This window comes from Sitodiplosis mosellana, unplaced genomic scaffold, assembly GCF_009176505.1.
Source record: "Sitodiplosis mosellana isolate CC-2019 unplaced genomic scaffold, AAFC_SMos_1.0 Smas_scaffold_5, whole genome shotgun sequence".
Lineage (NCBI taxonomy): Eukaryota > Metazoa > Arthropoda > Insecta > Diptera > Cecidomyiidae > Sitodiplosis > Sitodiplosis mosellana.
In genome coordinates this window covers 99,498-200,457 of record NW_022595248.1, presented here as the reverse complement: position 1 = coordinate 200,457, position 100,960 = coordinate 99,498, and the positions used below count along the sequence as shown (strand labels likewise).

Below are 100,960 nucleotides of genomic sequence, written 5' to 3'. Positions count from 1 at the left end.
AGCGAGTGCAAAGAATGAATTATGTGTTGTAAGCAGAACATCAAGCGAGAGAGAGAGAGAGAGAGAGAGAGATCCAAGAGAAGTTTTGAGTTTGTTCGGAACAGATAATGATGTTAACATTTTTCGTCGAATGCATTCCCTTTTTTTCACTCTGCCTCACTCACCCCGTCGATTCTTTTCGCTTTCTTCTGTGTGTGTATTTATTTTGGCTTTATGGTTTGTGTCCTTTTTTGTATATGTGAGTGTATACGCTGTGTGAACCAAGTGGAAAATGCAATTTAATGAACATTCCTGCAGAAAACTGAATTTGAATACAGTTTGGCCACGACGATGTCGGTGTCTTTTTTCTTTCTCTTGATTCAACTGACTGCAACAATGATGGAACGCATTTTTACGTCAGTTTTGTTGCTGTTGGTCAGTTCTTTTGATTTAATGGAGCAGTTTTTATTTTCAATATTTTTCGCTTCACAAACAGTTTTTTTTTTCATCGAGTTGAAAGAATGCGCTTCGCTGGAAGGCTTTTTCAAGCAATTGTTCGATATGAGTATAAATATTTCTGTAAATATTTACATTCAACGATGAACGAGTGGAACATTCACAGATGAAAAGGTGCATTGGCCTTTAAACCAAAAGTTTAATAACATTAAAATCTACTCAATCGAATTATGCACAATCCGAAAAAGTGGCAAATGAGAAAAAAAGAATCACCTGACATAAACGGTCGCCATTGGCAACAGTCCACACACCCATCGGATTTTTATGCAATGGTGACATTGAATTAATCGCATTTAAAAATGCGAAAATAACTTTTTCGTCCGGAACAATTTGATTATTTTTGTTTGGTTTCCGACAGAGGTGGGGTTGATCCGCACTGGATAATTGTGATTTTTGTGCATGATTCAATCGTAATAAAATGAAGGAATTTAAAAAAAAAATAAATTCCATACATTCCAAATGTCGGTGTAATCGATGCATGGGGTGATCAATAAAATTCATTTGTTCATTCGACTGCAGTTCGAGAACTGTGGAGTATATCAAGAGCCATGCGATGTTTCGGAATCATTTGTACCGCATTTAACTTCGTATTTGCACGCGCGTCTCACGGAATCGTCTCGCAATTAATACAAATTAAGAAGTTTTCTCTCTCGGTTGATAATCGAGTTTTTGTCGTGACGAAAATTAAATAGAAAGTCAAAAGCTCAACAGACCGAGAGAGAGAGAAGAACGAAACAAACAAAAAGTTTAAATGCGTTCTTTTTCACCGCGGTTAGGAGGATTGTTTCAGTTCAACACGGAAAAAACATTTTTTTAGCCAAAAAAGGAAGAAAGAGATAATTTTTGGAAAATTTTTGCGGTTTCTTGAGTGTTTTTTTTTTTTTGGAGAGAAACCTTAAAAACACAGAGAAATTCGTTTTTTCTGTTTTCAGACTGAATAAGTGAAACAAAATTTTGAAGTTTTTTTTTTGGAATTTTAAAAAGTTCTTGTTTCATTAATTTCACATCTAAAAATGGACCAACAAAACATTGATCAATTATTCAAACAAATGATAATGCTCAATGAATTGTCAAACCAATTACAGAAACGGACATGGTAAAATCAATGACATTCCTAATTTCCCTAATAAATAAGGGCATTTCAAAATGCATCACATACATAACACACTGCTAACTAGTGAAAAGCGATGGAAATGGCTGCGAAGAAATGATTAGCCAGAAATGCGGTCTGATGAAATGTGCACGCGATAACAATGAACCAGGACTAAATTAAGTTTGCTCATGATAAAAACGAAATATTACAAAATTACACTTTGTACTAACCATAAAGTGTGCAGTTGGATTTATTCTCTCGGTCGCTCGTTCTTGTACTACCGCTGCTGTGGCAGTGGCATTTTGCTGTTAATGTTTTTCGGTCCGTGTGAAAGCTCACTCTCTCCCTCTCTTTCTGTCTCTCTAAGCGTGCTTTCGCTTCATTTTATAGTTTCGAAGCAAAGAAAACGAGTGGCTATTTCAAGCTTACGATGTACACCAGTTGTAAATATTTAAAAAGTTTTCTGTTTTCTGTTTTCAATGGGTGGATTTTTGTTCGGGCACCAAAAACCAAGTGCGAGTATACCGTTCGGTTGAATCAAGTAGCGAGACATCGGCGGAAAACCGGGCGAGAAAGTGACAGATGGATAGAATTTAGATTGAAAACGTGAGACAACCAAAAATGAGCGCACACCGACATTAATCGAAAAGGTAATTCAACGGACGCAAAGCAGAGATAAAGAGACTGAGGGGGAGAGAGAGAGAGAGAGTGAGAGGAAAAAACCGAACTTGTTTAAAAAGAATAACAAACCGAATGGATGTAAGCATAAGGAAAATAAAACCAACTTCACATTCACATAAACAAGAAACTCAATTTAGCTGAGTGAGTGAACGAGAGAGAGAGACTCTACACGGTCCTTCGTTCGTACACTGGACACAAAGTAAATATTATTTTTCGTTTTAATTTTCGTTAACCCAATTTCATCACCGCCTTCTCTCTGTCTCTTGCTCTCTTTGTATCGTCCTTGTTTTGGTTCTCATCTTTTTTCGCAAGCACAACGAAAAACCATAAAACTTTTGCAGCAACAGCACCTGAACTCTGCTTTCGTATGCATAGCATTTTTAATGCGAACACGTTTTGATAACAATAATGAATGTTATGTGAGTGTGAGTGTGAGCCAGAACTGCCGAAAGACGACTCTCGACTGCTGAAAAACATAAACTTTTCAATTTACATTTGAGTGAAATGAAATGAGATGTATTTTTTTTTTTGCTTCGGCCAACACAGACTATGTGCTGAGTGTGACAGAGACGGAGAGACAGAAAGCGACAAAAAAATGACAAATAAGTGGCAGTCATTTAAGCAAAGCCAGTGGTAGTCCACAAGTTTTACGTGACATCAGACAGTTCTTTTTTTTCTGCTTCTCTTTATTGAAGTGACATTTCGTGCGAAAAAAATGTGTGTGTGTGTGTGTTTGCATGTATTTCGGTCGCCAGCGGTGTGATATATGATATTTTGCTTTGATTTTATTAACTCATTCGTCAGGGTTAGGGTGCAGAAATGACATTTTCCATGCTGTTTCTTCAAGGTTTTAGAATTCATCTGACCACATCAAATGTGTGTGTGTGTGTATGTGCTATATTCCAATGAAAAATTCAAATCCTTCTACTGAGTCAGCACCTGTCGATTTTAATATCAAAAGCAAGCAAATTTCCGTGCCACGACCATTCTTTCGGAGTGGATTCTTTGGTCACCGTTCAAATTTTTCCATCTTTTTTTTCGAATTTTCTGACGATATGTACCTGTGGTGAGGCTACCTTTGCCTTTTTTTCCGAATGCGCCCCTTTCAATTGAATTGTAATGAATTTTCTAAACAAGAAACATTCTTTTCCCTTCCCTGTTGTCGAAACCGTGTCATATGCCAACATTTCATAATAAATGTCACTATCAAATTCAAATGAAAAAGAACTGGTTCAAAGCAGGGAAACATTGCAAACGAATGGTTGGCTGCAAAGCTGTTTTTCCTGAATGTAAATTAAAATTCGATTAAACCCAATCCCCACAAACACACACAATGTGCGAAAGCAAACCGATCTGATTGCAAAATAATCATATTTATAACAATTTCATGCCGGTTGTCGGCAAACAAATATGACAACGAATGCCAAATACCGAATCTCGATTGATGCCTTCATTTTAGCGCCGCATTGTGGTGAGATTCTCTTGATTTGCATTTTCGTTCGTCGAGCGGAGTGGAAAAATAGTTGAAATGCTCAAACTGGTGCACAGATTGCAGTGTTTAATTCAAGGCAGTATCAACAGTTTATTCGTACCGAAAATCTATGTTTGATATATATATCAAGAGTTTGAGACGTTTTTCCCTTTCGATTCGATTTCGACATTGCACGTCTGTTGCCGTTCGTCGTGTTTTTCTTCTGCTTTCGTTTTCTTCTTGTGTATGTGGGCATCGAAATGAGAGACGACGAATCAATAGGGTAAACTTTAGATAGCAATAATAATTGAAGTTTGAATAATTGTCACGTAGCTCCAATATTCTATCAACCTCTCTGTGCTTCTCTTACTCGATCGCTTGCCTGCAAGTCGCGCGAAGTGAGAAAGAGACAGATGAAGAAAAGGCGAGTGAGAAGGAGAGAGGCATCTTGAGCAAAACTTTTGTTCAACCATTTACTGTGTTAGTAGAATCGATGTCTCTCGCTCGTTCCCAATGTCTGCATCGAGCATCGTGTGCATGTTTTTCAATAATTTCATTTGTATAATGCATTTATAATAACTTGTATATCTACAATTGGTTTTATCACTATAAATTTCCGACGTTGCAATGCACTTACACTTACCGCGTGCCAATCTGTAAGTGGATTTGAATGCGTTTCTCTATCTCTGCGTCTCACTTACTCTCTCCGTTCTCATTCACTCGAGTTTTTTTCTTTCCTTTCTGTGAAAATCATCTTCGTCTTTCGATTGGATGTGTCTCTCAATACAATGTATTCATGTTCAGCCGCTTCCCAACCGAAAGCATACCATCATCGACGAAGACACGCAAAACAAACCGACAACTCGAACACATCAAAGTGTGGAGTTTGGCTGATGTCGTAGAAGCGCAGGCGAAACCGAGTGCACGCGACGGGCACAGAGACGAGGAGAAAATGGTTCATCGTAGAAAATTCAATTAAAAGTGAATTTATTTCATAATTTTCCGTATTCAAAGCATTTTCATGCAATTTTACTTTTCAAAACTAATTTAAATTTTATTTCGATGCGATATGACGTGGCCGTGGTGTGGAAAGCGCGACCAAGCAAGCGGTATGCAATTCACGGTTTGCATTTTCGTCGTTCGAAAATGTATGAAATAGTAAATCAGTTTCACGATTGCCAGTTGTGCTTTGGATCGTTTTCTCTCTCCTTCACATTTCCGTTCAGTTTTCTTCTTTTCGCTGTCGTTTCATTTCATAAATCACTTTTTCAGCTGCTGCTGCTGCTGCTGCTGCTGCGGCAACGAAGAGGAAGAAAAAAAATCGAACGTTGCCGAAAATTTCGTTCATTCGGATTCGATACATTCTGAAGTGGTACCCGTGTGATGCACTCTCACGCTCACATTCATATTCGTTTCAATTTTCGGCATGCATTTTTCATAAGCGCCTTTGAGCGAATGTATGCGGGGAGCGCGCGCGTATCTCGCATTCATGATGAATGAATTTCCTTGATTGCGTTAGTTCTTCTCCTTCACTGCGCTCCAATTGTCGACTTCTTTCTCCAAAACCAACCTATATGACTTTTTGTCGTTTGCTCGGTTTACCTCTTAAATGCGATTCCTTTTTTTTGGCTCTGTTTCAATCTCGGTTCGAATCTCAAGCAGTTTTGATTTGTCAGAGAGAAAAGTTGACGTTGTTTTGTCGCTGTCAGCATTAAAATGTCGACGCGCGCGTGCTAGACTCTGGTAATCACAGATTTACCAGTTCGCAAAAGCAACCCCCTCCGGGTTAGCACGCACAAACGACGACGTTGTCGTCGTCGTCGTCTTCGTTGTGTTTCATTCCAAACGTCCAAACAAAATTATGTGTTTGTGTTGAAAAGTGCAAAGTTTCTCCAGGTGAATGTAAATTAGCAAAAAGTTTATCATAATGTTTTGTGTTTTCGAAGAGAGAGAGAGAGAGAGAGAGACGACGACGACGACGAAGAGCAGGAGTGCGCTGCTCTCTCCCAAGTGACATTCAGAAAAGTCAGGGCCAATTGTTGCAGCGCACGGCGGGCGTACTCCAACAATAGACATCTAATTAAATTAACGTGGCCAGAAATGTTCAATGTGCCTTTTGGCTTTGAATGTTGTACAAATTTTTAATCGCTTCTTTCTTCTCTCTCTCTCTCTCTCTCTCTCTCTCTCTCTCTCTCAGCTCTCAAATTGAAAAGTAAATTGAATCCCGAGGACATGCTCAAATATTTATATGTACGTTTCGTAGACGATTGCAAAGAATTCCAGAAAAATAAACCAACGAATGAATGAATTTCGAATGAGAAATGTGTGCAGAAAGAGCGAAGCAGCAAAAGAAGAAGCGTGAGATGTAGATGGATATAGAGGGTGAGACAAGAAAACCCGAAAATTTTGAGCAAATCAAATTACGGTTGTGGTCACAGTGTTTTCCATTTGCTCAATGCGGTTAAAGTGCATTGAATTTCCACCTGAAAAGAAAAACCAAGACAGAGAGACACAGTCAAAGTTTTCCGAAGCGCTCCGTTTCAATTTGTCGTCGCAAATCTCTTCGATTAAACGTAATGTCAGAAATTAAGCAACACTACGAAAACAATTAGCTCGAAATCGGATCAAGTTGGTAATTTTGTGCTGTCCAAATGGAATTATTGAAGTGGCAGAAAGAAATGTTCTCGGAATCTTCAGAAGAGAAAAAATTCTACATTTCGTTTTGTTTTTGTTGCTGGCGCGGAAATCCTCTTAATTTAATCGGCTAGTCGTTTGAAAAACGGACTCAATGCACACGGCAATAAAAACCGAAATAATTACAACAAACAAGCAAACGATAAATGTATTCGTGCCGACACAAAATGAATTGGAGCATAAATGCTCCAGCGCTGTGCTCCGGCTCTCGCCCTCCTTCACAACGCAATCATAATTCATATAAAATAATGGGAAAATCCGATCGCACGCTGTGTGCTCAGCGCACAACATTACCAAACAGATAAAAATACAAATAAATCCATTTTGTGGAATCACTTGCGTTCGGCATTGAATGGTGGTTTTCTAAATCCAAGAGAATATTTAATCTCAGCGATTCGTAGCCGAAACGATTCACTGAATAAAAGAAAAAAACATATGCTATGGTTTCCTTCGTTGATCCGCCCGTGCATTACACCAAATACTGTACACGAATAATGAATATATTCAATCGAAGCCGAAAATGAAGAACTCACCGTTGCGATAGCACATACTCGTCTCATCCAGGTAGAGACATAGAGAGTACAAACTGCTGCTGCTATCGACCGATATACCGAAGCGACGAAGGAGCGCCTCGTTCAGCGCGCACAGTATGAAAAAACCATTCATCATTTCGGAATCAATGTGTGTAACGTTTGCCAACCACTCGATTCGTCTCTTTCGCACACAGGCCACAGAGCATGGATCCTGAATGAAAATGATTTCCCCTTCGGTTTACTGAATGCACTGCACCACGTCACACTTCCCCGCCGTCTGCTGAGTTCAATAACACAGGCAAAGTACCATAAACCGATGGCACGGAGTGCGACGCTGAGTTTATCAAACATGCGTTAAGTCGTAAAGGTAAGCCAGTATGCAGTTGGAGAAACGGAGCCGATGCCGCGTCGTCATCTCACATTCAGCTGAGTGTGGCTCGATGATATGCAACAGAACGCGCGACCGAATTCGAGCGAACAATATGTTTCGATAGGCACGTCGTCGTCATCGTCGTCGGTCGCTCACTGTGTGTATCATTCGAACGCCTTTAGCCATCCATCCATCGAGAATGAACTGCATGATTCAGTTTGTTTGGAACTGTTGACGAGACCAGTGTGTTTTTGCCAGTGAGTCGCGCGCCGCGATTTATACACAGAGTGAATTTTGAATGAATTCTTATTTGATGTGATTTGCTTGCCGTGTGGTCGAACTACAGTCAAGTTCTACACGACGACTTTGATGCGTTTCATCGTTTCGATGCGGTGAATAAAACGCATGTTTAGGTGGAAAAATCATCGAATCGCCGCCGCGTACAGCAAATGAACAAAAAAAATAAAACGGAAAAACGGATTTTTCTTTTCAGTGGAACAGAAAAGTTTCTCATTTTCTTCTTGGAGGTTTTTATTTTCTCCATTTGAGTTTTTGAGTGAATAATTGGAAAGTGGTGAAAGGAATTGAAAAAAAGTACATAACAACACAACGGCATAATTCGCTCATTCAAGAAAACTTAAAACAAAAGTGAATGCGGAAAAACAATGAAATTTTCATAAGGACTAAAACAAAAGGCAAAATAAAGTGAGAGAAAAACACAGAGATTTTTGTTTGTGTGTGTGAAGAAGAAGAAGAAGAAGAAAACAAGAACGAAAAATTGTGAATACTAGTGATTTATTTGCAAGAAAAAGGATTGTGAGCAAAAAGTAAACTGCAAAATAAACCGATTGTTTTCTGTAAAGAGCAAAAACAAAACACACTGATTGTTTTTCGCGAAATTGTTGAACAAAATTCCCGGATTACCAATTATTTCCCATTGTGAGTTTGTAACTCTTTATTTTCCGTGATAACGAAGAAAAAAGAGAAAAATTATAAATTTAGTTGTAATAAATCTTGATTTTAATCGCTAGCCAAATATATACAATTTCATTAAAGTCACATTCGGAAAAATTTCGAACGAGTATTGCGATCGTTTGAATGCAAATAAAAGATAAATTGGGTAAATGGAAAACGAAAAATCGATGTAAATATCAACGAATAGTTGAGTAATTGGGCAGCAAAAATCAGCTGCTTCAACACCCAACCAACAGAAAAAGAGGTGTTAAGCAGTTAACATTAAACAAAACAGCGAAAATAACCGCAATTTAAATGAGAGAAAAAAGCAAATGAAACGAACGGAATGCAATCAAGCGGAAAAGTAAACAAACATCTATAACAAGCGTATTTTGTAATCGATCTTTTTCAACCGACAGATTATCGGAGTCGGTTTCTACTGTCTTTTTGGCAAATATTCATTCACATGTAATACGGTGTGCATTTATCACTGAAACAACGCCGGCAGCGTTAATTTCTCACTCTTTGCCAAACACACAAAACGAGCCAAGAGAGATAGAGAGATAGAGAGAGCGAAAACAGCCCAACAAGCACACAAAGGCACACTAAATCCACAATCGATACGCAAAACCGACAACAGATAAATAACGGCGAAAACAATTACCGAGTTAACAGAATCCGAAAAAAAAACAAAAGAAAGAAAAAAAACTCGACACACGAAGTGTAAAAATGCATGGCGAAGTGAATGAATAAACAAATCCAAACGAAGTTGCCCGATAGGCAAGAAGGGAAAATTGTTATGAAGCAATAATAAATAGCCATCCATTCTGGGCATTTTGACTTCTTGATGGTTTGTTGTGTCGTCTCTTCAACTTCCAAACGAAACGGAGAGCAAAAAAAAAAACATATATTTCTTGAGAACTTAACGAATCGACTTCGCGAATTATTGTGCAAACGAAACAACAAAGGCGAGCTGATGAAACGGGAGAACGAATCGAGTGAGAGAAAACGAAAAAAAAGAGTAACAGATATGAATAATGAGAAGTTGTTAGTTCGTGACTGTTGATTATATTGGCCAGATTGCGATGGCACAGTGTAAATATGCGGAATAAGAACAAATACACGAAAAACCCCAAAAACCAAACGATATTTTTAACTGGCATCGAACAACGAAACGAAACGAATGAACAGACATTTGGGAAAAAAATCAAACCTTTCGTCTGCTGGTTAACGCGCTCTCAACAAGCGTTTCCTTTTTTTGCTTACCGTATTTTTTTCTCCTCTCATCTCTCTTTCTCTCCCGATCGTCATTTACTGCGATTTTGCATTCGACTGTTCGAATTTTATTCCATTTCTTCACCATACATGTGTATATGATACCGTGTATTCGTGTGTAATTGAGTGTAAAAAATTTCGTTCATTGCCTGTGCATATGCTGCTGCTGCTGGTTTTGCTTTGACCGAAAAAATCGAAACCAATGCTTAGAGTTCTACCTTTTTTCCGTTTGTGTGTGTGCGTTCATTCATTTGTTGTTGTTTGTTTTGTGTTTGCATCCGTGAGCACAACAATTAAGCAAATCAATAAATCAACAAATTTTTCAATTAACCAATTTCCTAAAGTGAGAGAATGCGCAGCGCACACACGCTTGAACAAGTCGCGAAACGATTCAGTCAATTAATGCCTTTTATGCTATTTTTTTTCCATTTCGAATAACATCTGATCGATTTTATGGTGCATCAAAGCCCGATGATGTAATTTGCTTTTTCAAATCGATTTCTAACACACTTCGTGTTTGTTCTTTTTTTCGGTTCTGTACAAAGTCGTCACTGTCTGTGTGCTTAAGTGAAGCCTTTATTTACGCATCAAATTACAAAACAAACCCAGAGCATGGCCATTAATAGAGATGCCAGTTGGTTGCACTTTAATCTCATTACAACGACGATGGCGAGAAAAAAAAATTGTAGTAGATAGAAGAAAAAAATATCGATTTCAATCGCGCGTCAGGAGAGAGTACAGGACAAAAAACTGTCCATACTTAATTTACCACGCATTTCATGACGACGTCGACGAGCGGTGAGGAGAAAATCCGATTAACGCTCTCTTAAAAGTCTTTCTATTCATTGAGAGATACGTTTTATCGGGTGTTGCGCTTCCTGTATCTAGGAATATTGCGTACACCAAAGTCCCATCACTTTGTGTCAGTCATTTCAAAAGTAACGATCGCATAAAATACGTTCAACATGACCACGAGATTACCATAGGGAAAAAACGAGGACTCAACGAAATGAAATATTTACCGAAGCAAACGATAGCAGCACGGGCGAGAATGTTTAATCGCAAAATTTTGCACAAAATTCCACCAGTCAAATGAAAAACGGAGAGAGAAAAAAAAACAAACGTGTGCACGGGCGCGCGTTCCCTCGCTTAATTCATCGAAAAGCACCAACTCGGCACATTATCGAGTTTTTATCATGAGTTTATGCTTTTTCGTGTGTGTGCGAATCGTGTGTTTTTCGCATGCTTTTATTTAATATATGACCAATTGAACATTGTGCGCTTTCGGTTCCACTTGAAAATCCGGCTCGAATGGAAAAAAAACCTCAAGCCGAATAAGAAGAGAGTAAATGTTTTTCCAGTGCTGGACCATTTTCATGTGTTTGCAATGGAATTATACGATCGCACTGTTGCTGCTGCTGCTGCTGTCGTTACCTCCATATGCAATAAATGTGCGAATGACCAAACGAGAGCGCAAATAAATCCTTGGCATTTGTTTTTGCGTGTATGTCTGTGTGTTTTCGGTGTGATGTTGAGATGACCATCGCTGCCACTGACTAGATTATAGCCGACCCAACACACGCTCTGTCCACTCTCTCTCTCTCTCTCTCTCACGCCCGCATTGGTCGTGTGTGCCTCTCTGTTGAGGTGATAATTGCTTTTGAGACCAACTCATGTGTAAAAACTTTTTCGTTCAGGTACATTAAATCCACCTTAACGCATGCAAAACCATGTTGATATTCAACACGCAACAGCGTAGGACGTGCACAATTTCTAATGAGCATTTTAACTAGTAACTCTTCTGTCACAATCTGACTCGGGTCGGCCTCGTTTAAAATTTTACGTTATGAATTTCTGTTGTTGTTGCATTTTGAACTCTTATGATTTCTCGCCGTGTGTGTGTATCGGCCTAAGATAGTCGAATTTCAACAATCTGATATGCAATTTGGAGTTTTCAATTGTGAAGAGTGTATTTGGGTGGGCGGCTAGGTGGTCAAATTCATTTATAACACACTGGCAAGCCATCGAATTGTGCACGCATGAATGCGAACACACTGATTGAAACAGTTTCAATCCAAAACAAAACAACAAAAAACACAAACAGAATTTCCAAATGGAGAATCGGGAGATGGAGAGAGAGAGAGTGGAAAAGAGATTTCGGAATACGTGTGCTGTCCGTACGTCAAGTGATTTAATTTCGAACACGCTGAGGTTTTTCCGCTCTCGGCCAGACGATTTTGTGTTTCTGACAGATCAAATTATCCGATTTGCACATTTTCGAAGTGTGTATTTTCTCTCTCTCTCTCTCGCGCTCGCCAATGGGTTGCATTTCGGTTCTTATCGAAGAAAAATCCGAAAAAGAAACACCATTCGAAAAATATAACAAGGAAAAAAACCAGAAGAATGTTCACAGAAGAGAAAGAGAGGCGAAAGAGGCGTGAAAAGGGTTACGAAGAATACTTTAATTCAATTGCACACAATTAGATTTGGAGCATGTTAAACATAAAGCTAAAGTGATTTATGGCCTAGGCGAAAACGAAGACGAAGCAGAGAAGAAAAAAAACGAGAACATTGTGTAACATTTGTTGCCAATTAAATTGTTTTGGCGAACGAAACTTGCATCGAAATCGATTTGGCATCGAATGAAAAATCCGAAAATTTCCTATAAAAACTGGAACGAAAAATGTGTTCGTATGTGTGTAAAATGGGGTAAAAGGCAAGCGCGCACGGTATTGAATCAGTGTGTATGGGTTTTAGCAAACATTGAAATTCGGTGTGAGGATTTAATTTGATCTTCGATATAACGAAATGCACGAAGAACCGAACACGTCGCTGGATTAGCATCAAATTCGTTTCGATAATGTGTGTTTTTTCGCCATGCATTTCGCACTTATTCACTCCCAGTGAACGCGAGAATGGCGCAAGAGAAGGAAAGAGAGAAAGAAAGAAGACGAAAGAGCAGACGAAATAACAGCAACAGCAAAGTGTTTTCCATTTCATCCGTTTGCTTGTTGATTCTCGGTTGCGCCTTGTGAGCACGCGTTTTGTGCCGACTTGAATTCGAGAAAATCGTGATACTTATTTAAATTGGTTGTATGTTTGGTTGTTTAACGGCTATGCTAAGAGAAAAGCCTGAGAGATTTTTGCACAATGAAAAAAAAAACGGGAATGAGAGAGACAGATACAGAGCGAGAGTGAGTGAATGAGAAATGGATAATGGATGGTATGTGCATGTGAATCGGATGGCAGTCAATAAAGGAACCATCCATCTATTTGGTAAAAAAAAAAAAAAATTGTACGGCGACATCAATTCACAACACCAAAATGTACATTCCTCTAGTCACCGTATGATTTTCTCATGCACTCCCTCTCCTCCCGCTCCATTTGCTGTCGTTCGTTTTGCTTGTTTGCTCTCTAAGTCTGTTGCTCTTACGGCCCTCTGATCCGTACACGGTTTCCTTTTTTTTTTCACCGGGTGAAAAGCGTTTTGCAAATATCACGCCAACTTTCATACTAAAACGAATCATTTGTTTATTTTCAGCGGATTGTCTTTGATTGGGAGGCCAAACAACACGAATCTCTCGGATTTCGTACACATTAATCGAGAATCAACTGAAGAGCGAGATCGGAGGAGAAAAAAAAACACCGATCCGAAAAGTAAAGACAAAGCTGACAAACGATTTCGCAGTGTGTCGTACAGTCGAAGTGAGTGTGAGAAAAAATAACAACAACAACAACAGCAACAACCGCATAGAGTGACGAATATTTTTAGCGAAGCGTGTTTTTGTGAAATAAACAGAGATTGAAACTCAAGTGATACAGATAAAAGACAAAGACGAATCAAAATAAATCGCCCAAAAACGTTACACACGGAAAATACAATTAAAGGCACATGCTATTATTGATTTTTCGTTCCGTTCTGGTAACACGGTTCCTTTTTTTCTCTCTTCGGTGAAGTGACTCTTGATATCGTCGAATGGATAAGAAAAGCCGCGCGTATTTATAATATACATCACAAAGCACAAAGCTTAGTCGATCCATTTCAATTCAGCAAATTAAAGGTGAGTGTTTATCATTGATTCTTTCGTGCTTTTCCATTCGATACACATAGAATACTAATTCATTCGGTCTATTTTCGCCATTTCGTTGGTTTTTTTTTCTTTCGTGTAAGCAAACAAACCGTTTAGACATTTACTTCCGGTACTCGCGACGCGAGCGTTTTATTTGGTTGATATGTGTATGTTTTGGTCTGCTTTGAATTTTCGGCCCATTTATCATTCGACCGGAGCGTCGCCGGTTCAGTTTTCTGTCATTTTGGTTTTTGTGTGCAGGTCTCTTGATGCGTTCGCATGTCTTGCTAATTAATTGAATTACCCGGGAAAAACATTTCTTTCCATCAACATTTGATTGGGCGCGTAGGCGAAACTTAATTAAAATCAGATATACCCTTCACACTTAAATGACGAGCAGATTTTTAGTGAACATCATAGGTACGAACACAAAAGCACTGAGGTACACCAACGAGAAAAAAACTTAATTATCGTTTAAAAAAAGTTGTTTTCAATTTAGACAAACCGAAATGCCGTTACGAAATCATCGAAAATTATTCGAAATGTTCTGGGGTGAGGCTAAATACACGCAATTTAAATGAAATAAACATGAGTTAATATTCGAAGAATTCGATGTTTGCATTAAATTAAAGAAGTGAGAGACGCTTCAAAGTGACCCAACAACTCGGCAAGAAAATCAATTCAGTGTTGCGGCTGTCGCTCTTAATAAATTAATGTGTCTCTGTTCGGCATACAATTAACAATAAATCACTTTTTCGAAGCGAGCGTCGACCGACAAACGAAAGAAGAAGAAAAAAAACATTCCAACCAAAGAGAAATAGTTTTCTTTCTCTGCTGCTGCTATCTATCTCGTCTATGATGAGCTACAGCTGATGCGTAAAATAAATCCATTTCGGACCGGCACTCATACGTTGGCCATCCATAAAATCCCGAACACACCACTAGTTACGAGAAATTATTTCACAAAATTTAATTATCAACATGTCACATGTCATACCGAGAATACCGAAACTTGAAAAAGATTCGATGTCATTCTCCATATATTGCCCGGTCCCGTCACGGAACGAAACGATTTGCAAGACCGACACAAACATGAAAAATATTCGAAATAGTTTTCATAGCGACGCGCAGTGGAAGTGTTTTTAATTGACTTTTTCGGTTGAACATTCATTCTTTTGGCACTTTTGCTGTTGCATATATAGATATGGGAGCGTCGGTTGACGATGACGATGGCATAAGGTTGTCATGAAATGCCGTTACTACTTGATTTTATCGATCGAAAATGGTGAATAAGTTGTCTAGCCGTGTCTCTCGGCATGCCATCATCAGCCTGCAAGTTCAACCGTGTTCGATTGTCCATTTGCTTTATATTCATCCGCTTCCACTCGACTTCCTGTTATGCAATGAAGACCCCTTTAAAAAATTCAGTTACATTTTTGCCCTGAAAGACATGTTAATGTTCTTTTGCCGTTCGATTCGAAATTCGAGCGAATGAGAGAGAAAAAAAATGGTCGGAAAATTAATTATGTACGTAGATTTAATATAGATTTTCCAAAGATGAACGAGAGCATCTCGTTGGAATCCATTGAATCGCAAATGCATACCGAATAACAATGGCAACAACAGTACCGAAAAAAATGAGAAGCGATTCAGTGATGCGACATCGGTCGTTGTTCAAAAGTTCGAAGAGCATCGCATAAATAATTCAGTGGGATTGGAATGAAATGAAAGATAGAAAGAAAAACGAGAGCTGGGCGACACACGTAGACGAACTATTATTATCGAAATGTCAGCAAGTCACCTCTCGTCTGTTGTTCTGCTGCTGCTGCTGCTGCTGCTGCCACGATATAGATCGTGCATGTTTACACAGCGAATAGCATAATGTAGAAATTTTAACAAAACTACTGGCTGTTTTTCAATGTGTCTATTTCCAACTCTTTGCACACGTCCGACACATTCAAATGTCACCCAACAATGTTTCTGATTGGCATTCAAAATGTTTATGTGGTCGCTCAGTTCCTGCTTCCCGATGGCATTTGCTCGCTCGCCCTCTCACTCTTTCACTCTTTTCTGCTCTCTCCCACTCTCCTACTCTCTCTCTCTCTCTCTCTCTCTCTTTCTCTCTCTCTCTCGGTCGGCGACTCGCTTTGTCTCGTCGCTTTTTTTATATTCGAAAGTCTTTGGCCAAATTCAAAGCAAGACCCAAAATAAAGTGTATTGCCATTCGAACCAATTCATATTTCTATTTGTTATGAACGTTTTGTTATTGCATGTAACTAGCTCGCAGCAATAGAAATGCTGCTACCGCTCGATGTTGTGTGCTTGAAACGTGTGCCCATGCATCGACAGATATCATCCTCCATCCTCGATTTTGCTTCTCATAAATTATGTTTTGTGTTTAAAAACAGCAACAACAGACACTTGTTCAAATATTTACATGCGTCTCATCGTGTCGCGCGCACATGTCAACGAAAAACCCAAAAACACCAGCCCAACGTAACAAAACCGAAGCGAACAACAGAGGAAAAAAAAATGTGCACAATAGTGCAGCGACTGATGTGTGGAAATGAGAACGAGTGAGAGTGAGCGAGCGCAAGAGCGAAAGAGAGAACGAGAGAATGGGAACGATTGAAAGACCAATAGAAATAGAACGATCGAAAGGGAGACCGTATGTGCGGAATACGTATCAATTTGAGTAGCAAAGAATTCAATTTCGATCACTATCAAACATATAAACGACAAACAAGAATGAAAAACGAATGCCAGAAATTCATTGAAATATGCAGTGCATTTTGAAACAATTTTCTGTTTGCATTTCTTATGTGCGTCGAAGGATTCTTTTTTTTTTTTTCGTTGTTGCAACGAAGACTTATAATAAAATTGAGCGCATGACATGCGCCGCATGTGTGGATGGACGTAACACCAATCAATAGCAATATTAAAAAATGCATGAGAAAAACTAGAAAACTGTCTATAAAAAAAAGCCTGGCCATTATTCTGCCGTTAGCCGGTGAATTAATCATGAATAAAACGGAAAGAGCGGTGCAAATATAATCATGTTTTCAATTCACCAGTGCGTGCTAACATATGCAAAGCCAGAAATGATCTGAAAATATGACCAGAGAGCGAGCGAGCGAGCGAGCGAGAGAAGGGAGAGTCGATGAAATATGGTCGAATAAATAAATAAATAAATGATTTTGGTTCTTTTGATTCAAATTTAAATGGTCGAAACGAAAAACCAATTAATTTACATAAATTCTCATTGCGACGACACACACATTCATTTCGGCAGCGGTTCATTGTTTCGATGAGTGACAAAATAAAAACAAAAAAACCAAACATGAAATTTATCTATTTCTAATTTCCAATCAAGCGTTAACGCAAAATAAACAATGCATCGATGGTGTATAGCTAAAGGTACATAAATATAAAACCTCAAATCGATTTTCCGTGAATGCATGTATGCACGGAGCGAGGGCACAGCGCACACGACGCCCCACAAAATGCAATGTGCAAAGGTACATGCCATCGGAAATGAGTTTCGGTTTTCACGGGTACGCATTTGCATAGGTTTGCCATAAATCGAAAAATTTATATTTAAAATATTCGGAAAACATCACACATGTCACACACGAATTCAATATTAACGTGGAACGAGTAAGCGGCAATGCCGAACCGGTATCAATGGGAAAAAATATTCGTTGAAAATGTATCAAGTAACGAAATCATTCATTCGATGGAATAATGGAAGTGAATCGATTCTAAAAAGTCGTTTTTTTATTAAGTTGACGGCAACGAAGACGAACAGAAGAAGAAAAAAAAACCAACGTGTTGAAGCTTGAGAACGTTCTTTTCTCACTGCTGTGGCTGCTGCTGCTGCTGCTGCTGCTACTGCTGCAGTATTTTACCGTTGAAAATCGTATTCAGATCGAGTCGTTCTGAGAATAAAGTCAATGTGATGATTGTAATAAATGTAGAAAATATGTAAAATACAATATCGTGAATGCAGTGAATCCATCGAATTATGAAGCTTGTTCGTTCGTTCACTTGCGCACGTCTGGGTACCGAACAAAAAAAAAATAGACAGAAAATAATGAAGTATTAAGTGAAAATTGTCGATTTGACGTTGTTGATAAGCTGCTTATTTGTAAAGCTATGACTGTCGATTCCGAAACCGAAATTATCCACACAAATTCTTATCAATTTCCATTCATCTTTTGTGCAAAGCCCGATTGAAAAGGGATTTTAGTTTGTTTTTTTTCGGTGTGTGTATGGAAAAAAAAGTGTCTTGTCGTCATAAAATCATAGCAAACATAACAATGGTTCAAGCAACAACAACGACACTGTGGAACAGAGAGTGGATAACAGCGTGTTGTTATCTTGATAAGTTCTTGCTATGTTATTTGTTATGTTGCACCAGGGCAATGCACTTCTGCGACTGCGACTGCGACGACGACGGAAAATATGTTGATTCGATGTTTGCATTCCAATTTTTCATGTTTTTTTCCCCTTTTTTCCTCGGATAAATCAATGCGATGGAAAAATCGACGAAAAGTGGCGTGTTCGTCTGTTGGTGCGATATGATCCATGATCTGATAAACAAAAATTAATCATTATTCCACATTGTGTTGGCATCGAATTCAATATTTATTCAGGATGGGGATTTTCATTGCGGAGCCAACACTAAACAAAACAACAACATCAACCAGCGATTTTTATCGATTCGATACACTTTTATTATTTTGTTAGTTTCGTTTTTCACTCTAAAATTGTAGTGATCGATTTAGAGCGGGCGAGAGCGAAAGCGAGTGAATGAGACATGGCGCGGACATTCGAATTTCGATTCGACAGCAAATAAAACTCGCGAGCGGCAAATAGATTAATTGCTTTCATTGAAATCGATGTGTGTGAGTTATACAATTTTTTTTTCTCTCTTTCTCGTTCCTTTCAAACACACGACAAACGGAAATAAACACATACACACCCGCGATTAAATTGAAACAGAAATGAAAATTGAAAAAAAATGCGCTGACATGCATCTGGGCCTGGGAGAAAGAGCCGAAAATCATTTCGACACTATGTTGGATGAGTGCATTGTTGTTGTTTTTCCTACTTTTTTCTACAAACGGATTTGGATTTCGTTTGCATTTCGAATGAAATTCGTTTTATGTGTTTACACTATTTTACGGTCGTTTCTTTTTGCGCTCGTTCTTAACTTTTGGAATGGCCGCACCATGATGAGGCATTGTGAATCATACAGATGCACACTTGAAACTTGTTGTGTTTGTGTACACGTTCATTGGCATGTTTACTTTTTGATATATATTTTTCGGATTTTGAAGAAGAAAAAAACGAAAAAAGCATTATGAGATCGACGATAATAAACACAAAAATGCAATTAAACGATACACATTTATTACATCACTTGTGCTGCACAATTATTTTCTTGAATGTTAAGTTCATCGCATGCAGCTCGTTGGAATTGCGTTAATGTTGTGCCGACTTTAAATTGCGACCTGTGTGCAACGCGAAAATATTTTCATTTCAAGTGGCAAAAAAAATACAAGAAAACTACTTACGAAAAAATTCCAATATAAAATCAGAATTCATTCAAAGCGATTTTTATTGTTTAATCCGACAAGCGCATTCCATTTGCTCAACAATGCAAGCAAATTATGCTGCGGCAACGACGATGGCAACAATGCGCCGGCATCGTATTCTTGAATCAGGTTCGAGAGAGAGAGAGAGAGAGAGAGAGAGAATATGCACGGTTCACGACAACGACGGAAATTACACTTTGCAAATAAATACAATCATTTTATCGAATTGCTACTTAAAAAACTTAATCCAGTTCATAGCCCAAGTGCAAATCCAATAATATTGTTGGCTCTTAACTTTCAATGCGAAACGATACTATTTTTTTTGGTTATTTTGTTCCGTCTCTTGGCAAACGGGTTTTTTTTTCTCTGGTTGTTGATATAGCTGCTACTTGTCTTGCTCCCGTAAGGATTGTTACAATTTTCTCAGGGCATTACAGTAATTAAATCCAAGTGGTTTTTCATTTCTTTACCATCATTTTGCTTTTTACATTTAGCAGAAATCGCAAACGACCAAACTTTCAACGATTTTTTTGTTCGGTTCGGTTCGCTTCGCTTTTAAAATAGCAAACAACGCGTCGCCAATATAAATCCACTTCTCCATATTGTTCTAGTAACTGCAAGGTATTTTTTTCGGTTTCTGTTCGTCTTTCTATTCATATGCATTTCATGAGAGTGAGAAGGCGAGTCAGCGAGTACGCATCCCAGCACACGCTTATCGTTTTGTTGACACATCAGCCGATGACGCACTCTGAACACCACTTCTAATTGTTATTTCACAAATTAAAATGCATTGAATGGAAATTCTATCTCGATTGTCATTCAACGACCACGTTCATTCCCCAATCGGATTGTCTTTCACTCAGTTTTCTCATTTTGGAGCGTAGAGCGGCAGCAAGCAAGCAAGCCGACTACAGTGAGTGCATTCCGGTCGTTGGGTATTTGTGCATGCGGATAAAAGTTTCAACTTTCTTTAATTACTTACGATAAAGTTGTTTGGTTTCTAACACTTAGCCGAATCAACTCAACTTTTCTAAAATCCACTTTGGTCGCTCGTTGTCTCTCAACCACCCGTGCCGCACTCGTATTGCGCTTTGTCACACACACACAAACACAATGGCATTCATTTCATACACAAAATTGCACCCCGGCAAATATAGATAGATGTGCTGACTGATTCGAAAATCCTTAAGTACTTAAAGAGTGCATATTTTCCAAGGAATGTGACAAGAGCCCGGCAAACGAGCCAAAGACAAAAAACAACAACGACGGCGGCTTCGACCATGACGATCAGGGAGACTATCGACTAGAAGAGCAAGAGCGACAGCGAGTGCTCGACGAGCGAAAATGTAAGCAAAGAGGATTTAATTGGATACCGGCGATAATTATACACAAATAACATAAGGTCACAAGATAACATGAAATTGCAGTAGCAATGGTGCTGTATATTGTGCGCATAAGACGAATGACGCCATCCAATTAAATTAAAACATTTTTTTGTTTCGGCTGTCGCCGTCTCGCACTCTTCTACTGTGCTGTTGTTGAATTAATGCACTCTTTGGTGTATTATGATTCGTTGGAATGGTGCCCGACATCGGCGCACGGTACATTTTTGAAGTCAATGGTGTGTTTGTGTAACTAATTTATGACCTAACACCTCTAACGTGCATACGAGTGCTAAAACCGCTTGCCATACACACTCACACACTGATGGGCCAAGGGTGGAGAGAGAGAGATATAGAAAATATTATTCAATGACGCGACACTCGTGCATTTTCGAATGTATCTGCTGCCCCCGAATGCGTTCTGGCTACGATAAGCCACTTACTGGAAAAATATGTAGAGCGCGCATTTGAAAATTTATGTTCTGTGTCGGCTGTCTGTACAACATTTCAGCTGCATACAGCACACACTCTCTCGCATTCACTCACTCGAAATAACATGTCAAAAATGTCCTTTTCAAATTGTTGTTTGGATTTTTGTTGCCGAAGCAGAACCGTGTTTTCACACCGAAGCGAGAAAGCGAGGAGAGGAAAAAAGAGTACGTGCGCGTAACTCAAATTGCACACAATTTGTCTCGCAATCCAATCCATTGCACAACGGTAAAAGGACCTAAATTCAAGCCTCTGACGAGCCGTGGCTTTTAAACGCAATGGAGACGAACGCACTTCAATGGAAATGCACATACACTAAAATAAATAGTGCAGAGAAACTCATAAAAATAAAAATTAAAGCGTAAAAATCGATTTCATTAAAATATATTATGTACGTATGTGTGTATGGAAAGCGAGCATATTGAACTCGAAGCAGTACATTGTGTTTAAATGGCTGTAATGCGTACATTTTCTGCATCGATCCGTGTATTTTTGTGTTTACAGTTGAAAGTAAAACTCGAGTGCTTATGAGTATGTGTGTGTGTGTGTGTGTATGGTGCCGCATAGAAATCGGCGTTGTGTAATACGGAAATCGTCGAGCATAACACGGCAATGGCATTACATTAATTTTATTACGAGCGCGTTTGTGCGTATGGGTTTTTGTTTCCATATTCCTTTTTAGTCCTTCGTTTCGTTGCCACTTTTAATGCGATCCACTCTCGTTCACTCACTCACACTCGTCCATTCGCTCGCTAACTCCCTTTTGTCTTTGTGGTGTTCAGCCAGCGTGGCTTATGAGCGCTAGGCCACAAATCCAATTGATGTTCAGCATATCAAAACCGAAATTTCATTGTTCGCCATAATTTTCGTTAATCACACATAACACAATTCCTCACGCCTCAATCATTTTCACTATGTCATATGGATATGTTAGGCCATTGTTTTCATCAATGCCTGCGCTGTTCGGGCCGCGACCAAATGCAATGTTTGCCTTTGTTTCGTTTCTAGAAAAAAAAAAAGTACATAAAGAATCCGAAAAATTGTGCGCCGAATGTGCCCGCTCATTATGTCATCTCGACACTTCAACTGTGCGATCATAAAACACAAATGCCTCGGGAACTACGCACATTATAAACAATAAAATCGCTTAATATTCTTTTTTATCTTGCTCAACATTTCTTTTTTTCGTCGTCGCATTTCTCTCTCTCGACTAAACATGAATAATGGAAACTATTCACTGCGTTTAGTTCACTTTTTGTTGGTTTTGAAAAGAGTCCTGAAAGTGCATTTCAAAAACCAAGAGGGCACTTGAATATTTTTTACAAACAATTTTTTGTTTTGTTATTGTGATGATTCATTATTATGCAGACCAATGCACCCATTCCACCGTCTGTTACATTGGCCTTATCCATTTGCCATCTCGAATTATTTATGACGGTGACGATAAATGCATTTCATAATTTGCCCATTGTCATCATTTCTCTTTTGATGTTGATCGCACTCATCCACAAAGATATAAGCGTAGCACACACAGACAAAATCGATAAAAAAACACATGCATGACGGTTCACATATTTTGCCCTTTGAATTAATTCATTTATAGAGAAATTAACACCTTTTAGTTAGAAACACAATACGCGTTGATGCCCGATAAAAATCAATGGCCAAACGAACGGTACAAAAGACCGTACACAACAGACGCAATATGCTCTTAATTGACTCGATTCTTCGAAATGCATCGCACAGAAAGAAAGGAACGAACATTTTCAATTTCAATAACAAAACGGCAAAATAAAATATTATTACAACAGTCATAAACTAAACTAATTGACCTCCCATTCTGTTTGCCCATTGAAATTCGTTTCCACCAACTCGACGCTCGACGCTCAACGCACGATGTGTCGATTTTTACGATTATTATTATTGGGCGTCCCATTCGTTTTCATCTCATTAAGGCAAACGAATTGCATATCCTTTTGTTTTTCAACCATAAGCCGAACCGAAGCGTCGGGAGAAAACTCCCAAACGGGAACACAAAAAATCGAACGTCGTAAAATAAATAAAAAGAAAAAAAAAAGAAGAAGAAGAAGGAGAGGGAACAAATCGATCAAAGGCGCTTTGCCGACCTTCAAAATAATAACAAATTAATGACGAGAGAGCAATCGACGATCGATGGCAAACACTTCAAACGAATCGAATCATTGCATCGTCAAAACGGAACATAAACCACAAGACGCATTCCAATCGCTATAACACTCGGTGTGTAGAAAACGGTTGTTACACTTCTCTTTTTTCCTGTTGTTATTCTTTTCTTCTCTCATTCTCTCTCTCTCTCTCTCTCTCTCTCTCGTTTTTCGATTTGTTTTTCTTTATTTTTGCCACGTTTTCGTTTGATTTTCTCGCCGAGGCTTTTTCCGGCTCTCAGTATAATCAAATTCCTGGGAGTCTCGGCGGATGAACCAACCAACGAACAATCGACCAACCGTTCCGTATGTAATATGCGCTCTGGAATAAGTGTAAACACAACAGTGAAAAATCCTAAATAAACAGTGCATGTGTCAGTCGTTTTTGTGGTGGATGCTGACTCGGCACTGCATATAATATGTAAAACGGACGAATACAACAAGTCACTCTCTCTCTCTCTCTTCATCCCAGCCAGCCATCCAGTCAGCCCAGTTTTAAAAGCGAATTGTTTTTGTTCGCCGAATCTCGTTCTCTGTGCCTTTTTTCTGGGTTCGGGTTATTGTTTGGCAAGATAAAAGAACAATGCTTAGAAATCTCCCTTATGGTCATATTATCACGAATAAACTCTCGAACAAATGAATTTCAATTCAATTCAACAATTTATGCTGCGTCGTCGTAGTCATCGTCGTCGTTGTTGTCGTTATACCGAAAGAGAGAGTGGTTCAAGGGTCTACCTGTGAAAGGAATGTAAGAAAAATATTTTGATTGTTAACAGTTTTTTTTTTTTTAATTAGAATCGAAAAATGAAATCTCAAACAATGAAGTCATAAAAGGCAGAAATGCGTGTCTCTGTGTGTGTGTGTGTCGTGGCATGGCATGTTACAACCCATGTTTTCAATCGGATCAAGCGCATAAATCCAAACCACATGAACGGAACCAATATCAGCGGATTTCATGCATGGCATTACCATTAATAGCTGAGCTCCGTATTCGCAGTGTGTGCTGTGAGCGGGAGAAAGAGGCGCGCGCGTGTGAGTGCGTTTTGCTTATTATTTCAATGCTGTCGGAGTTTCAACGTCACGGTTCATCATTAGTTAATTTCATTTTCAATTTTATTCATGTTTCACGTTCTTTTTCCGCCGTATTCTAGTCGCTTCGAAAGTGAGAACGTGAAGCGCACACATACATACACACACGAAATCAGCCACGACGACCAGTTAATGGTTGAACAGTTTTTCAGGGCAAAACAAAAGCCAAAATCTCTTTCTCTCTGCGCCGAACACATCTATGGATGCTGTTGGCTGAAGCAGCCTTCGCCTTTTTGTGCATCCGTTTTTATGATTGTTCCAATAGAAGTCCTTCTTCTTCTTCTTTTCCATTCACACTCTCTTGCTCAAACTCTCTTGTCTCACTCACCGAATTCAGCTCGATTCGCTTGGCCCGTGTAATGTGAATTATAACGAGACACTAACCATATTTCCAGCACATAAATATGGTGTGTTGATAATTTCGTTAGGTGGAAAATATGTGTAATGGCGTTTTTCGTGTGTGCTAAGTGGCACGTTCATGAAAATTGAGTGAGAGTACGAGCGGACAAATGTACGAACGAACTAAACGAACGAGACTTCGTTTATGCCAATGCGAAACTTCATAAGTGCTCTCTATCTCTGTTCACATTGGAAAAAATTCCATGTGGATAGAATAAACACGAAGTGTGTGTTGGCGGCGCAACCCATTTAATCGAATGGTCGAAAAACATTTTTGCCCATTACTCATTAAATAAGATAAAGAGACCAATGTCTCGGCTGCATGTTGTCGAATCTCCTTTCTACAACATATACCCGTCTACTGCCATTCTGAATAGCCTGTTTGTGTTCATTTATAATATTACTTTATTTATATTAATAATAATAAACGCATGTGTTTATTAGGAAAGTCACTACTGCCGCTGCTGCTGTTGCTCTTGTTGCCTTTTGTTCAGTCGTCGGTAATGATACACCACCAAGCGAAAACCACTCTTCGCATAAATAAAAAGGTCATACGAGGAAATGTTTTCGACTTGTAATGAATGAGTGAGAGAGAGAGAGAGAGAGAGAGAGAGAGAGAGAGAGAGAGAGAGAGAGAGAGAGAGAGAGAGTGAGCAAGAGTGTGTTTTTATGCTGAAGATTTTAAGTTAAGGGATCGAAATTTTTGCCATTGCGGTAGGCTTTGCTGAACGAAGAATGGTCATATATTTCAGCGAAGCTGAAACTGACGAAGTGAGTATGGCACGACAGCTTTCCGTATTATTATACACATCCGAGTCATAAGTGTAACCGAATTATGGACGGTTATTATTTGAAAGAGAGATAGTCTCGCTTGAATACGAATCAAGCATCTGTCTATGTGTGTATATGGTATACATTGGCTGCTGTTTTGCCACATTTGCCCATTCCGTATTTATTCAATGGTCGAAAATTGGCCAAAACGCTTACACGCTACCGACGTTGTATTTTCTTCTATTTCTTGGAGCAATCGTCCCGAGTTCTTAAGGGCTACACACTTCGACATGTTTTCCTGTTTCGAAATGAGCGCGCGCGAGAGAGAGAGAGAGAGAGAGTTGTATCTGCTCTCGGCGCCCGATTCAACAGAAGAAGTACGCTACGCGAACATAAAAACTTGTACATTTAATCATCGAAAAAGGCACATCCAAAAAGCATCTCTTCACTTTCGGTTTGGTGCGTGCAAAGTGAAAAGAAAAATCAAATAAATAAAATGCGAGCATATTTTTTCCTAAAGGGCATAGCAACTTTGTTTCATCTTGTTATCCGTTTGTTGATGTTTGCGTTTCGTGTTTTCAACCGCTCGTTCGCTCTTTCGCATCGCCCACTCATTTGCTTCCGCAATTCAATGCCGATTTCTATTCAACCTCTCAACGAATGCGCGCGCGTACGATTTTAGATAGACGAAAATTTTGTTTTACTAATTAGTGGTGTTTTGACTACGATGCGTGCGGGGTTGAACCAAACACATATTACACGAGCATGTAATATTTCACTGAGTTTTTCGTCGATGGCATAACATCTTTGGTGTGTTCGGGAAAGCATCTTCAACATACGGTAATGTCGATAGATGTGTATCGTTTTAACGAAACTTAACTAGATAATGGATATTAATTACGGATAAATTACATTCGTCTTGGATGTTTATGTTCTGTTTGTCTTTGTTTCGACTTGAATGAGAGCGCTTTGGTTTACGACTTTTTTCATCATAATTTCCGTCTTCAAATGTTCTTAATTTTACTTTATGGTGAGCAACGACAAAAGTGAAAGAACCAACAGCAATATAGAGCGGGAAAAAGTGCACAACACTCGAAAAATTGAATGAAAACGAACGAACGACGGCAATTTTAGAAACAAGAAATTATGTAAATTCCCTTTAAACAGCAATAATTAACAAAACATATGCATGTAATTACGTGATGCATGCAAGTGTGGCAAGATACATTCACACACACACACACACACACACACACACACACACACACACAACAACAACAACAACAACAACAACAAACTAGACTCAGCGTCTAGCATCGCTGTTGTGTCGGCAGCAGCGCATAACATAGTGAAAAAAAATGAAGTGTACATTTCTCGCTGGCGGCTTGTGTGCTGCCCGAAGGCATATAATCGTATTAATTCTATTCATTTATTAATTTTTCTGTTCCTGTTGCCATTGCAAACAGCAGCAGCCGTAGCAGCAGCATGGAAAAAAATGGTTGTAAGTTTTTGTGTGAATTTGGGGCGGCTTCACAAGTTCGGGTTGATAGCATGATAAATACGCTCGACATATGCAAAAGTGATTTTCATGGCTTTTGGCATTGTGGCCGCTTTGCAGCACATACTGTGTATGTTCGTTTCGGGGCTTTTGGATTAAACTATCGAATTTGTTGAATATCATTTTCACGATAATACTATTGACCCCGGAGGCTGTGAGCGTGTGGTGAATTCAGTTGCAAGAGAGCAACAGCAACACCAAGCACCAGCAAAAACAACCAACTCGAAGGAAATATAAATCAATTTATATGTCGCCGGTGAACTCGGGCTACAAAACTTGAAACTTTGTTGCTGTACTGTGCGACACTGAGAAAACGCAGAACCGAACAGCTCTTTCAAACACACACACACACTATCCAACAACTCTGAAATGGTCCAAGAGAGAAAGAGAAGAAATGGAATGGTGGAGGGAAAAAAATAAAAACGAAAACCATCAAGTACGACCTTTTGCTACGACGCGATAGCATACTGCCACCAAATAACTTATGGAAATATGTGCGAATGCAAAATGGCTCGAAGAAATTGAAACTGTGAATGAGAAAGAGAAAGAGTCAAACTCTCTCAAACGACACAAACGCCAAATGAATTTAAAAATAAGAAGACTCACACACAGAGAGAGAGAGGGAGAGAGGGAGTGAGAGAAGAAAAAAAATGAAAATCATAACAATCTGAACCAAAAATAATAAAATAAATTTAAAAAGTTTTTAGCTCGTTAGTTCGTTAGTTGTGAAGTAGTTTTTTTTTGTCGGGTGCTGCTGTGGCCCTGGATTATGCCCACCGTTTTACGTAGCAAGCGAGAGGCAGCCGAGAACAGAGTGTGCAATGGAAAAATATGGATTTTTAAACGGTTTGATCTCAGTCAAGGAGCATTTTATCAGTGGTGTTTGGGGCGAATAAGAGAATGTAACACCCACTGAAAAAGTTCCATACACACACATACTCACAACAGCAAATGTAACGATTGCGCTGCTATTTGGATTGCTCTCTCTTTCTCTTTCTCGTCCTCGTCCTCGCTCGATATAATCAAAATTCTTATTGCCAGCCATAAATTCCGTTGTACTTTTGAATTTTTCGAACTGGCCAAGTTTTCGCCGAGAAACGCAAATGGAAAAGTATTTTGACACTTTTGCTTGCGTAAGTTTGAGCCATCGTTGGCAATTTCACTACCGCTTCTTCTTCTGACGTTTTTTTCCCTTTACTTTCTTCGCTGTCCATTTCCATCCGGAGATTGTTGGTGTGTGCTCGAGTGTATTTTGTTTGTTGGCATTCATATTTAGTGCAAAAAGTATATTTAAATTTTTATGGCCGGTTATAATTTTTTGAGTTGTGCCTCGCAATCGATATAATAAAAACCGAAGCGCTCGGATGACGAATAGTCAACGCAAATCGTATAATTCAAACGATATTTTTGCACATCTTGTGACTTTTCGCACATTCACTCACTCCCTGAAATAATCTTTAATTTAATTTAACTGGCGGCTCTTTTTTCATTCTTCCTGTTGGAAGATACGGTCTTCTGGAGCGACTTTGTGTTTCCGCTTGACTTGTTAAATAAATTTTTTTTTCCAACAAATTTATCTTTATTTATTCCCACCCGAACTTTGTGCCGTTTCGGTTTTAAAAACAAAAGTCAACAAATGACTTTCAATTGTGAGTAAGCGTAGTGCAGTGGCGCGTTGCAACCATTTGTTTTTGTCACCAAAATCGATGGAGACAAGCATTTGAACAGGAGTAGTAGTAACAACGATGACGACAATGCAAACCAGAACAGATCCAACTGAATCGAACCAGAAGTGAGTTGTAGATTGAGTCAGTTGGAAAACAAGAGGAGTCGATACGCTTTGTAGAGTGTGTTTTTGGATCGATTCCAAATATTAATAAATATTTGTGTCGGTGAGCTGCCGAATTGATGGTTTTCCTGGTATATGAACGGTATGTATCAGTGACTTGGTGTTGGTGTCATTGTCATATAATTACAGCATTGGAACAATGGAAACCTTAACGATGCATAAAGCGATCGGAGAAGGTCATTGATTTATCAATGATACAAATGATTCAATAAGAGTCCGGCTATAAATTATGATAAAATAAAATTGAATGCCAATGAAGCAGCATGTGAAGAATGTGCACACAGCACATACAGAGCCGAGAGTAAAGTGAAGCATTTTGTTGTGTCGATAATAATAAATGTTTTGTGGATGGCAAAGGGACATGCGGCGATATCAAGTGTGTGTGAGAGAGGGAGAGAGAGAGAAACGGAGTGAAATGCGTATATAATTCGGAATGCCCAAGAAAATATGGCTCAACACACAATTTGACATAAAATATTGTTGTATCTCATATTTATTTGGTGCGTCTTTTATATGGTTATAAATTATAATTATCGACATCGTGTATACGTTTGTCTTATTTCAAGTGGTTGCTTTTGCGTATATATGCAATCAAATTTATCGATTTAAATGTTAGATTCGAAGACCTTGGAACAAGTGTATGGTCACTAGCTTTATAACAAATGACCATCCAAAAAGGAAGTTTTGATAATTGGTTCTCTTCTCAATTAGATACACTTGCCTTCCATACAAATGCGTTGGATTAATTGTAATGCCATTCAGTTTAAAAATGAAGAAGAGAACATTTCGCAAACTATTTTCACTTCACTCGACCGCATACGCACGCACACACACACACACATCGTTTTCCGGAAAATTGAAAATGTTCGAAACAACTAGCATTTGTTTCGCGTCTGGAAAGTTTCGTTTGAATATTTAATTCGTTCGGTGTGTTTTGTAGTTTTTGATTTCAATAGCAACAAACCACACACACATACACATAGAGAGAGATTGGTATGGATATTCTACCGCTTGAAAATTGAAAACTATAGCAACAAACACTACAATACATACTAGATTGCTGCACAAAACCATAATATCCTCATACCCCATAACACAATATGTTGTTGTATAGATGGAAACAGCGCGAACGGAGACAGAGAGAGCAAGGGAGAAAGAGATCTCCACATTTGATGTGGAGCATATACAATGTAACAAAGGGGCTGCATATTTGCCGTTCCAAATCCATAATTGAATATGATGATATGCGGCGAACATTACATTTTAATAGAAAATTTTATCAACTGGGTATAAATACATCACACGACAAAAGGGACACAATGAACTGAATGAGACACACACACACACATACAGTCTCTGTCTCTCTCTCTCTCTCTCTCTCTATGCGCGTCATGCATATGTTGATCAGAGCGAGAAAGAGTGGACTAACATTATATAAGCAATGGGCAATAAAAAAAACTGTATAAATTATTTACTCAAAATGAAAATGCATACACAGACGATGAAGAGGAGGAGAGCAAGAGAGAGAGAGAGAGCGAGTGAGAGAGAGGAGAGTATGTGTCCTAGATTATTATTATAATTATGTTTGAATAGCCGGAATGTGTTACATTATGTGTGCGCGTTGCGTTCTATATTTATATCCTTTTTTATGTTCATATACGGCCAGTTCGGTTATGCTCAGCTCTCATGCATATCTCTTTCTCTCTCGTTGGTTGTGTGTATCGCGAACGGCGCGAGCCTGACGCGGCTCAATTTTGTGTACACACATTTTGCGGCTAAATAAATATGAATTTATTCCGTTCCATTATTTTAATATTCGGCCGCGCTCTTACACACACTCACAAAACACATGCCCATGTTTGGTCTGCTTTGATGTGATACACAAACTCAGCAATCGAAGGAAATCAGGCCGCTTCACATAATGCAGTGGTGATTATATATGTGTGGGGAACATATGAATATTATATCCTAGACTTTGTTATTCTATGTGGCATTTTTTGTGCCTCTTTTCAGTTTTAAAAATATGTTCCAGTATTCCGGAGCTCTGGCCATATATTCGCAAAACAGTTAAGCACATCATTTATTTTCATATTCTTCGCTATTTTAATGAAATATTTTCATTTAACTTGTAGCATACTTGCCAGCACCGAAATATTCCAAATTTGCACGGATTCTGCTTTTTGTTTATCTCAAAAGATGATGGAGATGACGTACACGCAAAAAAGAGAGTTTTGCTTTCATTGCTGTATACACACACAAACATTGTCGAAAGAATTGGGTCAAATTATGGCAGATACAAAGAGATAGAGTGAGTTGATATAGCCACGGCATGCGCGTGGACGGGCGAGCCATCCCATTGCCAAAACTGCAAATTCCGAAATGATGACAAATATCTGAATGGGTCATCATATCGTCTTTGTGCAGCAAATAATCATTCCAAAAGCATTATGACAGTTATTAAAACCGCACACAAACACCAATTTCACCATACGTGAGCGCGCGAGCGTGTGTGTGTGTGTGTGTGTGTGTATTGCCAGAGCCAGTTAAGAATAATAAAACAAAACAAATGCTTTTCGTCTAATGAAAAGAGTCCATATTTGCGATGCGAGCATTGTATTTGTGAATCCATTTTTGCTTGGCCACTCTTTCTCTCGTCCTGCTATCCAACGAATGTGTTCCTTCGAGCACAAACACACAATTTCTATGGTCCGGTTTTTTTCTCTCTCTATTTTCTCGGTGAATTCCGTTTGAGCGTTTTGTGAAAAGAGACGAAGTGAAAGAGAGAAAGAGAGACTGTGGCTACATTGTTGTGTTCCATTCTTCATTTGTGCGAACGGCGGCGAGTCAACTGTACAAAGACACTAAAACCGAACGCACATAGTTTCAACCACAATGGGATAATTTGTTACATCTATATAGTATATATATACTGAGGATAATAATGCCTGTGAGCCGTTAGCGCACATACGTAGCTAGCTGGTTGGTACATATTGCTGAGGCAAGAGAGCAGCGCATCGATTGTTTCGGTGTGTTATATAATTAATGACCGGAAATATCTGTTCGAATAATATTCCCAAACAGTCATTTTATGGCATTGCCTCGGCTCGGCTCGCTCACAGATTTAATCATTTCGGTGTGTGTGTGTGTGTTGTGCCGTGATTTTCGGAGCTGCCCACACGTTTGCCAATTGCTACGATTATTATTATCACATATGACTTGATGGTTTGGTGTTTTTTTTTTGAGGTACACTCTATGGCCCATCATCTTCCAAAATGCCGTTTCGCTTAAAAACAAATCATGTTCACTATCGTCATTGTGTGTCGTTATCACGGTAATGCTAGTCGTGTCCACTACATAAACTGAATCATGATTCGCTTTTATGGTCAATTTTTACTTTTACATTCGATTCCACTGTCCAAAACGACTGATGCTGTTTTATTACTTTGGGGGATTTAATCTCGTATTTTCTTCTTGATTTCAAACAAGGGAAATTATGACGTATTAAATCAATCAGATTGATGCTTGACGCTGTCGATTTTTTAATTGTAGCATCAGATTACCTGAAATGCACCGCAGGCTTAAACATGTTTTCGATGTTTTTTGATTTATTGACAGCCATTTAGAGCGGTTGCACTTAGTAGCTGGAACAAGGATTTAAGAATCGAATTAGTGCATTTTAAATGATTGTGTTGCTATTGATCTGATCTAATTCAAGAAAATTGAACGAAAAGAAAGAGTGTATAATGAAATACGATGCTAACCAAAAACGAACATAAATTAAACCGGTTATCGAACGTATGTATCTACTTCTTCTTTTCGTTGAATGTGGTAGTTTTTCCGTCTGCTTTACACACAACTCGCCAGCCGAAACCGAAAATGTGTCCGATGTGTGTGTTCGACGTTATCAGCAGACGAATAAGGCATATCAGGCAAAGGTGTTACTGACATTGAGAACATCTAGATAAAGAGGAAGTTGGAATATTAAATTGAAAATTCATTGTCCAGCGATAACGAGAAAATTACGAGAAAAAGAAATGCCGAAAGAGTAACATTGATGTGTGCGTGTGACCGAAAAAGGGAAAATCAATAAAATTTGATTGGGAGACGAGAAGAAAAAAACTAACCGAAATTTATTTATTGAAAATCAAAATCCGAACGAGACAAAAAAATATCTATCGAAACACAATAAAACACTCAAGAGGTTCTTTTCTCCTTCTTCTTCTTCCATTCAACATTTCTTCGGCTCATTCTTCTTCATATCCAACCCAATCCCGACCAAACAAAATACATAAATGAATGTTTATATCCAACGAAAATAAACAAATGAATACAAAAAAATGCTTAGAGAAAAAAAAACGTCTCTAACGTATGTAAGAGACCTTTTGAATTAATTTTTCCTATCGGGCACTATTTAGTTTATCTTTATCTGGCTTTTGTACGCAATCCATGTTTTTTTTCTTCTCTTACTTACTTCTCGCAGCTCAACGCACACTCACTCACTCTCTCTCTCTCGCATTCCTAACTCTCAACAAAGTATGCTCGATGAGAGATTGAATAAGTTAAAGTTCTCTCAATATCTTGGGCATTCTCTAAACATCAAGTCCATTGAATTTCAACATCCAATCCGCCTAACATAATGTGCATTTTGAATAAATATGCTCTATTGAATCCGCATAATGATGGTTGAAGAAAAAGGGGAATTTTTATTGTATATATCCACTTAGGAGTGCTTGATGTTTTTTTTTCTCAATACTCTCGTTCTCGGATATCTTTCATAATGTGAACTTCCGATTTTTCGAACGATGCGTGATTTCATTGCTTCATGGTCGAAGGAAGCAACAGAAAAAATAGTGCACGGATATTTACTAAATAGATTTATCCCAATACGCGCATTCTGTTGTATTTCTAATTTCTTTTTGATTTTATTTCCTCATCTCTCTTTTTTTCGGTCCAACCAAGCATGGTCACTAGCATAGTTCTACACAAATGAATAAAAAAAAAGGCAAGAATTGAGAGAGAGAGTGAGAGAGAGAGAGAAATCGAAAAAAAGGAATCGAAAATGACATCAACAATAGTGTCAGGCTTACGAGCTCATCAACGAGAAAAAAAAATTGTCATTCGACTGGCATATTGTATTCATACGAGCTGTCACATAAGCTGAATGCCATGTCAATCGATCATATGTGCGTGTGTATGTTAAACCATGTCGAGAAGCTGGCGATATTTTGTCAATTTTTATTTATTTTTCTTGAATTGTTGTCATCTTTTTCACTTCATTCTTTTTTTTTGAACAACCCAGATGTCAGCAAAATACCCTCGATGCTATTGAGCTGTACCGTGTGAGCGTGCAATGTTCGAGGTAAAGAAGAATGCGGAAAAAAGAGAGAAACGTGTATATGGGGCGGTCACTTACCTTTATTTGTCGTTTTACCATCCATTCATGATATTGTCAGATTGTTAATTTGGAGAGAATGCGACTGACGAACAGAGGCTGACACAAGTCAAACACAAATCGCTGCAAATGCAACGACAAATTGTGCACACCAATTCTCTTTTCTCTCCGTGTGTTTGTCTCTCTATTGAATGCATTTAATGCGTTGCATGCCAAATGCTGCACATCGTCAACTGACTTTCCGAGGGTATCATACCAATTGCCGAACAAAGCAAGCAAAACATACAACAATTTCGATGACTTGGTAATGTTATTAGCCATGTACATGTCGATCGGCATACAGTGATCTAAATCGCATCACAAATATAACGGCAGCAGGAGCAATAGCAGCAAACGGCAACCAGAAAATTTCGGTTTCAAGTAGTTTTTTCGGTTGTTTCATTTCCTGCTCCTCTCATCGCTTGCACATTTTTGCCCATTTGCTACTAATTCCAATTGTTATGCCATTATAATAGATTTTATTTTAGCGTTGCGCACATTGTTTAACAAAGTTTTCCCAATTTCTTTTTTTTTCTGCTCTCCGTTTGTTATTTATACACCGCTAACGCACAAAACTACAACTACGGCCCTATTTTTTTTCCATTCCCATTCGTCGGTGCTATTTGCCAATCTGCAATTATACTATATTGGATTGTATACGCTTTCGTGCATCGGAAGATAAACAAGTACCCCGACTATTGAACTAATCATACAATGAACAGAGAGAGAGAGAAAAACCTAAAGTGAAGTGAACTAAGTTAAAAAAGAGGCTTCCATGGAAATGCCATTTGCCAAACAGTTTTGGTACTAAACAAACAAAGTGTTTTCCCCTTTATTTCGATGTGCTACTGCTGCTGCTGCTGCTGCTGTCGTAGTCGTTGAGATTTTTACGATGCTTGCAGTGTGTCGACAAATTTTTTGATAATTCAATTACAGTTTTGATCAAACTGAGAGCAAGCGTGCACTGCGACCGAGAGAGCGATTGAAAAAAAAAATTAACGTCGTTGATGCCGTGCCACTGATTACTATTATTAGATTTGGAATCGCTGTGCCGCTCTCAATTGTGTATACCTTGCTAATAAAGAGAGCGACCGGCGAGAGAGAGAGAGAGAGAGAGTGCCTGGGAATGGAGGAATGGATAGATGCGTGCTGATGTCTGTAGACGACAGCGAAACGACGTTTCGAAAGGTACGCCGCACGTTTTTGACCCAATCACAAAAGGTAGTCTAATCGTCGATTTGCCATCGAAATCGTTTGTTTCTTTTCTCTAAATTGTTTGATTGAAATGTAGTAAACAAACGATTTTTTTGTTCTCTCCTTTACATTCTTTTGTTCGACCAGCTCGATAAATACGACGAGCAAGAGATGTTGCTTGTTAAATTTGGAACACAAAGATCAAACCGAGCACAACAGTTGTTGAAATCGATCGAATGGATTGTTGTTTTGAGAAATATGGGAAATTCAATAAAAATGCAAGCGCAACCGAATCGAATTGTGAGAACCGATAAATAAAACTCGGGCGCGTAACAGCAGCAGCGCAATAAAAATTGCGTGTTTCGACTTTGGCCGTGGGTTTATTTTTATTTTTTTCAATTTCTCCTAAATAAAAATTCAATTTATTCCATTAAAACGCACACACTCGTTCACCCTAGTCATCATCATCCGTCGCCCGCCAACAATGCTGCCATCGTGGCCTATGAATTATTCACCCAAACATAGAAAATTTCGACACACTCTCTCGCTCACATAAACAAACGAAATTGAATTAATCAATTTTTTAGTATGCTCTGCTTCAATTCGATTTTCTAAAATTCGGTGTGCGGAGGAGAGAGCGAAGAGTGGAAGGCGTCGAGCGACGCTTCGTCAATTGACGATGACGATGACGATGACGATGACGATGACGATGGTGATGGTGATGGGTAATGATGAAATGCCACAAGCGAAAAATGTCTCTCACTCTATCTCCCTCCCTCTATCTCTTCATACCGGTCTCTTGTTGCATTGCCAAAGCAAGACAGAGAGTCACTTTATCGTGTTTACATTTAAAATTGATGAAATTACTCCTTGATAGAGAATTGTGGGAATAGCGTGAGCGCACGGGCGTTCCATTTCGTCAATCGCTACTTATCGAATCTGTAAAATTTTGCGGTTTCCACGATAAATACATTTGAATTGCGGGTGAAAAGGTGGCAAGTTAGGGACGACGGAGCGACATGAGTAAACGCTCTCGTTTTTATTCTGTCGATATGTGTTTTGATTGGAGCGATAACCGAATTTTTGATAAATTAATTGAAAACTCAATCATTGGAAATGCAATGAACCAGGACACCACCACCATCACCAGCGGCATAGCTCAAAACGCAAAAGTGCTGGCTTAATGTATCTCAATGACTCGTATGCGTAAGTCGGGAATTATTTTATTGGGCTATACATTTTTCTGGCTTCTTATCCTATATCCGATAGAGAGAGAGAGAGAGAGAGAGAGAGAGAGAGAGAGAGAGAGAGAGAGAGAGAGAGAGAGTATCGCAGACACACACAGTATTATAAGGGCCATTTGCTTTTGTTCCCTCGCTCATTGTTGGCTTATCTCATTTGCTCCATTTCTCATTAGTTATTACATGCCGCTAGATATATTTTCAATAAATATCCAGTTTATGGTTGTCGTTAACACACTACCACTGAACTGGCTTTGTATCTGGATCGCCACAAATGTATTTGCTCTATGCTACTGTGTGTTGTTGTGGCGTGCGAGTATTGATTGGGATAACCGTATTTTGGTCAAATTTAAAGTGCCTTAAATGGTTTCCCTTTCAATGTTGAATTTATTCTTTTGATAACTTAATTTACGTTGACAAATTATTTGTATCGGCATTGAACCGGAGCAGTGACTGTATGCTTGATGGAACTGAGCCAACAAATTGAGAGATATAGGAGAGTGTAACACAACAATAAAACACCAACATGCCCAGGCCATCATGGTATTCACTTTTTTTGGTGAATACATTTAATCCCATTATCTAATTTGTCAGACGAGGGAACCCGGCAAAAAGAGCGTTCTCATCACATCAGCCACATATGTGATAATCATATCGTTGGAAGAGCACCCGAACGAGAGACGCTAGTAAATTGTGGACAAAGAACAATCTCACACTCGATCCATATTCTATGTGGAGGAGAAAGAGAGAGAAAAAAACGATCGATCGTTGTTGATGTTGTTGCTTGTTTTTTCCACGATTCCTACTCCGAACAATGGAATAAAAAGGAAGCATCAACAAACAGTTAAAAACGAATAAACCCCGTTGACTGTGTCGAGTTCAAGAGTGTGTGTGTCCATTTCGAGCTGGTGCATGCAAATTTTTGCGCTCGACCAAACAAATATTTGGCCATTCACTTAAACATTTCTATAATAGAATTCACACATTCAGACAACGGACAATGGAATAGAACGATATGAACAAACGAAATGAAAAAAAAACCAGATGACGAAATGCATCAGCAGATTTAAAGTGAGTGTGGCCAAGAAAAGCCCTTATATTGATGTGCATTTAATTTGTTTGTTTTTGAGCTGAAACGCCCCTATAAATTTACATATTACACAGACAGCAATAGCGGCAGCGTCGATGGCCGCAGTCCGTTTCGGGATGTTTTAGCATTTTGCAACAACTAACTAAACTTCAAATCGCCACAAAGCTCTCTCTCTCTCTCCATTTCGACACACAAATACACACATACACAGTCAATTGTTGGAAAATGACACAAAAAGCAGCTCGTATTTGTGCAGTGCAAATGCAAACGGTTTTTGAGTGGCGACCAGCAAAAAAAATAGAGTGAAAGAGTAATTATGTATACAAATATGTACACAAACACATACACACTCGCAAATGACCAACGCCGAGTGAACGAGATCGAGTGAAATTGCAATAGGAGAGAGTGTGAGTGAGAGAGAGAGAGTGAGCGCGCACACATTTCGTGCGACCGCATTTATCTTTCTCAATTAAACATTAAAAACACTACATGACTATTTAATGGTTCGAAATGCAACCCACCGACAAAAGTTGATTTACACAATCCCAAAAATGCTCATCGTTCAACTGCAACAAACTGCGAAAAAAGACACACACACACACAAAAAAAGCAGATACACACACATAGAGAGAGAGACACCATCGTAAACAGTAAACAATATCAGTAAATTTTTAAATGATTGATTACATTTGATCGAATCATTTGCATTCGACGGCGTGTTTTTTTTTTCTCTCATTGTTGTATTTGTTGCTTCTTTGTTGTATTTGTTGTCACGGCTGGTGTCGTTTTGTCGTTTGTCAATTGGAACAAATATGCAACAAAAGTGCAGCGATCTGTTTTGAAGCGATATAATGTGGGTATGGATGAACCCAAAATTGGATATCAAGCTGTCTCTCACTTATTAATTATCGATTATTTCTTCATCTGTTTACGCATCCAATCAATCTCAGTCTTGGCACATTCATTATTTTCCTCATTTCCGAAACACACTCGCACACATTTTCGGTGTATTTGTGTACCAGATCTCGACCCGAAAAAATGTTAGCAATTGATGATACATCTTTATCTCTTTGGCTTTGCCGCATCTGCTTGTCTTTCGCAAGAGACGACAAAAACGCGTCGAAAATCCGAACAACACACATTCGAACATGGAATAGATCGGTTTCGCATCGCAGTTTAATAGCAGATTGACTAGTTTTCCAATTTTAAATGGTAATGAGAAGCGATCAGAGCAATGAGTGTGAGTGAACGAACGAGAGGATGAGTGCGCGCGGCGCATATGTATCCGAATCATAATTAATTGGGTTTTTCGAATTTAGTTATTAGTTGCAAGACTGGAACCAATTAGCTATTTTATTGATGCATTCAGTGAATATTTTACGATGGTGCAATAATGAAAATGAAATGAAGCAACGGCAAGATCAATTAAAAAGCAATATCATAAAATTGTAAACCACGCATATGTTTTCATTTTGAGGTTTTCATTTTGGAAATCAGTTATTTTTTTTCTGCTACTGTTACTGCGCCGAAATTTCCAAATTCACATTCATTTTCATGTTCATCCGTCGAGCGGCATCAATAACAAAACACCGAGAGAAAAAAAACATGGATTTCAGTCAGAGGAAAAAAAATTGCATGGAAAATTGAAGCGCGACAAACAGTAACATTTTAATTGCTTCATTAATCGACAGATTTCGAAAAAATGCATTCGGAATGATGCATTTGTTAAAAACGTCAAGTCCGACCGTAATTTATTAAAGCCATTGAATAAAATGAAATGGAAATAAATTTTTCCAGCATTCTAAATAGTTCGTACAGATAAATTGCATAAATTCAATGCGATGGTTCGTGCGCGAAAGTCAAATGCGAGCGCCTTTGATGTTCTGCTATTTTATTGATAACATGAGTGCAGGCTCCATTTAGAGAGCGAGAGAGAGATAAAAGTAAATATTATTGCAATTCACAGTGCAACAGAAAAAAAAGAATCGAAGTTTGAGTGAGATTTTTTACGAGCAATTTCACAGTTGTGCCGACAGCACAGGCTGAAACAGGACGGTGCTGTGTGTGTGTGTGTGTCGAGTCTATTAAATGATAATTATACATGCCGAGCAAATGTCGCGGCAATTTTCGCTTAAATCATTTCACGATGCAAATGTTGCACAGTCTCTCTGCTTGCCTTTTTTTTTGCTGTAAGAGCGAGCATTAAATGCGATGATTTTATTCAAATGAAACCAAGCCATTACACCAATTTTGGATGCATTTAATGTGTGAATATGTTGAATTTGTGTGACGATTTTATTTAGAGCTGAAATCGCGGTATGCAAATGCAAACGATGCAATTTAAGCTTGATTCGCTCTTTTTTCTATCCATTCTTTGAGGTTCCATATGGGGAACAATACAAATACATTCGATTTTGAAAGCTATTCCGACAAATATTGACTCCTAATACCAAATATGATGCAAAATTCATTTTGTATCGCTATTGTAAGTACTGACTATCAAACAAATATGCGCGACTGACTTCATGTGCAATTATTTGAAACAATTTTGATATGTCTTCATCGATTCCGTATGACCGAAACTGTCGGAAGATGGAAAGATGTATTCCCAACGACACACCATTCGATCACTGAGAATGAAAACGGCGATCGAAGGAACGAACGAATGAACGAACGAGCAAGAAAATTGTGATAAACAACGAGCAAACGAAACGTTCATTTATATCTCCTGAATGCGCTGTAAACGGCAAGAACATGCATTTTTAATGGTTTACACATAACGCACCATAATTTCCCTGAATATTCCATATATCTACTTTGGCTGCAACTCTCTCGGTACCAGTGCTGTTGTTGCTGTTCGCGTGCATTTTCTTGTGCTGCATAAAATCGTATGATATCACTTTTTGTGCCGGTTATTAGTATCATTTTGTAGCAGCTCTTTTATTGTATTATAATACTCTGTAACATGAGCTGCGGCGATATGTATGTTTTGTGTGTGTGTGAGTGCTGGTGCTGTGTGCAATCTGATATTTTGTCGTCTCTTGCACATTGGTGCACATACTATATTCATATGCAATGGGAAAAAAAAAATAGAATTGCATCAAATGTCCCATGGATGTGAGTGAATGTGGATGTGTATGTGCGGATGGCGTACGCCAAATGGAACATGGCTTTTATTTTCAGAACGAGAGAGAGCATATCATGTAATTTTGAATCACCATGTCTTATCACCGCAATATTGTCGCATATTCTGCGGCATGTTCAACATTCACCCAAATGCAATATGCTGTAATTTAGTCATTCTCCATGGACGCCTGTTTCCAATTAACGCTTCACATACACACAGTTCTTTAATTCTGCGTTCGTGTGTACGGCTCTCGAAAAAAGTGTCGATCGTTGCTTTCATCATCGTCATCGTTCGAGATGAAGCAGAAGGATATGTACACTTTTTTTTCTCGTTCTTTTCGTGTTCATCGTCTTCTGCCCCAATGCATTTACTTCAATTTGTTACACACAACCCAAACAAATAAATAAAATCTAAAAATAGTTCTTCCGCTGTGCGATGTTTGGCCACGTATCTAGATCTCTCCTGCCACATTAAAAATCAGTTATTTTCTTTTCCCATAAATTCATCGGGGCAGGAAAACGCATATCTCAACATCATTTTTCTCTATTTTTCTTAATTCTAATGCAATTTTTATTTGCGCATTTAAAATCTAATTATTCTTTTACGCTGTTTCCGTTCACTCAGCGCAACTCCCATCGCGAGACACAGAATGAAATTTCCAATTATCTTGGCTCTGCGTAATCTCTTCGCTTGACATTCACTCACACAGTGTACAGTTCTTAAAGAGCTATTACGGATTTATCATCAAAATAGAACAGAAGAAAAAGAATGATTTCTTCTTCCATGTTTCTTCACTTGAAGTGTATCAAATATCAACACAACTCCAAGTTGTTATACTTTCTTCGAGTTTGTTTGTTTGGATGTCGCTCACTTTTCTTCCACGTAATTTTTTTTTTCTCTCACTTTTACGATTTTTTTCTCTCCATTTTCGATAGTAAACAAATGGCTTAGCATCGCATATTGTCGCTTGTAAATTTAATTTTTTCTTATTTTCTTCTTGTTGAAATGAGCAAGCTCTGCGGCTGCCATAGCAGCAGCAGCGAGTGCGTGTTTATTGTTTTTAATGCCAGGCAATGGTGCACAATGTGAAAACCATTTGAATTCATTCAATAATCTCTTGTGCAGCATCGCGCACAGATAAGCTGGGTGGGTTCTTTGGTTTTATAATTTTGTTATTTTCTTCAATTTCACCACATTCTCCGGTGCTTCTTTGCGGTTTTCATTCTGAATCTCCAGAACTGAGACCGATTGAGACATACAACGGTGCCACAGATTTAGAAGTAACAACGAAGAAAAAGAAAAAAAAACGAAACGAAGAAGGCAGTCAAGATTATAATCTGATAAATATTTATAAATGGAGATGGTTATTTTCATTTGATTGCGTTTCTATTTGGAATTTTGTTGTGGTGCAGTGTTGTGTGTGTGCCTGTGTGTCAGGGTAATGGTAATTTATGCGATCGCCTTCGACCGTAATTCTTTTCGATCTAAATGGCGCTTCTATTTACACTCGACGACAGTTATTAATATGGCTGATGACAGATATTCTGTGCTTAAAAACCGTCTTTTACCAATTAAATGAGCGTGTCTTTTTCGGTGTGGCTCCGACGAAGAATCGACGGCAATAGCAACCGTCGCAGCAACAGCAACAGAAATGAGAAAAGAAATGCGCTGAACAAGTGTTTCATTTGGTCGTTGCTTAGGAGAAAAATAAAATGCGTTCCAACATAAATTCCTCGGTTTCCAAGTGAATTTTTAATCAAACATTTCCACAAACGAAACCTTCATTAATCTATCGACAGGGGAGCGAGATATCGGAGCCACACGTAAATGACACAAAATCAATATTTTGTGTACACAGAACGAAAAAAAAAAAACACCAAACGAAATTGTTTTTTTTTCGGTGGGCAATATACACGAATAATAAATGAGACAAACCAAACATTGCTCCACCATTTCAAATAAATGTCCACTAATTGCACGTCAAAATCTCAACCAAGTAATAATTCATACACTGACTACATGTTATTAGTTAACATGGCATACACAAGCAACAATGTTCTTGACACTCGCTCTTTCTCGCTCACGAAAGTGCAAATTAACATTTCAGATTTTATGTAAACATTCAAATTGGTCGACTATTAAGTGGAGCGGTCTGTTCGTTCAATGAGCTTCATTTAGAAGAATATTAGTTGAAATATTTGAAAATCATTTTACTAAATATTTAACTCTCCGTCGCATTCAGAATCGCTCGCCTGTTTTAAATTTTAAACGTATTTGACAAGTCAGTGGGTCTCAGTTGAACGGCAGAGCAGAGAGTGCATTGATATTGCTCTCGGTTGCCAACATATCCATGAGCATATATAAATATCAATCAATTAACACACCATCAAAAAGTCACTTTGATGGGCTTATGCCGACTTGATTGAAACAACTTAACGCAATCATATTCATTGGCCGTGTCAGTGCATTGATTTTCAATGGTTTGCACATTACAAATATCATGATCGCATCGCATTGCATCGCATCGCAATGGCATCGTTGTCACATTCCCATTTGCACACACTGACTAATTGAAAATATTATTTAATAGAATGAATATTCTTCAATATGTGCATTGCTTCGATGACGACGACGGCGACGATAACGACGACACACAAAGGGATAACCAAATGCTAACCATGCGCTCTATCCATATATCGAATGATTTCAGTATTTATGCATAATTAATTCAATGGAACTTAATTGCTGGGGTTTTTGAATATATTTCGCTTCATTTGTCCCATTGAAAATCGATTTGCCACAAGCCAGCAGAAAGATAAAGAGAATTATTCTCGCATTCACTCACTCACTCAGTCACTGAGGCCACTCTGATTCGCCCTGCTTACAGCTAGTTATAAAATTATGTGAATAAATATAGAATGATATGAATCATTTGTGAGTGAAACGTTATGTTTGATTCTGAGCCAAAGCCCCGACCAGCACGGCGATTCTCCAATTTTATAACTCTTGATGTTGTTTTGTGTGTAAGTGCGTGATTTGATGCTCATCGAAATATGGAGTGGCTGAGCATAGAGTGGAATCGCATCAAATGCGGTCAATCGATAGCACAATGCGACCGATTCATTTATTTCGCTAGCTAGTTAAATATGCAATTCATCCATATTTTCGAAATCGAGTTAAAGCATCGACGAAATCACATCGGCGGCTTAAATGAAAACGCAATTCCAACAGAATATCGCATTCAATGAACCACAGCCGAAAAATCATTATTCGCACCGAAATCATTTTTGGTTTGACTTTTTTTTCCCTCCTCTCATCCAGTCCACGGAATGGAATTTTGAATACGGAATTAGCCTCAATCATTAATTTCTGTTTAAATCGTTGTGCGATATGAATGACGAGGAATAAAAAAATTATAACGCGTCCACCAATCAATATTAAATGATAAATTGTGATTATTTTTTTTTCCGCGGTGGCATAAATTGCATATTTATGAAATTTCATGCTGACATCGCCGTCATGAGATATCGTGTATTCATTTCACTTTTTTTTTTATATTGAAATAAAATATCTCTCCCTTCCCTTCGTTCTAATTGCTTTGCAATCATTAATTATTTTTAAGTCATTGGTTGCGTGAGCGTCGTGAGGTAAATAATTACCGCCCTAATGATTCTGCACATTTTAATTAACCATTTTTCCAAACGTCAAAACGATTTTTGGAACACATTTCACTTTCTCTTGTGCTATTTGATTTTTTTCTCTCTCCCTCATTCGGGTAAATGCTCTTATTCATTCTCCAATAAGCCGCTTAAGTTATTATCCTTTTCGCGTTCATGCCAAATCATTGTAAAATTCGTTTCAATTTTGAAATACGCCTGTGTCTTATCGCCCACTCCAACAGTGAATTGTTCGGCAATTATTCCGAAATCAACATCATTAGAAATAGATGAAGCCGTTGCCAGAAAAAGAAGCCAACACACACACACACACACACACAAAAGCAAATCGAATCGAACGGGTATCGAATAACAATTTTAATGACGCATCCAAATTAGTCATCGGTTCTCGATTGCACATTTCCAGTGAAATTTATACGTTCTCTTTTACCATTTAGGCTACAATTAGTGTCATTTTTTGCTGGTGGAATTTGATTGAACTTTCGGTTTGAAATCGATTCGGTTGGGGTCAGTGCATTTTTAATGTCTCTCCCTCAGAATGAATGAATACACAAAAATCGATTCTTTTTTCCATTTCACTTTAAAAACTCGCCATTTAAACCACATTGATGACGTAATTCGTTTCTCTTTTTCTCGTTTCAGGTTTGTCATAGTTGGTTTTTTGGCTTACACACAACATATGAAATGCACTTTTTAATGCGTCGCGTGCAATAGATGCAAAAGAACCACACGCTTTTTTTTTGTCGTTGCATTCAACGGCGTACAATTTAACAAACTATCGGATTAATGGCCAAACCTCTCTCCTAAAAAGCATTTCATTGGCAGTTACAACAAAGTGCATTGCCAAACACGGTACGCATATTTTTTATTTGCAAAAAAAAAAACACACTGAATACAGGGTAGAAAAAAAAGTCGTGTTTAAAACACACCACCGATCGTTGGTTTCAATATTCCGATGAAAATATCGATTTCATATAAAATTTCGTGTACATTTTTGGTTTTTGTTCTCTTTTTTTCACCCCTATCTCTTGTTTGTTTGTTTTGTAGTCGTTAGCAAAAATCTGAGTCCAGGCACCAGAGTCAGGATAAACTGTAGGACATAAAAAGAGAGAAACTATGCTGAAATAAACAAACAACGAACGTAAAAAAAATTATTGCTTGTTCCGCGCATTTGTAACAAAATACCCATTAATAGTTCGTAAATCAAGGGTGTACTACAGCAAAACAAGCGCAATATAGCTTAAATTACATAAATATATATCTCTCTCTCCTCGATACCGTTGTCTATTTTTTCCCAACTCGTTGTCAAAATGAAAATGAAAAATAAGATGCAAGCAATTTCCATGTTGAAATTCACTCGTTAGCGGATCGAATGTTCCGTTCATATAGGTTTCCTTTGTATGAACAGCAAAACATTTGTAGTCATTAAGGTTTTTATTTCGAATGTGTGACGAAATAATATCGGGAACCTGCTAACAAGAACGAAGAACTACATTTTCCACTGGATTCGAACAATAACGAAGCTATTTCTAATCGATCTGTTACTGTTTGCCGATGCATCGTTAGTTAGTGACGACTCACTTATTTCACTCTCTTTTTTGCCTCTCGCTCACAGTTCCGATTTTGACATAAGAGGATTTAATCGTAATTATACTCGAAAACGTTTATGCATACACCATTCAAAAGTCATGTATGACGTTAATATATAAATGCTGCGATGAAATGCCTGGATTGAAATCGAGCGAGAAGAGAGAGCAGAAAAAACGGAGCAAGAATTAAAAGAATTAGGTTCAGTGTTCTCTTGGCTTAGCGAGTTCAATAGAGAGATAGAGAGAGAGAGAGAGAGAGAGAGAAGAGGCAAAAAATAACAAGCGAATGGAAATAAATACACACCATTAAGCCATCAACATGCGAGAGAGAGAGAGAGAGAGAAATCGCGAATCGCAACAACAATGACAACGACGACGGCTACATCACATATAACGCATTTACAGTGGCAGCGCCTTTTTGCCACTGTAACAATTAAATTCGCATTCGAATGTGAGGAACGCAAACTGTCGACGAAACAATCATGCCAAAGCAGTGAAAATTGGAAGAAGAGAGAGGGAAAAATAGCGAAGAAGAATCGAAACAATGCAACAACTTGCGTACTCATTCGACCAGGCTCACACATTCACTCAACAAGAGTGTATTGAAATGAAACGGCCGAGACGGATTTAAAATCAGTTAACATTTTTTTTTCTCTCTTTGTTGAGGATTCAACGATTTAAAACGATTCGATGAACAATGCTGGTTGGAGAAAAAAAATGCCCCAGCAACGCAAAATCCCGGACAAAGGACGAATGAGAAAAAGAAAAAAAAGAAGTTGAAATTAATCTCATATCTCGATATTGTATAAACAACGAGAGTGCCATGGATTTGCTCATGAACGAGGGTATGTTTGCTCGCCTTTGTTCTAAATAATAAATGGAAGAAAAAGAAAAAAAAAATGCCAAGAAAGCGTTGCCATTCTTCATAACAACATAATAAACACTGTGTGATAATTCCAGATAATTGCTTTCGACCGAAACGCACGACAGAAATTCAAATAGCAGCTAAGACCGAACCGAGAGAAAGAAGAAGAAGCCGCCTCACCACAACCCATTCGCAATTCTTTCAATTTCAGAATCCGACGCATTCACTTGAAATGAATAATTGCCTGGGAATGTTATGTTTATCGTTTCGAGGTCAGATTAAATGCAAATTCCTCGATTCAAATGGCCTATGAACAAATGTGGCTCGCAACACTCACACACACACAAAGAGAGTCCATTCGTTCGGCCGTGCCATTTGCACACTTTTCGAAAATGTGTGAATTTCATTAATTCGATACTTCCATTACAGACACTTGCACCCACCAACACACCAACAACGAAACTCTCTTTCACGCGCCGGCTTTGTTGCCCATTCCAAAACTCGTTCTTTTTTCAGCCGGTCGTCATTCGCCCGCCCACGCTTATTCTAGTGTCCTAGAAAAGGCCAAAGAATCGAGCTCTGTGATTCCATCAGCATGAAAATGCAATTATACCATTTGGGAATGAGGCTCTCTCTCGCATTTGATGTGGTGACGTGGGGAGCATACAAAAGAGCACTAGTGATCATATATATACCGTTTTAATAGTGGGCAAACACTTTTCGCACTCGCCGCCACTGCTGCCGTTGTCGTCGTCATTGTCGCCGTTTGAAAATTAGGGAAGTGGAAATTGGTTGGCGTGCCATGGCTCATAACAATGTGTTCGGTTGCATTTGTGTCTCAATGCAATTAATATAAAATGTGATTTATGACATTATATGTCAATATTATGCGAAAAGGGAATTTAATATTGTTCGCAATCATAATAACGATAATAATTTATTTAAACGTATAGCGAATGCATATCTCGAACCGTACGTATGTGTACGCACACAGTGCGCACGCACACACACAATCAATGGCAATGGATGCATCCCATTTAGTAGACTGCATATGTGACCTTTTTCTTTGAGTTCGAGAACGTCATCGTAAATTAGATTACTTGTCGAAGTCGGCTACATGTACACACATAAACAAAAAGCCGTTGAAATGGCATCAACGCCAGACTGATGTCAGGCAATGGGCAAAAACGGCATCACGGGCAACATTCGTCGATAGAGCGTCGTTTTCATTTGCGACATGACGAAAGGAACAAACGGTCACATAAAATGCCATTAGAGAAAATAAATCTATGAGCGTTCGTTGAAGGCAAGGCCAAAAGTGGAATATTTTCCGTTTGCTCACACTGCGTGCAGAGAAAATCTTTCGGTGACAAAAATACATTTATCGTGTCAAAACGCTGATTGAATTGGATCAAGTCAGAGTGCGCCAGTTGAATTAATATGTTTTCATTAGATTTTTTTTTTCCTTCGTAGCAACAAAACAACCCTCTCTCGTTCTTCATCCATTTATTCAAATGTGTTTGGTTGTGCCGGCTGTGCCCGTCATTTGGTGCACCCTCCTGCCTTCCATGTCGCTATTTATTCCATCAGGCTCGAGACAGACGCACATATTTATTTATTAATATTAATATCACGCAAAGGAATAAAATTATGACAAAAGAAAAAACAAACAATCATCTCTCTCTCTCTCTCCGTACACACACGTATCGCATTCATTCTATGCACTGCACTGCATGAGCAATTCGATACAATACACAACAGCACCACGATTCGATTTTGACGGTCTACGGAATTCATAATGAAATTTATGGAATCGTAACCAATTTCGCATATATTTATAAAACGACAACCATTAAATCGAGTAAACAATAAATGGAACGCCGAGTCGAACTGCGAACACCGGCTGCAACTGGTTTGTGTATGTGGTGCAACCCAAAACTCAAAATTGGTCCAATAAATGTCAGAAATTATTTGGTGAATATTGGTCTTTCTTTTTCCCATTGATAATTGCCACCAAGAGACACAAACATACGCATCACGAGGACAATGGCATAGCATCAATTGTTATTCGAGTTCACAACGGGATTGAAAAAAAAAACTGGTTCATCTAGAGACAATAAAAATTGTTGCTGTTCGGTTTGACCTTTTTTCCATCCATCCATCCATTCATATACACATCTATCGATCTTTTCCGCTTCAATTCGTCGTAGCGCGTTGGAAATTGTGTTTAATGCTTGGCAAATAATATTGCCTGGGTGGGTGTGGAACTAGTATGCATTAACATTTCATTCCCTTTTATGAAAATGCACATAAAATCGAAATTAGCAACGGCACCACACACACACACCACCACCACCAGATGATGAATGAAAGAAAAGTAGAACTATCAATAAATAATAAATGGGGAAAAGAATTTATTAAACTTTAAATTGGAACTGTGCAAAAGCGGAAAATGAGGTTTACGTAATACACAACGCACAAGTAATATCGGCGAACCGTTGCAATATACAAACTAGTAGCCTTGGTGAACTCTATTGACCGCGCTAGGTGCCACCGTTCGTGTATGCATCTCTCTCTCTCTCTCTCTCTCTCTCTGTGTGTGTGTGTGCGTGTACATGAGCGATTTAATGATAAAAGCCATAAAAGCTTGAAATCTCCCATGCCAAAGACGACAGAAAATGAGCGAGAGCAGATGAAAGCGATGCAATTGTGGCTAGATCTTTGCGGTTAGATGCATGCACTTGTATAACGATAACAATCATAATAATAATCGATTTAGTAATCCATCTTGTGTTTTAATATTTGATGAATATGATAGGGCAAAAGTGGCGAATAATTCATAGTTGACCGTAACGACGCGGTCACCGTAATACGCACATCGCACATACACATACTGTGAGCACACACAGTTGGTGGTCCCAAATGAGACAAGGCGCGAGAGGGAAAGAGGCAGCAGAGGTCGTCAGAAGCATAAGCAAAGCGTGCGAAAGAGAGAGAGAGAGGGAGAGAGAGAGAGAGAGATTGATTTGAAATGGCAAAATTTGAGGTTATGTCAAATTACGCAAAATAAATGCATATTGATTGCGTCGTGTTGTGTTCCAAGACGTTAACTATTTACATTGGCATTGAATATTTGAATGGTCAGTGAATATCAATTGAAAGCGGCCATTACGCGTTTGCGGTTAGCCATTCTCTCAGTGGAGAATTTCAAATTATCCGACATAAAATACTCGCATACAGCAGCCGAAGCATCAGCATATGCACATAGCAAAGATCAAATTCCACATTTGCTCACTTTCATTCTCTTGCTCACTCACTCACTGCTATCAGTGCTAATTCGCTATCTTATTCGGTCATTCCACTCAGTGCCAATTCGCTATCTTACGCATTGTATATGCTCATTCACTCGACGGCCTACTCTCATCGACGATAATCACTTTTGCATGATGGTTTCCTCACTCCGACAGGCTGTAGATACCAATTGTACGATATTGTTCCAAATAATTTACCGTTTCGCTAAATCCTAATCATTCTAATTTCTCTTTGATAACAAATAAGGTCTTATTGTTCAACAGTTCTCGTGTACCTTCTTTGGCGAACCGAAAACCGAAGCCATTTTCCGTGCCGCTCACAAGATTATATACATCTACGGCTTGTACATATACATACACCAGTCGATATTACCAAATACAGCGGGGCCTTTCTATTAACAATCCCTTTTGTGTTTGCACGGTGCTCCGATCTATTGTTATGAATTTCTAATAAAATTCATATTCACTGTGTTCGAACAAGACTGCGCGCGTCCCGAACACCAAATCTCTCTCAAATGGAATTAAAAATTTATCTCTCTCACACACACACACATAGAGAGAGAGAGAATATAGTCTCTATCTCGCAGCAGCTGGAAATCGTATTTGAATGATTATCAATCAGGAAGAGAGTTGAATCGTTGAAGCTTGCGCATTTTCTGTATGATTATCGTCCAGCGGAAATATCAGTCAATATCAATGGCACATTGACAGGCAAACCGATTCGGAATTATACGTTTATTTGATGTGTGGATGTTGTTTTCTCTAGCGTCTTCCTTTTGAAAATTAATCTGTCCATTCAGCGAATCAACGTCAGTTATGACAACGTTCGTTCCATGATCACTCCATTATTATTAACTATTACTGTTTGCGACGATGAAGAAATTTCTCACAATTTGTTGTGTTGTTTGTATTCCCTTTTCATTTCTACAAGTTTAATTGAATTGTATATCCAGTACACGGCAACAAATGTTATGCTGTTCGTTCGTTGCATTTTTTTTTCACCGTAAATAGAAAATTATGACGATGAATGCGATAGGAGGAATTCAATTATTATTGTGTCTCGGTGTATGTTTGCGTACAAATTGCGCGCACAACGACAAAGTCCGATGGGAAAGAACACGACTGAATCATTGGACAGAATGTATCAATATAATATTTTTTTATTATTATTGCCATTGATGGTGCGCTGCTCGCACCGTTCACCGGCTTGCTCGCGTACGCCCGCTCTCCGTGTTTTTTTTTCTTTCTCTCTCGCTACGGAAGGCACGCTTCTGAATAAATTGTAGATGAAAGTTTGCATTTCAAGTAATCATAATTGTGTATTCTCTCGTTCTCACACACTCTCACATAATTTCCACGAAGTTGTCGTTAGTTTCGGTGTAGATCTATGGAATATTAGCCTGTATTTAATGTATACAAAGTCACCGGTAGCTCAGTGTTCAAGCAAACGAAAAAAAAATATACATCCACTTTAATGGCAGTCGTCTCTCTTGCTCTTCGGTCGCTCGCGCTTGCTCATCGAATATACATTTTAAACGTAAATGCGTTTGCCGGAGCAAAGTTTCTCCCCATCGCTTTGGCTTTTATGTGATAAATTCTATAAAAATTCATCATTTTATTTTTTTTCCTTTCGCATTCATTTTATTTCGGCTAATTCAAAAGGTGGCAATATTCACATTAACACTTACTATGGGACGAACAACCGAACGACCGCTCGAAAAAAGAGACATAAATTTTCGACGCGATGATGATGATGATGATGACGATGATGGTGACGAACGTTTGCCATTGCGAATGAGTCGAGCGCGAATGCGATAGCTCGAGACACCGAGCACATTATTTAATGTATTCGTGTGTATGGTCGAAGTTAGCATGAGGGAAGGGTATGAGGTGAATTAAAAATTAACACATTCTCTTCTCGCGCGCACTCTCTCGCTTGTTCGCGTTTCTAGTCCACGAGTTTTTTTTTTCGCTCTCTCTCTCTCTCTCTCGCAGTGTTTCGTACCCATTTTCGCTGGTGCATTCCTTTTATTCCTTTGACATCGCATTTCATGTTATTTATTACATTTTTCGGATATACATATACGTATGTATGTATTCCATTCGCTCAGTTGGTCTTTCGGTTCATTCGTCGATTGAGCCCATACATAGCCCCGGTGAACCCGTGGTACCGAAAATGAGTTTTTCCAGCTTTTATACGCACCACTTTGTGCACTTTGTTATTAATGTTATTAAACTGAAACTGATCCGTAAATTATTCAGTAGGTTTTTGATTTCTGACACACGCGCTCTTTCTCTCCCATTCGCTCGCCGGTTCGTCCCAATGGCAACGGCACAAGTGTGCGCGTGATTTCGCGAGATACTGAAGACAGTCTCGCGTGCGCAAGAGAGAGAGAAGAAACAAACTGTGAAAATGATTCGATATAATTTTCTCATTGGATTCCATGCATGGTGATGTTCCGCGTACATGTAATTATTCCGTTGCTCTTTTTTTCTTGTTCTTGTTCGTTTCATTAAACTTGGTGTACCCTTTTTGAGCATCGAATTTCACAAATGAATTTTAAACTTGGGCTCTCTCTCTCTCTTGCGTTCCTTTTCTGTGAATATTTCATTCGAGTTTTGTTTTGATTCTTTCCTTCTCTCTTCGGAAAGGCTTTCTGTTGGAAAGTGTTTACAAGTTGAACGAGAGAAAAAAAAAATGCGTTCAGTTGAAAATTTAATTTGATACTTGAAATATGAGATTTAGCAATGGATGTGTCAGTCATTCCACATTGGCGTGATATCAACGCTGACGTGGGTAATTGTTCATATTCAGAAAATTTGTCAGCAACAACAACAAACAATGACAGACATGTTTGCTTGCAGCGAATTACTCGCGCATATATGCAAAATGAGGAGAGAGAGAGAAAAGCACGAGCGAGAGCGCGATTCGGAAGAACGGAAAATTGAAAATCGTTGATCGAATCAGTGAATTTGTTTGCATTGAATTATAAGTATAAATGATAACAATAGAGCAAAAAGTGAATAAAAATGGTGACGGTAAGTTTGATTCTTTTTTCTCATTCTCCATTCAGTTTGAGTGTTTTTTTTTTAAAAAAGATGCTGATTTATCGAAGCTTGTTCTCACTGTATGCCTGGCGGTGGAAGGAACTGGAATCTGTGGCTTGAATTCGCACGTTTTGTCATTTATTTGTTGTCATCGTTCAGTGGCTCGATATTCCCATTTCCGTGCTGTATGCTCGGAAGTTGTGCTGCCGCTTTGTCAATATTCATTCATGTAAACGGCGACTATTTCATCAGAAAAGAGAAGAAAAAAAAATGTATATTTCATATAATTCCATCTTCATTCAAACGCACATTTTTCGCTATTTCTGTGACGTACTTTTCATTCGATAGCGCTCGGCTCCGCCAACATTCATGTTGATAAGCTCAAAATCATTTTTTTTTCTTCCAACAGCAAAGAAAAATGCCAAAGAGAATTTTCGCATTCGTGCGTTTTTTTTTCCCGCTTTCTTCTTCTCTGGTTGATAAAAGTAAACAATATTAAAATACCTACGGAAAAATTGTGTTCACTTTTTTTTCTCTCGGTAGTCGTCGTTGTCGTCTTGCTTCGAGATTGATGTATTTTGCTTGTTCAGGAGCTGTATGAAGTTGACAATGCTCTCAAAAAAAAAAAAAAAAATATGAAGACGAAGGCGTATTAATATTAGGAAGAGAGAAAGGAAAAAAATGCCTGTCGAATGAATTCAGCCGCATTTTCACAAAGGGAAAACTGAATGCTTTTCGATGTCGACAACATTGCGTACGCAATGCATATTAATGTTGTTCAATATTCATAACGAATTGGTTTTCAGGGCATATAAGTTTCCTACTTTATCAGTCGACATAAGAGCTGCAGAGAAGATGAGATGGCAACGAGGTCGCCGCAGAAAGAGAAAGAGCAAGAAAAAAAAATCCATATTTCTAATTTCCGTTTGGAGCTCGTTTTGACGACGACGACAACAACAACAACAACAGCAGCATAACGGAACAAAATCAATGATGATATCAAAGTCTACGAAGCATGAACAAGAGGATACGATTAGAAGAGGCAGCAGCAGCATCGTCAAGAAAATCTCAAATCTTCTGAATGGTTGACATGCAATCGAAGCAACATTCTGAAATTCCATATGAAAATATTTTGTTGCCTCAAACAAACTGTTTCGGTATTCATGTGCGTGATTTACTTTAACTTTTTCACCCATTCCTATGACTGCGTGGCGCGGCCACATAACAAACAGTGGAAAAATTTATATTGAAATTCATGATTATTTGCTCACATTTGTTCGCCCTTCCGTTTTTTTTTCTTTCCCATGGCATCCGTTTGGTTACCGTTCGCCCCCGAAAACTCACTTTCATTAGAGAGACCGCTTTATCTTCCCTCTCTGTAGAGCTATTTTTATGCTGTCGCCGTTGCAACCGCTACGCTATTTCCATCCACGTGTATATCGGCAACCGTGTAATGCTACTTTGCCAGTCCGTAGAACTTTTCCACCGCCAAACCGACGGCAAATGAGAATGAAATCGAAGACGAAACGAACACACACCGAGAAAATCGCTTGGCAAAGGAGATAACATGTACATAAATCGTTACGAGAGCAAGAGAGTGCTCTTCTTTCGCACAAATATCATATTATTAATCTATTTTCGAATTGAATATATTTAGGGGGTGAATGGAACAGACAACAGAGCACATTATCGTTCCCATTCTCTATTCCATTTCGACGTCGACGACGATTACAGTGGTGGTGGTGGTGGTAGCAGCCACTGTGTGTATGCGTCTGTTATTTAATTTCAGCGATACGCTTCGACCTTCTGATTCAACAGCACGTATTAGCCGCACCGCACTTGTGACTATCTTCTTATTCGATTTTCGATATAAACCGACATTCGGTACAGATCGATGCCACTTATCCCATCTCCGGGAGAGAGAGCGAAAACGGGACGGCGAGTGAGAACTCGAAGAAAAAAAAAGAAACAGACGAAATAAGACGAGCAAATCCATGCTGAAACTGGATAGTGTAATTGTTTGTTGTTTGTTTGTACATGCTTTGATTTCGATAGCTCCTGCCGCTCTCTCTCTCTCTCTCTCTCTCTCTCTCTCTCTCTCCATTCACTTTTCATCTTTTGCACGTAAGTTTTAGCCTCAAATTTTATAAAATAGCACGCATATCCGAGAAAAAAACCCAGTTGTTGCTACCCTATCTAATAATGCCTAGTATTTCCGAATCCATTTCTCTTTCATTATGCATTTCGTATGTGGATTTTTCGTTTTTCCGCTCCTCTTTTTTTTCTATCTGGTTCTTGTTCCCGCTTTGCTCGTCTTCTCGGCGGTTTTTCTCCCCGGCAAACGAACATTCCCTTCGTTGTACATGTGTTCCGTATAAAATATATCGATGCACACGGACTCCCACCATTCGTTGTTAATACTGGTTGTTGTAGCTGTGCGGTGCTGTTGTTGTTATTATGTTGTGTGTTGTCTTTCGGTTTTGTGATGTTTATTCGGGTAGTGGTACCAATTAAATTCCGTCTCTCTGTATATTTATAAACCCATATCTGGATCAGATTACTGCTGATTTTCCCATCTTTTTTCAATGTTTCGCCGTGATTACCGACCGAGCAATGCAAAGAGCCGTATAGAAAAATCACAATTGTAACGACGACAACGCTCCGCTCACTCACACTCTCTATCCCACCGTAAAGTAAAGCGACGATTTTTTTTTCTCGGAAAATTGAAAGCGAACACAAATGGAAAATAAAAATGGTGGCGAAAGTTTGTTTGAAAATTGTTTGTTTTTTTTTCGGGGGGATTTACTGCAAACTGAATACCTAATGGTGATGCATATTGTGAACCACACACACAACATAGTAATTGCAATATAACGGTGTGGCGTAAAATTCACGTGAAAAAAAACCCATCAAACGAGCGCGAAAGAGAGACGAAATGAGCGAAAAGCAAGCAGATATGTTTAGTCATTTACGGGGATTTGATTTTTCTTTTCGCATTTTGTTTTTATCAGATTCATCTTAGTCATTGTGGTAATCTTTTTTCCATTTCTTTTGGTTGCGACTCGCTCGGTGCCATGAGTGTGAGTCGAGTTTTTGGCGCCGTGTATCCATGAATGACGACGACGACAACGATGACGGTGGTGATGACGATGGTAGTGTTACTCGGATATTTAGAAACGTGCCGCGTATTGGATTCTAAATGTGGATTGACAGGTCGCGATAAGAAAATATTGATTCAGTGCGGTGTGCGCAGCGCACTCCATCGATTAGCTTGATATTTGCACACCTCTGGTGCGATAACAATTTCTTCAAAACGAAATTCGAAAAGAAGAAGAAGAAAAAAAAGCGACATTTCCGCTATTTGTAAGTGTGTTTCGTGGAACGTTGCAGTTTGACTGCTTTTTTCTTATTCATTTCATTTCAAAGGTCGAATGGAATAGACGAATGAATTATCATAAACGGTCTATCTATAAGTTACAAAATGGTTTTGCCAGTCGATTCTTCTGGCAATCGACAAACGAAAAGGCACGGTTTTCCTTTTAATACCGAATCGATATTAATGATCATAATTTTCGAAACGCATGTCGACAACAGCACAACAACACCAAGCATACATACATTGGCTCCTTTGTGTTGTTATGTTTCATTCCTTTCATTTGGATTTATGAGTCATTGTTTCATTTCCTTTTGTGCTGGGCGTTGCTTTCGATTGGCTGGCGACGACAACGACGAACATTTTCGACTATTCATAGTTTCTGTTTTTGGTTCGTTTTCAGTTGAAACTATTTGTTTTTTTTTTCGCTGGTTGAATCAACAAGAAGTTAATTTAACCGTTTGGCGAGCACAACATCGCAAACAATCGTCTTCCAATCAATATGCACATTCAAATCAATGTTTTTACACGTTTTTATTCGGAATATTCTCACTTTGTTACGCAGACAACACGATTGCTTCTTTCCGCATTTCCATTTAAGGAACTCCCAAAACATTGTCGCGTATTATTTCGCCTCTCTCTATTTCTCTCTTTCGCTCGCTCATATTTCACGTTCCAACGATAACAGTTCCCATACACGGTACACGCTCGCATTGACTCATCCGTCATTTTATTACTGTTTATTACCCTTTTCGTGGATTTGCATGATTCTCCCGTTTAACAAAGTACATACACACGATCTCTCTGTCTCTCTGTCTCTCTGTCTCTCAGTACGCTCATAAAGTACGTCGTTTGCATTAAATTCAGCATGAAAAACTCCGTAATTATCGAACATTTAAAATTTACATAAAACATTTTAACCATCTTGTTTTGTTGGGCTGGTAACCTTCGATGTGTGCATGTGTTTTTTTCTCGGCGCTTCGTCACTCAACGCCTCCTCCGGCGTGGAGACGGAAAATCGTTAAAGTCATCGCGTGAACGTGAACTATGCGACCGAGAGCGTATATATTCATGATTTTTCGCCCATCAAGCGCGAATAAAATGTTAATTAAGCCAAAACGAATTGCCAAACACAAAAAGTCAAAATGAAAATCCCAACACCTCGGGAAAAATGCAATAGGAAACCCTAAGACAAATTGATTTTGCCCTGTTCCGTTGTTTTTTTTTCTTTTTCTTTCTGTTCCACCCGTTCACAAATTTTCAAGGTTGCTTTTGAACTTTCAGCGGTAATGTTCTTGGAATTACTTGCAAGATCCCATTCAATTTGTATTCTTCTTCGGTTTCATCGTCTTGCCAGCGTCAATTCAATGGTTGTCTAGTTTGAATGTGGCCAGTGTGTTGTCGGTCGGTCGGTCGGTGTGTTGATCAAAATTAATGTATTACATGCAACGTTCACCTCTTTCAATGCAAACAGCAAAAGCTGTCGATTGATAGTGCAAAACGAGTGTGCCAGCAACGTCCAAACGAGCACTTTCAACAATGGTCTTATCCAAAATGGGATCGTTAAAACTTCGGGTTGAGTTGGTGCTGGTTTCGATTTTTTTTTTCTGTTCGCTTGCTTGCTGGTGTGAATTTAACACGCTCTTTGGCCTGCACACAATGTCGAACGTGTGATTTGTTCGATTTGTTTTGCATTGGTTCGTGTAGCTCGTTTGTCGATTTCAAATCGATTCGAATCGAAATGCGTTGAGATGTTGCAGTTCAATTCTTTGCGTTTTCCTCCTTCTCCATCTTCTGTTGGTGGTTTCAATGCTTTTTTTTTCTTCTTCTGTTCGTGTCTTTTTTTCTGGGCTGTTTCCACTCTTTCGCTTGACTTCGTTTTACAAAACCGATTGAGATAATACACTCACTCTCGCCGGTTGGCTTTGTTTTGAAAATCTACTACGGTAGCCGATCGCAAAACCAAAACGAAGAATTTATTGAAATTCTTTGTGTGTTCCATCTCATTTTCGAGAGCGCTATGTTTTACCAGCGACGAATAAAAATTGTTTCAAATCCATCGTCTTTTCTTATAGAGTCGAGTTCTACGACGACTACGACGATGTATCACTTCGATTTCAATTATTTCACTTCCACTTTGGTCGGCGAACACACGCAAGCACCACTCATATACATACACACACACTCCGTTCGCCACTCATAGATCACACACATCGAACGAACGAATTTTTGCCTTAACTGAATACCAAATGATTATTTTGTATTCATGTCGCACACTGAAACTTTTCTTGTTCCGTTCCTTCCTTTTCTTTTTCTTCTTCTTTTTATTGTTCTTCTTCTATGCGGCCGCGTTCAGTTTTCTTATCTACTATCGTTTCATTGAAGAGTTTGGTGCTTTTTATTCTATTTATACGTTCGACTGTCGCTTCTTCTTATTGTTGCCGACGACGACGACGAGCGGATGAGCGCGCGCGTTCAGAGCAAAAATCCAACCGAAAAAGACTATTAGTAAATCTACATTAAACATTGATAAAAATGGGGATAGCAAAACTGTGCAGCAAACAATCGAAAGAAGTAAAGGAGAGAGAGAGAGAGAGAGAGAGAGAGAGAGAGAGAGAGAGAGCGAGCGATTTGCTGCTTTCAATAGAAATCGACTGGTCGTCAAGCGATTTATTGCGTCATGCCTGAGCCAATATAAAGTTGTTGTTTTTGTCTCTCACTCTTTCCCGCTCGCTCTCGCTCATTCACTCTCTAATTTCGTGCCATTTTTTTTTCGTTTGTGCTGGCGTTGTAGTAACATTTCCTTTGCATTGTTTAACATCGCGGCGAACATGTCAAATTAGAATGGAATATTTATGTAAAAGCCAATGAATCGATGATTCAAACGATGATCTTTGGCAGCGTGTTGCAATTTGTAGCCCAACCGTTTGGGCTACGTTCACGATTTTGGTTTGGATGAAAAAAAAAGAAAGAAAAAAAACACGATTTTTTTAATCATTTCATTCGGGCTGCCGATGTCGATTGATCTGCTCATTCAGGAGATCACACATTGACTGATGACTTTCTGTTGGAATGTTATTTTTGTGTGCGACTGATTTGTATCTGTCACTATTCACATCACCAACGACACGTTCAAACAAAAGACAGGCGGCAGCAGGCGGCAGCAGGCAACAGCCAGCGCAGTAAAAAAAAGGCCAACATACACACGTTCCACAATACTTGGATGGTGTATGTCTCGCAGCCGACAAATATTTCATAGGTGACTGAGCCATAAATTAAGTGGAGAGTCCAATGTAACCGAAGCACACAAACATCATTGGTACAATGCACATATTTGCGACGAACGAATTGATATTGGTTGGTTGGCTGGTGTGCAAGCGCTTCGAATGTGCAATGAAATCGATATCGTTTTTCGTCAAGTCGCTCGTTTCACTTCTCTCTAGATATCTCTTGCGCGCTGAAATGCTAGTAAATGTTTACGTATGCACAAAATAATATCATCATTAGCGCATAAATGGGTTAAAGTCGTAAGCCGAGAAAGGAAATACGAACTCGCCCATGGTTGTGTGTATATGTGTGTGTGTGTGTGTGTGTGTCTGTATGTCGGGAGTCGTCACTTCGCGTTTCGAAATAATACCCATTTTCGATGTGATGAGACAGGAGCAAAAAATAGAGAGAATAGACACACTGAGTCAGGATGATGACAGAGTGAGAGAGGACGAACGACAGAGAATATTGAGTGTAGTGCACAGAAAGCCTTTAGACGTGGCACACAAGTTTTGAATTTGAATTCATGCGTTGCAATTGCATGTTTTTGTTTGCTGAAACAATAGAGAGAGAGAGAGAGTCTGTGCATGCGTTCGCAAATACGTCTGACATATATGAATTTTACAACACCACTTAGTATTTGGCATTGAGTGTCTAGGGCTTGTTACATCGATGCGATGCAGCAACAATAGCAGCAGCAGCAGCAGCAGCAGTTCTAGTAACCCAACGACAATGTTAATAGTCTTAGTCCTTTGCCATTTATAATACAACTCTCGATGCAGTGAGTGCGTTTTTGGTTTGGCTACAAGGATTTAAACCATGATACCCACACACACACACACACCAAATTTAAATTCATTTTGATATTAAATTCGATATATTAAAGTGATCCATGTCTTTGCATGAAGTGTGCGCTCATTTGCTCTCTCTTTCTCGCCACTATTGCCACCACCGTCATATCGTTGTTTCGAAAGAATTGAGCATGCAAACGCCGTCGCCGTATAATGTGTGAGTGTGTCTGTGTATGCAGTGGCAGACATAGAAAAACCTAGTTGAAATGCAGCTACATCATTCATATTTCCATACGTTTCGACACATACACCGTGGATTCCAGTTCGTTCGTTCGTTCTTTCGCTTATACACGCCACAAAAACATGTACCCTGACGACTTTAAATGCTCCATTGAATAAATTCAATGGCAACGATGTTTCGAGAGTATGTGTATGGCGAGGTGCGTGTTTGGAAATGCATAGTTTTTGGAGTAGCGTGCTTTTAGATCGAAATTTCGTTATCTAATATGACGGCGTCGCCACCACCGTCACCGCCAACAATGATTCACCATTCACTCGATTTTAGCAGTGTTGCTTCATGCTGCCTCGCATTTCGCTCTTCTTCTCTTTTTTCATCCTCTCTACTCAATGATTTTTGCATGTGTTAGCAAAAATGCTAGAAGCTAATTCATGTCGTCATTATAAATTTTGCTGTTTTTCAGCTTTGTTTTCATTTAGAACTACACAAGTTCTCCATTCAGTTTGGCTGATGCATGGCACAAAACTTCCAGCCAACATTCTCACTCGTTCGGGAAACTACTACCACTAGCAACAATAGCAGCAGCAGCAGCAGAAAAAAACAACATTCACTTTTTTCCCGTATTATAACTGCGAGCACTTTGCACTCGTACGCATTTTGAGTTTCGTGAGTGAGAACGAGTTAGCGAGTGGGACAGAGAGCGAGAGTGTATGTGTGTATTGGCTGGATTTGTTTTACTCTTCGCCTTTTTGCCCATCCATGTTGTCGGGATGCAATGCATGTTGTATGGATTTTCTATTTGGTGCATAAGTTTTTAGCCGGGGTTTTAGTTTGACACTACACACACACATATTTGATTGCATGCAATTAAATTTTCAGTGCATCCAATAAAATGGCATCAGTGTAAATATGAAACATAATTTTCGCGTTTTCGCTGGAAAACACAACATACAGACAAAAAAAAACTGCTTTCATTTCGGATTTACTCGAATCGCTTACTGAATATTTTGTTTCGTTTGCTCGCGGCCGTTACCGTCGCCGCCGCTGTGCAAACGCCCGTTCATTCTCTGCCGAATTCAATTGTAAATGTTGGCGTTTTAATGAATTTCCCTTTGTTGCGATGTGTGCGTGCATGTGAGTGCGCGATCTGCATGATTATTAGCCAGTGCGACATTATTCACGCTTAGCTTAGGCCAACCAATGCAAAGAATAGTAATAGCTCGACATATTCCACGCATGCACTTTAATGGTTCTGAAACTGTGAACAGATGAGCCAATTTTTGGTATCACGAATTTTCTCGCTCTCGCTCTACTCGGAACAAGCCACTAAATTCAATAGTCGAGCTGTATGTAAACGTGTCTTTATTGCATTTTGATGTTACTGCAATTCGTAAGTGAATGAAGAAAATTGCAACGCATGTCTGGTGCTGTTGCTCGGCTTCTTTTCGTGCAAAAATTTCCGGGCCATACATACACTCACACATACACACAGATGCAATTGCACCGCTGTTAAATCCAGCAATTTTAACGCTGGCTAATTGCAGCAAATATTGAATAGATTTTATTCGAGCACATGAATCGAATGTGTAAATATTTCGTTTGTAAGCGCGCGTTCGCGTCTGAGCATTTTGAGCTGAGAAATGTGAGTGCACGGGATTTTAAACACGTACGATGAAACGGTAAAGAATAGAAAGGGAGAGAGAGAGAGAAAACAGGCAGACACATAGACCATCATGAACACTCTCACAGCAAGAACACGACAAATGTGCATCATTAAATATTTCTGTGAATTTGTAGACAAATTATGGATCCATGACACAAAGCGAACAACTTTTTTGTCATTGTCGTCGTCGTAGTCGTCGTTTTACTTCCGCAAATTTATGAAACGCAAAATTGTCATTCGACTCCGTCAGCCTCGCACGCTCTGCTGCATCTTCGTATTTCTTTTTCGTAAAGTTTTGTGAAATGCATTCATTTTCCAAGTGATCATTTATTCAAATATTCCTAGTAATTGTATCAATTTCAATGATTTATGGATGTTTGAGCCTTTATTTGCGTTTTCGACATTTCTTGTGTCGTAAACTGAAAGATGACGACGAAGACGACGACACAACTTAAGGTGATCATGTTATTCAAAGTGAGTTTAGTGTGTAATCTAAACAAGCCACTTTCCTCTTTAACTTTAGAAACCGAACTCGTTAAAAACTCAAATTACAGTTTGTGGAATGTTGAGCACTTGCCTCATTTGCATTTGTGTACATTTCAGGATTGCCACATGCTAGAAATGGCTTGTTTTGTGTGCTTTTGAGAAGATAGATTTTCTGCCGAAAAAAAAACACATTCTGCACGACCATTGACTGAGTTGTGCCATGATTTACTATCCAATTCATGGTAAAAAATATCATCCATGTCAAAATGCTAATGAAAAATGTCAATGGGCGGCGGTTTTTCATTCCTTCTTCTTTCATCGCTGTCGTCTTCGTCGTTCCCATTCCTGCCGCATTCATTCCATGTGACCAAACATTGCAAATTCAGTAAGTAAAGTATTCAAGCCGTCACAAACGGGAATAAAAAGTGAAGCACGTTTGACGTCGATACGTAATAATAGCATCTCCGATAAGAAGGCTTCAACAAATCGATTCGATTACTATTAGGCATTTACGGTCGATTTTCTGTACAGCACACTCACAAACATACACACAGCACACACCCCAACCATATAATTTCGAATGGGCCAAAGATGTAATCGGTCGATTCCTGTTTAATGTTTATGTGTGCGTATAATGGCAAAATAAGTCTGTTTCCATTGACTAAATGGCAAGTGTGTAGATTAGTCGAGAGTGAGTAAAAGGAAAAGAAAAAGCAGCCCCGAGAATTGAACACAAGTCAAAGCCGTTGTTAAAAAGGAAATGCGAAAAAATACCAAGTAGAAAAACGACCTATTAAATTTCGGAGGCCAAAACTTTGTGTGTCGAAGACGATGTTTAAATGGTTGTTCGCACACACGGAAAAAAAGAGCCACCATATCACCACTTCATACGTATTCACTCGATTGCCATTCACTTAGCATGTGCACCTAACTCGTGCGACGGCATCGGTGGCAATGACGATGGTGGCGTCGGCGGCATAGCCAACGACGTGCGTTCACTTTGTAACTTCGATCCAAATGTATCCAACTTGTGTGAACGCGCTGTCCCACACGCAAACCAGCCCATCGATACGATGGATAGTCTTAACCAATCACCCTTTCTCAAATGTACACAAGTGAAGATGTTTTGCTTGATTTGGGTTAGGTTAGTTTGAGTTACAAAGTTAGAATTTGTTTGGTTTGACTTCTTTCTCGCTTCTCTTTTTCTTCTTCTTTTCTCGCTCACTTTAACCCGCTAAATCGCTTCATTCACATGAATTTCTCTCTGCTTATGTCGCTCTGTGTTTGTATGTATGTCTTTTTTTTCTATCTAATACAGTTTGCACCATCGATTTTTTTCCACACTCATACACACATATTGACTTTTCACATGCTTTGCTGTGGCGATCAAATGTGCTACCAAATCGAATTGACTATCGACTAAAAAGTCGTTTCCATTCATCCGCTCACGCAATTGGAATGTAATTTCCAAGAAGAACTTGACTTTGAAGCATGCAAAGTGGACACCCCGTTTCAAGATCGAATGTTGGAAATTGTTTTCCGATTTTCAACTGCTCATTGTCATTTATGCATGAACAAAGGAAAAAAACACACATTCTTCTACTGCAGAGAAAAAAAATGGTTTTTGATTGGGGTTTCATTCAAACTGACAGAAAAATTGCTTTTTTCTTTGCTCGAAAAATGACTCCTTTTCCCTCATGAGCGTCGACTTTTTTCTTTATTTTGGACAGACGTTCGCATTTGCATTGCTTAGGAAGCAGCATGTTTTAAGGCACAGCATTAATGCTAGCATATCGATGGTTGCAACAGCGACGCATACACGGATCTCGCGCTCACAAAAGCCGCACACACATCTCTCGTGCTCAGTAGCCGTCGCATCAACAAACATACACACGCATACAACAAACGTTGCGTGATATAGCAACGTTTGTTGTATGCGTGTGTATGTTTGTTGATGCGACGGCTACTGAGCACGAGAGATGTGTGTGCGGCTTTTGTGAGCGCGAGATCCGTGTATGCGTCGCTGTTGCAACCATCGATATGCTAGCATTAATGCTGTGCCTTAAAACATGCTGCTTCCTAAGCAATGCAAATGCGAACGTCTGATTTTGGAAGAATAAATTTTTCATCGGACATTCATGCGGTTCTGATGGCTTTTTTTCGGATATCATATTTTTGACAGAGAACAATTGAAAAGGTTACTCCAAATTAATTACCATACGAACTAGACTTCGACTGGGTATCAATTTCTGGCGCTTGAATTCTTGACATTTCATCTAAATTACGGGTGCCATTTCATTATTATTATAGAGCTTCAGTCCTTTTTTATTCGGTGAGCTGTTCTTTTTTTCGCTTTGGATCAATATGTCTCGGTGAAAAGTGAAATGCCGATAAAGCCACAACCGAACCAAAGGCGAAGATAATTATGCGGCAAGAAACAATGAGGGAAAAAACACAATCCTTAACGATGGAAAATGGTATCAAAATAAAAACGCAAGAGCAATGGGAGAGAGAGAGATGAAGAAGAAAATGATATATCGGCCAAAAGACTAATAGCCGCGCAAACTGACTAAATAAACAATGCAGTAGCCATTGGATACAACACACTGTGCAAAAATGTTTCGTTGATTTTCCACGTCGATTTTTTTTTCTCGCTAATTCGTTCGTTCATTGTGTCCCCTTCACGTTGATATTCGGTTTGAGCTTTGTTCGTCCACATAATAAATTAATTATTAATGATCTGTCAGATACGGGCTTCCTTTCGTAAGTCCATGGCACAGCCAGCGAGATAGAAAAACCGCAACACCGTTGAAGAAAAATGAAGAAAAGCCAACCGAACAAAACAAAAAAGAAAAACGAAGAAAGCCGAAAAAAGCATGGGAAGGAAAGTATAAATAGATCTGCGAGTTATGATGCAGGAGAAGCACTGAAGAACGAGGCCAAAGGAAAGAAAAATAAGAAAGTAATTAGACGGATGATGTGGATGGTTTGGTGTCCTATTCAAACAGTGGCCACAGAAAGTCGATACACATGCGGTGCGGTGGCGGAAGCAGCATCTTTAAAACACAAAAGCCTGGCTGTCCGCTAAATTAAAATATAAATTATGAATTATGGCTTTCCGAAACTTTACCGTTTATATTCAAACTGTAATTTTCCTCATCGGATACGTGGGAATTGAGGTGATTTTTATCATGGGTCGGATGGCAAACGCTCCCGCGCTGCTCTGTGTTTATTGCGAATTAATGGAAATTTTCGAGGGTGACTAATTAATATTTTTTTCTCCCTCGCGCGCACGGTTTATCTTGAAAGTTTCGATTATTTTTTCTGCCAAGCAGCAGGTGATATAAAGTACAGTTTTGTGGTGAATCAAAACATTAGCCCTGCTATAATAAGTACATCGCGTCAAGTCTGCGGATTTATCTCAATGCTTATTTGTTCAATGGTGATTTTTCATACCTTGAAAATTTCATTTCTAAACATTTATTTCAGAAAAGTTCGTTTTCGCTTCTCCAAAATCCACTTTGACCACCGTCGGTCTCAATCTATTGAATTAAAGATGAACAATTCCATGAAATACGAAGCTTTGTTTGTGACGACGAGATCTTATTTTGTCTACGAATCGCATTTGGTCACGTTCGCCACACTCCTGCAGCAAAAGGAAAAATATGAGATTGAAATGCTTTGATTAAGCTGTCAGCTCCGTCGGTTGTTACAATGTGCGCGCCTCGCAGACATAATTTCTAATTAAATACCTTGACTCGCAGGTTTTTGGTACGTGGGCTTTTGTGTGTCGTGGAAAATCGGTCGTATTCTTTCTATGCCATGATTAGAAAGAACGGGAGCAAAAGAGAGAGTGGTTGAAAGAACAAAGGAATGTGTTTGTTTTTTTTTCATTTCGAGAAAAGCGGCAATCAGCCAAAGACATCAGCAGCAGACAAATTATAGCAATCAATAATGTTCGGCGAACGAAAATGTCAACATTTACTAATCCATCTTGTGATTGGCGCTTATTCAAACGAGCGTCGAGACGTCGATATCATGATTTATGCGTGTTAGGTAATAACAATCAATTTTCTATTTTTCGTCATATGTCTTATGCTTATGAAATTTGATGGAAACGATTTTTTCCACATCACAAACAAACACGAACGATCATATACTGATATTTTGCTCGGCTGCATGAACGAATTTTTGTTCGTTGTCGAATATATGAAATATTTCACCGGTGAAATATTTTCAATTAGAATCCACGTAATTTGGGCGAATTCAAGGTATAAAGAGAAATGCACGTTTCAATTGAATTTATTGAAATATATCGATTTTGCACTGCCTCCCACACTCACATACATGCGCTCACCACTCGAATTCCACTCAAACTCCTGTGCATCGAAAATTAGCCCAAAATTATGTAAATTAATTTGTTTGTTATTTAACATAAAATATTTTGTGTATCGATGTAGAAATGTTGTTGGCTCTAATCTACCAATTATTAATTACGAATATTTTGAATGAACGGAGAGAGGAAGAGAGAGAGAGAGAGCAAAGAATGGTGTCCATGGCTGAGAATCGATGAATTACAGTCGAATTTCAGAGTATTTCGATTCGTGCTAAGCGTCTTATTTTCGACCAGTCCATTAATACCATTTTATCATTGAAGACATAAATACAGATTACTGGTCGAATAATTGAGTTAAGTGTTTTTGTTACCGAGTTCGGAATTTGACTCTTGTCGTTCCGATTCTTTAGCCGCATTGAACCGATTCAACGAGTGTTTACTTTGAACCAATTGAATTCATTCAATTTAATTAAATTGTGAATATAACCGGAAATATAATGTACTCTACCGCCTGGAAATGTAACAATTTAAACATCAAATAAATTGAGTGAGCTATTTTATGAATTTTCGTTGCGTTAACAGAGTTCGTACATACACACACAATTTTCTGCTAGTTGAATATGCACAAAGTAAATAATTTGCTCATTTAAACAAAACATTGTGAATAAATAAACGGAGAAAAAACACACACGGCCTGGCCAATTCGCTAAATGCAATTTAATTTTAAAATTGCAACAACTCAAATTCAGCGCCAATTTAAATCGAGATGCAAATAAAATGCCATTGAAATATTCTAAATTAAATTATTTCCAAGTAGACAATGGGCCTTTTTCGGTCTTTGTTTTCTTTTTTTTTCTTTTTTGGGTCGAATTGTTTTATTCGACTTTTCTCTCTTTCACTTTTTCTCCTTGGTTCGGTTTTTTTTTTATTGAATAAAAGTTCAATTTTTGCACGAGACCAAAAGAGAGAGAAAAAAAGGACGGTGAAAAAGGCAGATTCACTAGTCCGTAAGAAAAACAAAGGCCTCGTTTTTCAAATCAAGCAGAAGAAAAATTCACTTTATTCTTTCATGGTTCAGAGATTCAGGGAGGCGACGTGGTCGTTTTTTATTCTCGTTGCATTCTCCCAAAAGATTCGAAACAACCGTGCCAACAAGCGAACGCAAAGAATGCTCCGGCAGAAAAAAAAATTGTAGCAAAAATATCAGAGTTGATGCGAAGCAGGAGCGGTAGTCATACATATGGGCGAAATGCAGCAATCAACACAAAAAGAGAGCATCGACCAAAAGCCGAAAGAAAACACAAATATTATTTCAATCTGCATGAATATATTGCGGCCTCACACTCGAAACATCGAATATATTGATTTAGTTTCATTAGGTTCGTTCGTTGCGCCATTGCTGCTGCTGTTGCCGTCGCCATCGTCACTTTTATTTGTTTTGCCGTTGTCGATTGTTCTTTGTTGTTGAATGCCACTCTATTCGATTCGTGCGTTTTTTTTCCTTTTGCTGCTTTTGCTGCTTTGATTCTTTTTTTCGCTGGCTTTAACTGTTCAGTATTCAGTAGTCGGTTGAATTTCGTTTAGCTGCTTGATTTATTCGATTTTCTTGGGTGCTCAATATTTGTGCAAAAGGGCCGAAACAGTGTTTTGGCATTGGGATTTCGGTTCCATTGAATATCAATCCGCGTGCTCTGGCTCATTCTCTCTTCGGTTTGCTTGTGAAATGTGCCGTCGAAATGTAAAGAAGAGTGAATAACAATGTTTGGATTTGATTTGCTGCACGCCGTTTATCGTCGTTTATTCGCACATATGCGTTTTAGCTCTTCAATCTCGAGCAGCCGAGCGGCAGTACAATGGGCGCACATCGAGCGAAACAAAACAAAAAAAAACAGTAAACGATGACTGCCGCTCTCTGTTGTTACACAATATAATACAGGAGCACAGAGCTAACGGCTGTATAATGGATATGTTTGTGATGTAAAGACAGGCGAATCCGAAAGAAAAAAACCATCGAAAAGAGAGAATCAAAAACCTGTCTGTATAGAAAATTCATCGCGCAAAACAAACATGCGATCGAAAGATTTTCATTGAAAAGATATCAGCCGAGAGCAGTCGGCGTACATAAAACACACATTATAAATATATCGAACAGCGCTGATTACCTTTCGATTTCGATTTGGCAAACGCACACACACGCCGAATCGGCAGAGCAAAGCTGAGAGTCGAGGCCGCCAGTCATACTGGTGAATCGATTCCCCAAGCTAAAAGCTCGCACAAAAAATCCAAATGATAACAACGGCATAGCATCACCGAGTGAGCGAGTGAGCGCTCACACTCTCGCCTCCCTCCCGAAACACGCAGAGATTCAATCGGGAAGGATGATGCGTGCTCAAACGGCAAATGTTCTTCTGAACCGAAGGAATGAAAGAATAATCAAATACAATAACATAATATGCGAGAATGTTATCGATTGGATTCCAATTGAATTGTAGTGCATGCTTGACGCTCGCCTCGCACACACATACACACACACACATGCATGCATACACACTTCCGATAGAAAGAGAGGAACGCAATTGTATTAAGGCATTTGCCATTCATCTATGATGTAGTTGAATGGATTTTGATCACCATAAATATTTATAACCACTGATTGTTTTTCGCTTTCTCTTGCTCCCCGTGGCCAAATCAATGGAATGCTTCCTCTGTTTCGCTCTCTTTCTATTTGTCTTCCTCTCTATCTCTCTCTCTCTCTCCTTGGCTGACTGGCCCCGATCGAAATGGATCGCTTTCGGTTTTAACCGATTCGACAGGGACGAACAAAAGGAGAGTAATATCCATCCGTTGAATGCCATAGATAGATATTCATTTAGACAAGAGAGTGGGCAAGAGCGAGAGAGAATAACAAAAAAGCACATTTTTTCACGTAAATAACGCGCAACGATGGAATTTTGATATTGAAGAATACCTCTGCACAGACACACACACACACAGTTGGCCCCATTGAATAACATAAAATGCAAAAATGATAAGCTTTTGTGTGTTCCCCATTATGTTATCGATTGCCATGTCAAGATATTACTCTTCGATGCTCACATAATGGCCGCATCCAAATCGAAATGAAATGAATCGATCATTTTGTTTTGTGAACCACCCAAACAAATGGCCAACCAGCCGAAAAGAAAATCGAATTTCGCCACATCGAACATTGCAACAATTCCATTCGGCAAAACACACTTATTATTTTAATCTGGCGAACCAGCGATACATAAAATCATTTGCGATATACTTTATCGTTATTACACTGCAAATGACCGATTCCATTCGGAAGTCGATGTTTCCGTTCATGAAAAAAGAAAAGAAATCAAGTAATTTGTTGCAGACGAAACCAGCGCTGGAAAAAAATTCGAATCATTTATTTTTGTTCTAGCTAAAAAAAAAAAATAATTTGCTCGGTCGTAATGTATGTGTGGATTTTTTTTTTTTTTTTTGGTTTTCCATTTATTGCAGTGGCGCACACAACCAACCCAACCAGAATAGTATAAGAATCAAATATAAATTAAGCTTAATAATACATTTTCTCCATTTTTCTTTATAATTTACAGGGCAGGCAATAAGCAAGAGCGGACATTTCAAATCGAAACAAATTACACATCGTGTGTTATCGTTACAGCGTTGCTCAATACACCATCTCGGAATATTTTGACGTAAGTTTGGCTATTTCTTATTTCAGCTTCAGTTTCATTCCTTCGATTTTCTCGGGTGGCAGTGTTGTTGTTCTTGCTTTCGTTTTATTTATTATTGCTCAATAGACGTTTATTACTAAATCATAATGTTCACCACAAATCTCTTCGAAATAAGCGGTGGGTCGACTGGAAAACTTGAAATGCGTGAATACACTTATTTTGAAAACAAACCGCCACCATCACCAGCTCTTTCGTCCTTCGAAAAAGTTGGTAATATAAATTGGTGGTCATAAAAAACAAACAGGTAATGAATTCGTTTGACTGTGCTCAAAGCTCGCTTCGATGGATCCACTCTCTGCGTCATGCGCTTGCCCGCATAAAAATGGAATTGTTATAAGCAGCAGCAGCAGCAATCAGAGCGGTTGAAGTGTGTGGCTGAAGGGAAATTATGGCATTTTCAGTTCAACTTTTATCGATCGGCTTGGAATCAAATTCATACACACGCAAAACACCTCTTACTTCTGATGCGCTTAAAATGCCAGAAAATGGCTAGCTGTTGAAATTGATAAAATTATTTCACTTTTCATGTTAGTGAAAAGGGAAAAAAAAAACTTTTTATCGACTTCTTGACGCAGTTGTTTACTGCAAGAAAAACTTTCAATTCCGACGACGGAGCAAAAACTTGGACAACATTTGAATGTGCAATGGCAGAATGGCTGGCAGAATATATAGGAAGAAGAATGGTTTGACAGGAATCGAGAGGGAAGAAAGCACAATTCGCAAAGTGCTTACCATTCAAAAATTCTTGAAACTTGCACCAAACAATATGCTTTTCGCATTGAAAATCAGAGAAGCGATGAATGAAACTCCATCCAAACTTTAATATTGCTCGAGGTGAAATGAAGGACAGTAACACTATTCAAATCAACATGTTTACCATTCAACGCATTTCGCCCGAGCTCTATCCAGTACAAATTCATTCACCATTGTCTGCCAATAAAACGAACTACCTTTTTTCTCTTTCTCTCCCACACTCGCTTCTTTTTGCTCTTACTCCCTCAAAACGTGCGTCTGACTCTCGACGTGGTGCACGGAATTACCTTTGGAGAGAAGATAAAAAAAATGTTTGAATTTCGTTTTCGTGCACAAGCCAACAAATGATTAAAGATATCCAAAGAAGAACGTAGCACACAAAACACACATACACTCTCATTTATCCTCTTCAGTCCCAGTCGATGAATTTTTCATTCGCACATTTGGCCAATTGTTTCTCCAGCTCATGGTGGCGTTGTAGTTCTTTTTTTTTTTAATTTAGCAAATTTCATGGACGAAAAAAAGCAAATAATAAATTGAAAGTATGGCCATAAACATATAACATTCTTCACTGTCCAGGTTTTTGTCGATGTTGTTATTGCTGCTAGTGGTTGCTGTTATTCCAGACAGATTTTTCCCTTTGCGAACATTTTTGGCTGCATCATTTTTTTATGCTGCAGACACACATACACACACACACTTCATGAGTGATAGACACTAAATCAAAATCTACAATGGCATTGTTTACATTTTTCTACACCTGAATGCTTTACGTGCATTTTACATGCATGTCCAGTGCACCATGGCCATTGCCAGCAGATTTGATAGAATGGTATTTATTTTGTGCTGTGCTTTGTTTGACTTGGCTACATCAACGGAGAAAAAATGAGCTCGTCCGAAAAATTGCTCATCTGGAGCAAACTTTTGGAGTGCACAACAGTTGCCACCCCGACATTGAGGCAGATTATTTTATCAAATGTTTACTTTCACTTTTTTAGTTTATTTTGAATTCGATATTTTCTTGTTCGATCGAATCGCAAGCTTTGTTTAAAATCGAAATATTTTTTTTTAAACCAAAACCTTAGTTCTTAGACAATCAAACATGTAATTCAATCCGAAAGCCAATTTTGCACACAAAATATCTCCCATTCATTTGATACCAGGCTCAGTCAAGGGAGTGTCATCCAAACACAACCGAAATACCTGTGCAGTTCTGATCTGTGTGCGCTATTTGGTGAGAAAAGCAACAAAACTGTGTATCGCATTTTCATTTTATTACATTTGGGGTTGAAGTAACCATAGAACGGTGTATTTGCTCAAGTCCGAGCGTTCGGTGTGTGTTCTTTTTCGGTAGCGACAACAACAAAAAACTTGCCAAATCTCCGTTTTATCCACACATTTACCGGGTAAAGAAAATATTTTTTCTGATTCGTTCACGGGCTACACGAAATGGGAAAAAAAACTTTTTAATATTTTTATTTACTTTTTCTGAATTTTCTCTGTTTCTCTCTTCGTCGTCGACCGAATAGAAGAAGAAAAAATAAATGCGAAACTGAACTAATTTGAATACAATGGGCATGAGCAGGAAAAGTAAACAATAAGTTGGTCAAAGTAAGCGTTGTTGGCTTGTATTATTTGGTAACATGGTTTTCATCGTTCATAAAATATGAACCAGAGTTGGCATCTAGTTGTATGATGCGTCAATTTTCCACACTGACCATCGATTTATTTCGTCATTTCAGTGATTTTTATCCACACTTAGACCTGTCAAAAAATGATCCATAAAATTGGTTCGATTGCAGTTTGGCACAAAAAGTCGTTGCTTTTCATGCATAAAAATAAGTTGTTCATATATCATTGGTGCGAGAAAAAAAATGAATTGAAAAATTCGCATAAAGGTAGATGAGATTTATAGGCTCAACTTGGTTAGCACACTAAATAAATAAATGATGGAGATGATGATGTTTTATTTGCACAGGATATGAATTCCATGAACATGATTGCATCACGAAAATAGCCGAAAAAAAGACTTTCCAAATAATGTAACGAACGGAGTAGAGAGTTGAAAAAATGTTTGCGTGGTTGTAACAAACGAAGAATGGGAACGGGAGAGTCTAAACGAGTCCCACTTGAAAATATCGAAGTGGAAAATCGTTCAAGGGGATTTAAATTCATGCGATACTCTTGTTGTGGATTCTCAGAAAAGCGTTTTACACAACAGACGAGCATGTAATGCTTTTCCTGAATTGACGACAAACAATTCTCTTTCGATCTCTCTCTCCTTTTCTCGCCCTCTCTCTGTGTATATATCGAATAATGAACTCGCTTCTATCATTTGAATACGTACACTTGAAATGGTCAACGGAATGAAAAATAACTCAAGAGACAAATCCAAACAAATGAAAATGAATTTAAAATCAACACGCTTCGAGAGAGAGAGAGAGAGAGTGAGATCACGATAACAATGTGCGCGTTACAATGGATTCATGTGCTTGATCCAACAACACACGTTTCAATGGCAATGAAAAGCATCATCGAGCAACTTATTACACATCAGGACGTAGTTTTTTCCACTCTTTCGCTCACTACGAGGATGGAAAAAAGATGAAGGAACGACGTGAGCTCAAAATCCAGCATGAACAACATGCTTTTTGTCTGTGAAGCAAAGCCAAGAGAATGTTTTGACGACAAGAAAGGGAAGAAACAATTAAATACATGCTCATCGCACATGTTTATTCAAAAACATTCTCTCTCACTCTCTCTCTATGTGTGTGTTGGGAACTCATGAATTTCTTTTCACTTATGTGCCAACCGGCCAACACCATCTCGTTGCCAAAATAACCAATATGCTTTTGCGTGTAATATTGCTCCATGCATACATCAACAACAAGCGACTGTGTGTCCGGATCTTATCATGTTTAATAATCTCCGTTCGTTCACTCGTTTCACCATTTTTTTTTTCATTTTCTTCTTTTGACTCTAAGCACTGCTGTCGCATGTATCGTTCGTAACATATTTGCCTGCATGGTATCAAGCACACAAAGCGTTCTCCATCATTTCAGAATTTCAATCTTTCATTTAATTCTGTTTGCCTGCGCTTGGCCATACGAACACACAGAAACTGACTGCACTTATCCTGTTCAGCAGACACTTTATCATATACACTGCCCTGTTCGGCCCGGATCGGCCCGCCTCTATGCCAATGTGCATGTGTAAATTTAAATTAAAGGACTCTCTTGTTGAATATTATGACGATGAAGATTTGCCGATAGATATCATGATAATTATTTTTCGGGCACTCAACTCGCATTTACATATTTATACATCGGTCTTTGAACTCGAATTGTCTCTCTTTCTCTTTCACTGCTTTGTTTCTTTTTTTGCCTTTGTTTCCATCAACTCGGATACTATCACATAACGGACACACTCACTTCGGCTTCATTATTACTGTTGATTTTTCACTCAACTCTCTCCGAATTTTTCTCATCGATTCGATCGCCACTACTTACTGCATAGCAGATTAGCACCAGAATAAATAGAGTGAGAGCGCGGGAAAGAGGGCGGAGTACATGACGGCAATCTTTGACATTCAAACGAGTTGTTTACATTTTACTCGACAAACGAATTCGACGTTGGTCGTCGGTTTTTTTCCACTTTCAATCTCAATATGTCTCCGTCACTAATAAGAACGAGCGTAAACAACTGACGGAGTCTTTTTTTTTTAAAACAAATTCACTTGATTACTGTACAGCATCTCGGTAAGGATGAGGGCTGTTTAATGTCTGATACACAAAACACATTTAATTAATATTTAATGCAATAATGCGCTACAGAAATATTTAATTGAATCAGTTACGATGTGTTTTATTCGCAACATCGTCACCGCACTTTCTTCCGATCCTGTGTCTGAATCCAATGTAAGAGCAAATCGACCCAATCACACCATTTCGTGTTTACTTGTAATTGTAACCAAGTGCAAACAAACCACCGTACATTTTAAGCGCAATAAAAAATAGCTCCGTTTTTTTTTTTTGCTGATGCAAACAGCAAGTCGCCTGATAATAAAAAAAAGAAGATTCACGCAAATTGCGAAAACAAAATCGTGTGCCTTTAAAATTTTATGTGTGTTCTTTTCGGGATTTCTTTTTTATTCCGAGGCTACGACAACGACGACGACTACGATGACGGTGAAAGTGTGGCTTACGTGCTGGAAATTCAATTACACGGTATAAAACTCCGAAAATGATGCACACAAAGAAAGTAACCATTGAAGAAAAAAAAAGGGAGAGAAAAAAAACTAAACATTCACTCATCCACACATAAAATGGCAACATCGTGAAACGAAAAGAGGCATCGTGGAACGAACAACAAAAAAAGAATCCAAGCTAGTAATTTAGCTGGCTGCTTTTTTTCGGAGTTTATTTTCATTTTATGAGACTCTGGAGATGCTCGTTATTCCTCCAAAATTAACAAATTATTTATAAATCACACACATTCTTTAGACCTCTTCTCGCTTGGATGACGGGCGAAAAACCACAAAAATCCACATCCATACACAAACAAATACCCTTTTTGCACTGAGTGTAGAAAAAAGAGAATGGAACAATACTGCGTCATTGGCAAAAATGGTTGTCGCACTTGTTGAAGTGAGCGAAATGGTGTTAAAAGTACGGTCTCACAGCAGTCCCAAAACAAAGATGAAATACAAACTCGGCCAAAGAAAAAAAAAATATACATGATTGTGTTGTTGAAGTCCAATTGTGTGACCATAGCTATAGTAACAATGACGGCACACTAATTTGTGGGCAGCATTACAAGATCCTTCAAAGTAACACGCACTTTTCTTTCGCTCGTGCGATGTTTTTGTTCCTTCTTCTACTTTCTAGTTCGAAAAGTGCGGAGAAAAATGTGAACACCACATTCGTTCGGCTGTGGCACAGAGAGAGAGAGAGAGCGAAAAAAACCACGTTGATTCGAAATGAGAATGTGTTCATGTTTTTTTTGTGCCTCCTCGCTCGAGTCATGCCTTTGGATTTATGTGTTTCTTTTCTTTGGCGACGATTTCCAACGCTTTGCTAAAACATTTTTCATCTACGGCGCTTACATATTATTCGAAACGCACTTGAAAACACCACCATAAAAAAAGCGGAACAAAAGCATCAGCGGCAGCGGCAGAAAACACAGAAAAGCCCTTGGATCTGGTCGTTAGAATTTACATCACCGCGAAATGACAGCAGCCCGTGTGCACTGTGTGTGCTCATTCTATTTCTCATTTGTTCTGTGTTACATTTTTGTTTCAATTGTTTTCGTTTTTTTCTGTTGCTGCCATTTACGATGTTGACTGCCTTTTTTCCTCAAGCTGTCGCAATGGATGCTCCAAGCTCACGACATAGGAACTACTTTTTTTGTCTTCTTCTCCACATTGGCTCATTCCATCTTCGATTCAGAGTTTTTTTCTCTCTCGTGATTGTGTGTATCTTCTTTAGTGCCACAGTTTGTGCATTCGTACAAAGGAATTTTGTATCATTTAGCGGTAAAAGATAATAATGTGCAGCAAAACATGTTCAAAAGAGAGGATGGCAACAAGTTTTCTTCATGAGCTCTCTCTGCATTGCTCTGCTTTTGCCTCGATATGTGCTTTATGTGCTCACCGAGTGTTACGATTCAAATGCCGTTCGTTCTTTCGTTCGTTCTATGCGAGACGAGGATTTCATTATTCCTTTTTGCCTCAACTTTGTTGTTCTTTTGTCTTGTTGTTGCTTAATAACGTTTGATTAAGAGCTAAAGGCACTTTTTTGCCTCCTCCTGTGACTTGGCTGCTGCTGCTGTTGTCGTTTTCGGTGTTCTTTTTAGTGTCTCCTCTTTTTTTTTATACGCTCAAGTGTCTGTTCTTTGAGCAATTTACTTGTCGTTTTTTTTTTCTTCTCGCTCTCAAGCTCCTTGGAGACCTGCACACAAGATTCGCACACGACATACACACACTTGAAGAAATCGAGTGACACAGAAACAACGAGCGAATAAGCGAAGGAGCGAAGCAGAGAGAAAGAGAGAAAGAGAAAATTAACATTCGCTAAATTGGCGGGGTTCAAGTGGCTCATACTCACTGAAAGCCATCTCCATTTCACTCTCTTGTCGCATATACATATATTTACAAAACGAAATAACATTATTAAATGTGCAGTCACATCTGTAATAAGATACTTTATGTCTTTCTTATTCAATATGATATTCACTTAATTTTCTTTTTGAAAAAAAGCGGAATTTACTTTGTTTTCGTGTGGAACGCGCGAGACTCGCGCTACACTCCACTCACGGTGAATGTATAATTTTCGGCATTTTTTCGTCGTTTTCTTTTTCTTCTTCTTTGCGCTGCACAAACTGAATGCCAAATCTCATTTTCCAGCATTTCTACATACGCGCAAGAGTATCAACATTTCGGAATCATGTGAAAAAGCAACATGAAGTGCAAAAGAAAAATGAAAACCGAACATAAAATTTCACATAAACATCGATACCGGAAAATAAGAAGAATATTTTGCATGAATCGTCGTCGTTGTGACATGAGCAACCGAAATGTGTGTTCAAAGGATCTCAAAGAAGAAGAAAACGGGAAAAATAGTAATAAAAATGTACAAATTTAATTTATTTGCTGCAGATATGGAATTCGTATTTTACAACGAAAGCTCAAGTAAATTAAAATGAATGAAATTCAAAGTTTTCAGCGCAAGGGGAGGAAAAATGGAGGGAGAGAGAGAGAGAGAGAGAGAGAGAGAGAGAGAAGAAAAAGCAAATAAAACGACAACGCATTTCGTAGTCAGGATTTCTTTTTCTTTCACATTCAGACTGAATCGTGGCGTGGCAATCGTATGTTTCGAATAAATTATACATAAATGAGAGCATTTTTAATGATAATACTGTTTCTTTTTCTGCTTCGTTTTTTTTTATCGTTCCCTTCTTAGCATTTGTCGCAAATTCGCTCTTTGTCGCATGCAATGTGCAACAAATGAAAAAGCTGTGAATTATTTTCGACATTTTTATGAATATAAATAGAACGTTAACTTGTTTTTCCTTCGTCTTTGAATTCCACCTGATCACTACTACTACGGTGACAAAGTCAATTCTATGAAAAATGCAAAAGTAGCGAATTCACGAAAAAATGTATATATATGTGTTTGGAATATCTCCATTATAACCATTACTGCCACTTTGCATCTTCACTTTAAATGGCATGTTTCATTCGCTGGAGATTACAGGTTCAATGTTCAACATCTGGGTTTCGAATACGATGCATCGACAGCAGAAGAAAAAAAAACACGCTAACTGAATCCATAAAATGTTTTTTGCTCGTAAACGTCGGTATGCGATTGAAAAATCCAACACATTGGAAATGACGCAACAATGATAATGCATTTCAATTTCGCACCGCTCGAGTCGGAAAATTAAATCCTTTTTGATGGCTGTGCCGTTTTCTGCACCAAGGAGAAAGTTGTAAATGAATGCAAAGTACTGACCTACATAGTTGGAATGCTGAAATTAAAGTTGAAAGTGATGTTTTTTTCGGTGTGCGACAAAAATTGGTTATGAATTTTGAGTTTTTTCCGCTCTGTTAACCGCAATCATAGACTCTCTTGAGTTGGAGATGCGAATAGTTGCGAGAAAGTTTTGTGACAGATAAAATCTGGGCCAAGCGAAACAAAAACGATTATTGGTGTAAAACTCTGTGTGTGTGTTTGTGACAAAGTTCCGAAAATTGCTGCGGGAAATAAAAATGTCGGTCGTTTTTTCGGCAACGCAGACGAAAATTTATGATGTTATTAATTGAATCTCATGGTTGTGGTGGCGCATGAGATACTTCCAATAAAATATTGTTCGTCCCGTTGAGTTCGAGCGAAGAGAAGAAACACCAGTCGGTAATTCGCCTTTTTCACTCTTGCTTACGCTCCGCTGCCAGTTCAGCAGCCAGATAGAGACATGAGACACGGAGCGCGGCAGTGTTTGAGAAGCGTGCCGCACCAGGAGATACAGCGAAAAAGCGGCTTTTACGTTGTAAAATAGTCATATCGTTATTTATTTGCGTATAATATATGCATATAAATCATAACGAAATGCCTTTAGACACACCGTTTGCCGATATATATATATCGCATATACGGCAAAGCACAGCCAGAGACTGCCATTGCGAGTGGTACACATTTGGCAGGCGCGGCTCGATTCACTTTCCATACGCGCCATGGTAGAAATGCCACTGCTACCACCATCGCCGCCGTCAATTCCTTCATCTATTTGCACAAGAACAAGAAATAACAATCATAATAAGAAAATAATGATACAGAGAGAGAGAGAGAGAGAGAGAGAGAGAGAGAGTGGGAGCGGGAGAAGCAAATGCTGCGCCCGAACGTGAAAATATTCTTTTTGCTGTCGGAGGAACAGAGAGCGAGTAGAGGAAAAAATAAATGTTGTAAAAAATATAGGTAAAAACATAAATACTTTTCATTGCTCCACCATTCGCTACTAACGACCATTACAACAACGGCGTCAGTACATACAATTCCCATCCAAAGTGTAGCTTTTATACACAGCACATACATACCCACATCGAGTACATAAGGCAATTTTGATCGATATTTTATGCAGTGTGCATTCGATGGAAAATTTCCCATCTTTTCCACACCGAAATTGATTCAAATTTGGTTTCACCCCAGAGCTATACAATGCGAATAAAAAAGAACAAGAATATAAAAATCAACCGCACTTCGACGCAACGAAGAAGAAAAAAAAATGGTAGCAAAGTTGAGAATAAAAATTGAAAAAGTAAATAAATAATCAAATGAACAAATAAAAAAAGACATATATATACATGGAAGAATACTTCCGTTTCGCAAATCGGAATGGTTCCTCTCTCTCTGTGTGTGCGGCACGGAACTCACTCAATGGAGACGATTGACGTCAGATGAATATCGAAGCGAAACCTATTGAATCGAAACATGTATACATTCGATGAACATCGATTTCTTGAGTCTTTATACACAACAATAAGAACAACAGCAGCAGCTGAACGGAGAGAGAAAAAAAACGCCGTTGAAAACAACAAATTGTGCATTCATCCTGTTAAAACGAAAGTTGCGAGACTGTGTCGTTAGAACGGCTTTGGCCACAGCCGCACTCACAGAATGTTTGCATTGTAATGGGAATTACGAGTTCGTTATTTTCTCATTTCTACTGGATTTTTAATGCACACACATACACGAACGGGCGCCAATATGCAAGACAAAACGATAGTGTAATTCAGAGGATTTACGTTACATGCAACAAACAAGAGAAGAAGAAAAAACACACACTGAATGTAATTTTTTCGCTTTTGCATATTCGTTACTAGTTCAACCACCTGCGTTCAATCCTCCCTCATTAGATGTGGAGCTTGCAAAGAATGAACCGAAATACTTTTGTGTAACATTATGGAGAATTAGAAAAAGGATCGCGTTGTGAAATGTGCGCTAGAAATTGCTTCTTGAATCTTTTGGAATATTTTCTCTACTCGAAACTTACCAACAAATAAGCTCTCCCGTCTCTGCGCAAAAACCAAGCAAAGAGTAGAGCTAGTGGTGGAAGAGCAAAAAAAAAGCATTCCATTGCCGACGTCGATCTAAACGCATATCATCCAAATATTTTGAAATTTAACTTTGTTCGCCCGCTCGCTCGCTCGCTCATTCTTTGCACACAATATGTAATCCAATAATGGCAAAACATGGAAGCGAAAACGCCAAACAATCTGCTCGTCGATGAAAGTGCTCGCTTGCGTTTTCTCTCTCTCTCTCTCTCTCTCTCTCTTTCTCTCGTTCTCGTTTGATGTCGTTGAAAATGGTTTTGGTTTCAGCATCGATTTGGGAATTTGGCCTGAGTCAAAACCCGTATACACTGCACAGTGCACACACACACACAAGTGAAAACCTGAAGTCGTTTGCACTGTGTCTTGTTGAAACTACACACTATTGCCAAATATGCTGGTGAGAAAATAAAAATTCCTGCCTGTAGTTTAAGCTTCGTCTTCTTTTTTTCCACCTCTATTTCTCGGTGGTAGCATGTTAAGAGGTTTTTTTTTGCTTTCTCTCTGTGTATCTTGCGTATTTATTCTCGGACCCCGAGAGCAGTACATACTTTACTCTGGAAAAACACTCTCTCGGTACAAATATTTCACTTGATCTAGCGCTAGAATCGAGCGAGAGGAGCACAAAAAATATGGTTGCAAAGCACACATTTGCTTTGCCGATGAATATATATATACCAGCCAACCATAAATGTGCCATGGCTATGGTGAACTCAGTGCAATTTAAACACGCGGCAACACAGAGAGACTTTCATGTATAGACTTTTTGGTTATCTTTCATTAGTGGCAAAATGCAGAGAGACAGAGGGCCGAATGAACGAGTGTGTGTGTGTGTGTGTGGTGTTTCATAAGTTTTTCATGCGATGCCGGATAATAAAAAAACACATTCTCGTTCGTATGCTCACGGAAGTGTGGTTGGTGTGTATGTGTGCTTCCATGATAGAGACCGATGGAGTACCCCAGTGTTTGAGTTGCGATATGAAACGGGCTAGCATATGAACACATACAAAAAAAAAACTGTTTTCGTTCTGGCTATAAAATACAAATGATAAGAATTTCAAAAGCAGGTAAAAAAAGGATTCCATTCCCGTATAAAATATGAACTTGCCGACGATACACACATTGATTTCACTTCATATATTTAGGCTGGCTTGGTAAGCCGAACAACTTTGCCATTTCACCGAGAAAAAAGAAAGCAACAAAAAAACTTTTTGTCGAATCTGTTCTCGTTCCGAGGCCAACATATGGGCCGTTCGAAGCTAATGTTTTCCAACATTTTCCTGCTTTTCTCACTAATACTCGATGCCAATTCAGTATGGAGCGAAGCATTGTCTGTACCTTAATTTCGACGATGCGATAACAAACAACAGCCCTACCGATCAAGACACACCAGCAAAAAAGTTCATGAGACAGAGATAGCGTCAGTCGAAATAGTTCAGAGAAAGAGAGAACGAGCACACATGCAAATACACCGAATCGAAACTTTGCAATATAAATAAATTAAAATTGACGACGATAAAAGGGCAAAACAAGCGAACAGGCCAAATCGATTTCATAAGATGCCATTATGAATGTAATTTGTGCACTCGACACAAATGCTCTCTCCCTCTTACTCTCTCTGTCAAACTCACTGCTTTTTATTCGTTTGAGAGCGCAAAACCAAGTTGTTCACATTGTGTAGTTGTTTCAGTTATTCTTATCAGCAATTGGTTCGTGTGAGTGTAAGTGTGTTCTTGTTGCCGTCATCGCTTTACCTCCGAAATTCAATTCCGTTTTCTGACTTTTGTTCCACCTGAAAATTTGCCGTTCATCGTTTCGAATCGACACAAAACTGTATTTTGTTTCATTTTATAAAGAAGTTTTCGAAAACATTTCCATTCGCATCGAAATCACTGAAAATGCCTTCTTCTTCAAATTGAATAATATATCCTCTGTTCCACATTTTGTATTCAATGTTTATAAATGTTTTGGTTTTTGGCAAAACCCACAAAAACTTCGACTGTTCGAACAAAACTCAAAACCGAAAACAACTGAATTTATTACTTACTTCGTTTGGCCTAAGTTCGTTGTGGTCAGAGGGAAATGATTTTTTTTTTCTCCTGTTTTTGCTCACAACTAGCCAATGAAATAGCTGCTGGGTAGGAATTTTCCGCAAAAAAAGCGGTTTCAATCTATGGCCAGAGCATGCAAACCACATACGTTTTTGTTTCTCTTCAAAGAAAATCGGTTTAAATCGGCCAGAAAAGAGAGTCTCTCTCTCTCTCTCTCTCTCTCTCTCGCTCTCCACACATACACTCACACAGACACAAATGCCTAATGAATTATGTTTGTCTCAATGCATTTCTTGTGTGCTAACGGGGCCCAAGTTAATGCAAAGCCAACTTCAACTCTGGGCAAAACCAAAGTTTTCTATTATATTGAAACTACAGTAAATTAAATATTGATAGGCAATCAAGATAAAATGTCCAACGATAAATTTTCGCTTGAAATATGAAAATCTGGTTCTCTTTCTCACTGGCTTAAGCGTTTGTGTGTCGGTTAAGCCGAAGCTTCAAAACAAAACAGGCTCAGCATATCCAACCAGCATTTCAAAATCCGTATCGACGTGTGTTCAACTCGATTTGAATCAATTTAAAATTTCACGACAATTTATAATTGCTTTTAAATATGTGTATCGCTTTATCTGCTCTCACATTGCTATAACGACATATGTGTGTGTTTGTGTGATTTGGCGTCGTCATTTGGCCTTGGCGTCATTTCGTGTGTGCCTGTGCATGTATGAGTGTGTTGTCAATTGAATGTGAGTTTCAGAGAGACAGCGACTGCTGATTTCGAGAGAATGATAATCAAGCCAATGTTGAGTTGTATGTAATTATAAAATAAATTCAGTATTCAATGGCAAAACGGGAACTATCTCTGTCATTCCACTTCAATCGTTCTCTCGCACTCTGCAGACTGTATAGTGATAGAATGTCGATTCAGCCGCCGCACAGTTTCCAGTTCCACAGAACACGTAGTCAAAAATGCCAACATCAAATGGCAGAACAGCTCGATGCGCTCTATCTCCCTCTCAGCACAATATCTCTATCTCCCTCTCACTTGGTCTTTCTATCTCTGTATCCTCCAGCCTCTCTCTCTCTCTCTCTCTCTCTCTCTCTCTCCACAACGCCGTTCTCCACACCGAAAAATGTTGAATGCACTGCAATGCAATTACACACATTCCATGGAACGATTTACTCCTCGTAGTGAAAATAATAAAATTTATCTAACATATAAAATATAAATTACATTACAAATTGTTCGGTGCGGCGGAGTCAGTCTATCTGTACTGTTCTGCTTCGCTTCGCACTCTAGTCTAGTGCGCGCGTAAACTGAGGCATAAAAAGAACAGAAAGATGCTAACAAAACGACAACACGCTCAAAATATCAAATAGAAATGTCACACCAAGTGCGCGCTCGCGTTCGTGCGCTCACACATGTATGTTTGCGTGTGCATTCGATTCCGGCAACATAACTGAACTGCAATCACTTTCACGAGACGCAATTTCTTCAGCTACGTTGTTTTATTTCGACACTTCGTGGCTGTTTCCAAACCACACCACAATCGACAAACATACAAAACAGTGAGAAAAAAACAAACACACACGAGATGAACGCAAACAATTTACGTGCATCGTTCACATGGTTGTTCTGTCTGAGTTGTCAAAATAAAACCCAGCTAAATATTCATTGCGATTTTATTGTGCCAAACATCTTTTACAGTGCACGCCGAACGCCATTCAACAGCCAACATGACAATAAAACAAATAAATTGTGAATCAAGCAAGGAACGATTGCAACGTACGCAAAATGAAACTAGAATTGAATCGAATATATGCGATGAGTAAATGATGAGACACAAGAAGCGAAGAAAAGTGAGTGAAGGAAAGAAAGGAAGAGAGCATAAAAATAAAGGAAATCAAAAGAGAGGGCAAAAACAAACGAACATGCCATTTGACATGAATCGTGGAGCAGCCAAAAAATCATCGTAGCAAAATTGCATTGGGCACGGCCATGCACCCAACAATTGGCACACAAAAACCCGGCAAAGCCGGTCAAACATAAAATCACTTGGTCGCAATTTACAGTCGCGTACATCCTCATCGCGCGCGCACAAAACAATCGAAATCGAGTCATCGTCGTTGTTTTTGGCGCGACCAAAGTCTCCGAACATTTCACGATAAAAATAAAACATTCATTAATTTTCAACAATAATTCCGTAAATTATGTCGTGTTATCTTGTCTTGTGATCTTCCTGCTTTTTGTTTATGTCGCTTGACTTGGTTCGTTTTTCCCGTCTTCTTGCTCCGTTCGGCATCGCTCTAACAATGCATTGGGTGTGCGAACGGACGCGAGCGAGCGCACTTTATCCCTTTCAAGTCGCACAAGTATAAATTGCAAACAGTTAAATTGTGCAACCCGAACAGTAAGAAATGCAATAAAATGACGACCGAATGGCGAGCAATGTGTTCATTAGGTCAATCGACAAGCTTGGAACACAATTTGAATTGATGACATTTTCAGCTAAGATGAATGCCAACTGTGAAGAGAGAGAAAAAACAAACCCACACAGATGCAGATTGTGTCAAAGCGACCGAACATAAAATCGGAATCGAAGAAGACGAGAAAGAGATTTCTGGGTAGAAATCGTTGCATTTTTCATGTGTCATTGGCGTGATCGGTAAATTAAAGAAACAATCCAGCGGCATCAATCTCACAACCAACGAAAAAAAAAAGCGAATCGGCTATAACAATCCCATTTTCGCATTAAAAGTCGTGCTCCAATAATCTGGTCGTCGTGTTCGGTGTAAATTGTACATCAAGTGATAGAAAAACACTCCTCAATTTAGCTTCACACGACGGCAACGACGACGACGACGTTGTCGAGCGACAACTGTAAAAGAAGCACATCAAATTATCAAGCCAAATAATAGACTCAGGAATAGCTCCATTTAACAACTGCACATCGGCTAGACAGTAAACGCTTGACGCCAAACAATTTGAAATCATTGTAATAGCAACGAACGAGCGAGAAAGGGCAAAAGAAATCTGCACACTCTCCCATAATAATAATCAAATAAAATAAATCGTTACGAAGATTGGTTTTTGTGTTTGTTTTCTGTCTCTTGAAAAAGTGTTTATTGCTGAAGTGGTTCTGATTCTCGCTTGCTCGCTGTTTTTCTACGAACGACGCTGTCGTCGTCGTTGTACAAAGTCGTACTTTTTTCGTTGATTCGCCACTTTTCTTTGCCAATTTTTTTGTTAAATCGATTTCGAATCGTTTTTGCAACGAAATGAAAATGGCTAAGAAGCATAAGCGTTGCTACTCTTGCAGCGAACGTAATGGATTGCAAATCAAAAATGAATCGCTCATATTTTGCTCGTTAATTTCTTTGTTCATAGTTCGAAGTGAAATGATAAACAACCGAAGAAGACGAGAAAATAAAAGCAAAGTGTGAGCAACGAGGAAACATTAATAAATTTTAAATGCAAATAAATAAATGATGCACATTGTGCGGGAAATAGAGAAATATGCAATGCTACAAACACCCATCCGTCGCAAATGCAACAGCTTGCCTACAATTTATCTATATGTAAACTGCATCGGCTCATAAATAAAAGAGAGCAATTGCATCCAATCATGGAGATTATTAAAATAGCGCGAATAAAGTGTATGCAGATGTGTGTGTGTGTGTTTGTGTTTTGTCTAGTTTCGTTGCAAACCGATCAAAATCTAAACTATTCACTCTTTCGTATCGACGACGACGAAGACTCGGAACGCAGGTCAAATGTAACAACGATTCAAATAACGACAAAATGAATTTAATGCAATTTCATTTGCTAGACATAATCGTTGTTCGTCGCTTGTTCACTCGCCCGTCTTTGGTATGGTGCGGCTGTTGTTGTTGCATGCGTTTAATTTCTACCTTTGAATGCGCACATGATAAATGCTGTTTTGTCGGCACATATTTAATATTGAATGATTTCCACGCTTCATTGCAAAAAAGGAAGTATTGAAACTATGCGCGTTCAGGAACGAAACAACAAAAAAAACAGCAACGAAACGAAACCACAACGCAAATTGCGACTAAAGTCGATTAAATTTAATAAGAGATCTTATAAATTATTTTATAAGCAGATCAGATACTTAACTGAAAACTAGCGTGTGCTTCTCTGGCTCCACCGATATAAAAGGTGCAACAGATTTCCTTTTCTTATTAACGAAAATAAGAATGAAACGCACACACACAAAATAAAACTATGTGAAATCTCGTTTCATATAATGATCGAGTGTGTTGTTCGCTTTTTTTTCCACTCTTCGGTTTCGTTGCAGCATGTACGACGGCCAATAATAATAAAGCGACGATGATACGATAGCAGTGCAATAATCAACAGCGAAATATAAGCCAACAGATTGGCAGAATCAAATTATAATCTTGATTGGTTATTTATATGTTTCGCTTATATGTAAGCAGCAGCACAAGGCTCTCTCTCTGCCTTTTCGTGTTGTTGTTGTTGTTAGCTGGGATTTGGTGCGGCAACCAAAAATTGCTCTACCAACTCGTCGTTGACGACGACGACGACGATGCCGACGATGAAGATGCATTTATTTTCCGCTTAATAGTCCCTTTCGATTTGCGCCTAAATTTATTTCACCTTTTGGTACAATCGCGATGAAAAATAATAATGTACGTGACTTTTTGGCAAACGAACGAACCAGCAAGAGAAAATAAAAATATCCATTGTGATTAGTCAACCGAATTGTTGTTTGCCTGTGCGTTGCTGCTGCTGCTGCGTGCATCAAACCAAAAAATTATATTTTTCCTTCGACCATTTCCACCACGGCGTATACCATATATAATTACATATTGCGCGTGAATGATTTTCGTTCAATTTCCTTTTGGGCCGATTGATGTATGAGCTATTCGCCTTTCAAGCGTCCTTCAGTCATCCAAATCCCAAGCCCCGTGTGCACTGCATCGACAAATTGAAATAACAATGGGACGAAAGAATCGACGAAACTGCAATACATTTCATAAAAAAATTCATTTCCAGTTGTTGTGCGCCGGCGAAACGTAAATAACACCAGTTTAACGATGCATCCAGGGAGACAAAGAGTTTGAGAGAAAGAACGACAAGCATCGAACTATAAAAACATAAGACGAAGAGCATAAACATAAAGTAATGCCTTTGCCTTATCGCAAAACCGTTTTCTTTCCAACGTTTTTTTTTTTTGCGCAAAATGTTGTGCTGCATACCGTATTGTTTGCTTAACAGCATGTTCCATATGCTTCAGGTTCGGTGTTTTTCGGGTTCGGCGTGTCTTTTCTTCATACGTTCAGTGAGAAAGAGTGAGGTAAACTATCAATGACCGTACGCGTTCAAATGTAGTTTTCTTTTGTGCGCTTGCATATCTTCATCAAAAATTTATGCAACGGGAAACGAGTAACGAGATCCAATGTGCAAAGCACACAAAAGCAACATCTCGTAAAAATGGAAATTGTTCGGGTTGTATACGCTTTATTTTTTGAGGTGCATTTTGGCCCATTTCATAGATTTATAAAATTTATTGTGTATTTTTCACAGAACCGACGGAATAGAATCTATATTTGAAATATTTAAAAGCTTTTCTTGAGCTGGTTTTTTCTCACATGCATACCATAGAGAGAGAGACATAAGGTTGACTAAAAAAATAGGAAATGCTTGCCGCACCGAAGGAAATGGACCGACTGTGAAAAATCATTCGGTTGGCAGGCGAACAAGCGGGAGAGACAGCGAACTTGTGTGTGAGATCAAAAAGATTTGTAAACAAGGAAGTGTAGCATTATTTTGCCCTGGGAACAAAATGCAACGCATTTCGGGATTAGCTAAATGTCGAATAACAAAACCGTTTTTTTATTTCCGAATCTGTCTGCTTTCTTCCCTCTCCAGAGACACGGAGACAGAAATAGAGAATCTTTTGTACTCAAGTTGTTGAGCTGTGAGTTCTTCAAAGTTTGTTGTTTTCGCACAAATCGCGTCATAAACATGGTGGTAAATGTGAGCGAAGACGGTCGCATCCACGATACATGGCTGTCGATTGCGAAGCCATCATCATCCAAACACATGCAATAATTTCAGTTTTCAATCCGAACTGTACACAGACTCCCGAATATCCTAATACCGGCAACAAATCTGTTCGGAAGCAGCAGCTCACTGCTGTGCACGTCATTCAATCAGAACCCCGAGCTAACAAGGGTACGACAATAATAATACAATTCGCATATGCACACACAACTAAGAGTGTACCATAACGAAAATGATCCGAAAATAAGACGAAAAGTATATAAAAAAAAAGGAAGATGAACAGTAAAAGAAGATGAAATTTGTACTTGCTTTTATGAGCGTCAGTCTGTGTACGTCGCTCTGTCTCTGTCTTCTCTCTGTGTGTGTGTGTTATTTTTCCATCTTGTTATTCGCTTTGTCGATGTAATTGTACGAATGCACAGCATAACAACGCAGAGCTCCGGAACAATGGTAACGGCAACAACCATTGTGTATGCCTCATGCCAAAATATGCTTAAGATTCTATTTTCCCCGAAACGAATGGAGAGAAAAGAACAAACAAACAACCAACGAGCGAAATAACAGCGAACGAATGGTTCAGTGTTTGTAGCCAATGCTTTTGATATGCATTTTTATGGTATACAACTAATACTTTCTATTAGAATATTCGTGTTGACGATGATGATGTGGATTTAGTTGAGTTTTATGAGCTTGAGCATAAAGAATTCGGCACCGGGCGACCGAAGAAAATACAAAGACACAGAGATGGTGATGCCAACGAAATGATACACTTGAATTCACTTAATGCGTGGTGCAGTAATGACTTCATATCCCTCTTACGACAACGACGACGACACGGCTCTCGTCACTACGAAACTATCCTCGAATAATGGTGATTTTCACTCTGTCGAAGTGTGTGATGAAGGAAATGAGAGAGTCGAACTGAAAATTGACGACTGTTTCGCAGTTCGTTTGCAACATATTCACGGTCACCAGGCACACACACACTAACCCGTATAGCATGTTGTGTGTGTGGAGCTAGTGGAGCCAGAAAATCACAACCGAAAATTATGTGTATGTCTTAAGAGTCTTTTCGGCTGTCACAATCTTGCTCATTCAGTGTAAACATTCTGTAAATATTAGTCGCGCCATTGGCATTATTAGCGATAATACGAGCTGACGATAATGCATGGCACGATGGAAACGAAGGGCTCACATTGAATGTGGGTGATGTGTGCAGTAATGTATTAAATTGGATAATATGAAATATTAGGAAAAAAAAAATCTTAGCGATTTTCATTGGCCTCAGTGCGTATGCTTTGTTGTTGCTATTCACATTTTTATTATACTCTTTTGTTAGTTGAGTTCATACATCACCCGGTCTTTGTGTCCCCTCCAAGAATGAAATACACATTCTCAGTAGAAGCGAAAGAAAAAAATCGTTGATGCTCTTTGATTGTGTCTTTTCTGCTTTACGTGCAAATCTTTTTGTTATCGCTCGTCCTTTCCTCCATTTCTTGTGATGCTCTGACATCATCGCTGCTGCCCCTGCCGCTGCTGCTGCTGTTGATGCCGATGTTGTTGTTGATATTGTTTGTTATTATATTTCGGATTGTGTTCATTTTTTTTCCTCTGCTCTTCTGCTCACTCGTTCATAAAATGTTGTACTCGCTACATGAATGGGAAAATAAGTTTATATATTCAATTTGTTTATTGCATCTTGAATGTGAATTCGATTCGTGAATGCTGGCTCTTTTGCTCGACGTACGTGAACGTAATCCGTATTCTCAAAGAATTAGACGAACAACTACAATAGCACAAAGCAGAGGCGAACAGAGGAAAAAAAAATTGGAAGGGATTTGAAAAATGTTACGGTAAATGTGCAGAGCGCGAAAGAGAAAAAGATCAAAAAAAGGTAGCATTGGCATACCATGGAACTTGAACATTTTTTAAATTAATCAAATTTCCATGCGAAAGCGCAAGAGTTCACCAGAAATTAAATGTATTTCTTCTTCATTTTCTTTTCCTTCTAAATCGAACATCGTCTCTGCGGCACCATTCAAAACGACAAAAACGTCAAGTTTTTTTTCCTCTTGAAAACGGTACATCGGTTTTGAAAGTGCGATTCATTGCGCTGGAATGAACATGGCCAATTGCCGTGAAACAACTTTAATAAACGCTTGCCTAATCTTCCGTTTTATGTGCAATTCACGCGACACACAGTAATTTTTCAATAATTTCAAGTTCGCGCCTCGCCTCGAGATCACGAAAAGGATTAGATAAAAGTTATTTTGCACAATAAATTTCGATTCACTTCACTTAAGCGAAACGAATGGTTTTTCGCTCAAGTTTTTAGCACAAATGGCAACGCCTCAACGAGCGCATAAACTAAGCACCGAACAACAGCCAACACACACACACAAACACATTCGCTGAATGTCCGAATGTGATGGCATTTGAAATGGAATTCACGCGAAACGTTGTGATTTTATTGTTCCGAAAAATAATAATGAATCGAATATTTATTGCATGAATGAAACGTGTTTGGAAATTGATGCAAAAGTCGTCTCATCTCGCTTTTGTACTCTCATATCGTTGGTTCGCGCGGTCGCGCATATTCGAAAATGAATTTCAAATGTTCTCGAATTTCCATGGGCCACACCAGAAAAAAGGTGGGTGTTGAAGAAGAAGAAGAAGAAAAAAACAGACACCGAATCGTTTTATAGACTCGCGAATCGACCACCGTAAATGGTTTGTCGTAAAGTACGCATTATCAAATTCCTATGCAAACGACCATTTTCCAGATTATCTATTTCTAGCTGAGAATCAAGCGAAAAAGAGAGAGAGAGAGAGAGAGAGAGAGAGAGAGAGCGAGAGTCAAAAAACAATCAACGAACACGGTCTCGTACAAATTGCACACGCACACACCACCGCTTGCTCGATGCCTGCATAAAAATGTCGAACACAATCGAACGATAACACCATAAAAAAAAACGGCGAAGCGAATAAGAAAACGTTTATTGTGTATTGAAATGAATTGATGGCACGGTCGCTGGCGTTGATTTGATTCCATTTGTTGCTGCGATTTGCGTCCTGAGCGAAAGAGCATTCCATTAGAATGGTCGTCAAAGAGCAGGAAAAAAGGAGAAAGAAGAGAGAAAGAGAGATTGGCAAATGGCACAGAGAGCAATCTGTAAAAGTCGTAATGTTTAATTGAATAAACGCGCAAGCAAATAATAAATGCATGTAAATAGTTTTTGATAGTCGATTTGAGTGCCAGGGCCACTCACAATTGTGCCGACCTCTTGTCGTTGTTGTTGTTGTTGTTTTGTTTGGGATTTTTATGGAAGCGCTCAAGCTTCATTTTCTTTTACGAAAAGATTGTTTCCCGCCACTTGAATCACATTATCGTGCTGCGTTCGATGCTTCAACACACCATTTCCATTTGAACACCGATTCCGAACGAACGAACGAACGATTTGCTAATACTATTAAAAATTATGAAGCCAGCGGCACAATTTTATCAATTTAATTTTAATTCGCGTGTTTTTGCGCCTCTCTGTCGCTCTTTCTCTTCGGAGTGTGCTTTTTTTTTCTCTCTCAACTAAATTAAAGCCATTAAATGCTCGTTGTATGTCACACGAAGTGTTGAGCTCGGCGGCATCGTGCGTTAACAGACCATGTGTGCGTAATAAATGATAACTGGTTTCATGAAAGCTTAATAGCGCCAAAGCAATGAATTATTTCTGTATTTTTGTGTTGAATAATTCTTTCTGTTGTTGTTGATTCTTTTTTTTCTCGCCCCGCTTTGGAGTCGAACAGCCGATGATATACGGTTGTTAGAGGCTAAATCGTTGCTCTCCAGGCCAAAAGGAAATAATATTTATATTTACAATATAATTATTGTTGATTACATTTACGACATGACACGTTTTCGAGTGCTGGCAGAGAAACAAGTGCAAAACCGCTATGCTTTTCTTTGCTTGGCTTGATAAACACCGCTCACAGCACAATACAAGAGATCGCGCATCTAACATTCCATCTGATGAATGCTGTGAGATAAAATGCTGTGCCAAGCGAGAACGAGCCAAGGGAACGAAATGCAGCGAAAACGAAGAAACGGGCGAAAAAGGCGTAAATTTATCGCATCCTTTTCATTGCCAATCTCGTACATGTGATTATTACCCATTGTGAAAACTGTTAAGCATCTCTCGCTCGCTCTTTCTATTTCATTTTTTTCATCTCTTCTTTTGCTTCGCTCAAGCACATCTTGATGCTATTTCCATGCGATATTTTGATTGCTTGAGAACAACAACGAAAAACAATCTAGACAAAGAATGCATGACGAGGGAGAGAGAGAGAGAGAGAGAGAGAGAGCATTCGTGGCATTGGTATTAATTGTATGAATGTTTTCGATATCGATGCGCGATAATCATAACGTTGTGAGTGACGATAAAAACACTAAACTCGTTAAATAGCTGCGAAAGAGAGGTGTGTATGAGAGTACATACGAACGAAATTGCCAATATGCGCCTTCTCATTATGATCGTTTTTTTTCCTATCTTTCCGACTCTCGATTTGTAAGGCGTCATAATCCTGGCTTCAGATACATCGAAACTGATTAAAGAACATGTAAATAAATTGTGAAAAAAAAAATCCAACAAAAAATCACGAATGAAAGCTAATCTTGATGAGAATAGCATGATACGAGTGCTGCATGTGAATTAGGAAATCCCGTAATTTCGAATTAACTCTCTCAATCAGTGAGCGTTTGAGCGCATGCCGAGCATTTCTATTAAGCGGCCAAATGAATATCGATTTGTCGGTTCGATTGGATTTAATTAACATCGGTCAGCTTGCGATTTGCAATAGGTGCGCGCGCACAGTACACTTTATTTTTCTGCTCTGCTGTGCCATAATTATCGATTATTTGATGCAAGTGCGGCCAGCCCACACGATGATCTTTTTATGATTGCTTGTTGATTCGAATGCGCTGCCGGTAGTTCGCGCTTATTCATTATAACGTGTGATATGCATCTTGTGTACGTCGCTACTTTTTGCTCTGTTTCACACACTGCGTTTCACGCCGCCGGCTACAAACTGTACTCACTTACATTCTATCAAATTACCATCGCCATACCTTCGATGGAATCGAGTCGAGTGTGTTGTTTTTTTCTCTTTTGTCCGTACTGCGCGCACTGAAGCCTTCAAACAGAGGCGTCGGTCACTTTTTATATTTTAATTTTTGTTTTTGTTTTTAAATCGATGCTAATGCATTTGTACTGCCATACTGTGGCTCTCGCATCGGAATATTTCACTGAATTAACTGTTATTTGATATGCGGCTGGCTGGTTGGTTCATTCTGCTCTCAACTTCGAAACTCGATTATCTCCACTCTACTCTCGACTAACTGATATGCCACTGCATGCGTTAGCAGTTTGGCCATTGTGCAAAATTGCGAGAGATGCAGAGTGCTGCTGCCGAAGCCCATACAGCGAAATGTTTTGATATGTAAATTGAATTACATATTATAACTTTGCTAAACACTAATAACTCGATGTGCCAGCCAGTTTTATATATATATATATATATGTGTGTGTGTGTGTGTGTGTGTGATTGTTGTTGTTATGCACATCATTTCGAGATTCTCTCTCTCTCGCCTGGGAACTACTACTACCGAGTCAGACGTGTGAAATGAACACCAGACATTGATTCGAAGTGCGCCTTCGAACTTAGTCGTTCGACGCGCTCTGTGATTATTGATTATAAATTCGATTTAATTGAAAACTTTTGATTCCACTCACACCCTTCCATCATCGTCGTCGTCATCGTTGTCATCCCTGCTGCTTCCATCGAATGATGATGACTGGCACAACATCCAGACAAACTATTATATTACTCACTTTATTTTCGTAAACTGATATTCCAACACCGTCATTTACTTCGACACAAACAATAAACTTTTCCCCTAAATGCATAAAGTTTTGCACCGAAAACTTTTGCCAAAACTCAACTGTCGACTGCCATATATACGCTGGCAACACAGGCAACCAGAGAATCATCGATTATGGAGACGATTTCATTTTATGTGTCAATGAAAAACTGTCGCTTCGAACTGTGATCGCTTCTGCCCGAATATGGAAATGTACGTGAGAAAAGAACAAAAAAAAAACATCGCACAAATTTTATTTTGACTTCTTCTTTTCAACAACTTCTTCGTTTTCTTTTCTCTTCTCTTCACTTCTCTGGGCGTGTTTTTTTCTCTTCATTTTTATTAAAAAGCAATTTTCTTTATCAATTTTTCGCTGTCATTTTATCGCTTTCGCTTTACATTGTCGGTTTGTCGCTTCGCATTTTCACTAGTCCGAAGAAGAAGGCAGAGAGAGAGAGAGAGAGAGAGAGGAGGGAGTCGTGTTCTCTGACTATCTCTTAAACGACATAATGACATCAAATCTGGTCATTAATCAAATTTTGATAGTATTATTTGTGGCTGTAAACATTCCGACAGATACGTTTTTCGAATGCCATGAATTTCCTTCTCGATCTCGCATACGAAGAGGTGAAGACAGGAAAAACGTGAACGACAACGATGATGGCCTCTGCTGCCGTTGCCGATTCGAAGAACCGACAAAGTTATAATATCGATAACAACAACAACGACCACACAGTGCGTAAATTTCACATAAAATAATGATTTATGGATTCGAATTGGAAACGAACGAGACGAATAAAAATCAAAATCGCTTGTACGTACTTTTCTTTGGCTCTTCGTTGTCTTCCACTTCTTCGTGTGCCATTGTCGTTGCTTTGACAAACGACAATGGCAATGGAAATGGGCATCGTTCAATATACACACAGACACAATTCAAACCCATTGAGACCCACATCAAGTGGCATAATTGAGGCAAGAAGAAATTGATATGATACTTTTTGATTCATTGATTATATGCTACAGACCGTAAACGGCTGGACGATTCGCACACTTTTTCAATGATTTCTTTTAATGGGGGGGCCCAGTTCATTTTCATTCTTTCGTTATTTCTTCATCGCTACTGTCAAATCATTATTTATCAATCAAAATGATGACCACACATTTCGAGAACTTACGATGGCAGGTTTACTTCAAAATCAAAGTTTATTTTCTAAATATGCCGAAGAAAAAGACGATAAAGACGTCAAATTGGATATTGTCCATTTTTGGGAGGAGACTTAAACTGACGTCAATCTCAAACACTTTACCGTACGACAATATAATGCGTTTGAATTATTGAAAACTCTATTTTCAAGTGTTTTCAAAAAGGAGCGGCACACATTCACCATAAAGTGGCTCAACGAACGTCATCAGTCAAGTTCTTTAGTATCCCATTTGGAACATGTGTCGAAAACAATATGTATGATAATTAGAGGGAAAAATGAAAGGAATAATAATAAGTGCTTGAACGTTAAAATTGTGCGGCGCAGAGAAAATGCTGCTGCACAAATGGAAAATAAAAAAGAAAGCGGTGGCTGAATGAAAATGCATTCAGAAAGTGTATATGTTGGTGGCCTGGCTCTTGTTGCCATTTCGAAATGTAATAATATTAATTGTTTATTTTGAGAAAATGTAAGCAACGACGAAGGCGTTCGAGCAAAACTTACAGTTTCATTTGGGTACATTGTTTCTTGGACCGAGCGAGCGAATGAACGAACGAACGAACGAACGAACGAACGAACGAACGAACGAACGAGTGAGTGAACGTTTTTGTTCGCTGACAGTGGAATATTTCATAAAATGTGCACTGCAACGGCATATGTTGTGAGTGAGAATGAGGGGACTGCGAGTTGAACGTACATGTATGAATTTCATGGATCGTGCTAATTACTCACTGGTGACAAAATTATTTTGAATTCTGAGCACGAATTCGAAACCATAGTCACATCGGATCCCTTACATATGTACGGATCCCTTGAATACGGGCGTTTGTGCGTGTGGTGGGGTTGCAACATCCAACATTGGCAAAATTGTAAGTTTTCCGCTCACACAAACACACACAAACGGATGTGAACACGTCATAAATTCGAGCGCAGCCAATTCTCTCTTGGTGTCTTCGGCATGAATACAATGGTGCAAGTGCTTGTGGTAGATGCCGTTTAAGCGTTCGGTTTTTTTCAAAAATATTTTACATTGAATACGAGATGAAATAATATGGTTTAATAAGTGAAACTGAGTAAAATGTTTGGTACGATTCAATTCCATGTCGCATGGAACGGTGACGTACCAAAAATGGAGGCAAACAATGCGAGAAAAACTGACAACGGACATATGAGCCGCAGCACGATGCTTCCAATGAATATTTTATGAGACTATTTGTTCGCACAATTTTCGCATTATGAACAAGAGACCGATCGCATATTTTCGGTCAAATATTCGCACACACAATGACTTTGCAAGAAAACAGCGCTCTAGGTCACCGGATGACAATAGACTGAATAAATATTGGCAAGTTTTTGTGCGAACACTATCCGAAAATTCCAAACACGAAACAATGACACGTGTATTTCCGTTTTTATGAGACAACCGCATGCCACTGATACAACCAATGTAATGGCAATTTTTCTTCTGTCGCTCTCATCTCTGGCGTCACCATTGAAAAGTCCTTTTTGTCATTTTTAATAAAGAGCATTTTCTTTGGCTTGGTTCGCCGAAGGGAAAACGACTGTTCTCGCTACTATCTCTCTTTCGTATGCGTACGCTCCAGCTTCGCTCACACATACCTTAGCATATATATATGTGTGTGTGTGTTTTGAATCGACAAACGAACAATGCGGAAAAAACAACCTGTCAAAATAAGTTATTATCTTCACGCCAATATTTTTCAATTATTTTCCTGTCAGGTCAGCGTTTGTTCGATCGATTGGCCACATTCCGTAAGCTTTGCGATACACCATTCCAAATTCAATATTTATTTTTATATCCACCGAGATAAAGCAAATCACTCGAATACACACACATGCACACACCTGGATCCTCTTTCTGATTACCCAAGACACATTCGTGAAACAATGAAATGGAGAAGAAAAATTCCACAACATTATTTCTGTTGCCGTTATTCTATTATTATCTGTATTTGTTGCCGACGAAAACTGAAAGTAACGCTATATGCTCTATCTAAATCGAAAGGTATTTTCTATGTAACACATTGGATGATGAGCAAAAGCCATTACGGTCTTGAGAATATTGAGTAAAAATTGCCAACACACTGACAAACAGATAAAGACCAAGGAGAAAAAGGGAAAAAAAGTTGAATCATTCGAAGGAAAAAAAAAATATACAAAGAAAAGGTGAAGTTGATGGAAATGTTTGCATTTAGCTGAAATTCAATGAAGCGAACACACACGGAAAAGTGAGTGACTGTGTGAAATGGCTGAAAATGGATATGGGCAAAATTGAAAAGTGTATAACATTTTGAAATGGCAACATTGCCAATATTTTTTCTCTACTTTCTAGCATATCGAGACACTTTTCTTGTCCAGATCCTAGCATTCCTATCTTTATGGCAAATCTATCTTTTTCCGCTACATTTTTTTTCCACTCTCGTTCTATGCACGTCTCTCTCTCTCCCTCTCTCTCTCTCTCTCTCTCTCTCTCTCTCTCTCTCTCTCTCCCACGCATCAAATAGAACATTCTTCAGAAGAAAAAAGAGACCGTATGAAGTGGAAGAAGAACAGTTTCGCTGCCAAATGCGGAAGGTGAATGAAAGGAGCCGCTTTTTTCGGGTGTATTAGAGGAAAATATTTTCAATTGTGTGTAGCTTTTTCAAGGAGGAACAAAAAGGAAAAGTTTATTCTGTTTATCTTTTGCGCGGCATCACAAATTGTATGCGATATCGATGAACAAGTTCCTCTCGACAAGTTAGTAAAAACGCATGAGTTTAGTTTACGCCAAATGGTTTTGCACAACAAAGAATCATTGGCAACAACAACAACAACAACAACAACAACGAGAGTGAAAAAATCTCACCCTTTTTCACTTTTTACCGCATTTTAACTGGGAATTTAGCTTAGCTCCCCTTCAATTTCGTTCCGATTACGGCTGCCATTTGAAATTATTCTATTCTTGGCATAGAGAAAAACAAAGAAGCCGTGGAATATTGTTTTTTCTATTGTATAATGCGCTTGGTGTGTTCGCCGAGTGGTTTTTGCCATTGAATGCAGGGGCATTTTTTTGCCGACGTATTCTTTCGACGAATTATACGGTAGAATTAAAATTGATGCACCGGTGTTGGGGTTGTGAGAGCGTAGAAAAAATTCTATGCACCGGGGAAAAAAGCGAAGCGTGTGCGACGATGTCTGAGTGCTGGCACATCGTTGTGGTTGAAACAAACCAATCCGAATGGCAATCTCTAAAAAGCGGCAACGCATCAAAGGCCCATTTACGCAGCTAGACTAACTTTTGAGAGATACGAGAGTTTGAGTGCGAAAAAATTGTGCATGTAGGCATATTTCGTGATTGAAAACACACAAATTTGAATGTATCATCGCCAAATCACGATTTATGCACGGTGGCGGTGGTGAGCAAGAGCAACTGAAGTAGGTGCAACCATTGAATTAAATCACTTTGAAGCACTTTGTTTATCGATGCGCTGCTAAGAGTCGAGTAACGGAAAAAGAAAGAAAAAAAAACTCGAGGGGGAGTATAACGCCGATAAACCGACATGTCATTTGCATTGCATGTGCACCGCCGACAGCGGCAAGAAAACACTTTCTTTTTTTTTGTTGCTGTTCGTCGTTGTTTCGGTGGAACGGAAAAGTCAATGGACGAGGAAAGATTGTTCTATATTTTTTATAAAGTTTTTTTTTCTTCTTCCCCATTTTGGTTCATTATTTGCACGTATACATTCCATCCTCTCCCCCGCTCGAAGAATAATGTTTCATACATGGTTTAATGTGTGCTTCGGATTTTTTTTTTCGTTAGCATCATTCATGTTCATTTGCAAGTGAAGTCGAAAAAACGCAACAGAGAAAATAATATGCTGAAAAAAGGGATATATGTTATTCCTTCAGTGTTATTACTCTCGGTACCCACACACACACACACACACACACACAC

The 100,960-nt window shown here is 38.8% G+C and overlaps 1 long non-coding RNA gene across 2 annotated transcripts; it reads left to right on the top strand.

The window, feature by feature from the left end:
- The first annotated feature begins 7,438 nt into the window (after window positions 1–7,438).
- LOC129566857 (uncharacterized) lies at window positions 7,439–76,479 on the top strand. 2 transcript variants are annotated; one of them, XR_008687793.1, is made up of 3 exons: window positions 7,439–8,276; window positions 13,108–13,627; window positions 71,289–76,479. It is a non-coding gene; the product is annotated as an uncharacterized LOC129566857 (long non-coding RNA). The 2 variants fall into 2 exon arrangements; XR_008687794.1 differs by lacking the exon at window positions 71,289–76,479 and adding an exon at window positions 45,359–45,563 and having other exon boundaries at window positions 7,552–8,276.
- Window positions 76,480–100,960: the final 24,481 nt, after the last annotated feature.